At 37.9% G+C, this 144,179-nt stretch overlaps 1 protein-coding gene across 2 annotated transcripts; it reads left to right on the top strand.

Moving 5' to 3' along the window:
- The first annotated feature begins 22,983 nt into the window (after nt 1–22,983).
- LOC149833711 (protein MICRORCHIDIA 6-like) lies at nt 22,984–137,739 on the top strand. 2 transcript variants are annotated; one of them, XM_090010966.1, is made up of 21 exons: nt 22,984–23,210; nt 23,666–23,725; nt 64,700–65,054; nt 65,237–65,311; nt 65,406–65,440; nt 65,706–65,784; nt 65,916–66,002; nt 66,087–66,162; nt 66,920–66,998; nt 67,161–67,295; nt 88,144–88,242; nt 88,396–88,488; nt 88,577–88,723; nt 111,138–111,230; nt 111,676–111,727; nt 111,875–111,986; nt 136,140–136,294; nt 136,368–136,492; nt 136,913–136,992; nt 137,156–137,198; nt 137,308–137,739. In XM_090010966.1, the coding sequence occupies exons 3-21, from the start codon at nt 64,706–64,708 to the stop codon at nt 137,407–137,409; spliced, it is 2,016 nt and encodes a 671-aa protein (XP_089867092.1). In that variant the 5' UTR covers nt 22,984–23,210; nt 23,666–23,725; nt 64,700–64,705; the 3' UTR covers nt 137,410–137,739. The 2 variants fall into 2 exon arrangements, with proteins under 2 accessions (XP_089867092.1, XP_089867091.1); XM_090010965.1 differs by having other exon boundaries at nt 88,387–88,488.
- Nucleotides 137,740–144,179: the final 6,440 nt, after the last annotated feature.

Here is a 144,179-nt window from a genome sequence, read left to right as displayed (position 1 = left end):
TTGCATTGGACTTGGACTTGAGTTTAAGTTGAATGATATCTAATCCAATATAATCAAATCACTAACTAGTTGAATTCAATTCAATTCAATTCAATTGGATAGAGAAGTTTTATTTTCTCTTTTATTATTTTATTATGCAAAATGTCAGAAAGTTTTTGCAGCATTAATCATAAGAACTCCTTTTTTCATCATTGTTTGGTACAATTTTCATGTTGGTACAATGTTCATAATTTTATAACAAAATTATTGCATTAAAGTTGCTACATATGCGACTTGGTAGTTCTTTTGTGACCAATTTTCCTGTATGTTTTCAACATTTGTATTGTTAACAAGTGATATATGTGGTGTCAACCATGATATCAATTTATTTATTTATTTAGTTTGGATAACAAGGAGAAACCACCGTTATGGTTCAAGAATTCTATTTATGGACTGCAGAGTGTAAAAGTCCATGAGTATTCTTCTTTTAGCAGGAATAGTTTTTAGTTGGCTTCCACTTTGTAGCAAAGAGTGCTAAGCTTGAGTATCAAACCCACAACAATGAAAGTAGTACTCTTTAACATTCATTGTGATATTATTTTTGGTGCTTGTGATGTAAAACTCTATGAGTGATCCTCCCCTGTACACTAGGAATAGTTCTTAGCTAGCTCCAACTTTTCCTGGCCGTCCCGCCTAGTCCAACCCAGTCTCGCCTCGTCCTGCCTCATCCCATCTGAGAACGGCCTCCAATTTAGCCATCCCATGACCCAAATGTGGGGATGAGCCATTTGGCTTATCCCCAGCCAATCTTATCCTAACCTCCTCCTCTCCAACTCATTTTCCAGAAAGGAAGAACTCTTCTAGATGAGTTCTATCCACATTTGGGATAGACTCAGATCTATTTGGACTTGACCTGAACCCGAAAGATTTGATGATCTGGATCTCATTTAAAATCTCTTTAAATAGGGGTTCACCCCTACAGTCTGATCATTTGAAAAACACGTGCCTGAGTGTTGGTCATACTGAAAAAGCATATCCAAGCCTAGCTTGATCATTTATGTTGGGGTAGAGCTGCCACCCAACTCAGCCAACCCCAACAGGTCAAACCTGCCAGGGTCAGCAGGACCTTGCCATGTGGCAGGGCTTATTTTTTGTTGTCATTTCCTTGTGGTTAGAGCAACTAGGTTAGGGCCTAGTTAACCCAACTAGTGGGCTAACTAAGAGCCCATGATTCTATCCAGTTAAGATCTAGTTGGAACTAACCAAATTTGGACCTTTTGAAAATGTTCCACGAAAATGAGTTTCAGTTTGCCCTCCTAACCTACAAAAAAGAATTTGATTACGATAAATTGGATCAGATTTTGCAGTTTTTCTTCTGCAGTACCTCGACCTTGGTTTTACTTCACTGTCCAGAAACGAAAGAAGACTTTCATCTCCAGGCTTAGCTCATACATGGCTCGCTCTTCTTTTTTGGTGTGAAGCAGTGTTATAGGCGACCGAACCACAACCCCCTTAATTACTAGACCGACCTGCTGTAATAATTTCATAAACACCTAGCAAAGATATTTCTAGGAAAGGAACCCTTGTTTTCTGTAAACATGATTTAGCTCAGAATTGCACAGATCCCACCAGAACCATGGACTGAAAATGATGAGCATTCCTGCAGTAAATGGTGCATGCAGGAGTTTCGCCGAATTGAGAATGAGGTCGTGGAGCTATTCACAATTTAGAAAAAATCACTCTAAAAGTCCCACAAAGTCGCAGTAGACGTGTGAATGATTTGGTTTCGGTCAAAAATGTTTGTGATGCCTTAGAATATCCATGATTGCCCATGGTAACAACTTTATATATAACATAACTCGATGGATACCGAAAGATCATACTGTTTTGATTCTGATTTTCTCAATCAAAAAAGAATCTTACCAACCAAAATGGACTTCTTACCCACCCATGAAGGGTTTTAAGGCTAGACCAGGTACGAAGAATGAATCCACCACCGTGAACCCCAATTAGATTCAGGCATGATACACTTTTTAGTTATTGGGAGGTTCAATTCATTCAAGAAGTTACTTTTTACCCCCCCCCCCCCCCATCAAATTTCTTTTCTGGACTTATATTTAATGTTAATGTGTCCCACAACCTTAGCTATTGTCTTTGACAAATGGTCGGGTCCATTGATACGACATGCTATTTTTTCTATTCATTCCCTTCCCTTTAAGGATCAGATGTAGTTGATATATGCCAGAACAATACATTTTTGTTACCACAAGATATATTGGTCGTTGTCGATCATTTGATTAGAATCCTTGGGGAGATGGTTCACTAATAGACTGAGGGATAAGTAATTTGACTCATTTACATACAGATCATGAATGTTTGGAATCCAAAAAAGAATTCAAAATACCTTGACTTTTTTAGAACAGGTCTGAGTCAAATAGCAATGATTTGAAACACTTCTTTTTATACTATTTCAGAAACCCAAGGACTTGATTGTATGGATATGTAAAATACAGGTTTCGGTGTAAAATAGAGTTTTATTCATATAACTGGACTAGCAAGGCAAGCCGACCTTATTGTAACAACCGGCATAGTAACAATGAAAATGTCTCCTTTAGTAAGACTATATGAACAAATGCTTAAACCAAAATATGTAATTGTTATGGGAGCTTGAACTATTACAAGAGGAATGCTTAGTACCAATTGGCTAGAAAGAAAAATATTTGCAAGGATACAATGATGAATTGGTCCTGAGTATGTCGGTCCCTTGGGGATTCTTCAAGCTCTAGTTGATATGTCATTGTTTTACGTCTTTAAGCCCGCATCGACCCTTTGATTAAATCTCGATGAAAATCTAATTGTTGTGAGTAATGTATCAAGGCCATCTCATGTTCTTCTGCAAAAAAGGTTTGACTCTCATCTTGATGTTCACAATCTATCCTTTTGAGCGAGTAAAAGAACTAGGAAATGAATGCCTTTCTTCTTTGAGGACTTCTTAAAGGAAGGTGTCAACTCGGCCACATAGATGCTAAGGTACCTTACTCATTAGTCAATCTATCTTCCCCTGCATGGTCAACTCTTGGTGGGTCATCTCTCTTTCTTTCTCTTATTAAACCTTTTCACACTAACACTTACTCTCTATACTCATTCTTTCACCTTCTTCTTCATATTGCTAGATGACCCATCTTCTCCAACACCATCTTGGTTGAGCTGCACCACCTTCTTTTGTCATCTGACAGCTGTTGATGGTGTATTGTTGCATGGAGGAGCTTCGAGGAAGGACCGACCAAAGTAGGTTGTTCCTTTTATTTTTCTTGCTAAGTTATTCTCATTTTTTATATCCTTCGTTTTCCCTTCTTATTTTTGTTGTCTTCCATGTTTTTGGGTGTCTCTAAGGTGGAGGACGAGTTGCAACACTGTGGTTGCTACAAAAGGATGATTGGTATGCCGAGTAGTTGCGTTGTGGACATATACCAGTTGGATTCACATTTTGAGGTAGGAGCTCGATCTCTCTCCCACAGTAGTGGCATGCATAGGCATGATTGTGTGTTTAGAAGTATATTTTTTTATATATGTATAACAATTTGAGAAGTATGAATGTGTGCCATGTTGGTGTTCGATTTCTCTTTTCGTAGGTAGTGAGCATGTTAGGACTGCATGTAGATTGTGTTATGGTTTTTATGTTGAATCATGTTTAGAATATTCTAAATGTGTTGGAAAGATTATTTTTGGGTGATGTTTTGGTTAAAAGATGTGTGTAATAGTTTTGAAACACCACTAGTTGTGTTGGGGTTGAGTTTTGTTGGAGTTGGGTTCTTCAAACCCCTAGTTCCTTCAGGGCCGACTCCTGCATTTCTAGGGTAAACTTCTGTGCATTTTCATGTTTTGGTTAGCCTGAGGGTCGACTCCTACATAACAGGGGTCAACTCCTCCATGCATGTTTTTTCTAGTGTTGTTGTGAGTCAAAAGAGTCAACTCCTTTGTGTTAGAGTTGACTCCTTCCGTAAAGAGTCGATTCCTTCCATAAAAGAGTCGACTCTTGCACCAAAAGAGTCAACTCCTTTATAGATTTCCAATTTCACTATGTATTTTTTCAAGTCTTTGCTTAAGTTTATGTTTTAATAACAAGAATATGTTTTTGGTAGCTATTGAAAAGTATGTATATGCAAATCTGTATTATTTTCAGAAAAAAGAATGTTTATACTTCTGAATTTTTGAAATTATTATTTGAACTAAAATTTTTGTAGCTCCTTGTTTTCAAAGTGTTTAAACATCGAATTTTGTACATGTTAGATAAACTAGAATTTTCTATAGCTTATTCTTATGGAAAAGTATGTTTTAAAATCTGGTTTCATACTTGATACATAAACGGAAATTCTATCTTAACTTAATTATTGTTTTTAAGAATATTTTATTTTAAATCAAGACTGTTGTTTTAAAGCAAACCCATGATTTAAAGATAATTTTTTTAAAAACAGAATGTGCAGCAAATTTTCATATGGGAATGAATGTTTGAGCATGTTTCTTGGTTTTACATGCTTCTAGTTGTTTTGATGTTTTGACTTTTACGTAAAAGTTATGCTGAAAATAATATGTATTTGTTTGATAATGAATTTTGTGTTTGAAAGCTTGTTAGATGTGAATCTTGGGTTTGGATATGCATATGTGATAACTTGAGTAGCCCAGGTTCATATCCATGTTATCATTGCTTAAAATTTATGTTAAGCGTGTGATTGTTATGGATAACGTATGTGAAATTGTTTATAGTATGATTAGAATGCAGTTGGATGGAGTGAAACCACCATTAGGTGGAGTTTTGCAGCTCATTTGGGAGTTTTGTGGATCAACCAATTCTGTAAAAGGTAGGAGTCGACCACTACTATTTTGCAGATGGTGGGCAAGCCTAAGGATTGACCCCTGTTCTCCAAGGGTTGACTCTCGTGGTGATCTTGGGTGGACTATGTTCCTGTGAGGGTCAACCCCTACTTTTTTGTATTTTGCTTAAGGAAGACTTGAGGGTCGACCTCTGTTCTCGGGGGTCGACTCTTGAGTTGCTTCTATGAGTCGACTCTTGGTTTCAGAAGGGTCAACACATGGGTATCAAATGCATGATTTTGGTTGAGTTTTTTTAAATGAAAAACTCTTGTTTTTAGCTTGACGGTCTGATGAAAATGGTGTGATTGAAAAACCCTGATTTTAATTAAAGTTTTGATAAACTTAAGTTGTTGGAAATATTTTTTGTGTTATTTGGTTATAGACTTACGTATACTTTGGAAATAAAAGTTTTTTATAATCTAGAAAGTTGAAGATCTGGTTTATTGTTTAGAAAGACTTTCTGAAACATTAAATATTTATAGATTTAAGAATCCTTTAGAAAGCTTTTGAAATTCGTATTTACAGACTTTGTATGTTTATAAAAGTCTCTGGAATCCATATTTGCATATTGTATGTAGTTTAGAAATATTTTTAGAAATCTGGAATGTTTGCAGATTTAATGTATTCTTTGTAAATGTTTTTCAAAAAGTTGGATAGTTGTAGATTATGCATTTTTATAAATGATTTTTGAAATTTGCAATATTTATCGAATTGGGTGTTCTTTAAGTAAATTTTTGTGTTTCTTGGCGATTTTGCTAAAATCTTTATGATTAAAGAAGTTTCTCTACTTTTTGTTGTTATGCTGAGATTTTCATATTGAAAAGCCTCGAAATAGCTTGATATTTGAATGTATTTGCATGATTGAGATAAATGTTGTTCAAGATTGGTACTTATTGAATTTTCGGTTGGATGGGAGCTATCTGACACTCTGAAACAGAGTAATCGACTCTTGCAGTTGAGAGTCGACCCCTGTTTGTTTTACAAGTGGTTGGGTCGACCCGAGAGTTGACTCATGCTTCCTGGGAATCGAAACTCAGAGCCCTTAGTGTTAACCCTGATTCGAGGGGCTCGACCCCTACTTTCTAAGGGTTGACCCTTAAGAATCAAGAGTCGACCCTTTTTTAACAGAACAAACCTCTGTTCAGAAAGAGTTGACCCTCAAGGTTGCTGAGTCGACTCTTTTGAAATAGAATAGACCTATGTTCTGAAAGAGTTGACCCATGAGGTTTATGAGTCGACCCCTAACTAGGGAGAGTCGACTCCTGAGTTGATTGAGTTGACTCTTCTGCATATGTACGCATGGTTATGATGGTTTGAGCTTAGGTAAAGGTTGTTTAGCCTAGTTTTTAATGGATCAACCGTGGTACAGGTTGATAGGCCTGTGTTGGTTGTATTTATGAGTTGATTTCATCAGTTTGTTTTTTGATAGCCCAAGGAGGGGCCTGAATCATATTGAGATGCATGGTATGATGCATGTGAATGAGATTATGATGATCTTTATTTCAAATTTGTATGTTATATATTTTTCATATGATTGAGCATGATACAAAGTGGTTTAGATGTGAATATGATTCAGTGACTATATATTTTTTATATATGAACATGTATGTGGTTAAGGTTGAACATCATGCATACATGTAATTACTAGAACATAGGGGCATAAATTGCATATTATATACATGTACTGATTTTGATTATAATACTAGGTTGATGATATGTTCACATAATAAATGCTTGAAGATGCATAGGTTTGAATAGACTATGCATCAGGTTATAGGTTTCATAAAATGTTATTTTATAAAACTACCTCTAGTAGCTTGATTTAGATCTTGGAGGATAAATTGCCCAAGTGTGAGCCTACTGCTGATGGCAATGTGGGTTGTAGTTGAACATGATGTTGATTAGGGCACCAAGGTGACCCCAAGTGTGCAACTAAGTGTTTACATAATAAATTGATAATCTTATAAGTTAAAGAACTTATTGTAATTTGTTGGGCAAGTTCCTGTGTACGTACAATAAAAACTAAATTAATAATGAATGTTAATTTAAGGAAGAACAAATTACACAAAGATTAAAGGTTGCCCTAAAATATGGGGTGACCTATAATGAATTTTCTTATTAAACGAGTTAGCACCAACCACGTGGGTTGACTATTGACATGTTGTGGGTGAGGTTCCATCTTTTGGTCATTGAGGGTGGACCAGTCCTCAACCACTGTGACTTAGGGAGGAGGTCCAACTACGGATGCTAGCGGTAGTGTACTATAACTTTTTCAAGTAAAGAAATTCTTGACAGAGGGTTTTGGTCTCTTGGTGTCAGTGTAGTCATGTGCTCTTGGGGTTAATAAAATACTTAAAATATCTATATTTAAAAATACACCCCCATGTAGACCGGTGAGCCTACAACGTCCCAGGCAGTGATGCCCCTTGAACATAATTAATTAATATCGAAATAAGTGAGTAATTGCACCATGCACAAAGCAAAAAAAAGATTAATAAAAGATAATAAAATATGTTCATGTATTTAGGATATGCATGTGTGTTGTTCTTCCTCTTAGTTAAAGGTAGAGTTGAGTCAGATCTCGTAGGGAGTTGGGAGTTTGGACTCGTGTTGAGCTACAGACTTGGTTTGAGTCCATTTAGGCTAGTGACCTATCCATGACCGTTATTACGGGATAGGAGGTCTTGTTCCTGTTGAGATATGTTGTTTGTCTCACACCTGCTTATGTCCTCTTTTTCAGATACTCTTGGGTAGGCAGTGTTGGTGGCGATGGATGCTTAGGACCTCAAATATCTTTGAAGTTGATTCGGGGACCCTTCTATTTTAGGGACCGCTTTTATTGTTTTGGGCACTGTTAGGTGTTATGAAACTTGTCCTTTTTGTGTGTTTGAGATTGTCTTCGTTATTCTCTTATGTGAATGATTTTATAAAAAAATATACTCGCAGTTCACCCAAGTGTTTGTATATGAACTTTTGAAATACATTAATGAAATAATTTAAATTCCGTTGTGCAATGAATTCTTAAATGTAAATGAAATTCCTTTTAATCAGGATCTAATGAAACCTTTATAGAAATAGTTCTTTTGTTGTGTTCTCTTTTGAATTAAGGGCTTCCACGTGTTTTGAATTTTGTCATTTTGTAAATGAATATTTGTAGTTTATCAGATTTTGTAAATATACTATATATGGACAAACTTTCCTTTAAATGAAAAGAAAATGATTAGTTGGTTTTGAATCTTGATTTCAGTTCAGCATTGATAATGCTTTCTCTTTAAATCAGTTTTCACAAACAAAGTTTTCTTTCGCCGCTATTTTCCATATTCCTTTTAAATAAAAAAAAAACAAGTTGAATTTCGAGGCTCTCATGAATACTTACCTCTAGACCTATGGCAATGTAGCAGACTCCAATCATATGGTCTTTTGGAAACAAAGGTTGGATAGATAGTGGCATCCCTTTTGTATCGAGAAGCTATAAGACCCATGGTTGCCAAGCCTAAGGTAAAAAAGCTAAAAAAAATGAAGAATAAGCCCCTTCGAGGTAAAAACAAAGACTCCAAAAAACTTACCTAAGGGCAAGAAGTGTATTTGAATACATTCTTATCAAGCTCTAGTTCTTTATAGTTTAAGCCTTAGTGAAGATCATTAGACCTAACAGAAATGCCTTGAGACTTAATCTCACATCCCTATAACTAATTGCTTGAAGCCAAGGCAGAATTAGAGGAGAAAAATTTTAGTGAAGCCGAGTGTCGCTATCTTATACCAACTTGAAAGGAGAAAAGTCTAAAGAGTAGGAATCTCAAGTGCAGAAATCAACTTGTTAAGAAGGTTATAATCTTTAAGGAAAGAAGAAAAGAGAAACAAATCTCTGACCTTATATGATCAATCATTCAGGCTACCCACTTTGTTATAGATGTATGAGTCTCAGTGCATATCATAAAAGTTTATTGCATGCATCATAATTTACCAAAGAGTCCTCATGTTTGCCTTCATAAATTAAAAAAAAAATTATCACAAAAGCATCAAAGTTCAAAATGAGCTTAAAAGGCATGAAAGGTAGCCACATACCTCTTATGCTACCCTCTCCTGATACCCAATATTTTCTCCTCTTGTGAATAAAGTTATCAATCATGAGTCAAGAGTCATTTCAGGTTATTACCAAGTCAGCAATATCATGCCTCATCAGGTGGTACAACTTGCCCAACAGCCTCCAGAGTCACAAGCTCCTAAGAGAAGTCTGAATCAATATCCAGTGGTCTTTCAAAAATACTGGCCCGATCTCATTCAACATGACCCAAACGGTCTCCACAACCTAGTGGTTTTCAAACTAGTCCAACCTCATTTGGCGGGACTAAGCATGGTCTTGACAACTAGTCTTTCTCCAAAAACACTAACCCAACCTCATTTAGCGGGACCTAAAGGTCCCCACAACCCAGTGATTTTCAAACTAACCTGACCTCATTTAACGAGACCAAACACGATCTCAACAAACCAGTCTTTCTCTAAAAATATTGGTCTAACCTCGTTCAGCGATACCCAAAGGATCTCCACAACCTAGTGTTTTCAAATTGACCTGACCTTGTTCGGTGAGACTAATGAAGCATGAAATGCATATCATTTTCACACAAAATTCATACTTTTTATGTAAATTCAAGGATAAAAAACCATGTATGTGTGGTTTAGGTGCAAGGAAGCCATTGTTCGAAATTCACTCGAATCCGAGTTAAAATAAAGCAATTGGAGCAGACTTCAAGGTAAATTGGATCCAAATTTGATTCAAAGGATTAATATTGGATCATGGGCTAGATCCAAACTCAAAATACCCATAAACCCACGTGATCTAATGTATATTCCATGAAATTTTAGAAAAAACTCCTCCATATCAAGCACTTAGGATGTTTTTATAATATTGAATAGTTGTAGCAAGTATTTGGAAATAATGTGTTTTAGAGTAGTTATTAGAATTAAGAATAATCTTTGGTAACTTAAATAGATGAAAACCCTAGTAAAACACATCTTTTGTTTTTGGAAAAGTCTCCCCTCTCATTCTCTCTCCCTTCTATGTTTCCCCTCTCTAGTTCACATCATCTTCTCCTTCTTCTTCTTATTGCTTTTTCTTCTTAAAATTGTGTCTTCTCCTTTTCTATTTTACGTGTTTTGTTTCCTCTTGGTATGCTGCTGCATTTTTCATAGGTGTTGCAAATTGTGTGGGAGCTTCAAATCGGATTCGATTCACCATCTACCATCACCGAAGATCAGTCATGTTCTTCCTTCAACTGATCTTCCCTCTTTTCCTTATCATCGATCTTCCCCTTCGTATCTCGGCTCCGAGATGGTTGCAACAACTTGAAGAATATTGCAGATAGGGGTGGCAAAACCTGACACGACCCGCCAACCCGCCTCTTAGGCGGGTTCGGGTTGGGCTTAAGCCAACCCGTTTAATAAACGGGTTGACCCGCCTAACCCGTTTATTAAACGGGTCGGGTTCGGGTTGGGGGTATGCCAACCCGCCAACCCGTTTAATAAACGGGTTAGTCGAGCGGGTCAACTCGTCAACCTGCCAACCCGACCCGCCAACCCGTCTGCCAACCCGCCACCCGTCGACCCGCAAACCCGACCCGCCAACCTGACCCACGAACCTGAGAACTTGTTTACCCGACCCAACCCATTTATTAAATGGGTTGGTGGGTCGTGTCGGGTTACTCGTTTATTTAACAGGTCAGGTTCGTGTTTGCCACAGCCGACCCGTTTAATAAACGGGTCGGGTTCGGGTTGAGGTATGCTGACCTGCCAACCCGTCGGGTCGACCCGCCAACCCGACACGATTGCCACCCCTAATTGCAGACCATTAAAAACATGAAGGTGTGCCTCCTGAAACACATAGACCGCTCTTTCACCCTACAAATCGTCGGACAGCCCTTGAGGTGAGCTTTCTCACCCACTTCTTGTAGTTAGAGTTGAGTCAAGTGGTGTCCAGATGCGGGTCTGTCCTTGGGATTTCCATGTGAGTTTCCAACATTCATTCTTGTTTATGGTAACTTATCATAGGTTTGATTGTGTTCTTGCATGAGCAAGAACCGATCTTGATTCAGCTGATTGGATCTAAGTCAAGCCTTAGTAAACTCAATCATTCATGGTTCAGCCGGCTGAATCATCTAGCTAATTGTGCTTTCAATTTTTATTTTGTTTTGGGTCTGGTCATGATCTAGCTCCAACAAGATTTGACTTGGATTAGTCCAGATCTAGGTGGAGATCTAGTCGACCTGAGTAGTAGTTCAGTTAGGGTTTAGTTGCTCGGGTTGGCGTGGGTCAATAGGTAGACGTTAACAATCAATTTTAATAGTTTTAATTATGTTTTGTCAATAGGCTAATGTTAGTTGATTTTTTTTACTAGATTAGATAGATTAATTACAGTGAATTCATCAATTCAAATTTTTAAGAGTTAGGCAACTTTAGGTAAATAAGTAAGTAATTCAGCCAGGGATTGTTGTTCATTGATTAGTTGTTGTTTAAAGTTAAGTAAATCAGCTTAGGTTGATTAGATTTATGATATTGTATTTTAGTCGAGTTAATTAGTAAGTAAATAATTTAGTATATAGGTTAGTTGGGAGTTGACGTTAGGGGTTTCATAGAAAATGCCAACTTGTGTTAAGTTAGGCAAGTGATTGTCATTTTTTTTAGTGATAGGGTAGTTTCCTATTTTAATTGTTTTTGGATAGTTGCTATAATCTAGGTTGATTGTTTTAATTAGAGTAAACAAAATTATGGTAAGTATTTTTAGAAGTTACCTTAGTGGGTCTAGACGTCTTAATCCTCTCTTATTAGGACCTTCCTTTCTTATTTGATTGAGTCATTTCTAGTAATTAACTCTTTACTTTTTAGACTAAGTAATCTTTTTATTTTTTAGTAATTAGAAATTAGTTAATAGTGGGGTCCACTAAGGGGCGTGAAGCATTCAAATTTTGATTCATGAGATGACCAGTCCATAACCGGCCCTTGTGTTCCCTAATTAATTTTAATTTGTTTTAAGTTATATTGTCTTTAAATTATTTTTTAAATTCAAGTTAAGTAACCGTAGTCTATGTTAAGTACATTAGGTGTTAGTTAATTTTATTGTTTTAAGTTAAATTAATTCATTGCTTAGTATGAATGTTAGTTAGTTACATGCTTAAGTAAGTAATTAGTCAAGTTAGTTGCATAGCATTTCTTTTATTTGCTTAAGTTTTATTTTGGTTTAATGTATTATAGTTAGGGTTTAATTTGGGGTCATTTATATTTCTTCATTGTTTCGGTTAGTGGTGTTTAAACCTTGTTTTAGTTTAAGTAATTAGCTTTAGTGCATTTAGATTTGATTGATTGATGATAAGATTAGTTATTGTAGTTGATTAGAATAGTTAGTGAAGTAGTTATTTTTGTTAATTACATAATTAATTCATTCGATTCTTTGCTTTAGGTTAGATTTGAATTCATGCATTTTCTGTTTTTAACAGTAGTTAAGTTGTAATTAATTATTATTTTTTATATATTCATTAATTTAGATAGTCAAGCAAGTTACATTAGCAATTCTGCAAAAGTTGATTTTTTAATCAACTTGAGGTCACCATTTTATGTACTTTTTGAATGAATTTTGACCTGAGATTTTTTCCACTATTTTCATCACAGTGTCTACTATCTTACTGCCAAATTTTATGAATTTTCATGTTGATTTGGTCGGGTATTTAGTCTGATTTTGAAATTTGGTTCTGCAGAATTTGTTGTTTGACTACATTGCTATCTAGGGGCAGATGCATAACTTTAAAAAAAATCATTTTCTATGAATTTTGATGAAATGTTTAGAATCTATAAATTGGGACTGGTCTCTGAATATTTCAAGAGTATTCATGCAAAATTTCATGGTCAGCTGACCCCGTTTACCCTTCCAAACTTCTGATTTCCCAAAGTTTGTCCCAGTGTGCACTGCTTGACTAGTAGTTAGGGTCGTTTAGATATTTCTTTTAGAGTTAGGTTTTAATTCATAATTCAGTAGTTTTTTTTAGTATTTTTAGATTAGAGTAGGTTATGTTCTTTGTCAGCAATTAGAGACTTAGATTAAAAAAATAGTTAATTTGTTAATTATTTATTTTCTTAATTGTTTCATTAATTTGCTTCATGCTTTCTTTAATCCTTGCTTAATTATTTGATTAGGTATTTTGTAGGGTTTTCATGTATATGGAGAAGGCTGAGTATTGAAGATCAATCTTTGGCTTCTACAACTTACATTAGAGTCCCATAGTTTAGATTAGGATTTTATTATTTTTATTTACTCATCAGGAGTGTACTTGTGAATATTGTAATTTCTTTTATTTTTTAGATATTAATAAAGTGAGCAATTTAAGTGATTTGTGCAATTGCCTTATCCTTGTTCCCTAAGTTTGACCTGGTCTTGCCACTAGTGTGAGCTGGTTTCTTATTATTTGGTGTATGGTTTATACGTGTTTTATTGAAAATATTGTTTTAAAAATTATTTTTACAAAAATTATACCAGAGACCAAGCACGATCACGACATCCCAATCTTTCTCCAAAAACATTGGCCTGACCTTGTTCAGAAAGACCCAAACAGTACCTATAACCGAATGATTTTTAAACTAACTCGACCTTGTTAGGCAAGATCAATCACAGTCTTGGTAATCCAGTTTTCTCATAAAAAACACTGGCTTGACCTCGTTTAGTGAGACCCAAACAGTCTTCATAATCTAGTGGTTTTCAAACTGGTCCAACCTCGTTCAGTGAGATAAATTACAATCTTAACAACCCAATTTTCAATAAAAAACATTATCCTGACTTTGTTCGACGGGACCCAAACGGTCCCCACAACCTAGTGGTTTTCAAACTATCCTAACCTCATTCAGTGGGACCAAGTATGATCCTCACAACCGAAATTTCTTCTAAAAAACATTGGTCTGACCTCATTTGATGAGACCAAAATGGTCCTCACAACGCAATGGTTTTCAAACTGACCCGACCTCGTTCGACAAAACCAATTATGATCTCAGCAATCCAATTTTCTCTTAAAAACACTATTTCGACCTTGTTCAGTGGGACCCAAACTGTGACGCCCCAAACCCTGACCTTGTAAAAACCTTTGGTTTTTGAGCAAATTTTTTTTTTTGAAAGATATACTGAGTGAAAACAACCAGTGGAAGTATATGAGGGAAACAGGGGTAAAACAAAAGCCGCAAGTCTGAGCGAGCCATAGTGAGAAAGCCAAACCAAAGTCAACAAAATACATTTCATTCCCATAATGTTTACAATATTACAAAATGAGTCTGGGTATAAAAAGGAACAGTCTCTCAAAAAGAGAGGAAAAAGTCCTCAAACCCCAAAACCAGAAGAAGTCAGGATCCGCTGCTAAGTGTGGGTTTCAAGTCTCCTATTGTGCGTTATCGCATCGCGCTGCGTCTACATGTCACATGTATCCCCATAAAACGAGGTCAGTAGTCTTGCGAGTTGGTGAGATAAATCATTCATACATTATCATTTTTATAGAAAAGCAGAAGGTAAACAACATGCTAAGTAACAGGCTACAACTAGCAGGATGAAACTGTTAGAAACATTTAAACAAAAGGTACAAGTGGGTGCCAAGCAGGTGCACGTGCTACAAGGTTGTAAGACAACAAGTAAGTAACAAGTGCAGTAACTAAAACAGTCGAACAAGGACTAAACAACAAAGCACAACAACTAAACAAAAGTACGAGCAGTGCTGAAGTAAACAAGTAACCAACTATTGTATGTCAGTTTGTTTGGTCAGTACTTATGTTCTTCTGATTGCTCCTTCGGGTACGTAAAGGAACCCTCGCATTCTGTGAGACATGCACCCGACGTCTATTATTCAATTTCTAATGTGATAACCGAGGATGCTACAAACCGAGTCAAAACCACCTGCAGGCAGCACGCGAATAGGAGAAACCTTTCGCAGGGGCAAATGATTGCATTCCGTACTACTGCAATAGCAGAGGTCCCTGAAGAGGGCAAACCTCGACCTCCCTAACTCCGAGTGACTGGAGATCAGAGGGCTCTGTGGCTCCTTGAAAGAAAGGGTCGTAGTAACGACATGTCATTCGGGGTTATACCATTCACCCTCTCCCTGGGTGACCAACCTGTGAATGGGGCACGACAAGTTTATCTTATTTAGGCTCATGCTTCAAGTCATACCTCCTCGAGGTAGTTGTGTCTTGTGGTCCCCGAAGAATACGCAAATAAGGACTTGGCCTGCCCATTCACGTGCTCAGCCTCACACGGCCACAAAAGAACACATTGCTTGTGAAGACGATATCACACCATTTCCATTTTAGACCTAGGGTTGCACACACGTGAGCACAATCTCACGAATCTGGGCCATTGCCCGAAGACTCCAACCAAGTCCCAAAACCTCAACAGGTCAACAGTGCCACACCCTATGGTGTTTTCAGTTCTTTTCAGGTGTATGTCATGCCGAGTGTAAAGCATGCCTCTGGTGCATCGTATATTCATCGATATACGAATGAGCCAAAACAAGAAGTACTTGACAAACCAAAACTAGTGACATATGTGTCAGAATGTGCCAAAGTGTACGCGTGAAGCAAGAAAAACTACAACATTTCAATTTCGCACTCGTATCGAGTCGTGAGCAACAATACATCAACAAGTGTGTAAAGTGGCACAAATCACTATTTTGAGCGGCACTAGGCCCAAAATACATATACAATAGCCATTGTATATGTGAGGAGTGTCCAGGGCTTGCAATATGTATTTTCCCAATACGCGTATTTCAACCATCGTATCACGGCAAATCTTGCGTAGCGAAGCCTTCTGAGAAGGTCTTTCACAAAATTGACAACCAAGTGTGTCTAGAGCGAGACCTAACTTAATCCCATCTGAATGGGAATTACATTGTCGTTTGCAAGAACATAGTTACACTTAGCCCGCGTAATCGGGGCACAAAAAGTGCAAATCGTCGGAAGCATCCGATGAAAACAGGCGAGGTACATACAGGCGAGGTACATATGTCACAACTCAACCACCTCGCTGTCATGATAGGACAGTGGGGTACGAACCTTCGAAGCCCTGACCGCAACGACCCCGTTGCTCGAAAATGAACATTCTCAGATAAAAAGCTAATTCCGCTTGTAGGTTGGCGGCAACGAGAGACAGTTGCCGCAATCGGTGGACTTCTGCAAGAACTCAACGGGTGCCATGGGGACCCGTTTGGAGTCCACTAGCAGCTCCGACCAGCAGCAGGAGTCCAGCTCAATACTGCCCAAGGGGTAGCAGGGTTGCCGAACATGGCACCCAAGGGAAACAAAGGCCCATAGAGGCCCGTTGCTTGACGGAGCCACTAGGCTCAAGTCATGCTTGGTTTGCACCTTACGTGCAAACCAAGTGTTGCGGGGCTGCAGCACTAGCCAAGGCCAGCCCCAAGCCCACCCGGGTGCACCCGGGTAAGCGAAAGGGAAGCCCTATGGTGGGCTCGACAAGGCTAGGCCCAAATGGGTCGGGCCAAGATCCCTCAGCAGGGTATGGTCCAACTGTGACCAGACCCAGTTGGGTCACAGGGAAGCCCCTGGTCTGAACCCACTGGGTTTGGACCAAGGAGCGGGGCTTAGCCTGCACCCACATGGGGTGCGGCTAACCCAAAAGCCCATAGTCGATGGGCGGGGGCGAACCAGCTTGGCCTAGACCTTGTGGGTCCAGACCCAGCTGAGCAAAACGAAGCTGAGCAAAACGAGGATGGGGCACACCTTGGTGTGCCCAGTAGAATGTCCCTAGTCTGACCCAAATGTGGTCTCATACTAGGGTGCTGGTTGGGCCCTGCAACCACACTAAGGGTGCGCCCAACACCCGAATTGGGTGGCGCCGTCCAAGGAGCCTGGTCTGGACCCAGTGGGTTCAGGCCAAGCTAGGTCAAAAGAGAGGACCTCAAACTGGGGTCTGTACCCCCTGGTCTGACCCAGCCCTGGGTTCAGACCAGGCCAACCTATGGCCCAGCGCCCCACACAGTGGGTGCACTCAAACAAGGTGGGGCGCCTAGCGCCCGACAGCAAGAGGTTGCGCCAAAGAGCTTCCAGCTAGGTGAACTTGTCTGAGCTCGTGCTCGGACCCGTGTGCACCTAGCTAAGTCTGTCCCACAAGGGTACAGACCGTACAGGTGGCACTATCCCACAAGCAAACGACAGACAAAAGAGCAAGGAACCCGAAAAAACTATATACCTATATATATATATGTATTTTCCTCTAAACTGCAGCTGAAAAGCTGCCATTTTCTGGCTGCCTATGAGCTGTTTCGGAAAAAATGCCCAACATGAGACTTGTGGAGCTATTTGTTAGCTTTCCACAGAGTCTAAGAAGTTCACATTTCAATTAACGGTCCGAGAGTTATTGCAGAAAGACCAGGCGTCCCTCGGGACGTTTCTGAGTTGCTGATGGGAAACATTGTCAGCCAAAGAAGTGGATTTTCGATGGCTTTTCAGGAAGAACCAGACAAAATGATTAACTAAAATGTTGTAGAGCTTTGTCAGAGCTTTCTAGAATGTCCAAGAACACTCTGATCCGAAATGTATCCAGGGAAATACACTCATTTTATCGAAGGGTTCCCTGACAACTTGGAAAAACAAAAATGAAATAAATCAAAACTAATCTTTTTTTTTCATTAAGCAAGACAATGAACATTCTACAACATGATACATGACTCAAATGTAAAATAAAAGGAGTGGAACTAAGTTTCCACTCAGCACATTCATGGCTTTAGGCCACTACGAATCGAGTTGCATGTTACAAGTGCACTGATTCCATCTCGTAGCATGCCTTCATACTCATACCAAAAAAACGAAATGCGAAAGGGGAGGTTAGCTCACCTTGAGGTCTTCTTCAGCTGGAGGAAAGCCACTCAAACTCACTAAGTGGAGGAAGATAGGAGGGGAGAAGAGAGAGAGAGAGAGAGAGAGAGAGAGAGAGAGAGAGAGAGAGAGAGAGAGAGAGAGAGTCTTCTCTCTCCTCCCTTTCTCTTGGTTTTTATAGAGGGGAAAGGGAGTAGGTAGAGATGGAGGGTGGGGAGTGGTGGAGAGGAGATGGAGAGCTCTCCATCTCCACCCCCCTCTCCCTAGAGGGCCTCCCTAGCCCCTACAACAAAGGTCAAGGGTTGTTAAGGGCTGACCCCAACCACCCCCAACAACTCTCCTTGAATCAAGGGGAGTTGTCCCTTGACTAAAACAAAAACAATTTATTTTCCTTTTGAAAATTCAAACCCTTTTTTTTATTTGAAATGGTATTAAATGGGTTAGGGGCTACCTCCTAAGGGGTGTCCAACCCATTTGAAAAAAAAAGAAAAAAACGTTGGCTCATAGCCAACTACTTTCTAAAATGCCAATATGAGCCTTGAAATGTGACTTTTTGCAAACTTTTCAAAAAGCCTTTGCAAAAAGCATTTTTTTGAAAATTTATTTTTATTAAAATTCAGATTAGCATGGGCTGAGGTGGAGCCCATGCCAACCACTTCTCATAAATGCCCAAGATAAACTTCTTTTTCCAACTTTTTGGAAAACCACCTTTAGGTTTTGAAAAATTACAATTCACTTTATGAAAAACTCTAATTTGCTTTTTTATTTCAAAGCTAGGTTTTTAATTATTCAAATGTTTTATTTCACGTTAAATTTTCGTAGATCACAATCTAAATCATAAAATCATTTCATTAGGTTTTTAATTTCGATGAATTTTAACCTTGTTAAAACTCATATTTTACCGATATACCTTTTTTTACCAAATTATATGAAATAATGAGATATTTTTCTCGTTTAGGATCCAAATTCGAAGTGAACCTACTTAGATGCGTTATAAATCAAATCTAAGAATGTGGGACCTTAGATTGCTAGGGTTGTCCTTAATCGCTTAAAAATTCAAATCTTACGCGATTAAGACTTCGTATCGTTGTATTAGCACAATTACGAGAAATTCTCGTGACAAAGCGAGAGGTAACCAATACTGAATCATATTTTAATTAAAATTATATCAGAAATATGGTGGGTCTTACACAAATGGTCCCCCATATCGTAGTGGTTTTCAAACTGACCCGACCTTGTTTGGTGGAGCCAAGCACAATCCTCACAACCCAGTTTTCCTATAAAAAATATTGGCCCAACCTCATTCAGCATGACCCAAACGATCCCCACAACTCAGTAGTTTTAAAAAACATTGGCCAAACCTCGTTTGATGAGACTAAGCATGGTCTTGACAATCCAATGTTTCAAAATTTGGGGGTGTCTATTTATTTATCATAAATCGAATCATATTCGATTAATGACAAAGAGAAGCATATGTACACACCAAAATTCTCTATAATACTAAAAAATCCCATAAGGTGCTTTTTCCTATCCTGGAACGACACAACTCTTCTTGTCCAGCCTATTCCTTGTCCTAGGCCTGGTTGGGATGACACTACAATGGTGTCATCCCCCCTTGTCCAGTTTGTTCCCCGTCCTATGCCTGGTTGGGACCATACAATAGTGGTGTTATCCTGTCTTGGACGACACTACAATGATGTCATCCCTCCTTGTCCAGCCTATTCCCAATCCTAGGCTTGGTTGGGATGGCACTACAGTGGTGTCGTCCTGTCTTGGATGACATTACAATGGTGTTGTCCTTCCTTCTTCAGCAAGTTCCCCATCTTAGGTCTGTTTGGGACAGTACTACAGTGGTGTCGTCTCCCATTGTCCAATATATTCTCTGTCTTAGGCTTGGTTGGGACGACACTACAATGGTGTCATCCAATCTTGGACGACACTGTAGTGGCATCATCCCACTTTGTCCAGCCTATCCCTCTGAGGCGACCCCCCCTCCTAGGGATGGCGGGTCCCTTGAGATGACCTCAATGCATGGTCGTTCCACCTTGGGATTGCCTCACTGCGTGGTAATCCCATATTGGGATGACCTCAATGCCTAGTTGTCCCACCTTGGAAAGGCCCAATCATCCCACCTCGTCCAACCTGCTTCGCCTTGTCCTGCCTCGTCTCATTTTGGTATGACCTCCAATTTGGCTGTCCCACCTTGGGATGACCCCTTAGTATCACCTTCCCATGACTCGAATGTGGGATGATCTTATCCTAACCTCCTCCTGTCATGCACATTTTTCAAGAGGGAAGAACTCATCTGGATGAGTTATATCCCTATTTGGGATAGACTCGAATTCATTTGGATTGGATATGAACTCAAAAAGTTCAGTGATTCAGATATCGTTTAAAAGCTCTATAATTAGGAGCTCACCTTTATAGTCTGATCATCTAAAAATCACGTACCTGAGTGTTGGTTCTACCAAAATAACCTATTAAGCCTTGCCTGCACTCTGTTTTGACGCCATTGAAGAACCTTCGTACCTATGCAGAAGTTCTAATGAAATAAAAGGAGCCTAAAAAGAACTAAACGAACCCTCGAGTCTGAAAAAGGTATTTTTTAGATCCTTAGTTTGTTTATTTTTTATTTTATTTAATATTTCGGTTAGTGCTTATACACATTTTCATTTTATTTGCATACTTGAATCCACAAAGGTGCAACTATGGAGATAGGAAAATTGCCTTGCCTTTACCTTTCTTTCAGGCAAAAGACGATCAAGGCTTGTAAATGGTGTCCCCACAAGGATTTTGAGAATTCCAGTAAGTCAATCTTTTCCCTCACAAATTTTTTATCAACAAGTAAATATTATCAAAGCCAATATATCACAAACAACCAAATGAGGTTTTTTACATTTGACATTTCTTTGTAGTTTTTTTATTTTAAGTGCACCCTCAAAGTGTATCCCTTCATTTGGATGTTTTCATTAATAACTTTAATTTTCAATGTTTAATTGTTTTATTTCTGTTTTTAACAAGTTTTCATAAATATAAAAAAGTTCTTTTTAAAAACAATGACAAATTTTTTTGTATTTTTTTTTCATTCCACCGTCATCACCACCACTAAGTCTATCATTGTCACCATCACTTCTTCACCATCACCAATTTTTAGCTACCACCACGTTATTATTATCAATTCATCATCATCATCATCATTTCTTTAGGCAGCCACTACTGTCACCATGTCACCGTTGTCCAAAACTACATATGGGATAGAGGGGCAGGTGCTCACCTTGACCCAAAAATCCCAATAATGAGGTTTGGGTTAGGGTTGGCAGTATTCACCTTAACCTAAATGCTGTGCCCCCCAATACCCCCCACCCATCTCTCTCTCTCTCCATACTTCTGGTTGTAAATAATAAATAAAAATAAATCAGAACATGGTGTAGTGAATACTTCTGGTTGTAAACCGGAGGTATCTTGACATGACTCCATACCTAGAGATTCGTGCTTATCAATAGAGAATTCTAAATCCCTAAAATTAAGGGATTTGAAATCTTTTTCTTGGAGAGGTCAGACTATTGAATTGCGGAGCTTGAGATCCTCAAAATCTCAACCCTTTAAATGCATGCTTGACAAATTCAAACCTTCCACTAGGGGTATACATCTAACGTTGCTCCAACCCATGCTCTTGAACCCATGCTCTTGAAGATAGGAAACCCTTAATGAAATCTAACTAAATCCATAGCCATGTCTACTCCTGATTTAATGTTGGCTAAGTGCAGTTTAATAAGATGGACACAAAAATTGGAGTCCGATCAGGTGTCATATGATGGCACAAAAAATTGTGACTTACCATCATATGACACCTGATCCAGACTCCAAAAATTGGGCCTAGCCATCTCATGTTGTCTATTCATATGCTGTAGACCAAGTTTGATTAATATCAATGAGGGCTCTGCTTGTCTACCAGGATCAGTTAAGTGCATGTCACTTTATGTTGAGACGTTGCAGGTTCAAAACCCAATGATATAGTTGTATGATTGGTAGGGATCTCCCTAACCCCAGCTTGACTTTCAAAAAAAGTTTGATTAGTGTGTCCAAGTTGACCTTTGGATGACTGTCACATTATCATGAGTTGGCTTTGGGCTTGAATACTTTGAGCTATTTCATGGTTCATATATATATATATATATATATATTGAACTCCTACCAGTTATACAACTATACCATTTGGTTTTGAACATGCAACATCCGCACTAGCTGCTCCTACCAAACAAGTGGAGGCCCCGTGGTATATATGTTATATATTTGTGTATATAATATATTGTCTAGCTGAAAACACATAAATGCAAGTTGTTTTTTTACACAATACAACAAAGGCTATCATCCACCTCACATTGTTTGGCCTTCTGTTTGTAGAACCTTTGAGCCTCCCTTGCCCATTGAAGGGTAAACCTACATTTGACATATTACAAAGGACACCATTCATGAGTTTTAAACTTTGTGACTTCCCATCAGCTTGGTAACAGTCATAGGTTGCTCTTATCAAATGACCGGATCCTTTGTGGGCATGAGGGCAAGTTTTATTCACTCATTGTGAAGTGAGAGACGTTTTCAACGTGCTTAGTATGCTAGAAAATGCACTTTAAATAGTATTTTTTATGCAAAAATATTTTTTATTTTTTATTCATGTTGGCATATTGTGAACTGTTAGTTTTTATGCTCTTAGAAAAAAAATCGTTTACACATTAATTTATACCTTTTTTTCTATTAAATATGGTAAGGTTTGATACATAAAAAAATAAAATAAAAATAAATTGTATTTAAAAAATATTTATATAAAAATAATATTTTTTAAAAATATATAATTATTTTTTAAAATATAACAAACATTTTTATTCTAAATAATATGTTTATAAAAGCAAAGCCTATAAAGAAACTAGGTCACACATTTCACAGCTTTTGAAGAGCGTCTCTCTCCAATGCTATAGTGGAGTAGAGGGAAAAGGAAAAGAAAAAACCAAGGAGAAGAGGAAGAAGTCATCCGTCTTTCTCTCTTTTTGTAAAAACCGAAAAAAAAATTATATCGGACCCGGGTCTGGACCCGGTGTTCTTTATAAGAACGCAGGGGGAGGGGTCTCCCTTTTGCAAAAAAGGTATAACCCCTCCCGCCGCTCTCTCACCCCTTCTTCCTCGGTTCGCCGGACCACCTGCGCCGGCGTCTCCCCTCCGGCGACCTAGCCCGACACCCCCCGTCCGCTCTCTCTCTCTCCCCCTCTCCTTCATCCTCTTCTGTTTCCGGGACCGACGCAGGCGACCCCACGCTGGCCGCCTCTCCTCTCTTCCCCGCACTCTGTCTCTCTCACCTCTCCCTCGCTCGACTCTCGCAGTCGAGCCCTCACCGGCCACTCCCCTCTCTTGACCCTCTCTTTTCTCTCCCGCTCGTCGTGTTCCAGCAGCCGACGCCAGAAACCCCGTGCGCCATCTCCCGCCGGAGACACCCTCCTCCTCCGCGGACTTCTCAGGTAATCCCTCCCTTCCCCGAGTCTTCTTCTTCTTCTTTATTTTCCTCTGTCTCTTTTTGGTCGACCGGCCTGTCGTTTTTTTTTTTCCGGCAGGCCGGCAGGGACAGTTTTGGCAGGTCGGCAGGCGCGACATATAGTCGGTCGGAGCCCCTGCCTCTGTTTTCCCGTCAGGCCGGTGGGGGAAACACCCCCTGCTGCCTGTGATAAGACATTCGGTTGGCCCCTGCCTCGTTTTTCGGGCAGGTAGGCACCGCCTGGGTATTTTTGGCAGGCAGGATCCCCCTCCCTGCCTGCCCCACCGGGCGGGCTCGGCCTAATAGCCAAGCCCACCTCCCGCCCCTGGCGGATGCAGGCAGGATTGGGCTCGGTCTGACTGCGGGGCCTACCTGTCTCCCCTGTATTGTTCTCTTTAAAGCTTTATTTTATTCGTATATTCATGTTTTGCTCTTACACAGCTGGCACGACGGATCTAGCTGACGCCTGCGGCCTGAGTCTTTCGGTACTTACTCACGAAGGTAAGCGCAACCTTGAGACTCCCCATAGTAGGGAAAAGTTGCCTATTGGACTTTGAACGAATTGAACTAATTTTAAATAATTAAAATGAGAATTAAAATAAATAAATAAATATATATAAAAATAAATAAATAAATAAATAAACAAATAAATAAATAAAAAAATTATATATATATATATATATATATATATACACACACACGCTTTTAACTCAAGGACGCAATTTTGCTATCATTGTTATTTTTACTTTCTGTCATCTACTTTTGCTGTCGCGTTTTAGTGCATAGGTTATTTACTTTACGCATTTATTTCACGTGTCAAGTATTGCTTTGTCATTTACTTTTGCTGCCGCACTTCTTTGCACATGCCATTTACTTTACGCATTTATTTAGTTTGATACTCGGCTTTGCGTATCAAACATTGCTTTTTGTCATTTACTTTTGCCGCCACGCTTCAGTGCAGAGGCCATTTACATTCCATATCTATTTGCTTACGCATTTTATTTAGTTTGATATGCGGTTTCGCATATCAAACATCGCTTTCTGTTATTTATTTCTGCCACCACGCTCTAGTACATAGGCTATTTACTTTTCGCATTTACCTGCTTATGCATTTATTTAGCCGAGGTACAGTTTCGTACCTCGTGCGCTATCTTATGTATTTATTTGGCCAAGGGACGGTCTCGTACCTCGTGTTCTGCTTATGCATTTTTACGCTCATTACGCAATTTCACACTTTGGGGATCGATTGCACCTTACCGTCGCACTGTAATGTGCACAAGCTCGCTTTTTGTTGACTTGCACTTGTATAAGTGCAACCTTGAGCATATACTGTTTCGCTCATTTGTTTTAAAAGACTTGACTCACACGTATGCATTTCGGTTCTCTAAAAAGAGGATTTTTAGGCGCAAATCCATTTTTCAAATGCTTGGTTTTGCGAAAGTCCTTCCTGTTGCGAGATAGCAACCAAGTCTCCCAAATCGACGTATTTGGGAGAAGTGTTTTTACTACTTCAGTTTGCGTATCCGATACAACTTGGATAACTCCGATTAGGGGCATGATCATGTGTTTGGGTGTAGTTCTGTTGAGAAACCCTTACCCCATTTATCGAAACCAGTATCGCGAGATATGCGCAAGATGTGGGGGTTTCTTTTGAGAAATCCATACCCCTCTTATCGTGGTTGTACTTTTAGACAAGTATGTTGCGTACATTGTTGAAATCACATAATGGTGATGTTTCGCCTTTATAGACAAGATGCTCGAGTGGGTCGGAAGACCAGAGCATATAGAATGAGGTCTTCAGTTAAGTAACACCTGACGTACCCATTCGACCTGCTGTTTTCATCAAGAGAGATGATGAATTGGTATAAAACTCCGATGGATGGGTTGTTAACACCCTTCGAGCAAATGACTCGGTATCCCTAGTCATCGGAGTTAGGAGATGGGACTACCAGAAATTATCCTAGGTGGTAGATCTCATAGACTTCTGCAGAAGTAGGATGCATCCGTAGTCTACAAATGTCTTTGGAGAATTCTCTCTCGGTCACTGACCGTCCCTTTAGGAGCAGACTCAACTAGCTATTCGTGGTAATAAAAAATACATGGCATAATAGACCCCCCGAACTTGTCTCGGTTGTTTTTGCATGTTGTGCCTGGTTCATACCCGCAATGCCGGATATTATCGAAACAAAGTTATCCTGTTCACAACAACTGTTGACTTCGAGCCTCTTGTGATTAGTCAACTGCTTACATCTTATGATTAATGGACTGCTTACATCTTGTGATCAATGTAACTGTTTATATCTTGTGATGGACGAACTGCTTACCTTAAGTTAGTTAATGGTTTATTTGTTTGCATAATCAATTGCTCATGCTAGAGGTAACTTATATGCTTGAGTAAATCAACTAATCATGTTAGTTATATCGTATTGCTTGTTAAAAATTGCTTATTTTGGTTCTATATTGTCTCACTTGTTTACCTACCAGTTTTTTGTGAAATTGACCCATTTTATAAGCACAGGTGATGATTGAGTCTGTATGGACTGCGATGACACGATGGCGTGATGATATTAAGATGAAACTCTTTTCCTAACGTTTTGCTCCTGAGGACATTTATGAAATTTTGCATAAAGGTTTTCTTAAAAATTCCTTCTTTATATAAACCTTAAATTTTGCATAAAGGTTCTCTGGTGGACAATGATGAAGAAAGGTGTTTCTCTCAAGTACATTAGTATAATTAAAGATATGTATGAAGGAGTAGTAACCAATGTCCGCACTTGTGGAGGGGTCACAACCAATTTTCCTATAACGGTTGGGTTACATCAAGGATCTGCTTTAAGCCCTTTCCTATTTGCTATAGTGATGGATGAGCTTACGAGATCAATTCAAGAAAATGTGCCGTGGTGTATGTTGTTTGCTGATGATATTGTTTTGATTTGATGTGTCTAGAGCTGGGGTTAATGCTAAGTTAGAATTATGGAGACAGACATTGGAAGCAAGAGGTTTTAAGTTGAGTAAGAGTAAGACAGAATACATGGAATGTCGATTTAGTAAACAACGAAATAGAGATGAGAGTGTAGTGAAGCTTGGTGAGCAAGAAATACCGGTGGATGATTCTTTCAAATATTTGGGATCTATTATTCAAAAGTATGGAGAAATTGATGGAGATGTAAATCATAGGATAAAGGTTGGGTGGATGAAATGGAAGAGTGCAACTGGAGTGTTGTGCGATCGTAGAATGCCATTGCGGTTGAAGGGAAAGTTTTATAGGACGACTATTAGGCCCGCTTTACTATATGGTACGGAATGTTGGGCTGCCAAGAGACATCATATTCAAAAAATGAGTGTAGCTGAGATGCGTATGCTGAGATGGATGTGTGGAAATACAATAAAAGATAAGATTCGGAACGAGGAGATTCATAAGAAGGTAGGCGTTGCACCCATTGAAAATAAGATGAGAGAGAATCGTTTACGGTGGTTTGGACATATTCGACGAAGGCCTAATGATGCTCCAGTTAGAAGGATGGAGAAATGGGAAAATATATTAGTTAAAAGAGGTCGGGGTAAGCCTAGGAAGACATGGATGGAGGTGATAGGAAAGGATATGAATGCTTTGAACCTCACCGAGGACATGGCATTGGATAGAAATGAATGGAGGAGAAGGATTCATTTGGAAGACCCAAAATGATTTTCTTTGTTGGTTCATATCGCCGACCCCAATTGTTTTGGGATGAAGGCGTAGTTGTTGTATATAAACCTTAAATTATTAAAGACTGCATTTCAGAATTTATTTGGTTTCACAAACGTACGAAGTTTCAAATCTATTGTGTGAAGGAAAGTTTGCGCTGTAATGTGCCAAATGTCTATTGACTTGTTATTTCAAATACCTTTTTCTGCTGAACTGCTCTTTTAAACTCTGTAAAATGATCAATTTCAAAGCTTTCAAACTTTTCATAAAAAGTTACAAGTCTTGGATTTTGGGGCATTACACTTTTTGTGTTTCTCTCGCATTGGCCTCGCTTAGAGGTACGACCTTCACCTTCGCTTCTCTTCTTCTTCTACCAGTCTTTTGAATTCTTCCAACTGTCTATGACTCCCACCAAAAAACAAAAGAGAGGGGGGCTCGATTAGAAGCTTGATTTCATATTTTATCACTCTTTTTCTGCTTGGTTTCATCTTTTCCCTCAATGGTTCAAAGTTTTTTCCAATGACACTTAGAAAATGTGGTGTGGAGATTATGGTTTTTGGAAGTTAGATGGATTCAGGATGCAAAATAATGGAAATTTGCAGTCATCCCCTTTTTTGCCTGTTTTGGGAAATTTCTCCTTGCTTGTTTTCATTGTGAATTCTTTTAAGTGAAATGTGAGAAAGATTAACCGAGATATGGAGCATGAACTTAGCTCGTTAGCTTCACGAACTCAGACACTCGAATATCGTGATGAACACTATCTGATCTGAGCTTATCACAACACGAGTGAGGCTGATATTCCTGAACACCTTGGCAACCCGAGCTTAAACATCCAACACTTGGCTTGTTTTACTTCCCATATAAACTTATGAACCATATTCGCCTCTTGATAACTTTTTCTCTTCTTCCTAACCGAGCGACTTTAATAGCTTTTTTTGTTCTTGAGTATTGCTCTATGGAGATAAATCACGATCTCATATAGGAAGGTAGAAAACAAAGGCAACAACTTGCTGAAATGATGAGAAAAAGGAGAGTTTTGCATGTGTTTCTTATTGGATTTTTGTAGACATTGAGAAAGTTCATCAATGCTATAGCACCTACTGAATTTGCAAATTGCATTATTGTGCTTTAGTTTCATAGCCTCACCAAAGGTGACATGGTGGGGCTATGCAATAGGTAGCAACTTTTATTGAATTGAACTTGTAGAAGGCTATTTTTGAGATTTGTTTGGGCTAATAAAAGTTTGTGACCTTGTTTGCAAAAAACATGTATATATATTTACAAAAACTATATATATACAATGTTGTGAAACCATTGAGGAGTAGCAAAGCCCTCCACCAAATTATGAAGCCACTTATAAAGTGGAAGCCTCAAAAATACATTTTTGAAAACTTAAAAAACTTTAAAAAAAATTTAAAATACAAATAAATAAAAAATATTTTATTGATGAAGCAACATCCAATAGAAATCTCAAAGAAATACAAAAAATTATGAGAATAACATGTAAAAGTAGTATTAATGCATTGAATTGATCTATATCAATATCTAGCAAATAATACACACAACAAATGCAATTTTAATGTGCAAATACAACAAACTGTAACTTTTACTAGGGAAAGTAAAGAGTAAATTATATGACAAATTTCTCAAACGCAAAATTTATTGGAAGTTCTAAACAAACATCAAGCTAATTTTTCATGCATGCTTGATTGAAAATTTAACTTTATTAAACTACTAAAATCACACATGCATGAATTTCAGATACAACTATTAATTTGAAACATACTTTGTGTCACGGGCTTACTTTTTTCAATAAACTAGTGCGACGCCACGGGCCCTCCTTATCGCCACAAGCCTTTCTATCGCGTTGTCACGAGATAGAATGCTTCACAAACCCGCAATGCGCCAAGCTGGTTAGCCTAATGGCAAAAGGCCGCGTACCAATACATTTTCACGTACTAAATCATTTTCATTGGCCGTGCGCACCACCCGTGCGTAACTGCCTAGCGGAAGCTGATCAAACGCATTTCCAAATGTGCATTCCATGCTGCTCAGTGTATAGCCGTCCCATACCAGCTATCTGTTAGAAAGTATGCGGAAATGAATTACAAGAATGCATAATGCATTCTTAAGGTCCAACATTGGACAAACACAACCCCTTAATGGGGAATAACAAAATGGTCCACTAAGGGACACCACAAGAAGCCTACGAAGATGCATAAGTTGCATATGCTTTATTGAATGAGGGCCTAAAAGGCCATACCTTACATGGGGGAATACCCTTCTATTTATGCATAAAGGAGTGAGAGAAAGAGTGAGAAAAGAGTGTGAGAGAGAGAGAACATTGGGAGGCCCAAAAGGGACTCGTTGGGCCCCCAACGATCACATTTTGTGACCGTTGGGGGTCCAACGACTCCTTTGGTTAGGACCCCATTACAATGCATTAAATGCATTTTATAATAAATGAAAAATAAAAATAAAAAATAAAATGTAAAATAAAACACATGTAAAAAGATGTAAAAAGGCTAAAATGCCCCTAATGAGTAGAATTACAAAAATACCCTTTATCGGGTATGATGAGATAAATACATATATATGTATATATGATTACATATATTTTAACACCCCCCTCAAACTTTGCGTGGGGATAACAAGAAGTTTGAAGATACAAAAAGATGGTTCCAGTCTTAAAAAAAATCTTTAATGGAAGTCATCATCATTATAGCACACGAAAGAAGTTTGCATCTGCCAGCCTTTAACTGTCTTTAATGATCATCCCCAAGCTCCTTTCACGATGTATCATAGATGCTTCATTCATCCCATCTTGAAGATCCTGTGGAACAAGCCGAAAGAACTCCAAGTAAAAACTACCTTTGCATCTTAATCAAATAAGAGATATCAAAAAATGGATAATAGACAATAACATTGATTAAGAAGGACAATGATTCAAAAGATAATTTATGCATTTTGATTGAGTTTTTATGCAAAACACGAATTAACCTCAAACATTGATAAAACACACTAAGTTCTTGACAAAAAATAAGTGCACAAAGGCCACACTAAGAACATTTGATCAAAAAATATCTCCAAGAACCATGTAAAGATGCCTTCAAAGATGTGCACTTCAAGCACCAACACCACAAAGGAATACGTGTGCAAAGACACACCAAGAACACTTGAATAAAAGTACCCAAAGGTACAAAGGGGACACCCACAAATGCAAAAGATTGAATTTCTTAGAATAGGTGAGTACTAAGGCTCATAAAATCATTCTTAAAAAGGGTTTTATCAATATTTGGAAGTAAGGAGTGTGTGCACGAAGAACACTCACAAGTGCACAAAGACACACAAAATATGAGATTTGTATTAAGATCAAGTAAAAAATTTTATGTATTAGAAATATATCTAAGAAGACAATGTTCACATAAGAAAAATTGCTCCCAAGGGAATGCGTATAAGAGCATACGAAAGAAAGCATGTTTAACACACATAGATCACCAATAGGGAGACATTTTATCAACAAAAAATGAGTTAATGATTTCTCTCACATCTTAGAGAGAAGAAATTCTATGCCAAACAAATGCCATATGTGAACTTCTAAGGACATGATCTAAAAAACATCCACCCAAGAGTCAAGAGCATAAAACGAGTGTATAAAACACAAAAGTTCAAAAAGATTTAATTTCTCTTAAGAGGCAAAATAATGAGTGTTATTTTAGTAGAGAACCTTACACATTTAGGAACATCTCACTCAAATGATTGCAATTACAAAAGCTCATTTTACATATCAAATACAAAGGTGACCAAAACCATAATCACTTAATATGTAGATTAAATGCCAAAAAATCAATTTGATTTTAAAATATGCATATTAATGATATGATTCACTTGTATCTTTAAAAGACAAAATATGAATGAAATTTCACAAATTTCAACAATAGTTCATCCACTACAAGCAACTACCTCATTAGTCCTCCAAAACCCACAAATCAAGTGTATAAGCTACTAGAACAAGAATTTAATCATAATGCCATTAAAGGCCAAAAGATACACACAAAGGTGTGTATAAACACCTCTTGTCTACATGTAATAATACTTGAAATGAGTGTATCAACGACAAGAACAAGAGAATACACGTCAATATGGACCAAATGCATCTCGTCTTCGTAAAAAGACACTCAAAATCAAGTATGTTCAACTACTAGAACAAGAGTTTCAAGCCAACCATGGGCTAAAACACAATACATCTCTTGTCTATATAGAATGATACTTGAAATGAGTGAAAGAAGTCAACCATGGGCATACATCTCAGCGATCAGAACAAGGACACAAATGCCAACATGGACTAAAATCACACACCATGATGTGAATCAACGTGCCTTGTCTACATGTAATAACACTCAAAACAAGTGTGTTCAGCTACTAGACCAAGAGAACAAAGCCAACAAAGGGCTACCAATACACAAAAGTGTAATAAAAATCTTGTCTACATATGATGACACTTAGATAAGAGTTATAAAAGGAGAAGATTTTTGAGGCAATAAGACTTGTAATGACAAACATATAACAAATAAAACATTGATTTTAATATACCTTAAAACATTTAAGGTTCCAACCGTCATATATCCATCACAGGTTCACATAATTAAGAGCATCCATAGGAACAATGGCAAAAAATAAATGAGTGACACACTCATAATTAGAGATCATATAACAAGTCATTTTAGGGTCAAACTACAAGTTGACAACCTAAAATGACATAACACGCGGTGCACATAACTCACCTCAACAAGCATCTCTAATATAACAATAATAAAGCCAAACAAATGATGCATTAAATAACATGTGATGAACAAATATAAATGCCATAAAAAGGCAATAAACACTTAACAGAATCATTTTTCAAATAAAAGTTTTTACAAAGAGGACTGATTAAAAAATTGAATCAAAGGTCCAATATAATCAATCACAACAATATGTCTCATAACAACAATTTTGCATAAACACGAATTATGCTTAATCATGATCAATTCTTTAATTTACACCAAAAAAGACTTATCATGAAACATTAAGCAAATAATGCATATGAAATTTCTATATCACGTAAGAAAAGGAAGCTCACGAAAGCTCTCATAATACAACATGCTCAAAAAGGCATACATAAAATAGAGAAAATATCTCATTAAAGTGGGATAGAGCCCACACAAGAAGATGATTTTGAATGCAATAGACATGCACATAAAGTGCGAGTACACACACCCACTAAGGGATGAAGCCCAAAGAATGTTATGAAATCATTTATCATAATGCAATCATATTTTAGAGAACATTGAGTTATCATGTAATGAAGCAAAAGCCACAAAAGTTCTTCGAACACTCAAAAGGAGGTGTCTAAAAAACACTTTAAGCAAAACCCATAAAAAGGGTAAAAGAGGAACAACACACATGAATAAACAATTTTATTTATGTAAAAGAATGCTTAACAAGCATTACAAAACGGTTATCAAAATGTATTCACGACAATCTAGAGATAAAAAATCTAGAACCATTCTCAAACATTGAGAACATCTTAATGCTATCAATTGTAATACAAAAATACATATTTTCAAAAGATGACACAAGAGAGTTTTAACAAAGAACCAAGGCATATGCATAGATAAAAGAAACAATATTAGAGACTAAGTGCATACATTCTCATAGAAAAAGCACTCATGCAATAATTAAAGCCATATGTCTCATAAAATAAACATGCTTTTAATCAAGTTTAAGCATATATGCAAATGATTATATAAAATTTTACATTTTAAGCAGGTAACAAATCGAGAATTTCAAACATGAATATGCATGTCTATCAAAGATGAAATACAAATTGTATTTTGACGATTATCACACACATGTATATATATATATATATATATATATATATGAAAAACAAGTTTATATTTTATAAAATAAGACATCATTATCAAATCATTAAGATAAGACAATGATTGACGAAACATCTAGAATAAGTAATTCATGGTTATATATATACATTATGTATATATATATATATATCTATATATATATATACATTATGTATATATATATATATATATATATATATATATATATATATATATATTAGAGTTATTTTCAAAAAAGGCTTCAAGATTCAAAACATACTACATATATCTAGTTTCCTTAAATAAGTTCAATGATGGTTAAAATACTATTTTAGAAAAACCCCCATACATTTCCATATATTTTCTTTCAAAACATACTAGATATGTATATATATGTTTACATATATATCTATATATATATTCAATGGTAGAAAAAAAACAAGTGTTTTTCTAATGTGTAATGCATGGGCTAAATACTTGAAAAGTGTAAAAATACATGCCAAGTAATCCCAAGTAGAAGGAAGAGAGATAAGAGATAACAAACGCTTCATCAAAACATAGAGAAAGAAAATAGGTAACAAAAACTTCACCACTTTTTTGATTTTTGAACACGCTTTTTGATGCACCGAAGGACTAGCTTGATTATAACAGAGCTCTGATACCATGTTAGAAAGTATGCAGAAATGAATTACAAGAATGCATAATGCATTCTTAAGGTTCAACATTGGCCAAACACAACCCCATAATGGGGAATAACAAAATGGTCTACTAAGGGACACCACAAGAAGCCTACGAAGAGGCATAAGTTGCATATCTTTATTGAATGAGGGCCTAAAGGCCATACCTTACATGGGGGAATACCCCTCTATTTATACACAAAGGAGTGAGAGAAAAAGTGAGAGAGAGAGAGAACATTGGGAGGCCCAAAAGGGGACTCGTTGGGCCCCCAACGGTCACATTTGTGACCGTTGGGGGTCCAACAACTCCTTTGGTTGGGACCCCCAATGCAATGCATTAAATGCATTTTATAATAAATGAAAAATAAAAAGGAAAAATAAAATGTAAATAAAATACATGTAAAAAGATGTAAAAAGACTAAAATGGCCCTAATGGGTAGAATTACAAAAATACCCTTTATCGAGTATGATGAGATAAATACATATATATATGTATATATGATTACATATATTTTAACACTATCACCTCCGAAAGAGGCACAAACTTTGCCTTAGCCTTGCGTGCCATGAAGTGTATTGCAACTCCATGCGCACAACATAGCAAAACCTTGCCACTGAAAGAACAAGACCTTGCGACCCCCACTTCGAAGACCAGTTGAAATTCTCCGGCACCTAGGCATTCACTCGCCAGAGCCCCGAGTCACCATACTTAGTTGGAATCACCTAAGGTGATTCTTGGGGAATTAGCCCTAACCCACACGCACCCCCGTGCGTTAACACCATAGCGAAGCGCACCACCCAGACTCATTCGCCGACACCTAGGCATTCACTCGCCTAGCCCCGAGTCACCATACTCAGTTGGAATCACCTAAGGTGATTCTTGGGGAATTAGCCCTAACCCACACGCACCCCCGTGTGTCCAACCGCTACGCGTGGGACATTCTTGCAAGCCGAGAGGTCTTTAACCAAATCTCCAAAGACAACATCCTCTGATCCGTTGGCATTGCTTAACCGAACAACACTCCACGTCTGTGCCGCCACACAACGATGCACTAACGATGATACCGATGCTTATCGCATGCCGTGCTACCACCGCACATCACCGATCAAACGAACACATACCGCACATTTGTACACTCGATGCATTTTTCACTCAGTGGAGCTCTGCACTACACATGCCCTATTATGAAAGATCGGCCCAAGACACTTTGAGTTATTGCAATAAACACACCCACCATGATTGTGGGTCTCCAAAGAGTAGCAATTGGGTATTTTGGGTAGCCATGTATCAAAAAGTCATCTGCATGTGTGTGTGCACACCTACAAACACATACGTACACACTAGGTATCCAAAATACCCAATGACTTGTAACATGCAATCCCAAACCATGGGGACCATGTTTTGGACGGTAGTAACATACAATATCTTTCAGGGTAATAGTTGTAATGATAGAGCAAAAAATACAAATAGATGCTTCTTATGGGCTTATAACAACACAAGAATACAAACACAATATTACACATAAGCCACTTACTAGCTTGAATCACAAGTAAAAATAATGAATATTATTGAGAGATTGGGTGTTTGAGAAATCAATACCCATGTAAGTGGAAGGACCCCTATATATACACAAAGGAGAGCCAATATAGTTGTTGGGTGCATCTCAACAACTATATTTGGGCAATGACAATATTGCCCATTACAAAAACAAGAATTTACAAAATGGAAAAAAATAGATAAACAAAAAATATAGAAAGACACTAGTGCCCCTAGTGGGCACAACCTATACAGTGGAAAGACTGAAATACTCCTATTAGGTGTTTCCTATTACAATAATATGAACATATGTATATGATACAACTTAACACTCCCCCTCAAACTTACGGTGTTATCACCAAAAGTTTGTCAATTAAAAAGTGAACCGGGGAGATGAAAATACTTTTGTGAAGAAGTCAACTAGTTGGAATTTTGATGCTACATAGGGCATGATAGTAGTCTTCTTAAGATATTCTTCGCGAACATAGTGACAATCCATCTCGATGTGCTTGGTACTTTCATGGAATGTATGATTGCCGACTATGTAGCTGGCACTTTTATTATCACAACACAACTTTGAAGGTGATTGCGGATGCATCCTTATGTTCTCCATTAATCTTCTCAACCACACTGATTTCAGATGTTGTGGTGGCCATGACGCGATACTCAACTTTCGTTGATGATAGAGACACCTTCAATTGTTTCTTGCATTTTTAGGACACCAACAAATCATCTATAAACACAAAAAAATTGGTAGTTGAGTGTCTATCATTAGGGTTTCCTCCCCAGTCAAAATTAATGTATGCTATTAATTCAAGAGAAGAGGAAGACAAAAAAATTCCTTTAAAGATAGAATTTTGTAAATATCTAATAATGCACCTAACAATACTCATGTGCACAGTTGCAGGAGAATGTTGAAACTGACTTACTGGATGCACTACATGAAAAATGTTAGGTCGGGTGATCGTTAAATAGGTAAGGGCTTCTATCATCTGTCGATAAGGAATGAGGTCTTCCAAGGGTGTCCCATCATCGATTTTCATCTTTGCATTGATAACTTCAGAATTATCTACCCTCTTCTCATCTGAAATGCCAGACCTATCAATAATCTTTGTGGTAAACTTGGATTGAGTTAGAAAATAACCACGAGCAAAATATGCTACCTCATAACAATGTTAGTATAACAAAACTTAAAACCAAGTTTTATCATAACAAAGCTAAATCTATCATACCAGGCCTTAAGAACATGTTTCAAACCATACAAAACTTTACATAAATGAAGAACCTTTCTTGCTGGAATTTCATATTCTAATGGGGGATCCATATATATTTTTCTTTTAATTACCCATTTAAAAAATCATTTTTGACATCCATCTGATAGATGGGCCAATTCCTAATGGCAGCACCAACTATAATAGTTCTAACAAAGGTCATTCTAGCTATTGGTGCAAATATTTCATGGTAGTATATTCTATATTCTTGAGAATAACCCTTGGCAACTAACCTAGCCTTATATCGTTCAAGGGAGGCCATTACTCTTGGTTTTAACCTTATATATCCATCTACTACCTATGAACCTTTTCCCTTTAAGTAACTTTACTATTTGCCATGTGCTAGATTTTTCTAAAACATCAACTTCTATGTTCATGGCTTCAATCCATTCAGGATAGGTTTTAGCTTGCTTATAAGAATTGGGTCCAATATAATAACAGATTTTGGCTAGGCAAGATTTATATTGAGGAAAAAAACTCATAGGATACAAATCTATCTGGGAGTATAGATTTCCTAGTGGATCTCCTAAGGGTACTTGATTCTTGTGGTTCAAGGCTAAAATATCTGTCTAAAACATTGGGTTGACTATTATTGCCCCTTCTAATGTATTGAAGGATATGATGGTTGTCTTTATCTATATCAAGAACATCCCCATGAATATTTAATTGAGGTTCTTCATTTACATTATCAATACTTAAAGAATCTTCCTTATCTTTAGGAAGTAATTCAAACAAGGAGTAATTACTAGCTTTCTTAGGCACATTTTGATCAAAGAATCTTTTTTTTTTCCAAAAAAGTTACATTTCGAGAGAGATATATAGTTCGTCATTATGAAGATCATAACATCTAAATCTTTTTTGGGTTTCTCCATATTCGAGAAAAACACAAAGAAGTGCACGAGGATACAATTTAACATTTTTATTGGTAAGAACAAAGCATTTACATCTAAAAGTTCTTAGTTTAGAAAAATCAGGGGAGGTTTTATAAAGTTTTTCAAGAGGGGTAATGTTTTGAAGCTTTACATAGGAAATACGATTTATGAGATAAACAATGGTAAGGGTGGCTTTGACTCAAAATTTCTTTGGGATATTTTTTGAAATGAGAAGGGTTCTAGTAGTTTCTATGATATGCTCATGTTTTCTTTCAGTCAGACCATTTTTTGAGGGGTATAAGAACAAGATCTTTAAGTGAGCAATCTATTCAGTTTCAAATATTTTTGTAAATCATTTGACATAAACTCTCCCCTTGAATCTAAGAAAAAAAATAGTTATATTAGACTCAAATATATTTTTGACTAAGTTATGAAAAGATTTAAAATTTTCAAATAATTCATGTTTGTGCCTAAGCAAGTAAATCGAAGTGCAACGAGAATAATCATCAACAAAGATTACATAATACGCATAACCATCCTTAGATACAATTGGTGTCGGACCCCATACATCCGAATGTATTAAGTCAAGTGCTTTAGTAGCAAAAAAAGTTCCCTTTTGAAAGGGAATAACCTTCATTTTACCGAGAATACAATCAGTGCAATAAAAAATTTCATTACAAAATTTCCTCAAATGAGGTATATTGAACAATTTAGATATGCTAGGGTGACCTAGCCTTTGATGCCACAACATAATATCCAAATCATGTCCATTATAAGAAAAAATATTTTTTGAGAATTATCAATCAATCCATGTAGTAGATATCTCCTTCTCTATGACTTTTCACAATATGCATCTTAGACCGGAGATCTTGCACCAAACATTGGTTTGATAAAAAGGACATTCTACTAGGGGTGGCGATCGGGTCGGGTTGGCGGGTCGGGTTGGCGTGTCAGCATACCTCAACCCGAACCCGACCCGTTTATTAAACGGGTCGGCTGTGGCAAACACGAACCCGACCCGTTTAATAAACGGGTAACCCGACACGACCCGCCAACCCATTTAATAAATGGGTTGGGTCGGGTAAACGGGTTTTCAGGTTCGCGGGTCAGGTTGGCGGGTTGACGGATCGGGTTGGCAGGTAGGCAGGTTGGGGGGTCGGGTTGGCGGGTTGACGGGTCGGGCAGACGGGTTGGCGGGTTGGCGTGTTGACCCACCCGCCTAACCCGTTTATTAAACGGGTCAGCCGGGTTGGCGGGTTGGCATACCCCCAACCCGAAACCGACCTGTTTAATAAACGGGTTACGCGGGTCGACCCGTTTATTAAACGGGTTGGCTTAAGCCCAACCCGAACCCGCCTAAGAGGCGGGTTGGCGGGTCGTGTCAGAAATTGCCACCCCTACATTCTACAACCATGATTAGCAATTTGAGAACCGACAAAAATATTTAAATTGAGTTTTGAGACAAATCTAATTTTGGTATAAAAAATTTGAAGAATTTTTAAAGTCACATAACCCTTTTATATCAAGAGAGTTGTCATCGGTGAAAACATTAGATCTACTTTGAATGATTTCTACATTAAGAAACTAAATGATCATGTGAGGTAATATGAAAAAAAGCACCAGAGTCCAAGTGCCAAGAAATTTTACCTGAAAGAGAAGAGGATACTATGGCTCCCGGGGTTGTAGGGCCTCCACTAATTGGGACAACAACATGGTTTCAATGAATTTGGAATCTGCATTGATTTCATTTTTATCCTCATACGATACATCTATGTTTGCCGCTCTTCGTTCCTCCTTTCCTTTAAATTCGGGGCAATAAAACCTTAATGTGCCCCAATTTTTCACAGTTATGACATGATCTTTTTTCCTTCATCATTACATTGCCTTCCAAAGTAGGATCTTGTGAAGTGAGGAGGCTTGTAAGTGTGAGTGTTGGCACCATGTCTTTGGACTACCAATACATATTCTTTGGATTCTTTGGACTCGATTATGATCTATGTAGTCAAAAGCGCTAGGCAGTGCTTAGTCGGTAGACCCATAAAAGGACTAATCGAGGACTAAGCGTACCCCAATTAAATATAAAAAAGTACACAAAATATACATAAAAATATATTTAATTCTTTTACTAATAAAATGCTTTCATTACACAAGTACAAAATTACACATGCTTTCACAAAATATATTAATATACATAACCATAATATACATATATATATATATATATTTTCAATTATTCATAACATATTCGGTATAATCAACAAAATATGCTTTCAACCTTTCACAAAAGCACAATAACACATACATACGCAAATAACATATTACATAATTCATAATGCTACACATGCTTTCAAGTTTTTATAGAAAAATTCATCCGAAACAAAGTAACACACACATATAAAAAACATAATCAATTAAAATTAATTGTGCATGCTTTCAATGTTTCACAAAAAAAATCTCAAAGCAAAGTAGCACACACACATATATAAATATAATAACTAAGCATGTTTTCATGATTTCACAAAACAAATCACACAAACACACACATATACATATAATTATATATATATAAAAATAACAATATGTATATATATATAATAACTAAACTGCCCTTGTGCCTAGGGGAAGGCAGCTTAGTTGCCGACTAGGCGGCTTAGTTGGTGCCTAGTCGGCAAAATTGAAACCTTTTAAGGTACACACCTAGGAATTGCAAAGCCTAGACATTTTACTTAGCCAAGACTGACTAGGAGGACTAGTTGGGGCTTTTGGCTACATAGATATGAAATGAAACAGGAAGTGCACAATCACAATGCCAACAAAGGGCTACACAAGTGCACAATCACAATATGGCCTCTAATGGACCAAATACAATCTCACAAAAGAGAATAACCCTCACAAAAACACAATATAGAATAAGAGCTTTTTATATTCACAACTCATATGCTAAAAAGCATATTTGAACCCTTTACAATAGGCTCTATTTATAGAGCAAAAATACAACAAAGAAGGCTGAAAAAGGAGGCAGTCCAACAGTCATTGGACTGCCTCCAACGGTCATAATAAAAATAAAAAATAAGATTTAATAAAAAAAATAAAAAAAAGACTAAAAATAAACAAAGAGAACAATGCAATACCTATTGGACTGGATATATATAATGACCAAAATACCCTTGATACACGTATAGTTATATGATATACGTATATCAATTATATATATACACAATGTATTTTAACACTCTCCCCCTAACTTACGGTGAGATCACCAAAAGTTTGTTAAGAAGAAACAAAAATCGAGGTAGAGGAAGCGCTTTGGTAAAGATGTCCGCAATTTGAAACTCGAATTGAACATATGGTAAAGTAATCGTCACCTTCAAGTATTCTTTTCGAACATAGTGACAATCCATCTCGATATGTTTTGTTCTTTCATGAAATGTATGGTTGCTGGCTATATATATGACACTTTTGTTGTCGCAACATAACTTTGAAGATTATAAAATATCAACACCCATGTCAGAGAGTAAAGATCTTTTCCACACAACCTCGGTTGTTGTAGCCATCACTCTATATTCAGCTTCCGTGAAGGATAATGACACTTTCTGCTGTTTTTTACATCTCCAAGAAATGAGAGAATCACCTAAAAACACATAAAAACCTGTGGTTAGGATCTCCTCCCCAATCAGAATCAGTACAAGTAATAAGATTTAAAGATGATGAAAATGATAAAAATAGCCTTTTAGATATAGTCTTCTTGATGTATCAAACTATTCTTAACATGACACTCTTATTAACAGACGTGGGCGCATGTTGAAACTGACTTACAGTCTGAACTGTATGTGCAATATCTGGTCTAGTAATGGATAAATATATTAGTGACCCGATAAGTTGCCGATAAGGAGTTGGATCATCTAGTAAAACTACGTCTTCAGCTCTCGTATTAGCATTTATTGCTTTAGGAGTGTCAACATATTTTGTGTCTGTGATTCTCGATCGCGCAACAATATCAGCTGCAAACTTTATTTGAGACAAAATGTATCATCTTAGTGAGTATGCTACTTCAATACCTAGAAAATATCTCAAAAAACCAATGTCAGTCAAATCAAACGATTTTTTAAGCATAATTTTAATTTCTTCAATTTCCCTCTGTTCATTCTCAATGCCATCAACATATAAGAGCAAAATGATAAGCGAAGTACTTGTAGATCTTTCAAAAAATGCAATGTGGATTTAAATCCAAAATTCATAGTTCTACTAAACCGATCATGCCATGCTTTAGGGGCTTGTTTAAGCCCATATAAATCTTTTCAAAGATGAAGAACCATTCCATTTTTTTTTCTTATCACACAATCCATTGTTCTGACATTCTGGGCTTCATAAGGACTTGTGCTGCGGTTCTGGTACATAACCAGAACTAAAAAAAAATGCAGCACGAGATCCATAATATGGATTTATCCTCTACTCATTCTGGTATTTCCTTCAGTTTTCTGAGTCAACTTGTATATGAAAAACTAAATCATTAAAATTTTTTGACTTGACAAAGGCAAATAATTCCTTTCATACGAAGCCAAGACCTTTCTGGGTATCTAGATGGATCAACTCCAGCCTCGCTTCAATTCATCATGCAGGAAATACAGGATGATAAAGGGGTTGTCTCATCTCGCATTATTCAAAATCCTGACTTCACGACCTGGATTAAAAGAGACCAAGCACTAGTTGCGTACATCACTTCTACTTTATCACAGGAAATACTAATTGCAATTCCAGATGATTGTTCAACCACTGAACTATGGAATATGTTGGCCCAAACCTATTCTCAAATGTCAGAAGCAAAAGTTCTGTATCTCAAGCGAGAATTTCAGTCATTAAGGAAGGGAACCATGTCTGTTATGGAATATCTGAACAAAGTAAAAAGCATCACAGATCAATTGGCTCTTGTTGGATGTGCAATCTCAAAGAGAGATAAGGTGCAACAAGTTTTAAGCGGGTTGGGAGCAGACTATCATGTTCTTGTCACATTCCTCACATGCTTGCCTGTTTTACCCAGTTTTGAAGATTTATGGGCTAAACTTTTACATTATGAGATCAGTTTGAAGAGCCTTTCTCATGATGATGGTGGGCGACTTGACTCACAGAATGTTTTAGCTACTGGTCTGACTTATGGACAGGATCGTGGTGGAAAAAATAATCATCGTGGAGGTAGAGCTCGCAGACCATATGGTGGACAAGAGGGGCGTGGGCTACTTCCTACCCCAAACATACCTCCTAATTCTCATGCAGGAAATCCAAGAAATATTTCCACATGCTTTATTTGTAATAAAAGGGGGCATATTAAAGCTGATTGTTGGTTTAATCCTCAGAATAAAGGCAAGCATCCTATTATTCGGCAAAAAATGCAGACTGATGGGAGTAAATCCAGTGGAGATGTGCAACAACTTTTATTGGCAGCTCTTTCAAAGATGACAATAGCACAAAATGACCAGGGAGTATGGTATATAGACTCTGGGGCAGCCACTCATGTCACAACCACTCATGTCACGGGAGATGCAGGTAAACTCTTAAACTTATCCCCTTATTTCGATAAAGGCAGTATTATCACTGGAGATGGAACTCATCATTCCATTTCTCACACTGAGAATGCCATAATACCTTTCTTAAATTCATTCATAAAATTGTCTAATGTTCTACTTGCTCCTAATATCAAAAAGAACATTATTTCTGTCTCCAAACTTGTTGATGATACACATTCTTCTGTCGAATTTACTCCCTCTTCTGTGTATGTCAAGGACCTTCAAATGAAGAAGACGCTCGTTAAAGGAGAGCGACGATCAAATATGTATATCTTCAAGGAAGATCCTTTTGTTCGTGTTTCTGTTCCTGTTGTCTTGAAGCCTTTGTTGAAGTCCGATGAATTTTCTTCTAATAAGTGTCTTCTTAGCTTGTCTAAGTGTAATAAGTCAAACATTTGGCATAGTCGACTTGGTCACTGTAGTTCCTCCGTTGAAAAGCTTGTAAGAGATAATCTTATCTCCTTATCTAGTCCGAGTCTTACTTTTGATAATGAGAAATGTACAAGTTGTCAATTATGCAAGAGTCATGTTCTTCCCTTCAATTCAATTAATAAAAGAGTTTTAAGACCTTTTGAGATTATCTACTCTGATGTATGGGGCCATGCACCTACTTGTTCTCTTTGGGGAGTCAATATTATGTTGTTTTCATTGATAGTTATTCTCGTTATACCTGGATATACTTCATGAAACATAAATATGAAGTTCTTCAATTGTTAAAAAATTTTCATGCCTTTGTCAAAACACAATTTTCGTCAAATATTATGAATTTTCAGTGTGATGGGGGAGGTGAATACCCTTCAAATGACTTTATTGCCTTTCTTTGAAACAATGGTATAAATCACAGAGTTTCCTGCTCGCATACACCGCAACAGAATGGTGTGGCTGAACGGAAACATCGCCATATTGTTGAGAGTGCGATGAGCATGTTGCATGACAGTTACATTCCTATTGAGTTATGGACAGAAGCTTTCCACTCTGCGGTTTATATTATAAATCGTTTGTCGATGGTTATTTTAGCAAATAAATCACCTTATTATACTCTTTTTGGGCAACACCCAGATTATGATAGTTTGCGAGTTTTTGGCTGTGTTTGTTATGTGCATATTGACAAATCATTAAGAAATAAGTTTCAGGATAAAGCCTCTAAGTGCAGATTTGTGGGATATGCGGATAATCATAAGAGATATCGTTGCTACGAGCCTCTGTCCAAGCGTGTTAAGATTTCTAGAAATGTGATTTTTGATGAGCAGAATCTTGGAGATGAGCATTCTTTACAAAATACACATCATAATGTTGAAGTTTATTCTCCATGGTTGAATGCCGAGTTGTTTCCTAACATCAACGGAGAGTATTCATTAGATTGTAGTGTTGCTCCCATGCCTACTCCTGTACCAGATGAAACTTCTTGCACAACTCAAATCGAGATTGACAATTTGCCGAACAAAGAAATTGATAAGTTTTCAGGACCAGTCTATGTGAGAAGAGCAACAAAAAAATGTTCCCGCCACTACTGATGTCATTGTTGATGAACCTGAAATCATTCCTCTATCAGGAGATCAGAAAGAATTCGACACCCAATTCACAGATGGGTTAGTTATGATAATTTCACTCTGGATTTTCAATTATTTTTGTCACAGGTTGAAAAGCAAGATGAACCTACTACCTTCTATCAGGCAGTCAAATTCCCCGAGTGGATAAAAGCAATGAATGAAGAAATAGAAGCGTTATATGAATGTCAAACATGGGAAGTTGTTCCCAGATCCAAGAATAAAAATATTGTAGGGTCTAAGTGGGTTTATAAGATCAAGTATAAACCTGATGAGAGTATTAAACGACACAAAGCAAGACTTGTTGCACGTGCTTTTACTCAAGAATATGGCCAAGATTATGATGAGACTTTCAACCCTGTTGTCAAGATGGGGACAATTCGTATCATATTATCTCTAGCTGTCCATCACAAATGGACATTGAGCCAGATGGATGTGAATAATGCTTTCCTTCACAGGGATCTTAAATAAGAAGTTTATATGGAACAACCACCTGGATATGCGGAAGGAGATCCTAAGGCGTACGTCTGCAAATTGAAGAGAGCTCTTTATGGCTTAAAACAAGCATCACAGTCTTGGTTTGATAGTTTCTCTCTCAAAGTTCAAAACCTTGGTTTTCACAGGTGCACTCTTCATCATTCGCTATTTATCTTCAGGGACGAGCATACAACCACCTTCTTGTTGATTTATGTAGATGACATAATTATCAGAGGCAACTCTTGCAGTCATATCCGGGAAGTCAAGGAATTCTTAAGTCAGAATTTTAAAATGAAGGATCTTGGAGAACTGAGGTACTTCCTTGTAATAGAAGTTGACAGGAAAGACAATATGTTGACTCTAACACAACATAAATACACCCTTGACTTGTTAAGTAGAGCAAGAATGAAAGATTGCAAGCCTTTAGCTACTTCGAGTGTTTTACAGCAGAAACTAAGTTCCCATGATGGAGACTTATATGATGATCCCAGCAGATATAGAAGTATAGTCGGCATGCTCCAGTACCTTACCTTCACTAGACCTGACATTGTCTATTCTGTAAACCAAGTGTCTCAATTTATGCATGAACCTCGAACTGGGCACATGGATACAGTTAAACGGATATTGAGATACTTAAAGGGCACGATAGGAGATGAACTTGTTTACAAGAGCAATCCTATAGATAATGGACTTCATAAAATCTTTATCTATACAGATGCAGACTGGGCAAGAGATCAAGATGAGAGAAGGTCAGTTTCAGGCTATTGCATATTTCTTGGCAGCAACATTGTGTCTTGGAGTAGTAGAAAACAGAAGTCTGTTGCCAGATCTAGTACTGAGGCTGAATATCGTTCCATGACAGTGGCCACAGCAGAAGCTACATGGGTTAGACACTTACTAACAGAGTTGAGAGAATCTATCTCAAGATCATTATTACTGTGTGACAATCAAAGTGCAATAAATATTTCTTTTAATCTCATACATCATAGTCGCACTAAACATATCGAGATAGATCAACATTTTGTCAGGCAAAAAGTTAAAGAGAAAGAAATTGAGCCATACTATGGCTGATATGTTTACAAAGAGGCTGACCAAATATAATTTTTGGTTCTTAAAAGGCAAGTTGTCCATGATTTAAGATCATGCACAACTTGAGGGAGGCTGTTAAAGAAGTCGTGATATGGTTCTGGACCTATGTTTGCTCCAGATCCATATATCATATCTTGTATTTCTAATTTTCACATGTGCACATATTTGTATTTTATATTTATATTCAGGGACATTATCGTCCATAATATGTTGTAAACACTATATAAACATAGCCTTTCTAGGTCACGATGATGTCCTTTTTCTGTGCAACAAGTAACAACCCTTTTGTCTTCTTCTATCTCCTTTTCTGCTGAAAGTGGATTGTCGTGGCTTGACAGTCAAGATCGAAAAGAGGATCCATGTAAACTACTGCATTTAAATTTTCATTTAAGAAATCATTTTTGATATCTAACTGATATATATGCCATTTTCTAATGGATGCTACTGCAACTAAAGTCCTAACGGTGGTCATGCGGGCAACTAGGGCAAAGGTTTCCTCATAGTCTATACCATATTCTTGAGAGTAATTTTTTTTTTCAAAAACGAAAAAAGAGATAGTTTGGATACATTTGGATTGTTAAATTATGTATATATAAATATATATATACATATACTTATATATATATATATATATACATTCGTATATATATATATACATTCGTATATATATATAAGTATATATACGTATATATATATATACATAATATAGCCTTTTTTTATTTTTTGTATAAACCAAAAACCCGATAGGGGTATTTTGGTAATTCCAAATGTACCTTTTTCCCTTTTTCCCTTTTTTTCTTTTTCTTTTTATTTTTGTCTTTTACCTTTTGGAATCATAATGGGGCCCCACCCATCTAGTCGTTGGGGCCCCAACAGTCATATTTATGACCGTTGGGGCTCCCAACGACTAGAAGGGAGCCCCCTTTATGACTCCGCTTTAGTGCTTCCCTCCTTTATAAAAGGAGGAGGTTCCCCCTTGTAAATGTATGGGTTTTTACACCCTTCTCTTCCTTTCTTCAATAACATCCAACTTATGACTTTAAGTCATTTTCGATATTTGTGAGTTTTGTGTGTGCACATTTGGTGTTTGTGTTCTTGGCTCTAGTAGTCACTCTTAAAGAGTGACTTTTTGCTCTATTGGTGCTTCCGCCTCTTTTCATTACATGTTATCAGAGCTTGGTTGGTGATTGGGCTTTTCTTTTGTCACCTTGGAACGCGTGCCTCTCAAAGTTTTGAAGAAAGGAAGATTATTTGGTGCCAATGGAACGTGACTCTAGAGTGGAGCTTTCTTTTAAGCTAAATGGGTCCAAGTATCTCATGTGAGCCTCCGCTATGGAAAATCATCTAAGAGGTAAGAAACTTTGGGGCTTTGTTATGGGAACTACTCTCGAACCCTCTCTTGTTCTTACAAAAATTGAAAATGAAGTTGAAAAAGCTTTAGATGGCGATGAGCGCATCAAAGCCATTAATGAACATCAATCCAAAATTGAGGATTGGGAAAGTAACCATGCCAAAATTTTGGCATGGTTTATGAACAATGTTGACCTTAAAAATTGTGCTAATATTGCCAAATTTAGAAGGGCCAATGAAGCTTGGTTTTTCTTTAAGGGTATGTATACCCAAAAGGATCTTGCTCGACAATTTTTTTGTCAAGAAAAAATCCGTTCCACCAAACAAATGGATATGAGTGTCCGGGACTATTTTAGCTCTCTAACCCCTCTTTGGGATGAGCTTGCCCTTCTTGAGCCTAAATGGGTTGCTCCACAAGATATTGAGCTAAGAAGGGAACAAATTGAAAATGAGCACTTTTTTCAATTCCTTCATGGTCTTCGCCCGGAATTTGAACAAGTGAGGGCATCTCTTCTCCATAGAAGCAAAGCCCTACCCATTGAAGATGCCCTTGCCGAGATATGTCAAGAATAAACTCGACTTGGCTTGAGCATTAGAAGTGATAAAGTTTTGGCCGTTACTAGGCCCGGATCGAATGTTAAAGCATATAGACCTCCCCACTTTAACAAAAATAACAATGGGCCTAGAAAGGAAATTATATGCCACTATTGTAATGAACCGGGGCACATTAGACCGGTTTGTCCAAAGCTTAAAGGAAAGGTTGCCGCGGTAGGAGAAAGTTCTTTAAAGAAGGAAGAAAGTACCAAAGAAGGAGATATCAAAGAAACTCTTATTCATATCTCTGAAGCTCTCCAACACCTTCTCAAGTCTTCTCCTTCAACATCCGGAGCCGCCATCGCCTACTCTTCATCACCTCTAGGTATCTGGATTCTAGACTCTGGTGCTTCTTTTCATATGACATCTCATAAAAACTCTCTTTCAAATGTTTCTTCCGAACCCATATCCTCCTATGTTTCAACGGCCGATGAAACGTCATTAAAAATTGAAAGTATTAGAACACTTGACTTAAAAAACTCTCAAAACTTTTTCGTTCCTAAAGTAAGAATCGTTCCGAAAATTAATTTAAATCTCTTTTCCGTTTCCCAAATCACCGATCATGGATGCCAAGTCTCTTTCTCACCTAAAGATTGCACCGTGCAGGATCTCCAGTCAGGGAAGCTGATTGGGCAAGGCCATAGAAGGGGTGATCTCTATTTTATGGACTTTTTGACGCTCTCATCTAAGTCGTCTTGCAATCTTGTTAAAGACAAAAGTATTGGTATTTGGCATGAGAGACTTGGTCATCCAAATTTTGTAAAAATGTCTCTTTTCTCTTTTTTGAACAATACTTGTAAAGACAATCACATGACTTGTAAAGATTGCATTTTTGGGAAATCTAAAGCTACTTCATTTCCTCAAAGAAGTTACTTTACCACTCGGCCATTTGAACTTGTTCATTCCGATGTATGGGGACCCTCTCCTATTTTATCTAAAGGAGGTTTTTCGTATTATGTGGTCTTTATTGATGACTTCACTCGATTTACGTGAATATACTTCCTAAATCGCAAATCCGAAGTCTTCTTCTTCTTTAAAGAATTTCATGCAATGGTTAAAAATCAATTTTTGGGAAATCTATCTATCCTTAGGTCCGATTCGGGAGGTGAATATATGTCTAATGATTTTCAAAGCTACTTAAAAGAAAATGGAATTTGTCATCAACGTTCTTGTCCCAACACTCCGCAACAAAATGGTCTTGCGAAAAGAAAGCATAGGCACATAATAGAAACTACAAGAACATTATTGATTTCAAAAAATATCCCAAAATCCTTTTGGGCCGAAGCGGTTCTAACTTCAACATATCTCATCAATAGAATCCCGTCATCCTCCTTGAAAAATCTTTCTCCATTTGAAAAACTTTACAATATGTCTCCTGATCATAAAAGATTAAGAATTTTTGGATATAAATGCTTTGTTTTAACTCGTAAAAATGATAAACTTTCTCCTAGGGCTATTGAATGTATTTTCTTGGGATATGGCGAAAAACAAAAAGGATATCGATGTTTTGACATACTTAAAAATAAACTTTATATCTCAAAAGATGTCACATTCCTTGAAGAAGAAAACGGTTTTTCGCATCAACCAAGTGAAAATGTTGACTATTCCTTCTTATTTGACTTGTTACCTCAAGAAAACATCATAGATGATCATGTTGATTCTAGTAATGAAGATCTTGTTGAACATCCAAATAATGATCAAAACTTAGAAGAAAATGCTTCAAGACAAATACAAGTCTACTCTAGAAGGCATGAAAGAAATCCTCCTTGTGCCTTTGAAAGATTTTCTCAAAGTGAGTTGATAGAAGAGACCTCTCAAAGAAGATCAAATCGCATTCCCAAGATACCAAATAGATTTGTTTCCTATGACTCTTTTTCTCCTAACTATCGAGCATGCCTACTTGCTCTTCATTCCTTTCATGAACCATCTCATTACAATGATGCTAAACAATATGCTCATTGGAATGAAGCTATGGAACTTGAACTTGATGCCCTTAAAAGGGCGCAAACTTGGGAAATTATTGATCTTCCCAATGGCAAGAAACCCATTGGATGCCGATGGGTGTTTAAAGTTAAAACTAAGAGTGATGGCTCATTAGAAAGATATAAGGCTAGGTTGGTAGCCAAAGGATATGCCCAAGAGTATGAGGTAGACTATGATGAAACTTTTGCCCCAGTTGCTCAAATGACTAGTGTTCGAGCCCTTATTGCTATAGCTTCTGTTAAAAAATGGTCAATTTTTCAACTTGATGTTAAAAATGCCTTCTTGAATGGGAATTTAAATGAAGAAGTTTATATGGAACCGCCTCCAGGTATGAATTTAAATGGAAAAGTTTTAAAATTAAAAAATGCTTTATATGGACTTAAGCAAGCTCCTAAAGCTTGGTATGACAGGTTTAGTAATGTATTAATCAATTTAGGTTTTTCATCTTGCTATACTGACACTGCTCTTTTTGTTAAAAGGACAGGTGACTCCATTATTATGCTTCTGCTGTATGTTGATGATATGATCATCTCTGGGAATGATAAAAAGGGAGTAAATGATATTAAGTCTATGTTAAAAGATACTTTTGATATGTCTGATCTTGGTTATTTGAGATATTTTTTAGGAATTGAAGTGGCTTATTCCGCAGGAGGATACATCTTATCTCAAATGAAGTTAGCTGCAGAAATTTGTACCAAATCAAGAATATCTGATGAAAAGAAAGTTGAGACTCCCGAAGTTATCAATTCAAAACTAAGACTTGAAGATGGTGTTCTTCTTGAAGATCCAACACCCTACCGTCAATTAATTGGATCCCTCACCTATCTATCCATTACCCATCCAGACATTGCTCATGCAGTTCATGCAGCGAGCCAGTTCCAGCACGCGCCTACTACGGTTCATATGGCGGCTGTAATGAGAATTGTGCGATATATCAAAAATACCATCTCTAAGGGACTTTTCTTATCCTCTTCCTCATCGAATTGACTGCTTTTACTGATGCTGACTGGGGAGGTAATCCCAATGATCGTATCTCAATTACGGGTCTGTGCATTTTTTTAGGTGAATCTCTCATCTCGTGGAGATGCAAGAAGCAGCAGCAGAAGGTCTCATTATCATCTACAGAAGCTGAATATCGGGCTATGGCGATGACAACTATGGAAATTGTGTGGCTCAGAAGTCTTCTTGGCGACATGGGCGTTCCCATTTCCACTCCCACCAAGCTCTGTTGTGATAACAAGAGTGCGATATACATTGCCAGCAATCACACCTTTCATGAGCGGACTAAGCATATCGAAATGGATTGCCATTATGTTCGAGACGAGTATCTCAAAGGGACCATCACATTGCCACATGTCACTTCAGAGTATCAACTGGCTGACTTCTTCACCAAGGCGCTCCCAACTCCACGATTCATGTTTCTTCTTGGCAAACTTTCGGTCTTCTCCCCGTAAAGTTTGAGGGGGCATGTTAAATTATGTATATATAAATATATATATATATATACATATACTTATATATATATACATTCGTATATATATATAAGTATATATACGTATATATGTATATATACATAATATAGCCTTTTTTTATTTTTTGTATAAACCAAAAACCCGATAGGGGTATTTTGGTAATTCCAAATGTACCTTTTTCTTTTTTACCTTTTTCCCTTTTTTTCTTTTTCTTTTTATTTTTGTCTTTTACCTTTTGGAATCATAAAGGGGCCCCACCCATCTAGTCGTTGGGGCCCCAACAGTCATATTTATGACCGTTGGGGCTCCCAACGACTAGAAGGGAGCCCCCTTTATGACTCCCCTTTAGTGCTTCCCTCCTCTATAAAAGGAGGAGGTTCCCCCTTGTAAATGTATGGGTTTTTACACCCTTCTCTTCCTTTCTTCAATAACATCCAACTTATGACTTTAAGTCATTTTCGATATTTGTGAGTTTTGTGTGTGCACATTTGGTGTTTGTGTTCTTGGCTCTAGTAGTCACTCTTAAAGAGTGACTTTTTGCTCTATTGGTGCTTCCGCCTCTTTTCATTACATGGATGTCCTAGTCTTTTATGCCAAAAATCCAAGTTAATTTCTTGGATATGGTTACAAAATGATTCTTTAGGTAGACATAAAGAGTCCATATAGTAAAAGTCTCCTCTGACTGGAGATCCCGCCAAGCCTTAGATGAGAAGACTACTTTTACACCCATAATCGAAAATTTGAGAAACCAAAAAAAAGATTTAAATCAAGTTTTAGAATAACCCTAATATTTGAAACAAAGATTTTTTTTGAAGAATTACTAAGATTTCTTATACTTTACTTTTAAAGAAGTGCCATTGACAGTTGACACACAAAAAATATGATTTAGTGCAATAAGATAGTAGGGACTCATGACTCATGAGTCATGAAAAGAAGCTCCTGTCTAAAATCCAAGAGGACTTACCTGGAGGAGAAGAGGAAGAGATACATAACCGGATGCAGAGGGAGTAACTTTTAGTATTTGAGAAACAACCTCCTCAATTTGAGCAATTGATAAATCATTGAAGTTTCTCCCTTTCTTTGACTCTTGAGACTCTTCACTTACTATGACCACCTTTTTGAGTTTGAAACAATCCAGTCTTATGTGTCCCGATTCTTTACAATAGTGACAAATCATGTTTCCTCTCCTATATCCTCCTTTGTATCCTTTCCCATTATGTACTTCTCCATTATATCCTTCATTAATTTTTTTCTCAAAGTGGGGAGGTTTATAAGTTTTTACAAAACTTTTGGGCTTTGATATGGCAAACACTTCATCACTATACTTGTGCATTCCAAGTCTAGTTTCTTCTTGACATATTTGGGCAAGAGCATCACTTATAGAATGAGCGGAGGTCTTATAAAGTAAAGAGGATCGAACTTGCTCAAATTCCAGTCGAAGACCATATAAGAAGGAAAAAAGATTTTCTCTTTCAACTTGTTGTTTTCTCATTTCAATAGTCAGACCTTCTCATTTTGGTTTCAACATAGCCAACTCATCCCAAATAGGAGATAAGAAACCATAAAAATCTCTTACGTTCTTATCTCCTTGTTTGGTAATACGTACATTGTTTTGGAGATAATATAGTCTCGTTATATCTTTTTGTATGAATGTGCTCCTTAAGAAGATCCATGCATCACAAGCCTTTTTGAACTTGATGATGTTAGTTGCAATCTTCAACTCCATGGTATTCATAAACCATAAGAGTATTTGAGCATTATTGGCCTCCCAATCCTCCATTTTTTCTTGATATTCTTGCAAGGCCTTCTCCTTTTCTTTTTCGGAGAGGACTTTGACTTGATCTCCTTCTCTTCTCGTTAGTTTTAGTTGAGGGTCATTAGTGGTTTCACTAACAAAACCCCAAATCTTTTTCTCCTTGATATGGTTTTCCATTGCGGTAGCCCACTTTAAGTAGTTGTTTTTGTTGAGCTTGTAGGAGATGATATAGGCAAATTGTCTTTCACCCATGTTGAAGAATAGAACTTGTGGTTGGAGAACAAAGTTTGAAAATGACCACCACCACAAAACGAGCACACCCAAGATAATTTTCAATACTACAAGAGCCCAAGGCTATGATACCATGAAATGAAACAAGTGCACAATCACAATGCCAACAAAGGGCTACACAAGTGCATGATCACAATATAGCCTCTAATGGACCAAATACAATCTCACAAAAGAGAATAAACCTCAGGAGAACACAATATAGAATAAGAGCTTTTTATATTTACAACTCATATGCTAAAAAGCATATTTGAAAGGGAGGCAGAGCAGTCCAACGACTAGTTGGACTACTTCCCAACAATCAAATAAGATTTAATAAAAAAATAAAAATAAAAAAGACTAAAAATAAACAAAGATAACAATGCAGCTCCTATTGGACTGTATATATATGTAACGACCCCAACTCATACCCCTTGAAAAGGCAGATTTTTTTTAAACCACTGCGGAAAACTTTTCAGAAACCCAGGGCCTTTACAGTTCCACTCCCAATTGGATAAAACAACCAACCACAATAGATCTTACACTTATCATCTCAACCCATAGCAACTCATTATTTATTAATTATGAAAGAAAGAATATCTAACAATAATTGCAAAAGACATATCAAAGTTATTTTAATGACATAAAAGTAAATAAAGAAAAAAGACTAAGTCACGCTGTCCCTCTGTGAACTGTCCAGCAAAAACGTGATGCCCGTAGCTCTCCCAGAAGCTAGTCGCTTCACTAGTCTCCTGCGGCTACGAAAAACCACAGATAGAGGGTGTCAGAAATTCGAAGAATTCTGCGTACGAATCCCTCTAATGAAATAACTGAGCATAAAGAATACAGATAATATTTCATGCAATAATTTAGAGGAAAGCAAAATTTCATAATTCAATTTAAGCATTCATACAACATGAAACATTTGTTAAGTATGAAAGAACATTAATCAACAACAAGAATCACCATTTAAGTAAGCAAGATATTTAACATGCATTAGAAATTAAACATCATGCATCCGCCAACATGTAACAATTAAGAGAATAAATAAAATATGCATGTCCTAATGCATAGCAGGATTATGCACAACAAGATTATGCATGATTTATGTGCAATGCATGAGCACTTTTTAATTTTTCTTTAAGGTTTTCCTTTTCCATATGTATACAACAACAACAACTACGCCTTCATCCCAAAACAATTAGGGTCGGCGATATGAACCAAAAAAGAAAATCATTCTGGGTCTTCCGTATGAATCCTTCTCCTCCAATCATTTCTATCCAATGCCATGTCCTCGGTGAGGTTCAAAGCCTTCATATCCTTTCCTATCACCTCCATCCATGTCTTTCTAGGCCTACCCCGACCTCTTTTAACTAATATATTTTCCCATTTCTCCATCCTTCTAACTGGAGCATCATTAGGCCTTCGCCGAATATGTCCAAACCACCGTAAACGATTCTCTTTCATCTTATTTTCAATGGGTGCAATGCCTACTTTCTTACGTATCTTCTCGTTCCGAATCTTATCTTTTATTGTATTTCCACACATCCATCTCAGCATACACATCTCAGCTACACTTATTTTTTGAATATGATGTCTCTTGGTAGCCCAACATTCCGTACCATATAGTAAAGCGGGCCTAATAGTCGTCCTATAAAACTTTCCCTTCAACCGCAATGGCATTCTACGATCGCACAACACTCCAGTTGCACTTTTCTATTTCATCCACCCAACCTTTATCCTATGATTTACATCTCCATCAATTTCTCCATACTTTTGAATGATAGATCCCAAATATTTGAAACAATCATCCACCGATATTTCTTGCTCACCAAGCTTCACTACACTCCCATCACTACTTCGTTGCTTACTAAACCGACATTCCATGTATTCTGTCTTACTCTTACTCAACTTAAAACCTCTTGCTTCTAATGTCTGTCTCTATAATTCTAACTTAGCATTAACCCCAACTCTAGACTCATCAATCAAAACAATATCATCAGCAAACAACATACACCACGACACATTTTCTTGAATTGATCTCGTACGCTCATCCATCACTATAGCAAATAGGAAAGGGCTTAAAGCAGATCCTTGATGTAACCCAACCGTTATAGGAAAATTGGTTGTCACCCATCCACAAGTGCGGACATTGGTTACTACTCCTTCATACATATCCTTAATTATACTAATGTACTTGAGAGACACACCTTTCTTCATCATTGTCCACCAGAGAATGTCCCTAGGTACTCTATTGTAAGCCTTCTCCAAATCAATAAAAACCATATGCAAATTTTTGTTCATCTCTCTATTTCTCTCAATAAGTTGTCTAAGAAGATGTATAGCTTTCATAGTTGATCTTCCAGGCATAAAACCAAATTGATTCTCCGATATCATGACAATCTTTCTCAACCTAGACTCAATCACCCTCTCCCAAAGTTTCATAGTATGACTCATGAGTTTTATACCACGATAGTTTGTGCAATCTTGTATATCACCCTTATTCTTATATAGATGCACCAAAGTACTCTTCCTCCACTCATTAGGCATCTTATTTGTCCGCCAAATCTTGTTAAAAAGATTTGTCAACCATTCTAAACCTTTCTCTCCCAAGCATTTGCAAGCCTCGATAGGTATACCATCTAGGCCAACTGCCCTTCTTGATTTCATTTTCTTCAAAGCCTCTGCAATTTCTTTCTTTTGAATCTTGCACATGAAGTCACGATTCATCTCATGAAAAGGAATGGAGAAGTCTCCAAGATCTTGAGCATGACTTTCATTAAATAGCTTATCAAAATAATCTTTCCATCTCTCCTTAAATCTCCTCATCTTTGACTAAAACCCTTTACATTTCATCTTTGATACATCTAACCATACCCAGATCCCTCGATTTCCTATCTCTCATCTTTGCATGCCTATAAATATCCTTCTCGCCCTCTTTGGTATCCAACTTGTTATAAACCTGCTTATATACCTTATCCCTCGCATTCCGAACTACTTTTTTAGCTTCCTTCTTTGCTATCATATACTTCTCCAAATTCTCATTATCACGACTCTTACTTAGATTTCTATAACACTCTCTTTTAACCTTAATAGCTAATTTGACATCCTCGTTCCACCACGATGTATCCTTACCTAGCGCTGCACCGCCTTTAGACTCACCCAATACCTCCTTAGCCACCTTTCTCATGCCACCCGCTATCTTATTCCACATTGATTCTGAATCCTCCTCGAGACACCAATTAGCTTCCTTAACTACCTGCTCTACAAACATTCCTTGTTTAGCTCCTTTCAGTGCCCACCACTTAATTCTATGATCTATCCTATGTCTATCCCTTTTGCGACATTGTCTAATTCTAAGATCTAAAATTAAGACTCTATGTTGTGTAGCTACACTTTCTCCCGATATAACCTTACAATCGATGCAACAACCCCTATCTCTCTTTCTAAGTCAGAAAAAATCTATCTGACTCGTATTAACCCCACTTTTAAATGTTACTAGGTGAGACTCCCTCTTCCTAAACCAAGTGTTTGCTAAGATCATATCACAGGACAAACCAAAATCTAAAATCCTTTCTCCACTTTCGTTTATTTCTCCAATGCCATAGCCTTCATGGATACTCTCAAATCCATCCCTACTAATGCCTACATGCCCATTAAGGTCACCGCCGATGAAAAGCTTTTCTCCATAGGATATCCCTTGTACTACTCCATCTAATTCTTCCCAAAATTGATGCTTAATGGGAATCATCTAAACGTACTTGAGGTGCATAAACACTAATAATATTAATAATATCCGAACCTAATACTAATTTAATAAGTAAAATCCTATCACCCTTCCTACGGACCTCAACTACATTATCTATAAACACACGACTCATAACAATGCCCACTCCATTCCTATTCCTATTTATTCCTGTATACCAAATCTTATATCCCAAAGGTTCTATCACTTTTGCTTTCTCACCTACCCATTTGGTCTCTTGCATACATAAAATATCAATCTTTCTCCTACACATAACATCTACTAACTCTACCAACTTACCAGTTAAAGATCCTATGTTCCAAGTGGCTAACCTAATTTTATGGTCTTGGACTAACTTCTTTACCCCCACCCGTCCAACAAAGTGAGGGAACCCTTGCCTATTTGACACCACACCCGGGCGCTGGTGTGACGCGTCGCTTCCGGGCGACGACCTAGCAACCCTTGCCCATTTATCACTGCCTCCGGGCCTATAGAGTACAGCGCGTCGCTCAGTAGGGAACGCCCCAACGAAATTCTCATATTGGTTCATAATCATAGGGTATGACTAAGCTTTTATGCTGGCTGTCACAGGCCTACCGCAACCCTCCTCCTTTATTTGGGCTTGTGACCGACAGTGTATAACTAACAGGCGGAGTTCTTTTCCATGTATGCCCTATTAAATGCATACAATTTGAGTTCCTCTTTTTAATTACCATTACCTGCAGATACACCAAGCGAGTACAACTTTTCCGAGGTCAAGTTAGGTTCCTAAGGTAGCTTAACACACAATTTGTATTTTATTATTGGGTTCCAAACTTAGCTCTCGACCGAATCACCTTTGGAACATTAGACCTCCATATCTAATATTGGGGCCACTAGGGACACTCTACGGCCACAAGTGTCACTTTCTTGGTATACCAAAACAACAGCTGTGTCGAACACACCACCCCCAGGTAAAGTGACAGACTCTTCATAAAACCGTGACAAGGAGAAAAAATCTCAATATCGGGTTCAGGGGTAAACATTAGTGCACACAGAGTATTTTTTTGTATCCTTGTGGTCTCTCAAAACCGAATATCTAAGATTCTCATTCTTCCGATGAGAGATCTCAGAACGTATATTACATTGCTTTTATTCATTATCTTTTTATTAACAGTCAATTATTGAGTTTTGCAAATCAACATGCAAAAGTAAAGGCAAAAGCTCGCATCTACCCCTGCGAGAACTATCATAGGACTCTCGCCCGTGGAGACCCATAGAACAGTGCAATATAATGCAATCAAAATGAATGTGATTTTTGTGATGCATTTAAAATACATAAAGGAAGAACAAACCAAAGCTCGAGACCCACCAGACCCATGATAATTCATTTCGAACATCGATGCGTCGTATGCAAAAATCATAATAATATGCAATTTATGCAATGATACCAACATGATTCCAAATACAAATTCATTCATACCAATTCAACAATGTGCATGAGATACCACAGTCATATGCATGTGTTCACCATTGATGTGAAATTGCTTTCATGTAATCACTTAACACACATGCATTCATTCATGATTCATAAGTACATGAGAACATTTATGCAGGATTGTACATGCTAAACACATCGATTTCATGTATGCACATACACTTGAAACCAATCCATAAATGCATGATAAATAAACATGTCCCATAAATGTAGGCACATGAAACTTTTCATTCATAACATGTGTTAACATTCACACACATGAACATAACCTGCATCTAGAAATTTAATTTCAGGGCTGCATTCATGTCATGTATGCACCTGTACCAAAACAAACTTTGCAATAACATGTTAACAGACATGCATTCATATCCATCATGCTAAAATCAAACTAAAACATAAGAAGAACTTCATTCATTAGATTAAGTCCATCATACTTATGTCACACGCAATTTTACATTCATGGATCTCTTTAAACATATGCCCCCTTGTGCAACTAATACATATGCAACATAAATCTAAAATTTCAGATTTTACACACAGAATTCTCATATAGTTGACATTACATTTGGACATTGGTCACGCATCAATAGTTAATCACAAGCATGTGAAAAATCTGTTCTAGCATGCACATGGCTGAAACCTTCACAATGGCAAAAATCTGGAGATATGCAAAGGCAATACAAAATACAAGATTTGTTTTTTGTAAGCAACACAAGAATTCAACGCCCTTAATATTTTCTTTTCTTTTTTTTTAAAGAGATTTGCACCCAGCCGACCCAATCGGCTGGGGTTCCAAATCAGGCCCAGCCGACCTTAGTCAGCTGGGTCGGGTTTGGTCAGCCCCGAGCCAGACCGCCTGCCAGGCCGGGCTAGCCAAGTCAGCCCATACACAACATTCATTCAAGACATGTAACCAATGACCAATTTTGCAACATTGATGACAGGAAACAAAACAAATTTTTCTGTTCGGTCCAAACAGAGGAAACACTGATAACATTTGATTGCTAAATAGATTTTTCCATTGATCGATAATCTAAACTTATTTATATACTGTAAATCAAATTCAAGTCACTTAGAGAAAACACCAAAGATAAGAAGTGAATAATAGAAATTTATCACCAAGAAATTACACCAATCTACAATGCAATATCAGCAAGCATGAGCTTGCTTAAAAGGTAGCTATCCAGGCTACTTAAAATGAAATTCTACCTTCCTGATGTTGCGTACTCTTCTTTCACTCAATTTCATATAATTAAATATTTTCATGGACCCAAACACTTACAAAACATCTCTTCTCAATAGCATCCATAACTAGGCACACTACCTCTCACGACTAAAACCAAATAATACCAATTTTTCCTTTCCCAAGGATTATAACCTGATAAAACAATTTGCAGTTTTTTTCATAGCTTTATAAAGGCAAACTAAAATCAAAAGTAGAAAATTTTTCTTGTGAATAATCAGTGTGGATTAGATAGGTCTATTATCAACCTAATGTTTGTTGTCAAGCACATACATACATACATGCAAATAACTTGCTAAATCCTATAAAGGAGCAAATAAGTTTCACATATTAAATCTGAGATAGAGGTAAAGCAGAAAGAATCAGTCTCAGAATACCTGAGTAAGGAACCACCACATCTACCAGAATTCAAATAAGTAGATGTTTTTTTTTGAAGACTACACCCAGTCGACCCAGTCGACTGAGGTTCTAAACAGGCCCAGTTGACCTTGGTCAGCTGGGTCGGGTTTGGTCAACCCCAGGCCGGCCGGCCATAACAGCCCAGCCGACCCTGTCTACTGGGCCTGACAGCCCATGCACAGGCCCCAGTCCGGGCCTGTGTGCTGTCAGGATCGAACAATACCAAAAGAGATTTTGATTATTAAAAATACCTTTTTTTTTGGATAGAGATGTAACCCAACCGACCAAGTCGGCTGGGCCTAGCATACAACCAAACCCACCTAGCCAATACAAGCAATCAACACAAAAGGTTCAAACAAGGGACTCAAATCGATACTCCACATACCCAAAGTCAAGGACCACGAGAAATCAAGTTACCACCCCTTACCATCTATCATGATTCTTGATAAAACTTCACCAAAATTAATGACAACCCCAAGAAAACTATACCAGCATGCTTCTTAGACAAAAACGACACCAGCTACGCCAAACCCAAACATCAAAGCATATCGATAAGCTCTACAGAGTCAAAATCTTCAAATCTAACCTCTAGACTGTCGAACCGGTGTTCCATGGATTCCATAAAAAAAAAGCATAAAATCGAACCGGTGTTCAATTTCTCATCTATTTTTAAAAGAGGAAACCCGTACCTCAGAAATCCACGCTTTGGAGAGGAAGCCCAGGGATGCCGACGATGAGGAACAACTCAAGCGGGGGTCGTTGGGGTGTCTGCCGAACACAGGGAGGAGAAAGTGAGGTGACTGGCGTGCTCGGGGTCGTCGACCGAGCTACCAGAGCGAAAGGAAGAGGCACGACGACTGAGACAGGGGACGAACCCCTGTCTGCCGCGGAGGGGCCGGGGTAAAACCCCTGCCAGAACAATAGTGGCCTCCATATGGCAAAGGGGTTCGATCCCGGTCCTCCAGCATGATGCAGGCCCCTGCTTACCACATGGGATACCACTCAGCGACACAGGGAGGGGGAAGCAGACAGAGGTGGAGAGAGAGAGAGTGGTAGCTGCTTACCTGCGAGGTCGTCGGCGATGGCGGCGACGGCGGTGGTGGCGTCGGCCGACGTTGATTAGAACACGAGGGAGGGGGCGACGTCGACGATGCAGCAGAGAGGGGGATGAGAGAGCACAATCGAGAGGGAGAGGAAGAGGGAAACGAGAGAGAAGGCACATGCGAGAGGGCCTTTCGAGTGAGAGGCCCCTCGCCCCTGCGTCTCGCTTTAAAGGGCATAGGAAGGGCGACATATCGAGAAACCCCAAAGGGGTTTCCCTTTTCAGCAGAGGGAGGAAGGGGGAGAGCGGCGTGGGGGAGAAGGTTTTTAAAATAAAACTCTCCCCTGCGTCGGGTGTTATAACCCTAAAGGGGTTATCGGGTCCGGGTCGGGTCCGAGTCTGGACCAGGTCCGAGTCAGGCCCGGGTCCGAAAAATATTTTTTTTAACTGTTTCGTTACACGGGCCGTGGCTCGGGTCCGAGACCCGGGATCCAACCGAGTGTTGGATTTACGCCTCACTGGCAATGTGGATCCATAAGTTGGATCCAAATGGATCCAACTGTGGATCCATGTACTAAACTCTTTTTTTTTTGAAAAACATAGGTTTTACAATATATATAATGACCAAAATATTCCTAATATATATATATATATATTTATACAATATATGTATATCAATTATATATATATATGTACAATGTATTTTAACAAGATCATGATCTTCAACCTAGTCTCTTCCATACATACTTCTGCCAAAATTGCGTGAAGAGGTGGAGGCTTATCTTTCTCATGATGAGTAATAGTGATCCTCACATATTCAAATTTGGGTTTTAGGCCTTGTATAAATTGAAAAAATTGCTCTTCTAAGATTTTTTTCTTTCTTAGACGAGCATCATTGGGTGTGTCCCAAATTGGCTCTAATTTAACCGTTTGATCCCAAAGCCTTTTTAAGGATTCATAGTATTCACACACGCTTTTGTCACTTTGTGTGCATTTATCGATCTTGTTACATAATTTTAATTTGTGAGCGACATCTCTTTGGGTATATGTTTGCTTGATAAAAGTCCAAGCCTCATTCGCTCTTTCAAATTCCAAGATGTCCTCAAATGGCTCCACACACATACTTCCCATGAAGAGTGAGAGCACTTTATCATGGCCTACTTCTCATGTTTTATAACTATTTTTGTAATCCAAGAGAGCTTTATCTCTCATTTTCTTTGAGGGTCTCTTCTTTCGATGTTCCATCTTCTCCCACTACAACTTTGGTAAGAGTAGGTTGAGGTTTCAGAGTGGAACCATCAACCAAATGCCACAATTTTTTTGCTACTAATATTATTTTCACTGTGGTGGCCCACATGTAGTTGGTCCCATCGAATTTGATGGAAACAACGATTACAACTTTCTTGTCGGCCATGGAGGAAAAGATAATAGAAGAGAGAAAGAGAGAAAAAAGAGGGAGAAGAGAAAAAGATGAAGATTGTTGATGTCATGCTTCCCGAAGCAACAAACCGATTCTCCTATGATTTTCACTGTCCATCACACTATCTTCAAATACAAAGAGCAATCAAAGAGCACCAAGGCTCTGATACCATGTAATAAAAGAGCAAAAAATACAAATAGATGCCTCTTATGAGCTTTACAAGAACACAATGACCACTTATGAGTCAATATAAAACTCATACACATAAGCCACTTATGGTCTTGAATCACAAGTAAAAATAATGAATATTATTGAGAGATTGGGTGCTTGAGAAAGCAATACCCATCTAAGGGGAAGCACCCCTATATATACATGAAAGAGAGCCAATATAGCTGTTGGGAGCATCCCAACAGCTATATTTGGGCAATGGCAATATTGCCCATTACAAAAACAAGAATTTACAAAACAAAAAAAAATAAAGAAAAACAATACAAAGACACTAGTGCCTCTAGTGAGCACAACCTATACATTGAAAAGACTAAAATACCCCTATTGGGTATTACCTATCACAATGATTATATATATATATATATATATATGATACAACTTAACAATAGTTGCATATAAAATCTATGTAAAATTTTTCTTTGTAGCCCATACATAATTTGAAGGTTGCACACCTATAGCATATGCGCTAGTGAAAAGGACAAGATGAATCACTTTACAATTCTAATTCACATAAAGTGAAACATGTAGAATCAACAACTAGGATTAGTCAATTGTTATGCTTGCATAAGTAGCTAATCAAATTCACATGTTCTAATTTATGATTTGTGGGCTGGCATCATTATTATCCTTGCAAAATAACTGCATACAAAACTAAGTCACAGGGACTCGGCAAAGCAGGTGCCGCACCTGCGTTGACGCGACGCGGCTGCGCGTGCGGCACTCGGTGTTGTCAACACGACCCTGGGTGCGGTCAACGCACCAAGGGTCATTTTTGTCCAATTTTTTAACGTAATTTTTTTTCTGATGCCCAATCAAAAGGGGTTGCGAAAGGGGATTAGGGCAAATTTTTTTTGCCCTAATCCTCTCTCCTCTCCTCTCCCGCGCAGCTCCACTCGCTTGCCTCCTCTCCTCCCAACGTCTCGCAGGGGAGCCCGACGCCACCTCCTCCTCTCCCTCGTCGCAGGTACCCTCTCGCTCTCTTGTTGGGTCGGCAGGGGAGGGGTCGAGCCTCCCTCCGTGCTCCCTCTCGCTCTCTTGTTGGGTCGGCAGGGGAGGGGCCGAGCCCCCCTGCTCCCTCCCGCTCTCTTGTTGGTTCGACAGGGGAGGGGCCGAGCCCCCCGCTCCCTCTCGCTCTCTTGTTGGGTCGGCAGGGGAGGGGCCAAGCCCCCCACCTTGCTCCCTCTGATTTCAGGGGAGGGGCCGAGCCCCTCCCAAGAAAAAAATTATTTCGGGGGGCGCTGCCTCCCCCCCGACCCCCGCCCGCTGAACGCACATCGGGACCTGCGTCGGGGGGGGGGGGGGGGGGGGGGAGCCCCCGAACCACCCAGTAAGGGTACATTTTTTTTTACATATATATAGCTTTTTTTTTATACATTTTTGCCCTGCCGCACCCCCGCACCCAAGGTTTTTGAAAGTGCCGCACTCCCGCACCCACACCCATGTGACATAGATACATAATGTTCTATGGATGAATACTTAGTGGTTCACCTTTTTTTCGCCCTTAAGATCCAGGGCTACATGCCTCTTTTTCTCCTAGTCCTATTAGTATGCCTAACGAATGTGTCTATGTATTTCCAAAGTTTTTCCCCACATAATCTGGATTCCCTTGGGAAATAAATCGAGTCCTGTCAAAATCACTTGACTGTTTTCCTTTTTCTTTACTCAATTGTTTAGCAATGTAGTGTGTGGTTATCTCAGGTAAATGCAAGGCATTCGTTTAACTTGTTTGCAATTTTACCTTTATCTTTTTGCTCCCTTTAGATATAAATTGAGTCATGCAAAAATACTTGATTGATTCTTTTTATTTACTTTTAATTGTTTAGTAATGCAATAAATAAGTGATTATATCTGGTAAATGCTAAGCATTTCATTTGTTTGACTTAACTTTTTTTTTCCAGCTTGTAATGAGCTTCCTGGACGTTGTGGATTTAAGCAGTGATGAGGACATTGGAGAGGTTGATGAAAAAGCAGTCATATTGGAGACTATTGCAGTTCCAGATGCTGATCAGCTTTCAGAAGCTTACAGTGGTGAAACCATCAAGCAGCAGAAAGCAAAAGCACAAGTTAGCAGACTGGGCACTTCAAACAACATAGCTATAGATAACTTCCACTTGCCACAAGATCAACCAAGGGTTGGGTTGGATATGCATGAAATAGTTTCTGTACCAACAAAATTCTCTCAGCCAATTTGTCAGCAGTTCTGGAAGGCTGGGAACTATCATGTTGAAAAGTCTCCTAAGATGAAAATAACAAGTACTGGCCTATTTCTTGTATTTTATGCAACTTTATTATTTACCTTATGTTTGGAAGCTTCACTGGCTCTAGATTTTTTTTTCAGTGAGGGGAGGGGGAGGGGGAGGGGGAGGGGGAGGGAGAGGGGTCTGGGGTGGAATTCTTTGTCATAGTCATGGATTATTAATTTGTTTATTTTTCAGATGGTGGGAATCGCATACGTGTGCATCCTAAATTTCTTCATTCAAATGCCACATCACATAAGTGGGCCCTAGGAGGTAAATATATAGATCAACCGTTCTGCGATATGTGTTATAAATTAAGTTTATTCTTCTTTATTTTGACCATTTCAGATTGATTGTCTTCTAACAGCCATCGCGGAGCTGCTTGACAATGCTGTGGATGAGGTGGTGTCTGATTCTTCATTGACATCTTATGTTAACTTCTTGGATTGCTAGTCTTTTCTAATGTTTAATTCTTGTACAATACGGATGCTGCTTCCATTATTTGTCAAACTGATGAGATGTTTCTATGCTTTGTTCAGCATCCACATTATTTTTCAAGGACTTTCATCTATTTTTACAAAAATTAACTAATCCTTCCTGAGCCCTATTTTTGTGAACTTGTGTTTCTCTTGTTTTGGGTTATGTATATTAAATGCCGTGCTTGCAGATACATAATGGAGCTACCTCTGTCAACATTGATAAAATTGTAAATATACGGGATGGGAGTCCTGCTTTACGTATTCAAGGTATATGTTTATGTGATAGTGTTAGGCATCTTTTCTTGTTTTCTGATGTTACTTTCTTGTACTTTGGTTAAACGGCAAGAGTTTCCCAGCTCAAGAAATGTATGCTTGGATATTTGTTCTTTGCCAATCAGATGATGGTGGTGGGATGGATCCAGAATGCATACGCCAGTGCATGAGCTTGGGATTTTCAGATAAAAAGTCATCTGCCATTGGACAGTGTATGTATTGTGCACTTCATTAACCAATTACTTTTTAACATAATTCATACTGTTTCATTAAGTTGTTAATTTGTAGCCTTTCAGATGGAAATGGTTTCAAAACAAGCACAATGCGACTTGGGGCTGATGTTATTGTTTTCTCTTCTTGCACGAAAAAAAGGTTTGACTTTGATAATTGGCTTCAAATCCTTCCATTCTGTCTGTAATTTATTTGGCATTTGAATGTGCGTACTGTGTAAATGGACAGAGAAATTTGTGGTAAAAGCTTGCATTTCATACTGTTGATATTGTTAATTCAATTGCAAGTTGTTCATCACTTCCTTCAAACAGACACACACACCATTTTGCTGCCAAACATTTGAAAGTGCTTTGTATACTTGCTACTGGTTGTTCGTTTTGAAGGATTTATTTTTGCTCAGTGCAAGTATTAATTTTTTAAGAGAGAGAAACATCTTGTATTAAATTACACATAATAATACAAGGGTGATCAGGAGTCACCTCTAGGCAAAATGAAACAAGAAGAAATCACACCTTAGACTAAAACTGCATAATAATACAAGGGTGATCAGGGGTCACCTCTTGGCAAAACGAAACAAGAAGAAATCACACTTTAGACTAAAACTGCAAGGCAAAAATTGCAATCTTCTGCCGCAGGAATGTGTATAACAGGCCACCTAGTCTTGGTACAAAGGCAACACTTCTGCCACAGTTATTTTATGTGAAATGTGTTATCTCTGGTTGTATCTAAGTGCTGAATACTCTGAAAACTGCATATACTTCTGCTGCTACACGTAGTTCATTTCTTGCATATTTTATGTGACTATCCATACTTCTGTAGTATATACCATCACATCTTTGGTTGCCTTGAATTTTCTGTCCATGCTAGTTTGTTTAAATATGCTCTGTCTTGATGTCAGGATCTGCACTCAGAGTGTTGGCCTTCTTTCATACACTTTTTTGACCCAAATGGGCCACGAAGATACAGTTGTACCAATGGTGAGTGCAACACCTAGTTATGTTGCCTTTTCTCTCTAATCACTTTATTTGTAGCCACCTGAGAAACTGTAGGTTTTGCAAATTTGATGGAAACTCCTAGATTCAAATTATGATTTGATGTTGAGCAGTCATGTAAAAGAGAAGTTTGTTTAATTGTTGTAGGTCGACTATGAATTATTGCCGGCCACCCGAGAAAGGAAACCTATAATCCGCTCCACTGAGAAAGATTGGTCGTATAATATCTCAACAATCTTGCAATGGTCGCCCTATCAAACAGAATCTGATATTTTCAAACAAGTAAGCTGCACGGGTATTGTTTGATGAAGCTGAAGTTTCTTCTTTCCCTAATATGTGACCAAAATTTTGGGGGATTCACTCAAGTGACCTATTAAGACTTGTGGATTTGGACTTTGATCTGGGAAGTGATATGTGAGTTAGATATGGATTGGACCCATATCAGTTCCAACTTCCAACTTCCAACTTCAACTTTCTCTACATAAAAGCTTTGCATCCAAACTAACTTCCCTCTCTATTTGATCTGTTCTGCTAGGTTTAGTAGTTTAGATAAACCACCTGGATTAATTGTCTTATTGTAATGAAACAAGTGGAAATACAAAAGAGATCCCAATAAGGATCAACACAAATACAAAAGGAGTGCACAAGCACTAATCCACTAAGAGATAATACAAAGTGAGAACAATCTCAAGAGCATAACACATGCGCACAATAACCACTATAGGTACACCCAACACAACACAAAAAATATATAACTTCACTAATAAAATGCTTAGAAAAGCATTGAGAATACAAGGGGTTTCAACCCCTATTTATAATAAAGAGAGAGGGAAGGGGGTGTCACAAAAAGGGCATGGATCCCGATGCACTCCAGAATGAACACCAAAAACCAAAATAAAATGTATTTGTATACAAGCTCACCATAGAAGTAAAAATGAAACACGAGACTTATAAAATGAATAATTTCATTACGAATGAAATTCAAATAATACAAAGAATAAATACAAAATTACAAACAACCTCGCTACAAAACACTCAAACACACAAAAGCCTAAAAACTATCCATCACTCTCTCAAACCTCACACATGCACACACCCACATTTATAGAAGAAAGAGGAGAGAAGAGGGAAAAGAAGAATCCCTTCCAGCCGTTGGACCAGCCTCCAATGGCTAGAAATAGTCAACCTAGTTTGACTTAATATATATAATATATGTTTACATACATAAATTATATATAACAATATATATACATACTATATAATATATATATATATACTTATTTATATACACGCATATATATAATAATAATAATAATAATAATAATAATAATAATAATAATACATACATACATACATACATACATACAAAGGTACACTTATTTTAACATCCCCCTCAAACTTACTGTGACTCACTGTAAGTTTGCAAATACAAAAAGAATCCCATTTACACAAGATATCATCATGTTCTTCAAATTTCTTGAAGGGGCTTTTAGATTTTCCTTGATAGGCTCAAAAGGTCTCTAGACTCATCAATAACACCAATACTTTGAGCACCTGTAAAAGAACAATCCAACTAGAAATAACTATATATATATTATGGAGAGAGGATGGCCAAACACACAAAAATACAATATTTAATAACACAATTTAACAATTTTCAAAATCAAGATCATATTTAATATCCTCTAGGTGAATAAACCACTTCAATACCTAGAAAATATCTTAGAAAGCTGAGGTCAAACATATTAAAATGTTTTTTAATAATATTTTTAATTGCATCAATTTCCTTTTTGTCAGTCCATGTGATGATCATATCGTCAACATATAATAAAAGTATGATAATATCCGTACCTGTATCTTTGACAGAAAGGGCAGTATCAGTATAACAAGATTTATAACCCAAGTTTAACGTAACATTGCTAAACCTATCATACCAAGCTTTGAGGGCTTGTTTAAGCCCATACAAAGCTTTCCTTAACCGAAGAACCTTTCCTCTCTCGATCTCATGGCCGGGAGGAAGATTCATGTACACTACATTTAGGTCACCATTCAAAAAAAGTTCTTAATATCAAGTTGGTAAATATGTCACTTTCTAATGGATGCTAAGGTAATGAATGTCCTAACACTAGTCATACGAGCTACGAGAATAACCTTTGGCTACTAACCTAGCCCGCCCTATATCTTTTTAAAGATCCATCCCCTTTTGTTTTGACCTTATAGACCACCTACATCCTATGGTCTTTTTCCCTATGGATAACAGTTGAATTTTCCATGTCCTGGCTTTCTCGATGGTGCCTAGTTCTAAGAGCATGACATCAATCCATTCAAGAATTTCTTTAGCCTCATTGTAGGTTGAGGGTTCATAAAAAGAATGAATAGAAAAAAGACAGACTTTATATCTAGGTGAAAAAGTCTCATATGACACAAACCTTTCAGGATGTCTAGAAGATCTACTAGATTTTCTAATACTAGATTCTCCTAGATTTTGGTTACTTGAATATCTATCAAGTGCACGTAGAGGTTGATCAAGAGTTCTTCTGAAATAAGTTTGAATATCGCGACTATGGGTATCTTCCATGGGAACACCAGAGTCATCAATATGCATATCATCATTATCATTATCATGCATAATTTCATCAGAGGCCTTTTTTGGCAATAAGTCAAACAAAAAGTAATACTCAAAATTATCCTTAGGCTTATCAAAGTCAAAATCATTTTTATTTTTGAGAAAGTTAACATTTCTTGAAACATAATTTGTCATTTTTCTTATCGTAGCATCTATACCCTTTTTTGTTATTAGCATAACCAAAAAACACAAATTCAATGGCTTTGGGAGATAACTTGTCTCTTTTATCAATAAGTACAAAACATTTTCATCCAAAGATTCTTAAATCTGGAGAAGTTTGATATAATTTTTCAATTGGGGATATGTTTTGTAAATAGGATAAAGGCATTCGGTTGATATGATATACCACAGTTAAGGCACCTTCAACTCAAAACATTTTTGAAACATTTTTTGAGATAATCAAAGTTCTCGTAGTTTCAATTATTTGTCGATGTTTTCTCTATATTTGGACAAGATCTTTGATGTGAAATCCCATTTTCTTTTAAATAAATTTTGAAATCATTAGACAAATATTCTCCTCCTGAATATTATCTATAAATGACAATATTGGTTTGAAGTTGGTTTTGCATAATTTCGTGAAATTCTTTGAAACATGAAATATATTTGATTTTTGTTTAAGGAAATAGATTAAAGTATACCTACTATAATCATCAATGAATATAATATAATAAGAGAGTCCTCCTTTTGACATGACTGGCACAGGTCCTCGTAAATCCGAATGCACAAGTTCAAAAGGTTTCGAAGAGATAAAAGTTCTAAGACCAAAAAAGAATTTTCTTCATTTTTTCAAGGATACATTCGTTACATATAATATCTTTATGACAAGCGTCTTTCCAAAATGGAAAAAAAGAGATAACTTAGATACATTAGGATGACCTAATCTCTGATGCCATACAAAAATATCTTTTTCCTTGACAAAATTGCAAAATGATTCTTTGGGAAGATGAAAAAAATCCATGTATATGAGGTTTTCCATCCTATTGTCTTCCCCAATCAGCTTTCTTGACTGGTGATCTTGCACCAAACATTTTTTTTGATGAGACTTTATACCCATAATTCGAAATTTGAGAGACTGATAAAAGATTTAAATTATGTTTTGAAACAACTCTAAGTTTAGGTAAATTTTTTTGAAATGTTTGAAAATGTTCCAATACTTTTAATTTCTAGATTAGTTCCATCAGCCGTAGAAACACAAGAGTTTTAAAAGGATTTTATGCATTTAAATGAGAGGGATTCTAAAGGAGTCATGCGGAAAGAGGCACCCGAGTAAAAAAATCTAAGAAAGCATACCTGGAGTCGAGAAAGTAGATACAGCGGCACCTAAAGTAGATGCGGAAAAATTCTTAAGGAATAATTGAAATGCTTCCGTTAGATGTTTAATGGATCCTTAAGTTCTCCTTTCATGATACCTTCACCACCTTTTTTGGGTGGTGCTTCTTCAACGATTGCTACCTTTCTTTTGAGCTTGAGACAATCTGGTCTAATGTATCTCGCTTCTTGGAAAAAGTGACAAATAACTCTTCTCCCTCCTCCATGGTTATATGTTCGTCCTCTATTGTTATTTTTCCAAAATTGGGAAGGTTTATATGCTTTGACATTGTTACCGTGTCTTGACACGACAAGCACCTCCTCACTTCTCTTAGTCATGCCAAGTCAGGTCTCGGCTTGGTATATCTCTCTAAGAGCATCTGTAAGGAAATAGGTGGAAATACAAATAACAAGTGATAACACTTGAAGATCCAATAATGGACAAGAAATCACAAGCACATAAAGTGCAAATACACAAACCTACTAAGAGGAAATGTAACGCCCCAAATTTCAAACTTGTGAACTTTTTCAGAAAAACAGCAAAGAGACTAGAAATATCTCTTGCCTTCAGAGTTTGTTTATGAAATCAACAGAAAATTTTTCTCTTGTTAAATCAGAAGGCAAGCTGATAACTTTGGGCATGTTAGCTAAAAGAACCAAAACTCCCAAAATTAGGATATCCTAAGGAAAATCCATTACAAACCCAAAGCGTTCAGGACGCGAGCTAAGAGCAGAAAGAAAAAGTCTTGAAGCCATCTTGTAATCGCGCCATCGCCTGTAGTGTACCTAATCATCACCTGTACCCATAGAATGGGTTAGTTTCGCGAAAAACTAGTAGGTGCACAAGAGAAACTACAAGAAACTGAATTAAGCACATTTAATTCAGTATGCTAAGCAGTTTAAAGTAGATATACAGTTAAACAGGGAAGCAATGCAAATGCGTAAGTAGTGCAATGAGTAAGTAAGCAATGCAAGCGAGTAAGTAGTTCAAAGTAAGGAAGCAGTGCAACTGACAAACGCAACATACGATCCATTTGATCGTAAGCTGTGAACTACCACGCAACAAGCTTGTTCTCGTTCCTAGAACGAGGTCTTTGCATTGAATCAGTACCAGGACATTGTTTGTCGCTCTCACTACTTCTAACAAACGCTTTGTCCTGAACAACCTTAATCTATTCCCATCTCTTAAGGCCTTACGCAATCAACTATCATCGGTTATGACTCACTAAGACGTCATACTTCCTCAGAAAAGCTCACCCTTCCGTAGAAGGTCCAAAATATGATCACAACTCAAATCGCTAACGATCTGATTCTCACATCTGAGTCCTGCATGTAATCATGCTAAAACAGAAAGTCAAAGCTATAAATTTATAACTGGCTGTCTCAAACAATCTCAGAAGAGCATCACAGCTCACCATAACTTTTTATGGTAAGCAAAAACACAAGGTCCATGCCAGATCACTCTGTCTGGGAGATATACGACCTGATAGGGAATTATCGCCCTAGAGGGTATACCTGGTCTTGGACCATACACTTTCTCACAACGAAACCTTTGGGAAGCCGGTCTCCAACAAATGTCATATCCAATGAAAATCATTGCGATACACACATCAACGCAAATGACCACTCTCAGGGTCGATAGCCACTATTACAATCAACAAGATCAACGCCGGATCACCTGGTTTGGAAAATGTATAACCTCACAAGGAATTCCGCCCTAGATGGTCTACCTGGTCTTGGACCATAAACTTCCTCACAGGAGTTCACCGTCTTTGCGGCTACCCGTTCGCAGACAGTGTACATCCTCACAGAGAATCTACCACTCTAGCCGGTTACCTGGTCTTGATCATACACGCCCTCGCAGATAATCCTTTGGAGATCAGGTCCTCAACATACACCCTACTTAGTGATGCATGCATCTATACAATCGACTGCTCTGAACAATTGACAGCTCTTGGGGTCAGTAGCCACAATATGGGCACAAGCATGTATATCAGCAATATGCATCGTATCACTTCACATAGTAAAACAAAACACACGATCACCCATTCCTCCAATAAGGTTCCATGAACCCTGAACATATTATCGCATATTTCAAACATTTCATATCACGTGGCATATCAATCACATCACACAGAAGCATATAATACTACGCGTCGTGTTATTGCCACAAGGAACATTGCAATCCTCAATAGGACCTCAACACATGCGTAAACGACACAAGAGAACACGCAGATATGGCAATCCAGTTGATTCTATAGGCGAAGAGTAACTAACTCTATCTAACAGCCAAACAAAACAACTGAATAAGACAAGCACTCGTAACAATGCTCGTAAAACATATAATTACCATAATATGGCTCAGTCCATCAGCAAGTAATTAAATTAATCGTAAAGCATAAACCATTGCATCGTAAGCCATTCATAAGCTATACACGATAAGCAATCATGTAGCAACAGTTATATCACAATATGTAAGCAACTTATAAGACAAGCGACCACATCAATCCTAGTTGCCACCAGTTCGTAGATTACGAGCTGTATGCAATCACATCATTCATAATAGATGCAAGCCAACAAGTGCTACGCTGCAATAAGCACCAAACAGTTCGACCAAGGGGTAAAGCAAGTCACATGCTAATATGTAGCAACTGGCATAATGCTATTATTAGAAGCATTTAACTAGTATGAGAAGCTCCTTATTACTCCGCAAAGAACTGCGTAAGTAGTTTAACCAACTAGAGTAACGCCTTGACAGGCGTGCACAACTCAACGAATAACATACTGAACTACCGAGCAAGCAAGCGATCGACCAGTGTGAATAGACTTTATGTTTAGATATTACTGGCCTGCGGGTACGCGCAGACAAAACGTAGAAACAACTGAGACTAGTTCGAGCGTCTGTTATTCTATGTATTTTCAATAACCCGAATAGCTAGTTGAGTCCGCTCCAAAGGGGACGACTTTAGCCGAGAAAGGATTCCCCTATAGGCTGAAAAGCAGTGCCACAGATGCATCCAACTTTTGCAGAAGTATTGAGCTAACTATTGTAGCCCCTTTCCCCTTAACGCCAATGACTGGGGAGGCCAGATCATTGCCCGTGGAGTGGTTATTAACAACCTGTCAATTGAAGTTTTGTACCGCTCTGTCCTCTCCCTTGACAGACAACCAGAAGCGAATGGGTGCGTTAGGGGTTGCTTAACTAACGACCCATCCTATGCTGTGGTCTTTAAACCACTCGAGCATCTTGCCTGTAAAGGCGAATGTGAGTACAACATTGTCATTTAACATTGTTCGAGGTTGCACGACCGTCTCATCCGATCATCGCAGTACTAGACGTGTCGTGCACGACTACAAGTGCTCTAGGATGAAGGGGGTATAGCTTCTCAATAGAAGCCTCAACAGGAGTGTTTCATAAAGATGTAAAGTTTATCAACTTTACTTTATCTTTTGAAACAACAGTACCTTATGCCAACATTATGCATGTGATTATCTCAAATCTCATCCGCTATCGGGGTATTTACATGTCTCGCATGACTCGATACCGGCCTCGATAGACGGGATACAGGTTTCTCAACAGAACACCGCTAAGAAGTACGCTCGAACCCTCAATTCGGGATCACTCAAGATATGCCAAAAAGGCGAGCAGAACCAACTAATCACATCCTTCCAAATGCTTCGATTTGGAGCAGTCTTTGATGCTTTTGCGCAGCTCCCTAAAATCTCAAGTCGACTCTGCAGGATTGCGCACACGAAGAGCCAGGATCCTTGCGAGGTATCCCTCTCCTTAGACGAAGGTGCATCACCAGCTCCCGACTGAACTCTTGTCGCAAGAGGGAGTGATAGATGTCTCTTGCATCCTCCACGAGGATGCCTCAAACGCGTATGCAATGAGCGAAAACCTGAGCGTCATCTGCAATAACAAGGCAGTAACAACACATATGCTAAAGCAAGAGCCTGGCGCAAAGCGCGACGACAAAGTAAAGACTGTAAGCAGGAGTGCAACGCACAACCTTTACGCGATGCACGACGACAAATAAAGACTGTAAGCAGGAGTGCAACGCAAAACCTTTGTGCGATGCGCGACGGCAAAGTGAAGGACTGTAAGCAGGAATGCAACGCAAAACCTTTGCGCGGTGCGCGATGACAAAGTAAAGGACTGTGAGCAGGAATGCAACACAAAACCTTTGCGCGGTGCGCGACGGCAAAGTAAGGACCGTAAGCAGGAGTGCAACGCAAAACCTTTGCGCGGTGCGCGACGGCAAAGTAAAGGACAAGGATCGAGAAACCGCATCCTTGAGTTAAATGCGTACTCGTATAAATATATATGATATATATATGCATATATATATTTATTTAATTATCCTTTTTAGTTAATTGAACTCAATTCAATTGTCCAAGTCTTCTGTGCAATCTTCCCCTACCTTTGAGAGTTGCAAGCTTGCTGGCGTCTACGAGTGTAAGTGATGGACGGCTCGGGTCGCAGACCGCGAGCAGGATCTGTCGTATGAGCTGGGGGTCACCGGAGCGGAAGGCGGTGACGGTGGGTCGCTGGCGCCTTCGTAGCAGAGGGAAGGAAGGAGGTGGCTGGCAACTGGGCGAGACTGAGGGTGCCGGTCGAGAGGCCATCGACGAGCCCTCGGGAATGGGGGCGGCAAAGGTTGGCGAGGCGCAACCGACAGCGAGTCTGGGGGTCGTCGGGTAGAAAGGCATCGCCGGCGAGGTCGCAGAGGGGAGGTTGTCGTCGGCGAGGGTGGGCTCTGGTGGTGCTGTCGCCGGCGGCAGCGGCCTGACAGGATTTTTCGGCAAATCACAGAAGACGAGGGAGAGTCGGGGGGTATCGGGGAGAGAGAACGAGAGAGGAAGAAGGGGGCGGGGGTTCTCTTTGAAACCCCTGCCTCGCTGTCTTCAAAACACAGGAGGCGATGCCTTCATTTGGGTCCGGGTCGGGTCCGGGTCCGGATCCGACCCGAATCCAAACTTAAAATTTTTTCCCCTGTTTATTATAGGAAATCACAAGCACATTAAGGGCAAATACACAAACCTACAAAGGGGTAATGTCAAAAGGATAAAAAGAATAATTTTATTAAGAGAGTATAAGAACTCTTCAATAACAAATGAGGGAGAACTCTCCTTTATATACATAATGAAAGAGAGAGAGAGTGGGAGCCATTGGGGCTCCCACTAAATAGACGTTGGGGAGCCCCAACGGTCATATTGGGGACCCCAACGTCTATACAAGTGGGGCCTCCAATGGTTCCAAAAAAGAGGAAATAAAAAGAAATAAAAAAAGAAAGAAATAAAAATTAAGAAACTAAAAAATTCTTAAATAAGTTGTACACAACTTATATTACATTGTGAAAAGACCAAAATACCCCTATTGAGTATTTTGGATAAATCAAAATTATATATATATATTTATATTTAACATGCCCCTTAAACTTTACGTAGACAGGATGAAAAGTTTGAAAATACAAAAGTAGGATTCTAAGTCTTCAATGGAAATTGCCATTTTTATAGCATATTAGAGAATTTTGCAAATGTTAGCTTTCGACTGTCTTTAATGGTGATCATCTTCAAGTAACTTCATTTACTATCTCCATGATATATCAAAGGCACTCTTCTATCTCATCTTTAAAAATCTGTGGAACAAACCAAAGAGCTCCAGGTATACAAGAAAAATATTTTTGTCGAGTATAATTTAAAAACAAGAATAGGATATTTCAAACAAGATATATTGAATCAACTCATTTTTCAAGAAACTATAACATTGACCATGAGAAAATTTGATTATTAACGAACATATGTTTTGAAAAGATAAAACAATGATGCATAAAAAACATTCTACGCAATTCAATCAAGCACCATGTAAAGATATCGTTAAGTGGATCAAGCTAAAAAACAATTTGATAAACTCACTATATTCTCAAAGTAAGATATGTGCACAAAGGCCCAAGAATTTTCTCACAAAAGAGCAAACACACACAAAGGCATAGAAAGAATTTCTTTATTGAGAGAGATTAAGCATTACAAAAGATTTAGAAAGATCTAATTAACTTCATGCATACAATTATGTGAACACATATATTCATCATGTAATTAAAGCATTTTTAATGCACATGAAACAACAATAAAAAATAACTATTTTTTATCAATAAAATGCATATAACAAGCATGAATTTAATATAACAAATCCAGTTCCTTTAGTTACGAACAAATCGTCCTTATCATAACAATACACAAGTATTTATGTAAGGGACATACTTAAAAAACCCTCAAGGGGGTACACAAAAAGACTCATAATATTATCATGACTATGCAAAAGTGTTTTATCTATAAACATCTTCTATAGAAACAACTAGTAAAAGTTTAGAAATTTCAAAAAGAGATTTTAAAAATCTTATATAATAAAAAAATTGATATTTGCAAATTAACACCAATTTGCGAAAAATTACATCCTCACCAATATCAAGAGCAAACTTCAATAATACAATGCAAGATTCATGAAATTATTTTAACAATCATTTCTCATAGAAGAGATGGGTTCAGACAATTTTTCGAATAGAGTAAAAAATTCTCAAACATCTGAATGAAATTTTCAAATTAGAACATTGGTTTAACCATCACAAGCAATAACCTCATAGTCCTCCAAACCTCAAATATCAAGTGTAATAGCGACTAGACCAAGATCATAAACAACATGCCACTAAAAACATCTCAATCTACATATAATGACACTTGAAACAAGTGTATCAACGACTAAAATAAGAGCATAATGCCAATGAAAGGCAAAGAATCACACACGAAGTTGTGAATAAATTTCTTGTCTACATATAATGACACTCAAAATCAAGTGTATCAACGACTAGAGCAAGAGTACAATGCCAACAATGGGCTAAAAATCACATACGAAGGTGTGAATAAACATCTCTTATCTACATATAATGACGCTTAAAAACAAGTATATCGTCGACTAAAGTAAAAGTACAAAGTCAACAATGGGCTAAAAATCACACACGAAGGTGTGAATAAACATCTCTTGTCTACATATAATGACACTTAGATAAAAGACATAAAAAGAAAAAGACAACCAAGGTAAGAAGGCTCGTAATAGAAACACACTAATGCAATCAATATCAATTGTAACCACATTTCGAAACACCATGGTTTTAAAAAATAGATAGCCATCACAGATACACATAATTAAAAGCATCCATAATAAAGTCAATGGCTAAATAACAAATACGTGATACAACACACTCACAATCAGAGATCACATAATTGTCAGTTAGAGTCAAACTACAAGTTGACAATCTAAGATGACATAAAACGAGGTGCACACAACTCACCCCAACAAACATATTTGATTCAACAATAATAAGGCCAAGAAGATTGATGCCATGAGAAGGCAATAAATACTCACAGAAATCATTTTCTAAACAAGTGAGTTCAAATACCGATTTGTAAAGCAAAGTTTCAAATCAAATTCAATAATGGTAGATGGAAAACTTGGACTTACATGCTCATGCAATTATAAACATTGTTAACATAAGCAAGCTATATAAAGAGATAGCTCAATCTAGTTTATAAAAAGAACCGATTTGAAAATATAGAGTTCCAAGTTTAAAACTTCAATAAAGAAAATGAAATCTTAGATTGAGTGCAGTGCAATCATATGTCCAACAATATGTCCCATGACAATTTTTACGATCTTTAATAAGTAAATAAGAATCATGCTTATTATATGCAATTCTTCATAAAAGAGTTCATGAATACATCAATCTAAGAGATAAGTGCACTAAGGCATATCATATGTAAAGGATCCAATGACTCTTAAAGAGACAATAAAAACAATATATATGATCTCGAACGAAGCTATTTAGATTTAACTCACAAGTCTCCTATGAGACAATCAATGCTTATTAAAGAGAACCAAAGCATATGTAAAGATTCTCAAAGAACCATACAAAAATTCAAGTGCATACATTCTCGTAAAGAGACTCATGTATATGCAATAATCTAAGTAACTTAAAGCTACATATCTCATACAAAAGCCATGCATACGAACAAATTTAAGCATATATGCAAGTGATAGATTAAAGCACTAAAGACATTATATAAAAGTTTATATTTTAAATGTAGAATGAGTCAAGAGTTTTAAATATGAACACACATGTCCACCAAGTATGCAACACACTATTTAAATCATATGCAATGGATTTAAGATAATTCCATAAGATCAACAACATAATCATAAGTTTCAAACACCTAATGTCATCACTATTGTTGTACACACAAGTTCAAGTAAAATTATACTTTGTGAAATACATCATTATGAAATTATTTTAAGATATGAACATGATTGACATTTATAATCATGATTGGTTCAAACGAACCATCTAAGGCCAACAACACATGTTTAAACATACATGATTTTTTATATATTTATTAAAGCAAATTTTGAAAAAATTCAAGATTCAAACATGATACATATATCTAGTTTTCTTAAGATAAGCAAAAAAGATAAGAAAAACAAGTTCAATGATAATAAAAATACCATTTTAAAAATTTTAAAGCATACATTTTGTTTTTATTTTAATTTAAAAAACTAACATAAAAAAGTATATATATATATATAACAATAAAGAAAATAAGTTATACATATATATATATATATATATATATATGTATAACGATAAAGAAAATAGATATTTTTCTCATGCATAATGCATGAGCTAAATAATACAGAATACTTAAGAAATATAAAATTCATACCGAGTAAATCCAAGGAGAAGAGAAGAAAGGAGAGGTAACGAATACTTCATAACCTTTTCAAATTTTGAATGACACGTTTCTCGATGTACCAAAAGAATAGCTTGATCACAACCATGCTCTGATACCATGTAAGGAAATAGGCGAAAATACAAATAACAAGTGATAACACTTGAAGATCCAATAATGGACAAGAAATCAGAAGCACATAAAGTGCAAATATACAAACCCACTAAGGGAAAATTACAAGCACATTAAGTACAAATACATAAACCCACAAAGGGGTAATGCCGAAGGGCAAAAAGGAATAATTTTATTAAGAGAGTGTAAGAACACTTCAATAACAAATGAAGGGGAACTCCCCTTTATATACATAATGAAAGAGAGAGAGAGTGGAAGCCATTGGGGCTCCCACTAGATAGACGTTGGGAAGCCCCAACGTCTATACAAGTGGGGCCCCCAATGGTTCCAAAAAAGAGGAAATAAAAAAAGAAAGAAATAAAAATTAAGAAACTAAAAAATTCTTAAATAAGTTGTACACGACTTATATTATATTGTGAAAAGACCAAAATACCCCTATAAGGTATTTTGGATAAAACAAGAATATATATATATATATATATATATATATATATATATATATATATATATATATATAAGAGCATCATCAAGAGAGGTAGTTTCGATCCTATTCAAGATATTAGACCTAACTTGCTCAAACTCGGGTCTTAACCTAACTAGGAAAGAGAACAAATGTCTCTCTTACATTTCAATTGCGAAACCTTCCCAATTAGGCTCAAGCAATGCCAAATCATCCCAAAGAGGTGAGAGAGTGCTATAGTTATCTGTCACACTCTTATCTCCTTGTTTAATACCTCAAATTTTTTCTTATCGAAAATATTTTCCTGCCTAATCTTTTTGCATGAACATATGCTTGAGAAAAATCCAAGCCTCACTTGCCTTTTTGAATTTGACTATGCTTGCCACAATCTTGAGTTCCATGGTATTAAGGAACTAAGAAAGTATTTGGGCATTTTCGACTTCCCAAGCTTCCACCTTGATGTAATGTTCTTTGCGTGCAATCTCTCTTTCTTCATCATTAAGAATTTTTACTTGGTCACCATCCTTTTTGGTGAGTATGAGTTGCGGTTCACATGTAGTATCACTCACCTACCCTCATAATTTATTTTCTTTTATGTGGTGTTCCATAGCGGTGGCCCACATCAAATAGTTGGAGTCGTTTAGCTTGAAGGAAATCGCTGTGATGGATTCTTTTTCGCCCATTTTAATAGAGAGAGACAATGCGTGTGGAGGATCCTTTGCAATCACGAACTTTTGGAGAAGCTTTACACAATCTCAAGAGCCTCTAGCTCTGATACCATGTAATGAAACAAGCGGAAATACAAAAGGAGTGCACAAGCACTAATTCACCAAGAGATAATACAAAGTGAGAACAATCTCAAGAGCATAACACATGCACACAATCGCCACTATGGGTATATGCAATAGCCACTATGGGTACACACAACACAACACAACACATAAAAAATATATAACTTTACTAATAAAATGCTTAGAAAAGCATTGAGAATCCAAGGGGTTTCAACCCCTATTTATAATACAATAGAGGGAAGGGGGCAGCCCAACTAGACATTGGGCTAAGAAAAGAAAAGAAAAAGAAAAAGAAAAAGAAAAAGAAAAAGAAAAAGAAAAAGAAAAAGGGACAAGCCTCTAATAGGCTGACACTTATTTACATGGGTGAAATGACTGAAATACCCCTGATAGGTATTTCAGTTTACAACTTTACATAGAACAGAATATATATATATATATATATATATATATATATATACAGTGGCGGAGCCAGAAGTTTTTCGTTGGGTGGGCAGACTTCGGGTGGTGATGATCGACCTCTATCGGTGGCGCAATGGCTCAAAGCCTCCGTGGTGGTGAAGATCATAGATCGAGATCGAGATCGAAAGCCTGTTTCGGTAGTTGAGCCACCTCCTTCTTGGTGGTGATCCAACAGCAAGCCGAAGGTCTTCCTGTTAGATTTTATCACCCACGTTGCATTCACGCAACAGCACCAGAGAGACAGAGGTTGGAGACGTTTGCAACAAAGAAGGGCTGATATCGTTCTCTCTTGAGAACGTGCCCTAATACTCTTTATATTACTTATGGGTCTAAAGTAACAATCGATAACGGGTCTGCTCCAGACCCAAACTCCCGACCCATGAAGAGATACAAGCATAATACATAAAATAGAGATACAACCGTGTAGTGACATAAATACCCTTGGACGACTACCATCCTTAATACCCACCCTCAAGTTGTGCACGGTTTTGAACCATGGACAACTTGCCCTTTAAGTACCAAAAACGTATACTAGTGAGACCCTTGGTAAACAAATCTGCAACTTGATCTTCAGTGGAGATGTACACGGGGTCAATTTCTCCATCTTCAATTTTCTGACGAATGTAGTGCTGATCAATTTCTATATGTTTAGTACGGCCGTGATGAATGGGGTTAAACGAAATTTGAATGGCACTTTGATTATCACAGTGGAGTGTGGCAGGCAAAAACTTTTCTCCTATCTCGTCCAGTATATGCCTCATCCAAGTGATTTCTGCGGTGGCTGCCGCCATAGACCGATATTCTGCCTTTGTACTAGATCGGGCAACGACTCGTTGCTTCTTGCTACTCCACCCCACCAGATTTCCATCGATAAACACAGTATCCCGAAACTGATTTTCTGTCATCTGGATCTCCAACCCAATCTGCATCTGAATATACGGTGATTTGATGTTTGCTCCCCTCAACCTGAGATCGATGATAAAGTAAGCCATCTCTAATCGTGTCTTTTAAATATCGAAGAATCCTTTCAACTGCATTCATGTGTTCGGTACGCGGATCATGCATAAACTGAGATACCTGATTTACTGCATAGACAATATCAGGCCTAGTAAAGGTAAGGTACTGAAGCATTCCCACAAGGCTACGATACTGCTTGGGATCACGATAGGGTTCTCCATCTTGGGCATTGAGCTTATGATTCAACACACTAGGAGTAGACAATAGCCTGCAATCTCTCATCCCTGCTTTATCCAATAAATCCATTGTGTATTTATGTTGAGTTAGGGATAAGGTTTCATTTTGCTGATCCACTTCTACTCCCAAAAAATAGCGCAATATGCCTAAATCTTACATTTTGAATTTTCTTCCCAGTAAGTCCTTGATGATCTCTATATGCTCATCCGAATTGCCGGTGAGAATAATATCGTCTACATATATAAGAAGTAGAGTGCTTACCTGTTGATGCCGATAGATAAACAGGGAGTGATCAAGTTGAGATATGAGAAACCCATGTCGCTGAATTTCGAGCGAAAAACTATCAAACCATGAACGAGATGCTTGTTTCAAACCATAAATAGCCCTTCGTAATTTGCAAACATGTGAACTGGGACCATGTTCTGCATATCCAGGTGGTTGTTCCATGTACACTTCTTCCTTTAGATCGCCATGCAAGAAAGCATTCTTGACATCAAGCTGACAGAGAGTCCATCTATACTGTACTGACAAGCATAGAACCAGTCGAATAATACCCATTTTAATAACTGGACTGAATGTCTCATCATAGTCTTGTCCATATTCTTGAGTGAAACCCTTAGCCACAAGACGTGCTTTATACCGTTCAACAGATCCATCAGGCCTGTATTTGATTTTGTAGACCCACTTGGATCCTACTACATTTTTGTGCGAAGGTCGTGGAACAATTTCCCATGTTCCACATTCGTGCAACACTTGCATTTCTTCGTTCATGGCCTCTATCCACCTGTTTGATCTAGATGCATCTACAAAATTATTCGGTTCCCTTTGTTTTTCAATCTGAGAAATAAACAATTGTAAATCCATGGAGAAGTTATCATAACTTACCCATCTTTCAATGGGATGACGGGCTCTTCCAGACCTTCGAGGCTGAACGTCAGGGCATGAGTCATTGTTGTGGTCATTTCTTCTTGTATAGACAAGTCCCTGAAATCTTGTATTACCATCAGACGTAGATGGTACACTCAACTGGGAATCTGTGACTCCCTCCATCTGAGAATTTTTGTCGGCCTCTTCTTGCGCAATAGTTGGTGATTTACACGAACAATCATCTCGTGTTTCCGTCTGATCAAAAAGTTCTGCAACCATCCACGGTTCATACACTTCATCCCTTTTTATCTGCTCTGCTTGCTTCTCTCCCTAACTCTGCTTTGTTGCTCTGTCTGATTCCCCAGCAATGAACTCATCAAACACAACATTCCGTGAGACTTTGATGCGACGAGAGATTGGGTCATAGCACCGATACCCTTTGTACTGGTCAGCATAACCAACAAAATAGCACTTGCATGCCTTGTCTTGAAACTTGTCACGTTGAGAACTGTCAATGTGAACATAACAGACACAACCAAAGACTCACATTTCGTTATAATCAGGGTGTCTTTAAAAAAGAGTAAAATATGGAGATCTATCTTTGAGCAATTTCATAGGCAAACGGTTTATGACATATGTCGCTGTGTGGAAAGCTTCTGTCCATAAACTCAAGGGAACACAGGAGTCGTGGAGCATACTTAAGGCACTTTCCACGATGTGCCGGTGTTTTCTTTCAGCGACACCATTTTGTTGTGGTGTATGTGGTCAAGATATACGACGATTAATTCCATTATTTTGGAGAAATTCAGTAAATTCATGTGATAAATACTCTCCTCCTCCATCATATTGGAGATGTTGGATTTTGGATGAAAATTGATTATAAACAAGAGCATGGAACGAACAAAAGATTTTGAATACTTTAGATTTGTGTTTCATAAAATATATCCAGGTGAATCTAGAATAACTATCAATGAAAATGACATAATAGCGGCTGCCAGACAAGGAGGTCTGGGGAGTAGGGCCCCAAACATCAGAATATATGATTTCAAAAGGAATTGAAGCTCTTTGATTTATTGAATGAAAAGGGAGTACATGACTCTTACATAACTGACAACTGGAACAAAGAGGTTCTTCTGATATTTTATTCAAACTAAACTCTGGAACAAGCCCTTCTGACACAAGCTTTTCAATAAACGAACGACCACAATGGCCCAATCGACGGGCTTATTTCACTTAGACAAACTAAGACAATCTTGAGACAATTTTGACTGAACAATTGATGAGATTGGTGAAGTAACACGAACTGAAGATGGTGAAGCAACACGAACTGAAGATGGAGACTCCTTGAGGACATACATATTTCCTTGTCGCTCCCCTTTAACGAGCGTCTTCTTCGTAAGAAGGTCTTTAACACATACAGAAGGAGTAAATTCAACAGAAGAGTTAGTATCGTCAACAAGTTTAGACACAAAAACAATATTTTTAACTATGCCCGAGGAATGGTAAACATTAGGCAAAGTTAGGGAGGAATTAGAAAGAGGAAGGTCAACAGTTCCAACATGTGATATAGGGTGAAGAGTACCATCACCAGTCTTAATGCTGAATTTTCCAAAATAGGAAATTGGTTTTGAGATCTTACCAACATCACCTGTAACATGTGCTGCCGCCCCAGAGTCAATATACCATGTTCCTTGTTCATTCTGTTTGAAACTCAACCCTGAAAGTGCAGAAATCAAGAGGTTCTTCACATTGTCCTTATCCTCATCCTTCGGTCCCCCTATTTCTTTTCCTTTGTTGGGAAGTGTAGCCCCATTCATATTTCCTTTGTTTTGAGGGTTATGCCAGCAATTTGCCTTAATGTGTCCTCTCTTATTACATAAATAACATGTCGGTATATGTCTGGAGTCTTGATTGTTGGAAAATGAGTTGAATTGATTATTTGGAGTAGGCAATAATCCACGTCCTCCAAAATTAGCTCTTGTCCACGTCCTCCACGGAAGGATTTCCACCCCCTTTCTGATCCCACCCCTGTGATCATTACCTCGTGACTGCTGTGATTTGAAAAGGTCTCCCCTTTAATGGTGACTTCATACTGTAGTAGCTTTGCACGGAGATCTTCAAGGTTTGGTAGTGATGGCAGACATAGCAATGATGTAACCAACATGTGATAATCGGGTCCAAGACCATTCAGCGTTTGTTGCACCTTTTCTATGTCATGAATCTCACAGCCCACCATAGCTAATTGATCTGTGATAGTCGTGACTCGATTCATGTACTCTGTCACAATAAGGCTTTCCTTCTTTAACAGTTGGAACTCTCTTTTCAAATGAAGAATCTTGGCCTCCGAAATCTGTGAATGTCTTAGCTAACTTCTGTTACAACTCTAAAGCAGGGCATTCATCGGGAATGCTCACCAATACCTCTTGAGAGAGAGTGGAGGTAATGTATGCTACGACTATTTGTTCTCTCTTCCTCCATGATGTGAAATCTGGATTGCGACTTACCGTGCTGGAGGCATCTCCTTTGTCACCCTGTTGTTCCTGCGTGATGAACTCGGGTGGTGCGCAGACTGTCCCATCAAGGTGCCCAGCGAGATCCAGACTCCTGATAAATGGCAGGATCTGTCTTTTCCAGGTCAAGTAATTTGAATTGTTGAGCCTTTCAGAAATGAGATGTCCGAGAAAACTAGACGGCAAAGAGGGAGAATCCATAATGATGAAAGAAGAAGGAAGAACAGTGGGTGAGGATAAGACTGAAAATTTTGTGAATTTTTGTGTAAAATCTGCCCAAGATTACAGTAAACGTGCTTGTTGTTTCTCCTTTTTTTTTAGATAACAACAAGCACCGTAATCAGCCTGATATGAATTCGGATTTGTTATAATCTGATCTCACAATCCAGAATATGCAAAATAATTCAGATCTGACGCAAGAAGATTCAGATCTGACGCAGTTTTGGGTATGTATTGAAAACCAACAGACTTATCGAGAAATCTGAAATAGTTCAGATCTGCTGCAATTTAGAATATGTATTGAAACTCAACAGACGTATCGAGATGGGGTCCCTTTAAAGTATTGAGAAACAGAAACAAAGGAGAAAAGAGAGCAAACCCGATGGCAACCAAATTTGGGTTTGCCGATCAGGCCTAGGGTTGAAGAACTTGATACGAAATTGATACTAGGTCTGACGATGACCAGTTCTGATGACGTAGATGATAAATAAGAAGGGATAAAGTGAAAGAGAAGAAGGATGATGGCTAAGGATAGCAGTTTAGGGTTGGATGAAGGCTACCGAAGAAAAGATGAATCACCCAACCTGTTTATGACAGAAGATCTGAATCTCGCAGGGCACTCTCGCTGGAATTCGTCTTGCACACCTCGTATGGAAGTCACAGGTGAACCTACTCTGATACCATGTTAGATTTTATCACCCACGATGCATTCACGCAACAGCACCAGAGAGAGAGAGAGGTTGGAGACGTCTGCAACAAAGAAGGGCTGATATCGTTCTCTCTTGAGAACGTGCCCTAATACTCTTTATATTACTTATGGGTCTAAAGTAACAATCGATAACGAGTCTGCTCCCGACCCAAACTCCCGACCCATGAAGAGATACAAGCATAATACATAAAATAGAGATACAACAGTGCAGTGACATAAATACCCTTGGACGACTACCATCCTTAATACTTCCAACTGGGGTGCCTCCTCAGCTCCCTCTCGGAGGGGACGGTCCTCGCCACAACATGAGGCAGAGCAACTCCCTCGGCTGGCTCCATCCCATGTCCACCGTCTCCTGCGTCTGGGTGCCATAGGGTACTCTGTATTGCAGGGAGGCTTGATCTCCACTCCTGCACCACCCTGCTCTGATCTTCTTCGACAAGCATTCGCAAGGAAAGAATGCAACCACCAAATCGTGCGGAATGAAGAAGAAGACCCGAGTCGTATCATATATCAACTCGGTTTCTAATTCTGGGGTGGGCGACCGCCCACCCCTGGCTCCGCCACTGTATATATACATACATCAACATATAATTTAACACTTATATCCATGCACGTTTCTTTGTCTGTTAGATCAGGTTGTGGATCAACATAATCTATCTATATTCAATCCATTTTCTCCTCTTATTGTCATCTGGTTCACTTAGATATTCCATTTTTACTACCATACTGTGTTTCATTGTATAATGTTCTCACTGGAAACCGAAGGGATCTGTATCTGTGGGACATAGGCACATGCATCAATTGCTTGTCTCCATAAGTTTCCCTTTTTTCACTTCCTCAAATTGATATTCCACGTTTGAATAACACTGCAGGACTGTCGGTTTACCTTGAATATTTTGATGATGGTCTGAACTTCTAACATCATGTATTTTCTTTTGTTTCTTCACCAACTGGGCCTGCACGTAGAATGGCATTTTCTAGAAAGAAAAGTTGTATTCATTTTCTCCTGATTTTGCAAGCCTATGTAAGCATCAAATTCATGCCTAATGTTGTGGATTTAATGAGCAGTTTGATGACATAGGACATCATGGAACTAAAATTGTAGTTTACAACTTATGGCTCAATGATGATGGGGAAATGGAGCTTGATTTTGAATCTGATAAAGAGGTGAGTGTGTATCTATTACCATCTTTAAATTTACTTTCAATTCTACTCTGATTTGGGTTCAATATGCTTTTGTAGCTCACAATTGTCTCTAACATCTGATCTATATTTACATATTGATTGTATTATAATGACTTCTCTCGTCAGGATATTCAGATTTCTGGAGCTCCAAAACTGACACACGCAGATTCCCATTTTAAGAAGCTGAACCAAATGCATGTTGCAAATCGATTCCGCTACTCTCTTCGTGTCAGTTTATGAGTTTGGATCATAGTCTTTTGTTAGAACTGGATGGTTCTGCTTGTATTCTAGTTTTGAACTTTTTTGGTTGATGCAGGTGTATGCGTCTATTCTTTATCTGCAATTACCAAAAACTTTCACTATAATATTGAGAGGAAGAGCAGTTGAACATTACAGTATACTTGACAGCATCAAGTTTCCAGAATACATCTTGTACAAGCCTCAGATTGGGGAAAACAAAGAGGTAGTTGTTGAGAGCTGCCTGTCCTATTTTTTCAACTTGCTTGGCCCACGAGACCAAAAGCTATGGTCATATATATGGAAAATATTGGCTACCCTCGTGGGTTCCAAACCCCCTAGTCGAAACTCTTAAGGGAGGTTGTTTTTGACCAAATCATGCCCATGGGTGTGTTCAGCATGGTCAAAATAGTCGGAATTGATTGACCATTGGATCATATTTTTTTGATGTAAAAATACAATTTTTTGAGAGTTGAAAATTTAATACATTATAGGGCATTGATTTTTCAACCCTTGGAAAATCTGATATACATGTCAGAAAAACATGATCCAAGGGTTGGTTTATACAGCCCCAAAAGGGTTTGGCATAGTGGGATGGGGCCTAGGCTGCTAGGCAGGCGGTCTAGGTTCAAATTCCATGGGCGTCATCCCTTGTGCAAGCCAAAGCATGGCAACTCACTAAGGGTAAGGGGTAAGCCCACAGAGTTTTATGCTGCCAAGACAGTGATCATAAGTACGGCAGGCAAAGCCAACACGACTAGGTCTCTGATCTTGGGGGCGGTTTCTTTGTGTAAATATAAAAAAGGGCTGGTTTATATTTTATGCTAAACCAAACATGTAAATCACATATGAAGAGACGTGTACAAAAAAAAAAACTTGTTCACTATAGAATTTAGAACCCATGAAGGTAGCAAATGTTATCCCATATATATATATTATATATATATATATATATATATATATATATTCAATTATACCTACAACCTAGTTGGAGTCTCATGATGCAAATTGTTTCACTCAATTTAACTTCATATATGTGTTCAACATGGTTGATTTAGTGGGAATCAACCCTTGGATCCCGTTTTTTCCACAAAAAGACATGTTTTTTTAAGTTTGAAAAAATCAATGCATTCATAGCCATTGATTTTTGGATTGCCAGAAAAACCTGTATACAGGTTAGATTCCGAAAATCCAAAAGTCGACCATGACTAAAACATATTACCTATATCGTTAAAGTTAATTTCTCGGCAAGGGTATTTCTCGAAGAGATTTTTAAAAGTTGATAAATCTCGAGAATATCTTAGGATAATCTTGGGAGTTTAAAAAATTGAACAAATATAAATAATAACAAAAAACCTAAGAAAATAATAAGTTTTGTATTATTTTTCTTTAAAAATATAAAGAAACATGTTTTAAAGGTTTTAAAATATAAAAAAATAGAAAATGCAAGCTTAAAATAAAAAAAATCTCAAAAGTATCACGGTATTTTTTATTTGCCGATATTTTGAAAATATCATGATATATTCTCGATAGTATTGGCATCCTTGAAATTGTTGATAATATCATGATATATTCAAAATATCGATGATAGTGGACTAAAAAAACCATAGTTGTCAAACCCGGCTAATCGACTCGGGAATTGCTCGAGTCAACCCAGATTAGACCCCAACTAGGTCACGATTCAGGACTGTCGATCCCAGAGTTACTAGAAGCGCATAGCCCAAGGTTTTAAAACCCGTGACTCAGGACTCAACTCGTGACTTGGCGGGTCAACTCGGTGACTCGGATTGGGTTTTGTTAACTTTTGATTTTAAAAGAAAAACAATATATAATTTGTCTCAAACCATGTTTTTCAGGAAACAAGAGATGATAAACTCATATTCAGGCTCTATGATACATCAAAGGTTGCATTATGATAGATGATGTAGCTCATGATTGGAAGAAATGGAGAAACAAACCTCCTAAAGCCAATCTTCCAGTGTTACTCTATGCATAATATCTATTGTCAGCATGCATTTAATTCTCAAGTTTGCATTTCTAAGTTATCTTTTCAGACTAGTCATCTTATCTTATTCTTAATGCTTATACTAACGAGGGCCAGTTCTTTATATGATTTGAATCATCTAACTTAGAAAACTGGTCAGAATAATGTACTTAGTTTTTCTTCCACAAGAATTACACAATTTTACAATCTAAATGTCGGAGATGCTATTTCTGAGGGGAAATTTAAGATGATTGAGCAAAACTCCCATAATACCATTAGCTCAGTATCATTTTTTTATTTTGAAATACCCAAAAAATCAAATTTCAAACATCCCAGAACTCGACCGAGTCAGGCCCGAGTCTTGGCTAACTGAGTTTTCCTTGCCGGGTTGACTCGTTGGAGGGCCGAGCCGAGTCACCGAGTTGACTTGGCCAATTTTAAAACATTGGCCTAGCCTAGTGGGGAAGTGCACTTCCCCGAAGCGCGTTTCAGAAGCGCGAAATGTCGCGCTTTCGAAATGCATTGGGAAGCACCATTTTTTTTGGGAAGCGCGCTTCCCCCCTTTTTTCATTTTTTTGTATTTTTATTTATATTTTTTTTCTCTTCTCCCTCGCTTCCTCCTCGCTTCCTAGGTGGCTTCCGGTTCGCTTCCTAGGTTGCTTCTGAAACGATTCCTTATTCGCTTTTAAGTAATCCCCCGTTTCCTAAAATTTTGAAAGTGCCTCACTTTTCGCTTTCACTTCCGCTTCCCGTATCGCTTCCTCGACTGGCAACCATGGTCGATCCAACCCATTAAATAAATTTTTTTATCATGTAATTTATTATTTTAATGCATAATTCTTATATAATGTCACTTGTTACGAAGAATCTAATATTGTTCAATGAAAAAAGTTAATTTTCATGTATAATTATATGGTTTTGCAATTGTTCCCTTGTGACTTACATTGTAAAGTTGTGTCTAGAGTCTGTTTTGCTTTCGTTGAGTCTGATGTAAGTTGCCCAGTTCAGGTTAATCAATACCTCGAAGGGGCAACCTGTATACTTGAACTGTAAGAGGCCTACAGGCTAAATTGTGAATGAATTAAATGTGTTGAGCTTTCTTTTGTTCACCCTCGTTGTGATTGCAATTTTTTTCTTTCCATTCTCTCTTGCACTCTGATTACAAGCTTCCGCGACTGACAAGTGAGCGATAAGTAAGAAAGGACCGTCACGCCGCGTTGACCTATTGAAGGAAATAGGCTCGTGACAAGTGGTACCAGACCCCGTTCTCGTGCTGGGGAAGGGACTCCGAAGTCGGTGTCGGCAGACGTACCGACATACTACGATTTGTGAGCAAGACATCGTAGCGTCCTATCAAAACTTGCGTAACACGAAAGACAAGACAATTGTCGAAGCAGAGGAGATGGGTTCACCTCGGGGCCAAGAGCAGATGGCTTCAACTGTCAACAAGCTGGTGGAACTCATGTACCTGGAGATCATTACAAATAAAAAATCTACTTCAACAATGGTAGGCTCATGGGCTTCATACAACAGTCTCGTAGGAAGAGGCAAAGCGATTGGGCTTGAAGCTCGGGCCAAAGCAAAGGACCATCAAAACAGTGAACTCTAAAGCCAAGCCCATCCTTGGTGAAGCAAGAGATGTGGCTATTCAAATTGGGAGTTGGGCCAACAAGGCCAACTTCTCTGTGGTGCCCCTGGACGATTTTAAGATGATTTTGGGTATGAAGTTTACTAGAATGTGATGCTCTGTCAAAGTTTAACTCGTTGACGATTATGGGGCACTAAAAAAGGCAAGACTTCAGTGTTGTCAGCAATGCAGTTGAAGAAGGGTATCAAGTGTAGGGAGCAGACATTCTTAGTTGTCGTGCGCGCAGAAGAAGGAAAAGTGCAAGCAACAGTGTTGTCGACCCTTAGCCCCACTGTTGGCAGAGTTTCGGGGGGTGATGCCTCCAGAATTTCCGAAGTGTCTACCACCATGATGCGAGGTCGACCATAAGATTGAGTTCCCTAGAGCGAAGCCTTTCGCAATGGTTTCGTACCGCATGGGGCCAACTGAGCTGAAAGAGCTGTGTAGGCAGCTGGACGAGATGTTGGATGCATGCATCGTTCGTCCATCAAAAGTCACATTTGGTGCACCAGTTCTATTTCAAATGAAACATGACGGCTCCAAGCGATTGTGTGTGGATTACCGTGCGCTAAACAAGGTCACGATAAAGAACAAGTACTCGTTGTCACTAATAGCGGACTTGTTCGATCAGTTGGGCAGTGCCTGAGTCTTTTCAAAGCTAGACTTGAGATCGGGTTACTGGCAGGTGAGGATTGCAGATAGCGATGAGCTGAAGACAACTTGTGTCTAACCGCTATGGTGCTTACGAATTTTTAGTAATGTCATTCGGGTTGACGAATGCTCCTGCCACATTCACGACCCTAATGAATTAAATTTTCTACTCTTAGACAAGTTCGTGGTAGCCCCACTGTTGGCGGAGTTTCGGGGGGTGATGCCTCCAGAATTGCTGAATCGTCTACCACCATGATGCGAGGTCGAGCATAAGATTGAGTTCCCTGGAGCGAAGCCTTCTGCAATGGTTTCATACCGCATGGGGCCAACTGAGCTGAAAGAGCTGCGCAGGCAGCTGAACGAGATGTTGGATGCAGGCATCGTTCGTCCATCAAAAGTCCCATTTGGTGCATCAGTCTTATTTCAAATGAAACATGATGGCTCTAAGCGATTGTGTGTGGATTACCGTGCGCTAAACAAGGTCACGGTAAAGAACAAGTACTCGTTGCCACTAATAGCGGACTTGTTCGATCAGTTGGGCAGTGTCCGAGTCTTTTCAAAGCTAGACTTGAGATGGGGTTACTGGCAGGTGAGGATTGCAGATGGCGATGAGCTGAAGACAACTTGTGTCTAACCGCTATGGTGCTTACGAATTCTTAGTAATGCCATTCGGGTTGACGAATGCTCCTGCCATATTCACGACCCTAATGAATCAAATTTTCTACCCTTAGACAAGTTCGTATTAGTCTACTTTGGATGCCATCATGATCTATAAGAACAACATGGAGGAACTTGTCGGGCACTTGCGAACAGATTTTCAGGTGCTAAAGGTGAATGACCTTTGTGTTAAACGAGAGAAGTGTCTCTTTGGACAGGAGGAGATCAACTTTCTCGACCACGTTGTGGGGCGTGGTGTGCTGCCCATGGATAGACAAAAGATAAGAGCCATCTAGGAATGGGTTCTGCCGAGCAAAGTACCATAGTTGCAGTCATTTCTTGGCTTGGCAAATTATTATCGGCGATTGATTGAAGGTTACTCCCTCATTGTTGCGCCCCTCACTGACTTGTTAAAGAAGAATCGGGTATGACTCTAGATAAGAGCATGCCAAGATGCCTTCGATGGCTTGAAGAAAGCCTTAGTGAGGGAGCCAGTACTACGATTGCCTGATCACTCGAGACCCTTTGAGATCCACATAGATGCCTCAAACTTTGCCATCGGCGGTGTTATTATGTAGGATGGCCATCCGATCGCATATGAGAGTCGTAAGCTAAATGATGCAAAGGCGTTTCACGGTACATGAACGTGAGATGACAACCATCGTGTATTGCCTCAGGACCTGACGACACTACCTTCTGGGTGCCCAGTTCGTCGTCAAGACGAACAATGTTGCCACGATCTATTTTCGGTCACAGAAGAAGCTGACACCTAAGCACGCTCGGTGGCAGATGTTTTTGGCTGAGTTCGACTTTACCTTAGAGTACAAGGTTGTGAAGACCAATGTAGTTGCAGACGCCTTGAGCCGCAGGGCTGAACTGATTGTTGCGCGTGCGGAGCCTTCCGAAGTGCATTTGGAGGATGCTTTGCTGAGCCGTATTCGCAAAGGTATGCAGTAGGATCCGATGGGGCAACACCTTGTTTCTCTGGCGTAGGCAGGGAAGACTCAGCGATTTTAGCTACAGGATGACCTCCTCATGATAAAGGCAGGACACATCTTCTTGCCGCGGTGGAGAAGCCTCCGTCGTGAACTGTTTAAGGAGTGCCATGATATACTATGGGTTGTTCATCCAGGTCAGGAGTGAACCTTAAGACTCTTTGAGCGCAGTTACTATTGGTCGCAGATGAGGGACGATGTGGAGGGGTATGTGCGAACATGACTTGTTTGTCAGCAAGACAAGGAGACCAACCAGAACACTGCCAGCCTCTGCCTATTCCAGAACGTCCTTGAGAAAGCATTTTCATAGACTTTATTGTTAGTCCGCCGAAGGTAGATGACTTCAGCTCCATCCTGGTGGTGGTGGTGGATCGTTTCTCAAGGTATGCCACCTTCATCCCAGCTTTTAAGGAGTGCCTTTCTGAGAAGACTGTAGAGTTGTTTGTAAAGCATGTGGTGAAACACTGGGGCAAATCAAAGAGCATTGTGAGTGATCGCGATGCTCGCTTCACGGGCAAGTTCTGGCGTGAAGTATTTCGGCTACTTGGCTCTGATTTGCTGTTTTCAACAAACTTCCATCTGCAGACCGATGGGCAAATAGAGCGCATCAACGAGATACTTGAGAAGTACCTTAGGCACTTTGTTAGTGCCAATTAGAAAAATTGGGTAAAGCTCCTTGACGTGGCACAATTCTATTACTGCAGAAGAGCGAGTCTTCAGGCCACAACCTGTTTGAAATAGCCACAGGGCAGCAGCGCTGACACCGCATACCCTTGCCGTGCAAGAAAAGGGAAGGCCATCCTTTGCCTATCAGTTTGTTCGAGACTGACACGAGCAGAATGAGTTGACGAAGACATTTCTACACAAGGCGGTAGAGAGAATGAAAAAGTGGGCGGACAAGCATCGTCGGCCCGCTGGGTTTCAAGTTGAGGACCAAGTGTTGATGAAGCTTTATCCTGGTTGCACATACATCTTCCGCGGGCGACACCACAGACTGATAAGAAAGAATGAAGGACCATTCACCATCACAAAGAAGGTGGGTAAACTGGCTTAGAGTTGCCCCCAGATTTTAAGGTGCACCCGATATTCCATGTGTGCAACCTTAAACAATTCCATACAGATGACGGAGATCCGGAACGTAGCGTGCCACAACGCGCTCCCATCATGCAGAGGGCCTTGACAAGACAACGGGCCGAGAAGCACCTCAGTCAGATCCTTCGCCATAAGGTCAACTACTTCAGCGAAGCGAAGAAATACCTAGTGTAGTGGGAAGAAACAACGAAACCTACGTGGGAGCCAGTTTTTGGATGAGCAGTCGCTACCCGACTGAAGTCAGGGCAGATGGCGTCGAGGACGGTGCATGATTTGAAGGGGAGAGCATGTTTCCTTGTGACTTACATTGTAAAGTTGTGTCTAGACTATGTTTTGCTTTCGTTGAGTCTAATGTAAGTTGTCCAGTTCAGGTTAATCAATACCCCGAAGGGGCAGCCCGTATACTTGAACTGTAAGAGGGCTACGGGCTAAATTGTGAATGAATTAAATGCGTTGAGCTTTCTTTTGTTCACCCTCGTTGTGATTGCTTCTTGTGACTGGAATTCTTCTCTCTCCATCTCTCTTGCACTCTAATTACAAGCTTCCGTGACTGGCAAGCAAGCGAGAAGTAGGCTTGCGGCGGTAAGGAAGGATCGTCGCGTCGCGTTGGCCTATTGAAGGAAATAGGCCGGTGACAACAACTTATCTATTGATATATTAGCTTGAAGTTTAGTTATTTTCATGTCTTATTCATGTACTTACACTATAAAATATAGAGTCCTGACTCATCCGAGTCAACCCGCTGACTTGGTGACCCAATAGGGGTCTAATCCGAGCCCGAGTCACGAATTTACCAGCTATGAAAAAAACATGAAAAAAACATGTGGATCACATCTATGGTGTTAGATGTGAGAAAAAAAAAGAAAAACAGTGTTTGATCTGTCAATTGTAAATACAATAGACTATAGCAAACATTGGTCCATATATATATATATATGGAGCAATGTTAGGGCTTCATTAACTTCAAAAAGAATGAGAATATACGACATATGGGGTTCCACCCCCTTTGCTACATAAGAGGACAAAAATAGTTTACTAGGGTCCCTAATGCTATGTTACATAAATGGCCCTCAATAATAGACATATTTACACAATTATGAGGGTAGCACATATACATGTAATATGATATTCTTTAACACTCCCCCTAAAACTTGCGATGATGAGAACACAATCATTCCACGTTGGAAAAGAAATGGTTGGAATGCCTTTAAGGGTAAATTTTTGGTGAAATAATTTGCTATCAGACTAACAGTCCCAATGTATGACAATGATATGATCCCTTCCAAGTAGGCTGTACAATTTAAGTGACAATTTATCTCAATGTGCTTTGTCTTCTCATGGAACTTCGAATTTTTAGCTATCCGAATAGCACTTTGATTGTCACAATACAAGATAGTGGTGCCTTCAACAATGACACCCATATCCTGCAATAACCACCTCAACCATATTATCTCTGTTGTGGCTTGGGTCATAGCATGATACTCCGCTTTTGTTGTGAACATAGCAACTTTTTGCTGTTTTTTGCTCTTTCACAATATCAAGAAGTTTCCCAAGAATATACAAAAATGTCTGTCTTGAGATACTCCACCAAAGTCTGCATCACAAGATACCTTCAACTCTAACGCAAATGATACATAAAAAATAGTGCATAGTGCATGCTGCTTTTGATGTATCTAATAATTCTCAACACAACTGCCAAGTGAGAAGATCTGGGAGTTCTCATAAACTGAGTCACAACATGCACAACAAAAGTGATATCCGACCTCATGATGGTTAAAGTAAATCAAACTCTATACCAATTGCTTATACACTGTAGGATCATCAAGAAACTCCCTGTTTGAATGTTTTAGCTTGTAGTTGGCTTCCATGAAAGAATCCACATGTTTCTTATCTCCAACTAGTCTTGCTTTGCTAATCAAATCAGCTGCATACTTGTGATAAGTCAACAAGTAGCCTCTATGTGAGTATGCAACTTCTAGCCCCAAGAAATACTTTAGCTTGCCCAAGTCTTTTATTTCAAAGTTTTCTGCCAGCCTAGATTTCACATTCTCAATCATAATCTTGTCAGCGCCGACAATTATCATATCATCATATCATCTGCATACAACAAAAATATACATTGCCTTTGATTCGAGGATGCAACAAATAGTGCAGGATCATGAAAGCTTTGCCTGAAACACAACTTCACAACTGCAATACTAAACTTGTCAAACCAAGTTCTTGAAGCTTGTTTCAAACCTTATAAAGCTCTCTTCAACTTACATACTTTGCCTTCTTTATCAACTATTCTTTAAGGCAACTCCATGTATACTTCTTCTAAGTCACAATTCAAAAACGCATTCTTAACATCTAATTGCCACAAATTCCATCCTAACAACTGCCACCACTACTAACAAAGTCCTAATAGTAGTCATGTGTGCCACTGAAACTAAGGTCTCAGCAAAATCTATTTCCTATTGTTGACTATACCCTTTTGCTACAAGCCTAGCCTTATGTCTTTCTATTGATCTATTAGTCCTAGTTTTGATCTTATACACCAATTTGCATCCGACCACATTCTTCTCTTTTAGCAAATTGACTAGCCTCCCAGACTTTCATTTTCTCCAATGCCTCCAATTCTTCGGACATAACTTTCTGTCACTCATGGTCCAACACAACTTCAACATAAGATTTTGGTTCATGATAAGACTGAATCATCACTAGAAAGACTTGGTGAATAACAAAAAAAGAATCATAGGAAACAAAATGAGTTGGTAGAATAGAAGGTCAAGAGCTTCTATGCACTTGATGAATGTAAGGAGGTTCAGGTGCTTGCTCATCAAGATCGGCAAGTGGGACATTGGGACTTGACTCTAGCAAGGGTTCACGTTCCTGATCATGTTGCTCAAGGAATGACTGAGAAGGAATGCTTAATGGTCTCCAATAAGAATTCACACATATTCAGACCCACATATTCTTCCCCTAAATCTGATCTCAGTGTCTTCACCTTAGCTGCAAACTAAGTCTCAACATACACATAAAATATTTTAAAAATATCAAACAATTCACTCCGAGATTTCATAAATATATTCATGTATATCTAGTGAAGTCGTCAATGAATGCCACAAAATACATGGACCCACCTTTAGACAACACTGGGGATGGACCCCAAACATCATAGTGAACGACCTCAAAGGGACAACTAGACTCAACCTTAGTTGTCAAAAGCGGCTAGTCAGAGCCTTGGCAGAAGACCCTTAAAAGGACTAGTCAGGGCCTAGGTGGGACCAAAAAAATAAAATATGAAGAAAAACAAAAATATTACAATAAATAGTTAAATTTTATTAACATATGATTGCAACTATGAATAAAGGGTGTAATTCAATAATAACATATTGCAAAATTCATAAAATTGCATAACATTAAACATAAAACATTATTTATATATATATATATATATATATATATATATATATATATATATATATATATATATATATATATATATATATATATAGAGAGAGAGAGAGAGAGAGAGAGAGAGAGAGAGAGAGAGAGAGAGCATTTTTTTACCCTTGTTGGTAAGGAACCCCTTAGTTACCAATCATAGGGGGAAGTTGTTTTGACCAAATTTGACCTCATGGATTTGTTCAGCATGGTCAAAATAGTAGGAATCGACCCTTGGACCATAGTTTTTTGGCGTAAAAATATGTTTTTTTGAGGTTTGAAAGTTTGGTGCATCATAGGCCATTGATTTTTCAACCCTCGAATCTGACATATGGATTAGAAAAACATGATCCAAAGGTCAGTTTCTACTAAATACATAGATCACAATTGAAGGGTCAGACGCGCAAAAAAAACAGAGAAAAATAAAATATTAGATTTTTTACTAGGGGGTTCCTTACCCACAAGGGTAGCAAACATTAAAATTTGGGTTTCCTCACCCGTGAGTGTAACAAACATTATCCCATATATATATATATTTGTGAAAAACATAGGCATACATGTAAAGAACAAAATAGAAAGGAAGGAAAAAAGAAAAAAGGGGAAAAAGGAAGAAGAAGAAGAAAAAAGAAGAGAGTGGAGGGGCGAGAGGAGGAAGAAGAAAAAAGAAAAAAAAGGAAAAAAAAGAAAAAGAAGGAAAAAGAGAAAGGAAGAAAAAGTAAAAGAAGAAGAAGAAAAGGTGAAGGGTGAAAGGAGGAAGAATAAAAGGAGAAGAAAATAAAAAATAAAATAAGAAGGTGAAAAAGAAAAGGAAGCATTTGGAGCGAGAGGAAAAGGAAAAGGAAGAATGAGAAAAACAAAAAGAAAAAAATAACAACCATGTCCCTAAAACCTAGGCAGGGACAACCTAGGCACTGCCTAGGTGGGAAAATAGGGCCCTACCGCCTAGACCCATAAGCCTAGGTGGTCACAACTATTCTAAGGCTAAATGAGAGAGCATAACCCTTGAACAACTTACAACTCTCAAAACACTTGACCTCATCAGAAACACTATGTACAACTACTCCTCAAAATACCATAGGACAACATGTACTGTAGCCTAGAACTAGACACATGCCCCAAAACAAATGATTCCAAAACTGCAATACCCATATCATGTTTGACGACTTTCTCAAATTTCTGGTCCAATTGGTCAAGAAAATACAAGTGATCTCGCATATGCTGAGTTCCAATCTTCCTCCCTAGCGATCGATCCTGCACAAAGCAATGGTCAGGAGTAAAAACAACATTACAATTTTACTGAGTAATTTGACCAACTGACATCAAGTTCATAGCAAACGATGAAACTAAGAAAACTTCAGACCAATGTTGTCAAAAGCACGGTTCGAGGCGTAAAAAGCGTGCCTCAAAGCGAGGCGCAACACTCTATGCCTCGGTGCACAACTATAAAACGCTCAGGGTATTAGGTGTGGGCCTCATGCCCCTAGAGGCACGCTTTTGACTTGACACACCTTGTATATAAGGTAGTCAATGGGGTCAAAGGCCTCATTTGACCTCCTTAATGTTATTAGAAAACATTTTTTTTTATAAAAAACGTGAAAAAGGAGAAGGGTTTAGGTCATCGTCTCCCCTTCACCACTCTTCCACCGATGCAGCAAGACTTTCTGGTGATCGATCAACTTTCCATTCCGACATTCTCTCTCTCTTAAGAAAACGAAGAAGAAGAAGAAAAAGGGGCAAAGGATCGGCCCCATCCTTTGCACCACTTCGCCTCCTGTGTTCCCTTTCGGCAAGCCTCAATATCTAGGTACCTCTCTCTCTTGTTCTGCCTCCTCTTCTTCTTCCACCTCCTCCTTCTGGCTGCTCCCTCCTGCTGCTCCTCCTTTTCTGTCGCCACATCTTCCATCACCTCCTATTCTTTCTCTGTTGTGTATACACTGAGAAACTCTCTCTCCTCTGCCTCCTTCCTTTTCTCCTACTTTTATATCTCTCTCTCTCTCTCATATAATGTCGGTAACACCTAGCTGGCCAGGTGTTACTAGGTTTTATGATCTTGGGTCAGACTTAGGTATGATTAAGACGTGGGTCATACTAGGTCTGAATTAAACATGGATCTGTTTTGACCCAGGTCTGATTCAGACTTGGAATAGGTTTGAATTAGACCTGGATCTGTTTTGACCTAGGTCTGATCAGACCTGGGTCAAAATTGTCTCAGCTCTGAACTAGACCTGGGCCTGCTTTGACCCAGGTCGGAGTCAAATTTGGGTCAGCTAACCCAAATCTGAATCTGACCTGGATCAAAACAGAATCAAGTTTGTTCTGGCTCATTTGATTCAAACCTGGGTCTAAGCTGGTTCTGCTGACCCAAATCTGAATCTGACCTAGATCAAAACATAATCAGGTCTGTTCTGGCCCATTTGATTCAAACCTGGGTCTAAGCTGGTTCTGCTGACCCAAATCCGAATCTGACCTGGATCAAAACAGAATCAATGGTTCTTGACATAAAACCTTGTAAATTCATTTAGTAAGAGAAATATTGATGCATATTTATTTTTGTTTTTTATTTAGTTGATTTTTTAATATTTTTTTGTGAAGCTCACGCTTTACGCCTCTCTTCACGAGCGGGTCTTATGCCTCACTACACCTCAGCGCTATTCACAACATTGCTTCAGACACATTCAATTTTTCACTGGGATTGTAATCAAGGAGTAACTGAACCTACTTTAGAGACACTCACGAGAGAGCCATTGCGGTATGAAAGGTACCACAAAATGGCATGACGTTCCTGAATCTATTAATCAGCCTGAACTGACACTAGTAATACTTGCGAAGGAACAATCAGAGTTACCCGAAGAAGATACAGAAACTGAAAAAGTAGACAAGCAAAGAAGTTGTTGGATCTGCTGCTGCAACTGGTCTAGCCTGGAGTGGACAGATGGATGCACATCTGAAGTAGAAGAAGACACAACTTCAAGGCACTCTCTTCTTCCTTCCTAGGGCTCTTCACATTGCTCACTGTATTAGATACAAATGCATTCCCTCCCATTCTCATATTTTTCTTTCTCAATGCTAAACAAACCTTCTTCATATGGTTAAACTCTTTGCAATAATGGCACGTAACTCCACTCATATCAAACTTAGGTGCTCCCTTCGTCTACATCTATAATGAATGGGAGAAGCACCTCGAAGCCATCGAAGATATTTCCAAGGAGATAGGTCGATTGCAACGGAAGACTTGGCAGCCACCATAATAATATCTCTAGTTGAGCAAGACTGAAGAGACTTCATTTTAGTCTCTTTTGCAATGAGCTCAGAGAGAGAGAGCGCTTGATCTACTGGAGGCACAAATGTCTTGTGAATAATGGCACTCCTTACATTTTTAATGAAATGGTGGTTTTCAACAAATTGACAAATAACTCACAAACAAGTGTCTATTGGAGACACTACAAGCATGACCCTTGAAAGGGTATAAAAGGAAGAACACTTGAAAAATAAATAATACTTTATTCATGAACAAAATGCTTAAGAAGCATGGTTGTTTACATTGAAGGGGTTCACCCCTATATATACAAAAAAGTGGAAGAGAGAGGAGAGCTCATTTTGAGCTCTCCAAAAGAGACGTTGGATTCCAACGTCTCTTAATATAGCTGTTGGACTATAGTCCAACAACATTTATTATAGCTGTTGGACTACAGTCCAACAACTATTTGCACAGTCAAGTTCCAACAGGAACCTGACTGGATCAAATATCTAGTTTCTATTGAACTAGATGCTAAAAAAGAAAAAAAAAATAGAAAAAGAAAATAATAAAAGAAAATATAATATTATATATATATATATATATATATATATATATATTACAGTTTACATTTTAACACTCCCCCTCAAACTTACGGTACAATGAGCGAAAGTTTGTCTAAGAGGAAGTGAAATCTGGGAGCATCGAGAGGCTTGGTGAAGAAGTCTGCCAATTGATATTCTGATGTAACATATGGCAGATCAATGGTTCCATGTAAGTATTCCTCTCTGACATAGTGACAGTCCATCTCAATGTGTTTAGTGCGCTCATGAAATGTCCGGTTGCTTGCAATGTAGATCGCACTTTTGTTGTCACAGTACATCTTTGAAGCTTGCGTTGCTTTAGCTCCCATATCCGCTAGCAATCGTCTGAGCCAAACAACCTCCATAGTGGTGGTTGCCATGGTTCTGTATTCAGCTTCGGTGGAGGAAAGAGAGACTTTCTGCTGCTTCTTGCACCTCCACGAAATTAAGGTTTCACCTAGGAACACACAAAAACCAGTAGTTGAGTGTCTATTATTGGGATCACCTCCCCAGTCAGCATCAGTATATGCAATTAAATTTAATGAAGATGAAGCAGACAAGAAGAGTCCTCGTGAAAGAGAGGATTTTAAGTATCTAATAATACGCAAAATTGCTCCCATGTGCACGGAGGTGGGAGCATGCTGAAACTGACTGGCTGTATGAACCGCATGAGTTATATCTGGCCTAGTAATGGAAAGATAAGAAAGAGCTCCAACAAGCTGTCTATAAGGAGTAGGATCATCAAGAAGTTCTCCATCATCAATTTTCATTTTAACATTGACAACTTCTGGAGTGTCTACTTTCTTATCATCTGTAATTCCAGACCTGGAAACGATATCAAGAGCAAATTTAGATTGAGATATCTGTTGAAAATAGGTGGTTTTAAGTAAAGTTATTTTACATTAAGATGCTATTTGTATTTTAGTTTTTTATAATGGGGCTTTATTGTAATTAGGCCTTTAAGCCTCTCTCTATTTAACATAGAGAGAGGCCCTAATATTGAGATTGAGTTCTGAGGTTTTCTGTGCAGCCGTCTCTCTCTCTTTCTCTCTCTCTCTCTCTCTTCTCTCTCTAGGACTCGGTTCATCTTCTACATGGTATCAAAGCCATGCTGATCGTGGGAGCGTGATTGACTGTGACGTGGGAGCGTGATCGTGGGAGCGTGATCGGCCGTGACATGGGAGAGTGATCGAGTCTGATCAAGGCTCGATCGATCGTGGAGGCCATCTTGATCGTGATTCAATACCTAATCAGATCGTGATCAAGGCCACCAGATCTGTCAACAGATCCAATGAGTAAAAGAAATCAATACCTAATCAGGTCAGCGATGTAAAAATTTTTTTTGGATCTGTTGACAGATCTGATCACGCTGCTGGTCGTGGATGCTTGGTGTGGATTCGTAGCTTCTTGTTTTATTGTTTCGTGACTACCTACTGCCTCGGTGGTATTTCCTGCCGTCAGTCTCGTGACTACCTGTTGGGAGTTGATTGCTGTTGGTATAGTGTGCACTGAACATGTCGTGTGAGATATTGATATCGTTGCTGTTGGGAGTTTGATTGCTGTTGGTGATTCTACATATGGTTGGGGCCCTGTTTTGTTTATCTTGATATCGTGGTTGTGGGGAGTTTGATTGGTGTTGGTACAATTTGCACTGAAAATGTCGGGATTTCAGGTCGTGACTTCCTGCTTATTTTTTTTTGGCAGCAATCCAACACGTAGTGGTGTTGCTCGTAAAAAAAAATGAATGACTTATTGTCGAACTGTATATGTCTGGGGAGCTGCCCCTGTTTTGAAAAAAAATATTGCTGCATATGCAGAAGTCATGTTAGTCGTGATTCACTGACGTGCTGAATTATCTTTCTGTTTGTGGGCTGCTGCTCACTACTGTCGTGGGTTTTTTTTTTTCGTGAGTGAACAACTGCTGATTGGAATATCAGTTGGCGTGTGAGTGTAACACATGGTTTTTCCCTGTTTAGTTTGGAGACTGTCCAGTTTTTTTTTAACCAGAAGTATGGCTGAAACTTCGAAATGTGATTCAAAATTGGAACATATTGGAGAATATAAGGCATTTGCCAATCCTTTTTCGTACGGCTCGTCTGTAAGGTTAAATGAAACTAACTATGCCAGGTGGTCCAGAACATTTATGATGTCGGTATCTAGACATCGTAGGAAACATATCTTGTTGGAAGATGGACCCACTGAAAAGGTGGGAAAATATGTTACATGGGATGAAGATAATGACATAGTTATGTCATGGATTATGAATAGTGTCGAACCCCATATTGCAGATGGTTTAATTTATTATAATACAGCCAAACAGATGTGGGACAATCTTCGAGATACATACTCACAAGAGACTAATGTGAGTCGTATCCTACAAGTCGAACAGAAAATATACAATTTACAGCAGGGAGATTAAACCTTGGCCCAGTACTATGCCTCCGTAAAAGCTGCGTTTGAAAGACTTAATGCTCACAGACCTCTTTGTTGTTCGAAACAAAAAGATCATCAAGAACAAACTATGGTTGCTAGGTTTCTTACAGGTTTATCTTCAGAATTTTCTGTTGCAAAAGTCCAAATGTTGACTGGTTCGGATGTACCTACTCTTGCTGAGGCATATAACCGTCTAAGCAGACTTGCGATATCTCTTCCACATTCTCAACCTGTGACTCAGTCTTCTGTCTTAGTTGTCTCATCTGGTTCTGGACGTGGAAATCTTCAGAACATCAGAGGACGAGGTCGCGGACGAGGTGTGGGAGGCAGAGGAAAGCTTCAATGTACATTCTGTGGAAAATCTGGACATTTAGAAGATCGTTGCTGGGATAAGCATGGCCGACCAACCTCCTCTTCATCAAAGTCATATGCTCCTAAAGCTAATACTACTATTCTCGAGGCAACAAAGGTACAAGAAAATATCTCTGCAAGTGACAGTAGTATAACCCTCAGTCGTGCTGAATATGATGAACTGATAGCTCTTCGTCCTTTGAGTTCTACCTCCCCTGTTGCTGGTGTTGCCTATTCAACCGGAAATCTTCTTCATCCGACTGATCGTAAGTGGATTATTGATTCTGGTGCATCCAGACATTTGTGTGGAAATTCACTTGTTTTTTCAGATCTAAAGGATATTAAGACTCAACTTGGAGTCTCATTAGCCGATGGGAGTACCTCCCCGGTTGTTGGTCAGGGAAATATTTCCATATCCTCCTCATTACAGTTGAAAAATGCTCTTCATGCTCCAAAATTTCCTCAAAGTTTACTTTCTGTTAGTTGCCTTGTAAAAGAACAAAACTGTAGAGTAATATTTGATCCAATGGGTTGTCATTTTTAGGATTTGCTGACGGGGAAGAAGATTGGTGGAGGCTATGAAGAAAATGGAATCTACTACTTACATCATCCAATGGGTACTGTTCATGCTGATGTGGAACATTCATTTAGTCCTGTTCAGTGGCATCATCGTCTTGGTCATCCTTCATTGTCAAAGCTTCGTTCGGTCTTTCCTCAGATTCCCCCCACCACATCATTTCAGTGTGAAGCATGTCAGCTGGGCAAGCATCATCGAAGTTCGTTTCCTTCGAGTCAGAGTCAGTCTAGTAATAAAGTCTTTGAACTTCTTTATGCAGATGTATGGGGTCCTAGTAAGATTCCTACTAGGACTCAGTGTCAATACTATTTAGTTATTGTTGATGATTTCTCTAAGTTATCATGGGTGTTTTTAATAAAGGAACGATCTGATGTTCCAAATATTATCAAATCTTTAATTCTTGAAATAAAAACTCAGTTTGAATCTAGTGTCAAGATTGTTCACACTGATAATGCTCTCGAGTTTAAATCAAAAAGTCTGTTACAATTTTACCAAGATAATGGCATCAAGATAATGGCATCCAACCCCAAACTTCCTGTGCCTATTCATCTCAACAAAATGGGGTGGCTGAGCGAAAACATCGTCACCTACTTGATGTTGCCAGGACTATTATGATTCAATCAAATGTTTCTGCGTTATACTGGGGAGATGCAATTACAACTGCTTGCTATCTGATCAACCACATGCCTTCCTCTTCTGTGGGTGATCAAATTCCAATTCATATCCTAAAACCCAATACCCCTCTCTTCTCCCTCTCGCCCAAAGTGTTTGGATGTGTTTGTTTTGTACACAAACTTGGCCCTGACCGAGATAAATTAGCTGCTCAAGCTACAAAATGCATATTTATAGGTTATCCCAAAAATCAAAAAGGCTATCGATGCTATGATCCTACTTCTCGCCGAGAGTATGTCAGTGCGGATGTATCTTTCTTGGAATCCACTCCATATTACTCTAATACCGGTTCCCCGCTGCAGGTTGATCCAGTTGAGTCTTGTCCATTACCTATACCTCTTTTTCTCTTGGAATCCGTACCCTCATTCCCGAACCACACTTCATCCTCTTACAGATTTCATAATCCTCTATTGGTATATGTGCGTAGAGATCCACCTCCACAAGTGCCTCCATCTTCTTATTCCCCTGAGGTAAGTTCTACTGACAATAATGATCTTCCTGATGATGATAATAGGCCGATTGCTCTACGAAAGGGGACACGACAATGTACCTTATATCCCATATCTCATTTTGTCTCCGAAGCCAGAATTGGAAATCAGATGAAATCTTTTATTTCAGCTTTATCTGCTGAAGTTATTCCTCTGAACTATCAGCAGGCAGAGCTTGATATTCGCTGGAAGATGGCTATGCAAGAAGAAATGAATGCCTTAATATCTCAGCATACTTGGGATCTAGTTGATTCCCCAGCAGATGCTGACATTGTTGGATGTAAATGGGTATATACGATAAAGTACAAATCTAATGGTTCAATTGAACGGTACAAGGCCAGATTAGTAGCAAAAGGGTATACTCAGACATATGGTATTGATTTCTTTGAAACTTTTTCTCCTGTTGCACGGATGGGTACCATTCGTCTTGTTCTCTCAGTAGTTGTTCATCATGGTTGGAGCCTGTACCAATTAGATGTGAAAAATGCATTTCTATATGGGGACTTATCTGAGACTTTACATGCAACAACCTCCAGGATTCGAGGTTGAGGGGGAGTGTCAGAAGGTGTGTAGATTGAAAAAGGCAATTTATGGCTTGAAACAAAGTCCTCGTGCATGGTTTCAGAAGTTGTTTGAAGTGATGTCATGTTTTGGCTTTAATAGGTCAGCAGCAGATCATACCCTATTAATAAAAAAAACTAGCTCTGGCATAGTTGTTATGGTGGTATATGTGGATGACATCATTCTTACAGGTGATGATGTGAAAGCTATTGAAGCCACAAAGGCTCATCTTCAAAAACACTTTGTTACAAAAGACCTTGGTTCACTCAGGTATTTTCTGGGTATAGAAGTTGCCAGGAGCCGTGAAGGGATGGTTTTGTCTCAACAAAAGTATGTTCTTGACTTATTAAAGGAAACAGTAATGTTGGGAGCTAAACCAGCAAATATTCCCATGGACCATAAAGTTCAGTTGTTTGAAGAAGGGTCAAAACTGGTTGATAGCAAAAGTTATCGCTCCCTAGTTGGGAAACTACTGTATGTAACTGTGACCAGGCCGGATATTGCTTTAGTAGTAAGTAAAGTCAGTCAGTTTATGGACAAACCAACTGAGGTACACTGGAATGCAGCTATTATGATTCTCAGATATCTAAAATCTTCTCCTGGAAAGGGGTTAAGAAAGGTGGAACTCTGGATATGGTTCAAGAAAGGTGGAACTACAGTCCAACAACATTTATTATTATAGCTGTTGGACTACAGTCCAACAGCTATTTGCACAATCAAGTTCCAACAGGAACTTGACTGGATCAAATATCTAGTTTCTATTGAACTAGATGCTAAAAAAGAAAATAAAGAAAAATAGAAAAAGAAAATAATAAAAGAAAATATAATAATATTAAATAATATATATATATATTACAGTTTACATTTTAACAACATTATTATATTCAAGACAAAGTCCCATGAGAAGTTCAATCAACCTAACAGTTTCTTTGGATTGATTTTCTACCTCCATACATGCCTTGCAATCCTTGCATTTATCGCACTTCTTGCCACTTTTAATCTAGGCAAGCGAATCCCACAACTATTGCATTTCAGAATAAAAGTCCTGAATTGATTTGTTTCCTTGCCTTAGAGTTCACAATTCTTGCATAAGTTGATATTGTCTTGCCCAGTTTTTTTGCATATATACTTGCTTCAAGTAAGCCCATGCATCCTTGGATTCTTGAAACTTTGAAATGTTCATAGCTATTTTATGCTACACAGACCCAAGAATCCATGATTTTGTTTTCGCATTATTCATTTTCACTCCATCAATGTATCATGATTGGGATCACCCTCAGGTTTTACACTGGTACCATCAAGGTACCCTCCCAAACCCTTTCCATCAATGAGTGCTGTCATAAAGTCAGACCAAAATCTTTAGTTGGTCTGATCTAACTTAACCAGAATAAGTTGAATCGGGTCTCCCCTTTCCATACTACCACAACCCCCAAACTATAAATTCACAAGGCTGCACACAAACACACTCAATACAGCAAAAAACAAAAACTATACAGTCGGTATAAAGTTAAACCTCTACTACAACAAGCACAACAAAGACCATTACTTCACAAAAGTGCTCAACAAAGATATCTACCAACACCCAATGTAATGCATGCACACCAATAACACCCACAAACTGCACAAAAGGCGTTCCCAAATCGAAGCTCTACACACTTGGTCCTGCTGCAACAGTTATAGCAGTCGACACTAAGCAAATTATCCAAAACTGGTTTACCGCCAACAGTAAAATGCTCAAAAACTCATAAAAACTCAGCTAAATCTGATTTTCGATCCCCAATACCACAATCAGATGATGACCCACTAAAAAATGACCATGAACCATCTCATTTGCATGCATAGAAACAGTTGATAAACTCACCAATCAGATTAGACAAATCCGAACCAAACTTGAAACCGAAAATAGAAATTATTGGAAAAATAATAAAAAATCCAATACTGCTCTGATTACAGTGATTTTTGATGCATGTTTCTTCTAAAATTAAGCTCTACCAAATCCCTACATCAAATAGGCCAAACCCAACAAGTCACTGGGTGTTCTGACATCAGCACCTTGGGTTTTGTGCTTGCTTCAGGTGAAACGAGAATGATGCCTTTCGGATGCTCCCACAATCTCTTCTTTCGAGTGCCAATATTGTTCTGATACCATATTGTACAAAGAGAGTCTAAGTACTAGAAGAGAGGAAGAAGAAGATGAGCACTCAAAGAGTTAGAGCTTCATTAACTTCAAAGAATGAGAATACACAACATATAGGGTCCCCCCCCCCCCCCCCCCCCCTGCTACACAAGAGGACAAAAATAGTTGACTAGGGTCCCTAATGCTATGTTACAGAAATTCCCCTCAATAATAGACATATGTACACAGTTATGAGAGTAGCACATAGACATGTAATATGACATTCTTTATATATATATATATAGAGAGAGAGAGAGAGAGAGAGAGAGAGAGAGAGAGAGAGAGAGAGCTTCTAACCACTTTTCTTGTTAACTGGGATTTTGAAGGGGTTTTCCATGTTTTTCTTAAATATGTCTGTACAGATGTGTTCTACATGCTTGATATTATAGGAATCAATTCTTGGATCAGCTGATTCCAATACACAGTTAGATTTTTATAAGGTTTAAAAAGCAATGGTCTAAGATTTTCATAAATATTCAATGCTTAAAAAATAAAATTTTTATCAAAAAAGCATCATCCAAGTGTTCCCCAGTAAATTGACCATGTCGAATACATTTCTATGGTCAGATTTAAGGAAAACATGAAAAAAACCTTCAAAAACCTGGTTAGCTAGAAAAGTGGTTTGCAACTACCACCTTCTCTCTCTCTCTCCATATATATATATATATATATATATATATATGTGTGTGTGTGTGTGTAAAGTTTTCAAAATAAATGGGTAGAATCCCACCTGCTCTTCGAGTTTAATCTATGTCAGGCTATATGAATGAATTGTCATTATTCATTTGATGCAGTGTTCTTCAGTTCAGGAAATTTATGTATTGAAATATTTTCTTAAAGCACGAAAAAATTTATGGCCCAAATTGCATGAAAAATGTAATGGTCAAGAAAATGAATCTTCACATCTAAATCACTAGAAGTAAAGCATGATTGGTACTGAATAAACCTTGACAATCCACTTCGAAATGCATGAGTTGATGCCAAGGACATCTCCCAGTCTGTTGTGTGTGTGTGTGTGTGTGTGAGAGAGAGAGAGAGAGAGAGAGAGAGAGAGAGAGAGAGAGAGAGAGAGAGAGAGAGAGAGAGAGATGATGGTTACTTACAGCTGTTGTACATTTTTTCTTACTTCAGGCTGCAGTCATTACCACAATAGGTTTTGTGAAGGAATCTCCACATGTCAATGTTCATGGCTTCAATATCTACCACAAGAACCGTCTCATAATGGTATGACTTTTGCATACTGCTTCCATATAAGGATCAAACTACTTATTTCATATTTCTACTTCTGTTTATGATCATGCTATCATCAATGCCATTGTTAATGTTTTGATCATGGAAATGTAGGGAATTAAGGTATAAGAAAAATAAATCTATCTAATCTATAGTTTTTTTTTTCAATGTGAAAATATCCATAACAGCTTTGAAATGTTTTTGCAATATTTCTAAATGGCAATATTTTTAGAAAATTGAGAGATTCTGCCAGTAGTGTTATTTGAGCTATGCATTGCAATATTTTGATACATAGCCGATCTGTGACAATGGTTTCCTTATAGGTTAGTAATTACTGCCATAATATTTTGTGAACTCTGGTTATCTCTTTCATGTTTCTTTGTGTAAGGGAGATGGCATCTGACCATCCTTGTTGACTACTTGCTTCTCTCTTTTGCAGCCTTTTTGGAAAGTTTGGAATGATGCTAGCAGTAGGGGAAGAGGTGTTGTTGGTAAGAATTTTCCCTGTGATTTGTGAATCTCTTGCACTTGTGGAACTTTCTGGGATCCCCCAGTAGGCACATACATAAAAAACCCTTCACTGGATCATTGGACTTTGACACTTTTTGTTTCCTGTGCTGATATTATTTTCATTTCAGGGGTGCTAGAAGCCAATTTTATGGAGCCTGCCCATGATAAGCAAGATTTTGAAAAGACTGCTGTCCTCCAGAAACTTGAAACTCGTCTGAAGCTGATGGCTGTTGAATATTGGTAATCAGTAACATTCTATACTAAATATCTATTATCAACTTTCAAATGTATGAGAATTGAGAATGAATATGACAATCTTGAAGGGTTAGAGTTTCTTGCTGCCGATCTGGTCTCCAAAGCAGTCGTTACTGAAATTATATGTATCTATGCTTGTAGATATGTATATAAAATATGTATTCATGAATATGTTAGGGATGTTCTCTGGTGGACAATGATGAAGAAATGTGTTTCTCTCAAGTACATTAGTATAATTAAAGATATGTACGAAGGAGTAGTAACCAATGTCCGCACTTGTGGAGGGGTGACGACCAATTTTCCTAACAGTTGGGTTACATCAAGGATCTGCATTAAGCCATTTTCTATTTGCTATAGTGATGGATGAGCTTACGAGATTAATTCAAGAAAATGTGCCATGGTGTATGTTGTTTGCTGATATTGTTTTGATTGATGAGTCTAGAGTTGAGGTTAATGCTAAGTTAGAATTATGGAGACAGACATTGGAAGCAAGAGGTTTTAAGTTGAGTAAGATTAAGACAGAATATATGGAATGTCGGTTTAGTAAGCAACGAAGTAGTGATGAGAGTGTAGTGAAGCTTGGTGAGCAAGAAATACCGATCGATGACTGTTTCAAATATTTGAGATCTATCATTCAAAAGTATGGAGAAATTGATGGAGATGTAAATCATAGGATAAAGGTTGGGTGGATGAAATGGAAAAGTGCAACTGGAGTGTTGTGCGATCGTAGAATGCCATTGCGGTTGAAGGAAAAGTTTTATAGGACGACTATTAGGCCCGCTTTACTATATGGTACGGAATGTTGGGCTGCCAAGAGACATCATATTCAAAAAAATGAGTGTAGTTGAGATGCGTATGATTAGATGGATGTGTGGAAATACAATAAAAGATAAGATTCGAAACGAGGAGATACGTAAGAAGGTAGGCGTTGCATCAATTGAAAATAAGATGAGAGAGAATCGTTTACGGTGGTTTGGACATATTCGGCGAAGGCCTAATGATGCTCCAGTTAGAAGGATGGAGAAATGGGAAAATATATTAGTTAAAAGAGGTCGGGGTAGGCCTAAAAAGACTTGGATGGAGATGATAGGAAAGGATATGAATGCTTTGAACCTCACCGAAGACATGGCATTGGATAGAAATGATTGGAGGAGAAGGATTCATGTGGAAGACCCAGAATGATTTTCTTTTTTGATTCATATCGCTGACCCCAATTGTTTTGGGATGAAGGCGTAGTTGTTGTTGTTGTTGTTTGTTTTCTCTTTCTAGTCTTATCTGTTTTTAAGGTATTTTTTCTATATGTAGTCTATAATCTATGCAAGTGATTGTGTATGGAACCAATAATGAAGACGTTCTTTTCACTCAAAGTTGCCCCTCTTTTTCTTTTTGAAGAATAAAAGAAAAATTATCTATTAGAAAGAAGAAGTTGATGAGATGTCAAAACAATACAATAATAGGTTGGCATCTCTAGGTGTCCGGATAACCAATCCTTAGCTTCTGTAAAATCCTGAAGCTTGCCCATTTATTTTTGTAGGAGGTGAGCACTCATGAGCAACAAGCAGTTGACATAAAAACCACCATAGTCATGAGGTTTATTCTCCCAATACAATGACCTACCTGATCTCTGATTGACCCTAACAGGTGAGCACGGAAGTCCGAATACAATGAGGATGAATAACATGTATGAAACATACTTTAGAGCAAAACAAATGAGACCCCGATAAAGAATCTTCTTTTCAAGAGCTTTGTGATCTAATAGCTCTTTTCAAACAAATGTAAGAACAAATTAGAGTTCATTATAAATCAGCAATGAAATGAGTCCCAAAATACTTCAAATCTATCAATTTCAGTTTTATACTGTAGATATGATGTTTTGTTACTTGTTAACTCCAGTTCTTGGCAACAATACATACTGGTTTGCTTGATATATCTACTCAGTTGTCCAGTTATCATAAGTTGTCTATTGTCTTTCTGACTCTTAACTAGTTAAATTAAATTGGACATATTCTGCATTCAATAGTATACACTTGCTCTAAATGTTAAAAAACTAAGAACTTATTCTAAATGTAGAGTAATCCAATGACATAATGTTGTATCAATTGGAATGACCCCAACTGTCCCTCGAAAAATAGTGGAATTTTTTTTTAAAACATTTGCAGAAAACCTCCCAAGAACCTGGAGTACATCACAAATTTAATATAACCAAACCACAAACCATTTCATTCTTATATTCAATTGAAAATAATAAATTGAACTTCATATAATTAAATAAATAATTTAGAAGTCCAAAAATAAAAATTGACTCGATCACATCTCGCACACAAGTCAGATCCTAAGCACCAAGTCGCAAGCCTCGAGTCCTTCAATCAGGCAGTCCTACGCATCATTGAGCACCTGTGCTTGAAAAACAGTTTTAGTAAACGGGTAAGAACCGAAGTCCTCATACGAATTGCTCTAAAAATTCAACAGTAAAGAGAATATCACAAATTAACTCATGCATAGATTTAAGATGAAATCACAAGCAATAATTTACCACAATTATCTTACCATTTAAACATTCAACAAATATCATGTCAAATCAAATATTCAGAAATGCATGAAACTAATGTTGAACAGTAAAAGATGTATGATTCAATAACATGCATGAATAACTTCTTAAGTTATTTATCAAAGTTACTTTCGCATGCATCTCCTTATTAAATGCATACAAATTTAATTTTCACTTTTCCTTAAACCCACGGATACTCAAAACGGATACAATTCCTGAGGTTCAAGTTAGTTCCTAGTTTTAGCTTAACACACAATTTGTATTTTAATTACTAGGTTTTACACCTATTCCCCGCCCGATATCAGGAATCCTTACCTTTCATCAGAACATTAGGAATCCTCGCCTAATGCTGAGATATCAATGAAAATCTTCAACCATTGATGCCACTTTCTTGGTATACCAATAACTATAGCTGAATAAACACTATCACCTGCAACGATCTCAACTCATACCCATGAAAATGTGACATTTTTTTTTTAAAGTGCGGAAACATTCTTAGAGACCTGGAGTCTTTACAATTACAACACATCTACAACCACAAGGGATCTTATATTCATCTTTCAAACCAAACCAAACTTTATTTATTAAAATGCATAGGGTCTGAGACATAAGCAAATAAAATATAAATAAAGCAAACAAAAGAGCCACGCTGTCCCAAGAAAAGTCTGCCAAGTAGTCGCATAGCCTTCGTATCTCCTCACAAAGCAAATCACTTTGTTGGGCCTCTGAGGCTGCGAAAAACACAAAAGTAGGGTGTTAGAATCCAAAGAATTCTGTGTACGAATCCCTCTAATGAAACAAATAAGTCAAAAGAATACAAATAAAATTAATGCAATATTTTAGAAGGATGCAATTATGACAAATTCATAATTCAAGTAATCATTTAAGCAATAGGGAACAAGTGTTAAACAAGATAAAACAATTATTATTAATAGGGAACATCAATTATTAAGCATGAGGGAACAATTTAATAAGTAACAGAGACCACAAATTAAGCAATAAAAACATTTAACATGCATTAGGGAACAAACATCATGTATTCAACAATATATAACAATTAATGGAGCAAATAAATATACATGATCTAATGAATAGCAGTAATATGCATGATTTTTATGCACATGCATAAATAAATTATTATTTTTTATCAGAGTTTTTTCTTTCCATATGTATGTCCCTATTAAATGCATATAATTTAAGTTCTTTTTATTATCGTTGCCTGCAGATACTCTAAACGGGTAAAAGTTCTCGATGTCAAGTAGGGTTCTCGGGGTAACGTAGCACACAGGTTGTATTTTGTTACTTGGTTCTAAACTTAGCCCTCGACCGATATCAAGAATCAACACTATCCATCGAAACATTAAAAATCAACAACCAATGTCGGAACACTATGAAAATCAACAACCATAATGCCACTTTCTTAGTATACTAAAACAACAACTGTGTCTACACACCACTTCCAGGCAAAGTTGCGGATTCTCCCTAAAATCGTGGCTAAGAGAAGAACTTCAATATCGTGTTCAGGGGCAACAACGCACACAGAGTTTTAATATTCTTACGGTTTCCCAAAACTGCAATGTCCAAGATTCTTATACTATAAAAGTGACATCAAAGAAACATAGATTACACTGTTCTTTAAATTTTTTTATCTTATTATTAATTCATCTATTTTAATTTGCAATTCAACATGCAGAATTAATAACACAAGTTCGCAAATCAACATACGAAGCTCTTCACGGGATCACAGCCCGTGACAACATAGAACAATGCAATTAGAACAATCATATCATATTTGATTTTCGCAATGCATAGAACAACTAAAACAAAGAGCAATACATGCTCAATGCTCGCACAACCTACGATGATCCATTTCGATCATCAATGCATTCATATACAAAAATCATGAATCACTTGCCATTATGCATTCATTTCACATGCCTTTCAATGCACAGACACATATATGCCAATCTAATAGTGTGCATGAATTACAACATTCATATGCAAGTGGTCACTATTCATGTGCATGTTCTTTCATGTAATCATTCCACATACTTGCTTTCATTCATGACTCATCTCAATTAGAACATGTGAACACTCATGCATTTACATATATGCTAAACACACATCAATTCCATGCGTGCCCATGCACTTGAAACAAACCTTGTAATAGCTTGTAATAGCGTATTGCTTAACATGTCACCACAAGTCAAAGCATGTGAAAAAAGTTCATCAAACAACCATACTTAGAAAAATATGAAAATTTAACACATTTAGTGAAACTTGAAATCCAGATTTATCAACACAAGAGTAATATATATATATATATATATATATATATATATATATATATATATATATATATTTCTTTTTCAAAGGACCTACACCTAGCCGATCCAGTCGGTTGAGGTCCATATTGTTAGATTTTATAAAACCAGAGTTTTATCATGCGTGAAGGATGAAGAATAGAGAGAGAGGAGCTGCAAGGAAACCCTGATTCCCAATACAGGAATCGGCTGCTACTAACCTTGTCATTATATGCTGTTACTAATACAAACTTAGGGTACTAAAATACTCTTTTACAACAAAGAATAATAACATATGAGCCATTAATGAAAGGATGCATGATCATGGGTCTGGACCCTGACCCGTGATCCGATATAAACACAAACACGTCTCTTCACCCTCCCTCAAGTTGTGCATGATTTTGAACCATGAACAACTTGCCTTTTAACATCCAGAACCTGTCTTTGGTCAATCCTTTTGTGAATACATCAGCCACTTGATCGATAGTTCGTACAAATTAAGGCTCAATCTCCTTCTCTTCTACCTTTTGTCTCACAAAATGTTGATCTATTTCGATGTGTTTGGCACGACTGTGATAAATGGGATTGAAGGACATATTGGTGGCACTTTGATTATCACATAAAAGGAGGGATCGAGAGATTGATTCTCCCACCTCTGTCAGTAAGTGTCTAATCCATGTAGCTTCAGTAGTAGCAGCTGTCATTGACCTATATTCAGCTTCTGTGCTTGATCTAACAACCTTTTGTTTCTTACTGCTCTGGGATACCAAATTCATCCCAACACACAATGACCTGATACGGATCTGCCTTCGTCTGGATCTCCCGCCCAATCTGCATCAGTATAGACATTAATTTCATGTGCATTTTGCCTATTTGTCCTTTTTCTGTACAAAAGACCATCCTCAACAGTTCGTTTCAAGTACCGAAGTATCCGCTTAACCGCTTCCATATGCCCTTCACGCGACTCATGCATAAACTGAGATACTTGATTTACTGAGTAAACAATATCAGGTCGAGTGAAAGTGAGATATTGCAACATACCGATTATGCTACGATATTTTGTAGGATCCTCATATAGATCTCCATCTTGAGAACTGAGTTTCTGATGGACACTAGGAGTTCTCAAGGGTGTGCAATCTTTCATTCCTGCCTTGTTGAGGACATCAAAGTGTACTTATGTTGGGTGAGAGTCATTCCTTTAGAAGTACTGTCAACTTCAACTCCAAAGAAGTATCGCAGTTTTTCAAGATCCTTCATTTTGAATCTCTGATTCAGGAGATGCTTAACCTCCTCAATATGAACTTTGAAGTTACCTGTGATGATAATATCGTCTACATATATCAATAGGAGAGTGACTGTGTCTTGGTTCTTGAATATAAACAAGGAATGGTCAAGGAGAGATCGCCTGAAACCATATTTTTGTATTTTAAGAGAGAAACTATCAAACCAAGAACGGGATGCCTGCTTCAACCCGTATATCGCCCTTTTTAATTTGCATACGTATTTTGTAGGATTGCCTTCTATCCAGTGGGTTGTTCCATGTATACTTCCTTCAAATTTTCATGTAGAAAAGCATTTTTGACATCAAGCTGATTGATTGTCCACTGATGTTCAATAGCTAAATATAGTATGACTCTGATTGTTCTCATTTTCACAATTGGACCAAAAGTCTCATTATAATTCTGTCCTTACTCATGTGTAAATCCTTTGGTGACAAGTCTCGCCTTGTACCATTCTATAGTGCCATCCGGTTTGTACTTTATTTTGTACACCCATTTCGACCCAACCACATTTCTGTCAGGTGGTCTGAGAACATCCCAGGTATCACATTCATGTAAAGCCTTCATTTCTTCATTCATTGCTTCAATCCATCTTTTAGAATTTGCTGCTTGAGAAAATGTTGTGGGCTCATCTTCCTTTCCCAAAGCAGTTAGAAAAAGTTGAAAGTTCAGTGAAATTTTTTCATAGCTGACCCATCTTTCGATTGGATGACGAGAGCGGGTGGATCTTCTAACATCAAAAGTAGATGTAGAGGGTGTATCCATTTCCTGATTAAAAGTAGTGGGCTCCTCTCTTCCTCGTCGAGTATAAACAAAACCTTTATACCTTTCTGGACCCAAAGATGGCTCTGTGCTCTCTTGTGCAATCAACCTATCAACAAGCATAGTTCCTTTATCTTTTTTATCACAATCTGAAGAACAAGTATCGTTTGTACTGGAGAAAAGTTCAACCAAGGAATTTGATTTAGAAGAAGTGATGTGACAATGATCAAAATTCAATTCGTCGAAGATAACGTTTATTGATATTTTGATGTGCTTGCTCATGGGACCATAGCACCTGTATTCTTTATAGTTATCTTCATAACCCACAAACCTGCACTTCAAAGCTTTGTCCTGAAACTTATGTCTCATTGAACTGTCAATATAAACATAACATACACAACCAAACACACGCAAATCATGATAGCTGGGATGAACTTCAAATAGGGAAAGTAAGGAGACTTGTTCTCCAAAATACTCATGGGCAATCGATTTATCACATGGACTGCTGAATGAAAGGCTTATGTCCATAGAATAATCAGAAGATTACTATCATGTATCATACTCATTGCACTCTCAACAATATGACGATACTTCCTTTCAGCAATTTCATTCTGCTTAGGTGTATGAGGGCAAGACACCCTTCTCCTTATTCCATTACCTTGAAGAAAGTTAATAAAGTCACTTGAAGAGAATTCACCTCCTCCGTCACATTGGAAGCAAAGAATGTTTTTAGAAAATTGATTCTTGACAAAAGAGTGAAAATTTTGTAACAACTTGAAGATCTCAGACTTGTGTTTCATAAAGAAAATTCAAGTATAACGAGAATAATTGTCAACAAATAGAAGCTAATATCTAGTTCCAGATACAGAAGCAACTGGGACTGGCCCCCAAACATCAGAACATATAATCTCAAAAGGTCTTGAAGCTCTTTTATTGATAAAATGAAAAAGTAAAACATGACTCTTACATAAGAGACAACTAGAACATTTATTGTCATTGACATTCATTCCTAAACTAGACTTGGGAATGAGGTTATTTGAGACAAGCTTTTGAATGAAACTACTACTGCAATGACCTAAACTACCATGCCAAAGATTTGGCTTATTTGACTCAAAGACACTAAAAGTACATGAAGGAATCACTGAAGACGGCGATGAGAAGAGATTCAAGTTGGGGTCAACAGGGCGAACACGAGTAGAAGGATCTTCTTGGAAAACATACATATTGCCTTGTCGTTTTCTTTTAGCGAACGTCTCCCTCGTGCAAAGATCCTTGACAAGAACAGAAGAGAGTAAATTCAACTGAAGCATTGATATCATCAACAAGCTTAGAAACAGAAACAATGTTTTTCTTGATGCTAGGAGCATAAAGAACCTTTGAAAGACGGAGAGATGACTTTGACATAGGTATAACAAAATTTCCAATATTAGAGATAGAATGGTGGGATCCATCCCCAGTGAGTATACTATTTCTACCAATGTAAGGAACAAGGTTTAAGAGCTTACCAACATCACCAGTAACATGAGTCGTTGCTCCATAGTCCACATACTAAGTACCCTGCTCATTCTGTTTCAGATTTAATCCCGCTAAGGCTGACAATAGCAACTCTTTAACTTCTCCACTGGTTTTTGAGCTATCAGTTCCTCTCTTTGCTTTAGTCTGTGTTGATTTTTCTTTATTCAGGGGATTAAACCAACAATTAGCTTTAATGTGCCATTTTTTATTACACAGAAAATAAGTAGGAATTGTCCTATGTCGCTGTAAGTTAGGAGGTATGTTGGGTGTAGGTAATAGTCCATGGCCTCCTTATCCACTTCTTTCTTGTCCTCCTCTTTTCTTAACATCATTACTTCCTCGTCCTCGTCCTCGTCCATAAGCTACCCCTGTGGCAAGAACATCTTGCATGCCTGTATGCATCTGTGATTCTTCAGAGAACCCTTTTAAGTTCATCTCATATTGAAGTAGTTTTGCACACAGGTCTTCAAATCTGGGCAGATCAGGTAAACCCAATAAGGAAGTAACAATCATATGATATTCAAGCCCCAATCTACTCAGAGTTTGTTGTACCATATCTTTATCACTCACTGCACACCCGACAACTGCTAGTTGATTTGTGATGATCTTTATTTTGTTTAAGTACTCCATGATAGTCATAGAGTCCTTTCTTAACATTTGAAATTTTCTTTTAAGAAATAGAATCTTGACTCGAGAAACCTGTGAATATGTCTGAACTAACCTGCCCCAAAGTGATATGGTTGTACAGTCATTTGGAATTGCCACAAGCACCTCTTGTGACAACATAGAGGTAATATAAGCAACTAGCGCCTGGTCTCTTTTCATCCAAGTTACGAATTCTAAATTTCTAACATATACTGTGGTAGATGTTCCTTTACTGTCCTTTTCTTCTCGTGATATAAACTCTGGAGGGACTAGAACAGATCTATCGAGATGTCTAGAAAGATCCTTACTCCTAATGAAAAGAATGATCTGCCTCTTCCAAGTCAGGAAATTGAAATTGTTTAATTTTTCAGACACGAGTTGACTAATAAAGTTTGAAGAAAGACCATACTGAGAAGGAAATGAATCCATGTTTCACAATAAGAAGAATATGTTCAGCACACAACCCGATAATAGCTAAAGGAATCAGTATATTGAAAGACAACTTTTAACCTCAAAGAAATTCCTGTAGCCTCTTACTCTTTTTTTTTTTTGCTGACAGAATAGTCACGCAGATGACTAAAATAACTGGAAACTTGCATTTTCTTTTTCTTTTTCTTTTTTTGCAGAATAGACTATATCAAGCTATGTGAAGAACAATACACATTAAAAAAAAGTGAAATGAAAAAAAAATCCAGTCTTTCTGATCAAATTTGATCAAGTGATTGAATAAAAATGTCAAAAGGCAAATGGAGCTAGATTTGAATATGATCAGATCTGAGCAAGAAAATATTGACATGGCTGATAGGCAACCGATTACGCGATCAGATCTAATTTTGATCAAATCTGATCAACAAGATGATTTAGAACCAGGTTGAGAATTAAGAAGGCAACATAGAATCTATTAATAACAGAAACGTGATAAAATCTGATTCTGATTAGGTCTGATCAAGAAGATGATGCATATTTTTTTTTTAGGAATTAAGAGGCAAGACAAAATTGACGTAAAATCTATGAATGACAGGGAAACGTGATCAGATCTGATTTTGATCAGATCTGATCAAGAAGATGAGACAATTTTTTGTGGGGAATTAAGTGGCAAGACAGAGTTGGTTAATGAAAACGTGATCAGATCTGATTTTGATCAGGTCTGATCAAGATTGAGAAGCAGAAAGATATTTGGTCTGATCAAGGTTAAGAAGCAGAAAAAAATATTGGAAATCAATTTTTTGACTTGGGAGACTGAACGATCTTTCTAGACATACCTTTTGGAAGCAATCCCGGATCCGGCTCTAGCGTGGCTTTGATACCATGTTAGATTTTATAAAACCAGAGTTTTATCATGCGTGAATGATGAAGAACAGAGAGAGAGAGGAGCTGCAAAGAAACCCTGATTCCGAATACAAGAATCGGCTGCTACTAACCTTGTCATTATATGCTGTTACTAATACAAACTTAGGGTACTAAAATACCCTTTTACAACAAAGAATAATAACATATGTGCCATTAATGAAAAGATGCATGATCATGGGTCTGGACCCTGACCCGTGATCCGATATAAACACAAACACGTCTTTTCACAGATCAGGCTCAACCGACCCTGGTCGGCTGGGTTTGGTCTGGTCAGACCCTAGCTGGGACTGCCAGGCCTTTTCCAGTCCTGCCTAGAGGCTGGAATGGGCCTGGCAGGATCCTGCCAGCCCCAGGCTAGCCGAGCCACTCGGCTTGGACCCGCGACTCAGCAGGCCTGACAGGCTTGTCAGGGCATTGCCAGGTCTGGCCAGACCTGGCGAACCGAGCACCGTCGGCTAGTCTGTAGGCCAGACCGCAAGGTCACAAAGAAAAATATATTTTTTTTAAGAAAAACTATGGACAATGAATGCTTTAGCTGAATAGAACATGTCATAAACCTCTGGACATGCATTTACCAGCATCATGGCTCAAATACACATACTTACACATAGTTATATTTATATATGCTCCCAAAACAAATAAAAAACACATGCATGTTCAAAAACATAACATGAACATTTAGCTTGCATGTATATGCCAATTCAAGAACACATGCATATTCAGATTCTGATTTCTCAACTACAACACCATTACACAAACTTTTAATGAAAACTGCATGCATACAATATTATTTCATCTCATTTTTACATGCATCTAACGGTCCATAACATGAATCATCCATGCAAATTGATAATATCATAATGTAAACACATAACAAGCTATTTTTATCATCAAATAAATTCTGTTTTAGCATAAAAATAGACATGTACAGAATTTTATTTTTGAAAAGATAAAAAAAATCCTTCTCCATGTACTTTAGAGTAAACATCCATATTTACTTTTTTTTCATGGATTTTCATCAAAATATTGCATGGAAATCCAATTTATATTTAATTTCTCACTTGATTTAAGAGAGGAAACCCGTACCATGAACGTAGATCGAAGAAAAACAAGGCTAAATGGTGAAAAACGTGGATGGTTTGGAGAAATCGATCTCCACCTCCTCTTCTTCAGCTTTCTTTTTTCTCTCTCTCTCTCTTTCTTTTTCTCTCTTTTTTTTGATCTTTAAATCAACCAAGATGGGGTTGACCCTCAAAAAGGTGTATAGTGTTTCGGGTCTGGATCCTATACTAGACCCGAGTTCATTCCATTTTATGTATTAGTGTAAAATTTAAATGTATTTCTTTTTCTGGGTTGGTTTTGGATATTATATAAGACCCGACCCGACCCAACCCATGTACACTTAAGTGCCTTTATACAATGCATTAGGTCACGATTTCTGAGACAGAAATCGTGACAACCGCAGAGGCCCCTTTTGGTTTTCTCTTCTCGTCTCTCTCCCTCTCTTTCTCTGTTTTCTCTCTTAATGCAGGTGCAGATGAAATTCTAACATGGTATCAGAGCGTAGATCCTTCTAGAGGCAAAAAGGAACTCTGGTTCGTGACAACGATAAAAAAATTTGAGGTTTTTCGCTTCTCATTTTCTTTCTGTTCTTCTTTCTCCTTCGCCTCTTTTCTTTCTCCCTTTCTGAATCTTCCTGTGTACTCACACCTCACGTGAGTTACATTTTTGTGAATCTGTGATTCACGGGCACTCTATTCACGTGAATCCAGATCGTGGATTGACTGCATTTCACGTGAACTGGTTCACGTGAAGCATCGGTCTTCTCCCAGATCGTGGGTTAACGTCTCTTCACGTGAATTCGTGAACTGATTCACGTGAGATATTAAATTTGTTCCTATTAATCGTTTGATTCCCTTTTCATTCTGTCTTTTCCAAAATCTCTCTGTTATAGTGCTTCCCTTTGATTTCCTGTGCTCTGCTGCACATTATCATTCTTGATTTCCCTTAGCTGAAACAGTCAAAGGAGGGGTTTCTTAACGTGTGATTTTCTTTTCGCGCAAGCCCCTTTTTGGTGCACAGAAAGGCCCAAGTTTCTTCATTTTCTGATTTTAACAGTCTACGATTCTCTGACAACAAAAAAAAAAGAGTGTTGGGAGAAGGTTGAACTTTTTGTCTGTTGATTCTTATTCTCTATCTGTTGATTCTTATTCTCTATGGATCCCTACCACCCTCAATCAAATCTTTCTTCAAGTTTTCTCAACCAACTTGTTTCTGAGAAGTTGAATACCTCAAATTTCTTGATCTGGAAGAGGCAAATTATTCCTTTCATAAGGAGTCAAGGCCTCTTAGGTCACCTGGATGGAACCACTTCAGTTCCACCAGAATTTAGCCCGAGAGAAGAAAAAGATGACAAAGGGGCGAGTTCAATCGTGTATGTTAAAAATGCTGAATTCCTCAATTGGGAAAGAAAAGACCAGTCAGTTGTTGCATACATCACATCCACCCTGTCTCAAGAGATCCTTCTTGCCATTCCTGACAATTGTACAGCTCTACAACTCTGGGAATGACTGGTTCAGACGTATTCGCAGGTTTCTCAAGCAAGAGTAGTTTTTTTAAAAAGAGAATTTCAGTTGTTAAGGAAAGATTCCATGACCATCATGGAATATTTGAACAAGATGAAGACCATCACAGATCAACTTGCAGTTATAGGGTGTGCCGTTAGTGACAGTGACATGGTGCAACAAACCCTGAGTGGATTGGGATCTGACTACAACATGATAGTCACTTCACTATTGTGTCTCCCTGTTCTTCCTACCTTTGATGAGCTACGAGCCAAATTGATCCAATATGAAATGACTCTAAAGGGATTCTCTGAAGAAACTCATAATCATTCAAATTCTCAAGAAGTTTTTGCTACAGGAGTGACCTATGGTAGAGGGCGAGGACGAGGAGGACAAGGGCGAAGTGGACATGGAGGGCGTGGTTTGCTTCCCACTCCAAACACGTTTACTCATGCGCAGGGAACAAGATCCATCCCTACTTGCTTCCTTTGTAACAAAAAGGGACATATCAAGGCGAATTGTTGGCATAATCCAGAGAATAAAGGAAAGAGTCCACAGATAGAAATCAAGAGAAAGTTCACAAATACCAGAGACAGTGGAGAGATTAAAAATTTGCTGATATCTGCCTTGTGAGAGTTAAAATTGAAGCAGAATGATGAAGGCACTTGGTTTGTCGATTCCGGGGCAGCGACTCATGTGACAGGCGATGCAGGTAAAATTTCTAATCCTATTCTTTATTTTGGAAAAAGTAAGATTGTCACTGGAGATGGATCCCACCATCCTGTTTCCCATGTTGGAAAAACTGTTATCCCCATGTCACATTCCACTCTTACTCTTTCTGACGTTCTTCATGCCCCTGACAATAAGAAAAATATTGTCTCCGTCTCTAAACTTATTGATGATAATAATGCTTCAGTTGAATTCACTCCCTTCTCTGTGCAGGTCAAGGACCTACGCACGAGGGAAACATTCGTTGAAGGAAAGACACGCGGCAACATGTATGTCTTTGAAGAAGCTCCATGTCGTGATGTTCGCCCTTCTCACCTGATTTCGAGGCCTTCATCAGAGTCATGTTCCTCCTCTTCTGCTAGTGTTTTTAGTATCTCTGAATGCAATAAGCCATCCTTATGGCATAGTAGGTTAGGACATTGTGGGAGTCATTTTATTGAGAAACTTGTTTCTAATAATCTCATTCCAAAAGAAAGTCTTAAAGGGGATGAGAGTAGTCATAAATGTTCTAGTTACCTTTTGTGTAAGAGTCATGTATTGCCTTTCCATTCAATTAATAAGAGAACTTCAAAACCTTTTGAGATCATTTGTTCTGATGTGTGGGGACCCGCCCCAATTTTCTCTGGGTCTGGAAGCAGATATTATCTAATCTTTGTTGATAGCTATTCTCGATACACTTGGATATATTTCATAAAAAATAAGTCAGAAGTCTTCTTTTTGTTTCAAAATTTCTTTTCCTTGGTCAAAAACCAATTTTCTGAGTCCATTCAGTTTTTCTAATGCGATGGAGGTGGGGAATTTTCATCCCATGATTTTATTTCTTTTCTTCGAGATAACGGAATAGGAAGAAGGGTGGCCTGCCCTCACACTCCTCAACAAAATGGGATTGCTGAACGAAAACATAGACATATCGTTGAAAGTGCCATGAGTATGCTTCATGACAACAATCTTCCCACCAACCTATGGACAAAAGCCTTTCATTCTGCCATGCATGTGATAAATAGATTGCCAATGGTCATTCTGGAAAACAAGTCTCCTTATCACTGTCTCTTTGGAGCTCATTCTAGTTATCATGATTTGCTTGTTTTTGGATGTGTTTGCTATGTGCATGTTGATCGGTCCCTGAGAAACAAGTTTCAAGACAAGGCCCAGAAGTGTAGGTTTGTGGGATACACAGATGACTACAAATGATATAGGTGCTATGATCCTACCAACAAATGTATCAGAATCTCAAGAAATGTTGTCTTTGATGAGCAAAATTTCGATGACAAAGCTGATGCAACCAATATACCAACTGAAGTTTACTATCCTTGGTTGAGTTCAGAACTTTTTGCTAGCTCCAGCGAAGCATGTTCACCAGATTGCGTGCAGCAAGAAGAAGAGATGTCTGAAAACACTGAGACGTCGGGGTCACATAATTCAGAAAAAATACCTGACAGATACAAAGGCATTGTCTATTCCAGACAGAGACCGATGACATCAAGCCATTCAGATCATGCTTCAGTCAACAATCCAACCCCTTCTCACACTTCTGAGATCAGAAAATCAAGCCGCATACGACATCCCATTGACAGGTGGGTCAACTATAACAACTTTTCCTTGGATCTTCAGCTGTTTTTAGATGCTCTCAATAAAGAAGATGAGCCCACTATGTACTACCAGGCAACCACTTCTACCAAGTGGGTAGAAGCTATGAATGATGAAATGCAAGCTTTGCATGAATGTGGAACTTGGGAAGTCGTTCCCAGACCGCCTGACAAAAATGTTGTTGGATGTAAATGGGTCTACAAGATAAAGTACAAGCCAGATGGAACTATTGAGCGATACAAGGCAAGGCTCGTAGCAAAAGAATTCACTCAAGAAGCAGGGCAAGACTATGATGAGACTTTTAGTCCGGTTGTAAGAATGGGAACAATTCAGATTATTATCTGTTGAACATGGGTGGAAGTTGAGTCAGCTTGATGTAAAGAATGCCTTCTTGTATGGGGACTTGAAGGAGGAAGTGTATATGGAGCAACCCTCTGGATATCAAGAACAAAATTGTAAAACCCATGTGTGCAGGTTAAAGAGAGCTATCTATGATCTGAAACAAGCATCTCGCTCTTGGTTTGATAGCTTCTCACTAGAGATTCAGAAACATGGATTTTCGCGTTCCATGCTGGACCACTCATTGTTCTTTTTTAGAAGCCAGACTATGACCACTCTGTTATTAATTTATGTTGATGATATTGTTATCACAGGGTTCCCTCACTTTGTTGGACGGGTGGGGGTAAAGAAGTTAGTCCAAGACCATAAAATTAGGTTAGCCACTTGGAACATAGGGTCTTTAACTGGTAAGTTGGTAGAGTTAGTAGATGTTATGTGTAGGAGAAAGATTGATATTTTATGTCTTCAAGAGACCAAATGGGTAGGTGAGAAAGCTAAAGTGATAGAACCTTGGGGATATAAGATTTGGTATACAGGAATAAATAGGAATAGGAATGGAGTAGGGATTGTTATGAGTCGTCAGTTTATAGATAATGTAGTTGAGGTCCGTAGGAAGGGTGATAGAATTTTACTTATTAAATTAGTATTAGGTACGGATATTATTAATATTATTAGTGTTTATGCACCTCAAGTAGAGGTTTAGATGATTCCATTAAGCATCAATTTTGGGAAGATTTAGATGGAGTAGTACAAGAGACATCTTATGGAGAAAAGCTTTTCATCGGCGGTGACCTTAATGGACATGTAGGCATTAGTAGGGATGGATTTGAGAATATCCATGGAGGCTATGGTATAGGAGAAAGAAATGAAAGTGGAGAAAGGATTTTAGATTTTTGTTTGTCCTATGATATGATCTTAGCAAACACTTGGTTTAGGAAGAGGGAGTCTCACCTAGTAACATTTAAAAGTGGGGTTAATACGAGTCAGATAGATTTTTTCCTACTTAGAAAGAGAGATAGGGGTTGTTGCATCGATTGTAAGGTTATACCAGGAGAAAGTGTAGCTACACAACATAGAGTCTTAATTTTAGATCTTAGAATTAGACAATGCCGCAAAAGGGATAGACATAGGATAGATCCTAGAATTAAGTGGTGGGCACTGAAAGGAGCTAAACAAGGAATGTTTGTAGAGCAAGTAGTTAAGGAAGTTGATTGGTGTCTCGAGGAGGATTCAGAATCAATGTGGAATAAGATAGCGGGTGGTATGAGAAAAGTAGCTAAGGAGGTATTGGGTGAGTCTAAAGGCGGTGCACCACTAGGTAAGGATACATCATGGTGGAACGAGGATGTCAAATTAGCTATTAAGGTTAAAAGAGAGTGTTATAGAAATCTAAGTAAGAGTCGTGATAATGAGAATTTGGAGAAGTATATGATAGCAAAGAAGGAAGCTAAAAAAGTTGTTCGAAACGCGAGGGCTAAGGTATATAAGGAGGTTTATGACGAGTTGGATACCAAAGAAGGCGAGAAGGATATTTATAGGCTTGCAAAGATGAGAGATATGAAATCGAAGGATTTGGGTATGGTTAGATGTATCAAAGATGAAACGCAAAGGGTTTTAGTCAAAGATGAGGAGATTAAGGAGAGATGGAAAGATTATTTTGATAAGCTATTTAATGATAGTCATGCTCAAGATCTTGGAGACTTCTCCATTCCTTTTCATGAGATAAATCGTGACTTCATGCGCAAGATTCAAAAGAAAGAAATTGCAGAGGCTTTGAAGAAAATGAAATCAAGAAGGGCAGTTGGCCCAGATGGTATACCTATCGAGGCTTGGAAATGCTTGGGAGAGAAAGGTTTAGAATGGTTGACAAATCTTTTTAACTTGATTTGGCGAACAAATAAGATGTCTAATGAGTGGAGGAAGAGTACTTTGGTGCCTTTATATAAGAATAAGGGTGATATACAAGATTGCACAAACTATCGTGGTATAAAACTCATGAGTCATACTATGAAACTTTGGGAGAGGGTGATTGAGTCTAGGTTGAGGAAGGTTGTCATGATATCGGAGAATCAATTTGGTTTTATGCCTGGAAGATCAACTATGGAAGCTATACATCTTCTTAGACAACTTATTGAAAGATATAGGGAGAGGAACAAAGATTTGCATATGGTTTTTATTGATTTAGAGAAGGCATACGATAGAGTACCTAGGGACGTTCTCTGGTGGACAATGATGAAGAAAGGTGTTTCTCTCAAGTGCATTAGTATAATTAAAGATATGTATGAAGGAGTAGTAACCAATGTCCGCACTTGTGGAGGGGTGACAACCAATTTTTCGATAACGGTTGGGTTACATCAAGGATCTGCTTTAAGCCCTTTCCTATTTGCGATAGTGATGGATGAGCTTACGAGATCAATTCAAGAAAATGTACCGTGGTGTATGTTGTTTGCTGATGATATTGTTTTGATTGATGAGTCTAGAGCTGGGGTTAATGCTAAGTTAGAATTATGGAGACAGACATTGGAAGCTAGAGGTTTTAAGTTGAGTAAGAGTAAGACTGAATATATGAAATGTCGGTTTAGTAAGCAACGAAGTAGTGATGGGAGTGTAGTGAAGCTTGGTGAGCAAGATATACCGGTGAATGATTATTTCAAATATTTGGGATCCATCATTCAAAAGTATGGAGAAATTGATGGAGATGTAAATCATAGGATAAAGGTTGGGTGGATGAAATGGAAAAGTGCTACTGGAGTGCTGTGCGATCGTAGAATGCCATTGCGGTTGAAGGGAAAGTTTTATAGGACGACTATTAGACCCGCTTTACTATATGGTACGGAATGTTGGGCTGCCAAGAGACATCATATTCAAAAAATGAGTGTAGCTGAGATGCGGATGCTTAGATGGATGTGTGGAAATACAATAAAAGATAAGATTCGGAACGAAGAGATACGTAAGAAGGTAGGTGTTGCACCCATTGAAAATAAGATGCGAGAGAATCGTTTACGGTGGTTTGGACATATTCGGCGAAGGCCTAATGATGCTCCAGTTAGAAGGTTGGAGAAATGGGAAAATATATTAGTTAAAAGAGGTCGGGGTAGGCCTAGGAAGACTTGGATGGAGATGATAGGAAAGGATATGAATGCTTTGAACCTCACCGAGGACATGGCGTTGGATAGAAATGATTGGAGGAAAAGGATTCATGTGGAAGACCCAAAATGAATTTGTTTTTTGGTTCATATCGCTGACCCCAATTGTTTTGGGATGAAGGCGTAGTTGTTGTTGTTGTTGTATATTGTTATCACAGGAAACTCTGTGGTTCACATCCAAGAAGTGAAAGACTTACTAGGTCAGAGGTTCAAAATGAAAGATCTTGGAACTCTACGCTATTTTCTTGGTGTAGTGATAATCAAACTCATGGATTGACACTCACACAGCATAAGTACACCGTAGATGTTCTCCGCAAGGCAAGTATAAAAGACTGCAAACCTCTGGGAACTCCGAGTGTGCTGCATAAAAAACTTAGTGCTCATGATGGAGATTTGTGTGATGATCCCACCAGGTATCGAAGCATAATAGGAATGTTACAGTATCTGACCTTCACTAGACCAGATATTGTTTATTCAGTCAATCAAGTATCTCAATTTATGCATGCGCCACGTACTGGACATATGGAAGCTGTCAAGAGGATCCTTAGATATCTGAAAGGGACTATTGGGGATGGATTGACATACTCACCACAGTCATATGGCAAAGATGAGCATGGACTCACTGTATATTGTGATGCAGACTGGGTTGGGGATCCTGATGAACGAAGATCTACATCAGGATATTATGTTTTTATTAGAAGAAATTTAGTCTCTTGGAGCAGTAGAAAACAAAAAGCTATCGCTAGATCAAGTACTGAGGCTGAATATAGATCTATGGCTGCTGCCACTGCCGAAGTCACATGGATCAAACATCTACTGACTGAAGTAGGAGAAAAGATCTCCCACACTACCTTGCTATGTGACAACCAAAGTGCTATTAACATGTCATTCAATCCAGTACATCACAGTCGTGCTAAACACATTGAGATTGACCAACACTTTGTGAGACAGAAAGTTGAAGAAAAAGAGATTGAGCTTGAGTTCGTCAATACTGAACAACAAGTTGCGGACCTATTTACGAAAGGATTAACAAAGGATCGTTTTTGCTTTATACAATGCATTAGGTCACGATTTCTGAGACAGAAATCGTGACAGCCGCAGAGGCCCCTTGTGGTTTTCTCTTCTCGTCTCTCTCCCTCTCTTTCTCTGTTTTCTCTCTTAATGCAGGTGCAGATGAAATTCTAACAGACCCCCCTCTTCTAGATGGGTTGGAGAAGAGATTTCATCCAAAAAATGCGATTTTCAGGCCAACTGTAACCCGAATCAAGGAAAATAAAACATTCTTATGCTCAGAATTTTGAGACGCATCCAACAATATATAACTTGAATTTCGCCTCTGAAATTTGTCTGAAAAAAATCCGAATTTTGCTCAAATTTAAAAGTCGAAAATAAAACTTTTTCTCATGTTTTAAGTGGCTCATTTAGGCTTTGACAATGAGACATGGGCCAAGCCCAAACTCAAAAGCATCGGCCTAAAATCGAGATTTTACCGATTTTTCTTTTATACTTAGCCAAATTTTCGAAAAATCACAAAATGACTAAGTGTCAAAATACACGATATTACACCACTCCCAAGAAAAGCGGCTAAAAGCTCCTTAAAACTATGGTCGGGGACGTGAACCTCACATCGTGTTTTGGGAATACAATTGGACACAGAGTTTTAGTATCTTGACGGTCCCTTATGACCGTTATCCAAGATTTTCACACTGTAGAAGGGACATCAAGAAAGAGCATAATTATACTGTTTTAATATCTTTTACCATTTAAATCAATTTCAAGTTCTTTACAAAGAACCGTTTTGCAAATCAACATGCAATAACAATTTTGGGCGCTAACCCTCACAATTTCACAGTGTAATTAATTTTGAAAAACCAATAATTTTCAAAAATTATTTTGCAATGCATAAATTGTTCCATAGCACTAGAGAAGCACATGCTCCTGGCCTACATAAGCCCACGTTGGTTCACACATAACCACAAACATATCATAAAGTTATTCATGCCATTCCAAAATTTTAGTGAACATAAAATACATACAATTTCACAATTTATGTTCACAATGCACATTCACACACAAAAGAATGCACATTTTGCCGAGCACATACACATGCATATAGAAAGCTTGCAAACCACACTATTCATGATCAAATTTATGTATTTGATAAACAAACATGCAAACGATTTATATAAGATCAAATTTATGCATTTGATCTGAGTCATGTATATGATCACAATCATGCAAACATCTAATTATATTTAGATTCATGCGTATGCTAAGATAATTGCAAACTGATCTGCTTAGGATCAGATTTATGTACATAATCAGAAAATATATATTCTGATCAGATTCATGTACATGACCAGCTGACTGCAAACATGCACACGATCAGCTTCATGTACATGAATCGACTAACAGAAGCAGGTACAAAATTTCTGATCAGATTCACGTGCATGATCAGCTGACTGTATATTGCACATAATCAGCTATGTACATGAATCAGCTGACATATATATATTTATATAATTTCTAACCAGATTCATGTACACGATCAGCTGATTGCAAACTGCATCAGATCAGCTTCATGTACATGATTAACTGCTGAAAAAATATATATGTTATGCCCCAGTTTAAACACATGATCAGATTTGAATAGAAGAATCAGCTAACAGGGAATATATATATATATATATATATATATATGTGTGTGTGTGTGTGTGTGTGTGTGTGCGCGTGTGCAGCATGTAGATAATCAATTTCATGTATATGAATCGGCTAAGTAGAAAGTATACAAGTGCTGATCAGATTTATGTACATAATCAGTTTCATGCACATGAATCGGCTAATCAAAAAATAAATGTGCTTATCAGATCCATATAGATGATCAGATTCATGTACATGAATCAGCTAACAGAAAAATACATGTATGCTGATCAGATTCATGTACATGATCAGCTTCATGTATATGAGTCGGCTAAGCAGAAAATATAAATGTGCTGATCAGATTCATGTATATGATCAGCTTCATATACATGAATTAGCTAATCAGAAAATATAAGTGTGCTGATAGGATTAATGTTCATGATTAGCTTCATGTGCATGAATCGACTATAAAAAAATATGTATATGCATCATGTATGATCTGCAAGATAAGTAGAACACATGCTTAAGATCAACAACCGTGTAGAACTAATCTGTTCAGATCATGTACATAGTTAGCAAACATGTAGAATACGTCTGTCCAGATCATGGACATGGTCTGCAACCTGACATGTACATATATCAGATTAAAAAACAACATGATGTGAAATACACACACGGATATATATATATATATATCAGGTTCTAACACATGATTAAAACTCATAAAATCGACTGACTGTAATTTAAATGCACTTACATATATAGTTCATGCTTATAAAATCGGCAGACTGAAATTTAAATGCACATACATATATGATTCATGCTCATAAAATCGATAGGCTGAAATATGTACATAAACATCAGGTTCATGCACATGATTGACTAGTATGCAAAAATACATATTTATACTTAGACATAGTTCGTAGCCAAAATCGGATTCGTGTACATGAATCGGCTGACATAAAATAGCTATGTCAGAGTCATGAACATGAAATTGGCAAAACTAAATTCATATTTATGATTTATGAACATGAAATCAACAAAAGACATACATATTTTAAATTTCATAAACATGAAATGGGCAACTAGAAAATATGTATATTTATGACCAGATTTCTATTTTCTCTAAACCCATGCTCGAATCGATTCATACTAACTTCTTTCCCGTGCGGATTAAGAGAGAAACCCTTACCTTGATTCGAAGTAACGAAAAGCTAGAGAAAACTGTTGGAATACTTCTCTTTTCTTTCTTTTTTCTCTTTCCCCAAACCTCACTATTTTCTCTCTCCTCTCTATTTCTTTCTTTCTCAACTCTCTCTCTCTCTCTAGAAGGCGACTTCTAGAGAGAGGATTCTAAGCCCTTTAAATATTTTTAAAGGCTTCTAGAGGGGGGTGACACCCCCTTCTAGCTCCCCTTTAGGGGTAGAGTTCTACCATGTGTAGAACTCTAGCTCTAACTCCTTTATCCTTCTAGATTTTAGGATTTTATTTTATTATTAATTTTTTATCCTTGGAATATTCTAAGGGGGACACCCCCTTCTAGATGTCCATATGGGGTAGAGTTCTACCCCTCATCTTTAGTCTTTAATTCAAAAGTTGTTTTTAAAACTTTAAATTCATTTTAGTTTTAAAATGACATGGATGGATTATGGATCCAGATTGGATCTATGATCCAAATCTATATCTAAAATCCAATTAGATCTCAATCTGGACCGAATCCTAGTTAATATTGGATCCTGGACTGGGTCCAGATCTATATTAACATGCATCCAATGGAGCGGGTCAAATCTGATCCAAACTAGAAGACTAAAAAATAGAGGTCAGTCATTTTAGAAGAATGCATTTTTTGGGCCAACTGTTATCCGATTTCGAGAAAACAGATCTCCTACGAGATCTACATTCCGATACGGATCTAACAATTGTCTTAGCTAAATTTGCTTCCGAATTTTGCTTGAATTTCACCCTAATTTCTCTCAAATTTAAAGGTTAAAAAAAATAAATTTCACAGATTTTACTTAACACAATTAGGTCTTATCGATGGGCGCTGGACTAAGTCCTGACCCATGTTGACATCACCTTATATTTGATTATTTTTCATGATTTTATCAAATTAAATATAAATACTAAATTTAAAAAATACATTTTTAGGCTTAAAAACTATGAAAAATTATGCAATATTACATCAATGGTTTACTCGTTTAGGAGCCTTTCTTAGTTCAAGCCAGAGTTACCAATCGAGGAAGCGGGAAGCGATACGGGAAGCGGGAGCGGGAAGCGAGGCACTTTCAAAAATTTAGGAAGCGGGGAAGCCTCGGACCACTTAGAAGAAAATTCTGAACATCTCGGAAGCGACCTAGGAAGCGAACCGGAAGCGAGGGGGAAGCAAAAAAATGAAAAAATGGGGAAGCGTGGAGGAAGCGTGCTTCCCATAAAAGGGAAACACGCTTCCCATAAAAGGCGGACACTTCCCCTCACGCTTCGGAAGCGCGACGTTTCGCGCTTCTGAAACATGCTTCCCCTTCTACCTAGGTGCTTCCGGTAACTCTGGTTCAAGCCCTTACGCTTCAAACTTGCGAGATAAACTTGATTCGGCCCTGTTTGCATTTTCATTGCTCTGGGTTTGTTGATCCTGCTATGGTGATACCTAAACTACCATTTTGGAGTATTTACTTTTAGTCATTGGCAGTGGCTGTCTGTAGTTTGTCTATCTTATGTTATGCATTTTTGCAGGAACTTGCATTGTGCTTTGATTGGTTATAAATCCATGAACAAATCTCGTTCAGTAACTGTTCCAGTTCAGAACTCAAAGTTTCACTTCTCTTCTAGCAATCCCCAATCTGTCAGGGTGGAATCAGTTAGTCCAGCCACTGGTGTGGCAACTATAGGTAGCCTGTAGTTGTATATTCATAGTGATATGCTTTTAGAAGAGAAACAGAGTTAACCCTTATATGTTTCCAGATGCTGTACGTGAAGGCTCTACTGTAAAGAGGAAAGTATCAAACGATTTGGTGGCCTCAGAAACTTTCAAACGGCAGGCAGTGGTAGGACAAAGTGCAAAAAGTGACTATAACCATGCAAATCAGGTCAGCACTTGGGGCTTGCTCATCCAGCCTTTCATTGGGCTCACTTTGTCTGTTCATGCTTTTCTTTATATATATATATATATGCTGCCAACACTACTCCCTGCCAACTGTGGCCAACGTCGCACACATGGATGACACTTTTTTTCTGCTTTTGGGTCTTTAGCCTCAGTCGCAACCGCCGCTAAAGACCCAGGTGGATAGCGCCCACAAGTGTGATTTTGTGAACAGGGCACATGAGCACCGTCGGTCATCAACGATGGACGGCGCTGGGGAGTTGGCTGCTGTTGGCAGCTACTCTCTCTCTCTCTCTCTCTCTCTCTATATATATATATATATATATATATATATATATTATCTTTGTAAAAATTGGTAGATTTTGTTCGAATCTGTGCATAATTCTTGGTTGGATTTTGTCTCTAGATAAGCAACAAAGTTGAGGACGCTAGGTGGTTACAAGAAGCTAGAGAACTATTAGAAGAAAATAAGAAGCTAAGAGATCAGTAAGTGGAAAATCCTTTCTTTGTAGAATATGTATGTTCTACATGTCATAATTGATTGGCTTTTATTTTCTTGTATTTTCATATATAGTAGGATAATATACATTATAAGCTCTCTCTCTCTCTCTCCACAGCCTAAGATTCTGATGATGTTGTCCTTGATCAGGTGTAAGGAATATGAGAAAGTGGAGAAAGAGCTTGAGCTTAAAGTAAATGCTTTATTTAATTAGTTATTCTTATTCTCTGTATTATTTCTATATCAGTGGTTTTTTTTTCCTTTTTTTACATTGAGCTGCTTCCTTTTCTTTCTTCGTACAGGCACAGCAGCTTCAGAATGAGCTTCAAGAAGTTCAAAGCAAATATGCTCGTCTGTTGATCGAATCTGGATCAAAAGCCAAGGTGAAGGGAGAGAAGCCATAGCGCACAAATTTTGCATTAGTGCAAAATATCAGGGCATCCTGATTTCTTAATCAGGGTGCTTAACATTTTGTATCATAATCCACGGCCATGTTGATAATGGCGGGAAAAATTTTGAGCGGGTGTCTTTGTCAGGAAGATGTGCAAAAGGCAACTAAAATGTGATTAATTGTACAGTGGAAGAGCATTCATCAAGATAGAGGATAGTGGGAGCCTTATTTTGATCAGGGAGAGGTCGAAATCTTTTTAAACCCACTCATGTTTTTTTTCTCATTTCTATTTGATGTATACTTATTCTGATATGATAGTGTATATATGTCAAAAAATACATCTTGTTAGAATTAATTTCTCGCCCATCTGATGGCTCTGGTTGCCAGCTGGAACAAATGCATCATTGGAGTACTTGTGTGTAGCAAAGATGCAGCTAGCAAATTAAAATTTAAAGCATGAAAAAAACGCTCCCATGTATTAATTATCATCGATGATTACCAGGAAGAAGGTAATGAGGAAGAACTCAGTCGATCATGGGATTCGTTCAAGATAAGCTAAGCGTGTGGTAGTTTATACTGATACTAATACTGATGGGGATTAGTAATCAAGCAGAAAATAGGGAGCAGAATATGAGATGACCTTGATAAGCTACTCGCAACAGTTGGATTTTTGTTGGGATCTAATCAAAGGTTCGATGCTGACTCAATGATGCAAAATGGTGACTTGGGAAATGTTTCAAACAAATGTGCATTCCCTCTTTTTTGGATAGAATAGACAAAACACTTATGATATGTTAAGGATGAACTTAATTTTTAGAAATTGGATGAAGGAGAAGTCTAAAATTCAAAATAAAAATGTCTAACCATATGGGCGAAAGGGCAAGAGAGCATAAATAAGAAAAAAGTGGATAAAAGACACGAACATGAACAAATAGCTTGGGTACTATTCCATTTGCAGTTTCATATTAGTAACCCACTCGATTCTTCAAAAATGCATTGTATTACCTTCATTGTTAATAGTTACAAATATTGGTTGTATGTTATTATTTCAATTCTCCAAGTGGCATGAAGAGTTATATATGGTAATTCAAGAGTGTTTGAAAAATTACAATGTCATGTAAGACTTATTTTGGAAAATGATGTGTTTTTCAAAAACATCACAATTCGCCAAAATTCGCTTGATGACCAAAACTGCAAATGTTGAGCATTAAAACGATCATTTTAACCTTTGTATGTGCGGACTTGTTAAAGATATGTGAATTTTCTCTCCGTTGGAAAGCTAACGCTCCGATTTGTTTCTCTTTTATTGTTTTTCTGATTTTTGACTTAGGTGGCCAAAAAACAATATAGAATAATCGGGTTAGGCACAACCGTGCCTATTCATCTCTTTTTTTTAGAACACTGCCAGGGTTATATCTTAGCTTTCGTTTGTTGTTTTACAGTGATTTAGATGGTGTTGAAAATGTATTTTTGTCTAATTTTTTTGTGTTTCTTCATAATCCTTCAATTTTTTAGTTGAAAATCAATAGGTCAGAGAAAATTTGCATATCCTTAACGTGTTTGCACATGAGGGTTAAAATGATCCGCTCAACATGTATGGTTTTAGAAAACTATGAGATATTTTGAAAAATGCATCATTTTTTGTTGTAACGATAATTTTTTGGAATTAGATAAGGGTAAACAAAGTTTGAATGACACTTATAAAACATATCAATAATATCAATTTAGAAAAAGTAATGATGCATCTAATTTTTGACACCTACTATCCTTACTTTCACCTTTGTAATATATATATATATATATATATATATATATTGGCTACTAATGAAGGTAAGGAACTAATGGGTCAGAATCACTTTTTTCTTCAAAAATTTTCAAATTTTCCTAACACAAACGTTATATATGTGATCTACATGATTTGTTTAGTAAGAAACTTGTTTTGGATCATGTGATTATGACAAGTAATTAGGTTTTTGAAGGGTCTAAAAATCAATGACCCACAATGCGTTTATATCAGAAAAGCACGATCCAAGGCTTGAACATTAGTAAACAAACCATGTTGAATACATCTTGGTGGTCAGATTGAGTCAATACAGCTTTCATGTATGATTTATAGCTCGTTATGTACCTTCATTAGTAGCCAATATTAACCCTACATATATAAGAGAGACAAAAAAAGAGAAATGCAAACATGTTGAATGAATTTTTCAGCTTTTTGTTTTAATTATACAAATATGATCTACGTGCTTGATCATACAGGAGAGTTCAATTCCAACCCAAGTAGATTTTTATGAGATTTGAAAAAGCAATGACCTAAAATCTTCGCAAAATTTTTATGCTCTAATTGAAGTATCAATTCTTAGTAAATCGACCATGCCAAACACATACAGGTTAGAATTAAAAAAATGAGAACCCAAAGAATCCATTTACCATATGTGTGTGTGTGTGTGTGTGTGTGTGTGTGAGAGAGAGAGATCCAAGCTAGAATCTTCACCTTGCACGAAATACTATTAATGATGACCAAATAGAAGCATAGTCCAAGCATCCACTATGTCGATGTTGCCAGTTCTTCAAATGAACGAAAAACGTAGTGATATTTTGGGCAAAAAAATTTACTATATCGACTCTAGCAAGCATTCAACTGCCAACACTTGAAAACGAGACGGTGTTGTGTGTTCTCCACGGAACACAAATTTACGTGTTCCGGTGTGTACGGAGGAATATCTTGGGACCCATGATAATTCATATGCCAATGTTGCCCACGATGACTTTATAATAAAATAACATATAAAAAAGGTAGATATGCTTTTGACAGAAATGTCCTCCCGTAAGATAGATATGTGTTGGACGAAAATGTCCTTCCGCTCCCCGTATATAGATTTGCACCTTCCGCCTTTGTTTTTAGCTTGGGATACAACACATGGCCGCCTTCTCGTTCCTGCCTTGTGTTAGATAGAAAACGTTTTCGGGTTCGTTTCTACCTCGTGGAGATAACTATAAATCAAACGACTGGTTCGATCATTGGTGGGCGTCAAAGGAGGATTTGTCGGCCATCTCTTTTTACAGTCTTCTCTTCTTTTTCGTTTTCGTTAGGCAGTATGGAAAAAAGCAATGACGCACAAACATTTCAACAAGTGTCATTAAAGCATGGCGAGTACTTTTCCATGTCATCATGCTATTGTTGAAGAACGTATGTCGTTGTGAGTATCATTAAGGCATTGTTTTGTTATTGCAAGTAGATTTTATCGTTTCGACGGTTAAAAACTTGAAGATTTTGTAAGGCGGGCAGATCTGTTGACAAGAATGCTTGGTTACAGATGCGAGCAAGGGCCTCTACCCCATCCGGTATCATCTATTCACTCAGTATATGCAATGTAACGCAAATCACGGTTGTAGTAACATGTATATCGATTTGTGAGATATTATTTTGTTTGTTAATATCGATTTGTAATATATTATGCTGAATTGTTGTATATCAATTTGTAAGATATTATGTGTTTTTTAGTGTCGATTTGTAAGATATTGTTTTGGTTATTAATATCGATTTTATAATATATTATGTGGAATTGTTGTATATCGATTTGTAAGATAATATGTATGTTTCTAGTATCGATTTGTGAGATATTGTTTTGTTTATTAATATCAATTTATAATATATTATGTTGAATTATCGTATATCGATTTGTAAGATATTATGTGTTTTCTAGTGTTGATTTGTGAGATATTGTTTTGTTTGTTGATATCGATTTGTAAAATATTATGCTGAATTATCGTATATCGATTTGTAAGATATTATGTGTTTTCTAGTGTCGATTTGTAAGATATTATTTTGTTTGTTAATATCGATTTGTAATATATTATGCTGAATTGTCGTATATCGATTTGTAAGATATTATGTGTTTTCTAGTATTGATTTGTGAGATATTGTTTTGTTTGTTAATATCGATTTGTAATATATTATGTTGAATTGCCATATATCGATTTATAAGATATTATGCAAAATTACCGTATACCGATTTGTAATATGATATGCTAAATTATCGTATATCGATTTGTAAGATATTATGTGTTTTCTAGTGTCTATTTGTGAGATATAGTTTTGTTTGTTATTAACGATTTGTAAGCTATTATGTTGTTGCTTTGATACTGTGATTCATTCAATCATTTCTTTGACTTGCTTAACTAATCGTTAGCCATTGTTATATGCATCTTGAATAAATTGAAGTAAATGTATGCGTTGGTTAATGCAAATTGATATTTTGCTCATGACAGTGTTGAGTATATCAACTAATAGCAGTGAAGATGATGTATCTCAATCATTAGAAAGTCATGGAGCAACGGACATCCGTACTATTGACGCACCTGAAGAAGTGAATATGTGTACTAATGATGCACATAATAAGAAGGGTGCAGGCATTGGATTCACTCTTGACTTGAATATTCCAGCAGACAAAATGTAAATCGATAATGAGCTAGACGATCATGACAGTGCACTTGACAAAGGTGCAGGCACCTCAAGTCTACATGATAATACACTTGACTTTGTTTCCATAGAGGGAATGCAGTTTAATAATGAGGAAGCTGCATAGAAATTTTACAATGATTATGCCTTAAAACTCGACTTTAGTGTTAGAAGGTATTCTAGGGCAAAAAATGCATAAAGTATCGTGGTGAGAAAGGCATATGTTTGTTCTAAGCAAGGTTAGAAGAAGTCAAGTGAAAATCCAACAAGGAGCAAGCCAAATTCAAGATGTAGCTGATCAGTGAGAATAGTGTTAAAAAGACTTCCGAATGAGAAATATGCAGTTTGTACTTTAATCAATGATCATAACCATGAATTAGCCGCTTCATTTATGACTCCTATGTTAAGGTCACATCGTAAAGTAACTGAAGCGCATGCTGCAATTGCTTAAATAACTGATAGCGCCGACATTGCACCAAGGAAGGCATACAATTTGTGCGTGCACATAGATGGTGGTCGCGAGAATGTACCATTCACACCTATGGATCTAAGAAACCACTTGAGAAGGAAGATGTCAGACAACATAAAGAATGGAGGCATATGTTCTTTGGTTGATTACCTATAGAAGAATTCAAGCAATGACCCTGGTTTCTTTAGTGCAATGCAACTGGATGAAGATGGGTATGTTGTGAATATGTTTTGGGCAGATTTAAAGTCAAGAGTAGATTATGAATGCTTCAATAATGTGCTTATTTTTTATACGACTGTGAAGATTAATACGAAACAATGGTCATTTGCGCAGTTTGTCAGAGTGAACCATCACTCACGGAGTTGCATATTAGGTGACACTTTTTTGTATGACCAGACCAAGGAAACATTTGAGTGGTTGTTCAAAGTATTTACATAGGCAATGAATGAGAAGCACCCTGAAGTTGTACTTACAGATGGTGATCATGCAATTGCGGCTGCAGTGTCTCATGTATGGCTATATGCACATCATCGCCTATGTTTGTGGCATATCTTTTAAAATGCAACAAAGAATATATGATGCATTTTTAATAAGAAGACAGAGTTTGATAAAAAGTTTAGAAGGTGTGTACTTGATAGCATAGACGAGGTCACCTTTATGCCTGATTTGGAGCAAATGATTCAGATGTATGACCTTAAAGATTGTATTGGTTACAACATTTATATGCAGACAAAGAGAAGTGGGCATTGTCATATGGAAGACAATACTTTTGTGCAGGTATAATAAGCACGCAAAGAGCTGAATTTATGCATGCCACACTGAAAAAAAATCTTGTATTCATGTTTAACAATGTTTCGCTTCATAAAACAATATGAATTATTTATAGACGATCTTAGACAGAATAAGTTTGAACAAAATGTGAAATGCTTTAACACCCGCCCTGTGACTTTAGGCATAAAAATATTGACGCGGCCTGCAGATCTGTATATACTAACTATATTTGAATGGATTAAGAAGGAGGTTATACAAGTCATAAATTGCAATATAGAAGAACATATGCAATATAAGAATATGCACAAATACCATATTGTATGGGAGGGCGAAGAGCAACCAAAAAGGAAAGAAGCACATGTTACATATAATGTTGACAACATATTTGTTGAATGTACGTGCAAAATTTTTGAATTCAAAGGTATTTTATGTCATCATGCATTAAAGACACTTAATCAAGAGAAGATACCAGAAATACCTAAGTCATATAATGCGAAGATGAACGAGATAAGCAAAGATTGAAATGCTGGATACAAATAATGTTAGTCCATCTAGTGTTGATGAGAAGTGCCACATAGCCTCCTGTTACTAACAACTATATAGGTCACTTATGCATATTGCAGATTTGGCATCGAAAAGTGAAGAAGACTAAGTATGTTTGAGAAAAGTGTCAAGGGAATTACTTGAAAAAGTGCAGTTAATTCAACATGCGTCTGTCGCAGCTCATGAAGACTAATCTAAGAAAACGGGATCGAACAATGTAGGTGAAAATTATGCTTCTCATGACCCTTATGAGAAGCGTCGAAGCGTAAACATCATCTTCGACAAGTCAGAAGTAAATGTTATAGATTATGATGAAAATATTCACCTAGCGAATGGTATCAAAAGGAAACTTGCATTTGGTCGCAGTCGTCGAAGGACAAAGGGTGCACTAGAATTGGTTGGCAATAGAATGTCTAAGAAATAACCAATCCATACGCAACCAATTGAACTTAATGTAGTGTCTGATATTATTTTGTTTCATGACAAACTCAGTTCAATTCAAAAGTGAGCAACACAACATAGGAATCACGTGTGGATT

This window comes from Nuphar pumila, chromosome 6, assembly GCF_984573655.1.
Source record: "Nuphar pumila chromosome 6, dmNupPumi1.hap1.1, whole genome shotgun sequence".
NCBI lineage: Eukaryota > Viridiplantae > Streptophyta > Magnoliopsida > Nymphaeales > Nymphaeaceae > Nuphar > Nuphar pumila.
The sequence above is the reverse complement of the archived record's forward strand: the minus strand, read 5'-3'. Positions and strand labels throughout refer to the sequence as shown.

Bases quoted from the DNA above. Each gene is read 5' to 3' on its own strand.
- LOC149833711 (XM_090010965.1), top strand. From the start codon at position 64,706: ATGAGCTTCCTGGACGTTGTGGATTTAAGCAGTGATGAGGACATTGGA. The intron at 65,785-65,915 runs GTATATGTTTAT...TTTGCCAATCAG, and splicing joins TCCTGCTTTACGTATTCAAG to ATGATGGTGGTGGGATGGAT. The intron at 137,199-137,307 runs GTAAATGCTTTA...TTCTTCGTACAG, and splicing joins AGAAAGAGCTTGAGCTTAAA to GCACAGCAGCTTCAGAATGA.